At 40.7% G+C, this 126703-nt stretch overlaps 6 protein-coding genes and 5 non-coding genes across 16 annotated transcripts in view; 7 read left to right on the top strand and 4 right to left on the bottom strand.

Moving 5' to 3' along the window:
- Positions 1–3575, top strand: part of fam124a (family with sequence similarity 124 member A) — a 24392-nt gene extending 20817 nt beyond the window's left edge. For all 4 annotated transcript variants that reach the window (XM_076874665.1, XM_076874666.1, XM_076874667.1 and 1 more), the window contains one exon: positions 2470–3575. In XM_076874665.1, the coding sequence (XP_076730780.1) occupies positions 2470–3276 (807 nt within the window). In that variant the 3' untranslated portion in view covers positions 3277–3575. The remainder of the gene's footprint in view (positions 1–2469) is intronic.
- A 5548-nt stretch (positions 3576–9123) lies between these two features.
- Positions 9124–19995, top strand: serpine3 (serpin peptidase inhibitor, clade E (nexin, plasminogen activator inhibitor type 1), member 3). Of its 3 annotated transcripts, none has more exons than XM_012924051.3 (9): positions 9124–12645; positions 13288–13616; positions 14380–14607; positions 17026–17268; positions 17953–18151; positions 18259–18359; positions 18448–18534; positions 18618–18701; positions 19787–19995. In XM_012924051.3, exons 2-9 carry the CDS (start codon positions 13352–13354, stop codon positions 19837–19839), a joined length of 1260 nt encoding a protein of 419 aa, XP_012779505.1. In that variant the 5' UTR covers positions 9124–12645; positions 13288–13351; the 3' UTR covers positions 19840–19995. The 3 variants fall into 3 exon arrangements, with proteins under 3 accessions (XP_012779505.1, XP_076730783.1, XP_023009283.1); XM_023153515.2 differs by having other exon boundaries at positions 9125–12645; positions 18451–18534; XM_076874668.1 differs by lacking the exon at positions 19787–19995 and having other exon boundaries at positions 18259–18367.
- An 86-nt stretch (positions 19996–20081) lies between these two features.
- ints6 (integrator complex subunit 6) lies at positions 20082–40339 on the bottom strand. The gene is made up of 18 exons (XM_004568954.6): positions 39886–40339; positions 39670–39747; positions 38910–39059; positions 34493–34582; positions 33424–33607; positions 30407–30532; positions 29936–30087; positions 28257–28409; positions 27352–27484; positions 27053–27147; positions 26827–26937; positions 24610–24825; positions 24144–24270; positions 23862–24004; positions 23568–23754; positions 22885–23256; positions 22168–22261; positions 20082–21854 (listed from the first exon to the last, which is right to left on the bottom strand). Exons 1-18 carry the CDS (start codon positions 39994–39996, stop codon positions 21761–21763), a joined length of 2616 nt encoding a protein of 871 aa, XP_004569011.1. The 5' UTR covers positions 39997–40339; the 3' UTR covers positions 20082–21760.
- Positions 40340–43171: 2832 nt separating this feature from the next.
- Positions 43172–65749, top strand: wdfy2 (WD repeat and FYVE domain containing 2). The gene is made up of 12 exons (XM_004568953.3): positions 43172–43470; positions 45078–45145; positions 50851–50924; positions 52074–52128; positions 53258–53408; positions 55380–55492; positions 56544–56670; positions 57177–57282; positions 60144–60245; positions 61321–61451; positions 61554–61662; positions 63003–65749. Exons 1-12 carry the CDS (start codon positions 43334–43336, stop codon positions 63030–63032), a joined length of 1203 nt encoding a protein of 400 aa, XP_004569010.1. The 5' UTR covers positions 43172–43333; the 3' UTR covers positions 63033–65749.
- Positions 65750–66062: 313 nt separating this feature from the next.
- Positions 66063–70755, bottom strand: dhrs12 (dehydrogenase/reductase (SDR family) member 12). The gene is made up of 10 exons (XM_004568951.2): positions 70553–70755; positions 69887–70020; positions 69709–69791; positions 69339–69431; positions 69168–69249; positions 68730–68791; positions 68537–68641; positions 68361–68451; positions 68096–68233; positions 66063–66522 (listed from the first exon to the last, which is right to left on the bottom strand). Exons 1-10 carry the CDS (start codon positions 70606–70608, stop codon positions 66410–66412), a joined length of 957 nt encoding a protein of 318 aa, XP_004569008.1. The 5' UTR covers positions 70609–70755; the 3' UTR covers positions 66063–66409.
- Positions 70756–71006: 251 nt separating this feature from the next.
- trnal-caa (transfer RNA leucine (anticodon CAA)) lies at positions 71007–71115 on the top strand. Its single transcript has 2 exons — positions 71007–71044; positions 71070–71115. It is a non-coding gene; the product is annotated as a tRNA-Leu (tRNA).
- A 1847-nt stretch (positions 71116–72962) lies between these two features.
- On the bottom strand, positions 72963–73081 carry LOC111500897 (5S ribosomal RNA). Its single transcript, XR_002721297.3, has one exon. It is a non-coding gene; the product is annotated as a 5S ribosomal RNA (ribosomal RNA).
- Positions 73082–73492: 411 nt separating this feature from the next.
- Positions 73493–73602, top strand: trnal-caa (transfer RNA leucine (anticodon CAA)). The gene is made up of 2 exons: positions 73493–73530; positions 73557–73602. It is a non-coding gene; the product is annotated as a tRNA-Leu (tRNA).
- Positions 73603–76531: 2929 nt separating this feature from the next.
- On the top strand, positions 76532–76650 carry LOC111500898 (5S ribosomal RNA). Its single transcript, XR_002721298.2, has one exon. It is a non-coding gene; the product is annotated as a 5S ribosomal RNA (ribosomal RNA).
- Positions 76651–78676: 2026 nt separating this feature from the next.
- Positions 78677–78795, bottom strand: LOC111500899 (5S ribosomal RNA). The gene has a single exon (XR_002721299.2). It is a non-coding gene; the product is annotated as a 5S ribosomal RNA (ribosomal RNA).
- Positions 78796–122110: 43315 nt separating this feature from the next.
- Positions 122111–124254, top strand: olig2 (oligodendrocyte lineage transcription factor 2). The gene is made up of 2 exons (XM_004568950.5): positions 122111–122268; positions 122681–124254. The coding sequence occupies exon 2, from the start codon at positions 122703–122705 to the stop codon at positions 123522–123524; it is 822 nt and encodes a 273-aa protein (XP_004569007.1). The 5' UTR covers positions 122111–122268; positions 122681–122702; the 3' UTR covers positions 123525–124254.
- The last annotated feature ends 2449 nt before the right edge of the window (positions 124255–126703 follow it).

The following is a 126703-nucleotide window of genomic DNA, read 5'->3' as shown; positions in this document are numbered from 1 at the left end:
GTTTGGCATCAGCCACAAACAAAGAATGAACAACTGCTGAGAGATCTACTTAAAAAAAATATATATATATACTTCTTAGAGCCTCACATCTATCTGTCAAATGTCTAAGCAATGAGAGAATCACAACAAATGACTAAAGGCCAAACAATGAAGCTAATGTTACATTTTTATCCAATGTCCGGATGGAAAAAGGAAATTGTGGAAGCTTTGGGATTAATATGAACCTAGTGAACACAAAATGAGTGCAGGTTATTGTGTTTCTATGTCACTATTTGTGCTACAGTGCAGTCTAAACTCTTTTACTGTCAGCATTCACTGATGGTACCTAGTAAAGCACGATAGATTACGCTGACAGAGAATGTAGCTGGTCCTCCACCTTTGTCTCAGTCGGTGCTTTAGTGAAGGAATAAATGGGCATCATGCAAGGAAAAGGTGACGCCACTGCTTGAGAGCAGAAGCAGACCAAGAAAAACAAAGAGAAGAAGAGTAAGGAAAAGATAAACAGGATGAAGTGGACTGAGAGCAGAGAGCAGGATGGAGACAAAGGAGAGAGATGGTTTATAAAAGAGTCAACTTTGAGACACTGAGCAGGGAGAGAAGAAAACACAGGGGGCTTTGTTACACTTTTTATACACACACACATACGCACCTTTAGTCTTGTGAGGACCCTCTTTGCCATAAACCAATCTCAAAACCCTGGATTACAGCTTTGTCTCATAAAGACTTTCAAAATAAAACCCTTCCTCAGTTCAAAGAGTAATTTTACTAAACCGAGTTGCATCAGTAAAACTCCAGAATGTTACAGCTAATAAAATATGTAGTTTTTAGTCTTGGATAACATTTACAGTTCTCTCCAGTTTACAGGAACCAGCCCTGCAAGCAGCACGTCACTGTTGTGAAGTATGTGTGTTACTTCCAAACATTACAGTTTCAGAGATGCAAATACAGATGCTCGTGTTATGTAACTGTAATTTTTGTTTTATTATCTCAAGAAAAGCTGCCTGCATGCTTTGAACTGAGCAGAATTTTTGCATTATAATTATGCTGCAGTAACATATTGTCTGAAACTACCATCTAAATGACATCAAGGCTCATTTTTCTATCTTCTGTTGTCCAGTATGTTGAGTCTTTCTGAACTATAGCCTCAGTTTCCTGTTGTTTGCTGACAGGAGTGTCATGCAGTCGGTTCCTCTGCTCATCAGCAGCTTCGAGGTTTGATGTAATGTGCATTCAGAGATGCTTATCAGCACGAAGCAGTCTTGTCATTCTCCTCTGACCTCTTGCATCAACGAGACGTGATCCATATCACTGGATATTTTCCTTTTTTCTGACCATCTGTTTAAACCCTAGATGTGTTTGTGGGGGAAATCTCAAATCACCAGTTTTCAAAATAGTTGGACTTGCCTGTTCAATCACTCAAATCACCAAATCATCCACATTCTGATGGCCTGTTAAAACTTCAGCAGGTTGCCTTAATAGTGTCTACATGCCTGAATGCGTTGAGTTGCTGCCATGTACCCAATAATAAAGTGACTGAGTGAATATTTGCTGTACTGGATTCAACCTATCATTATCAGACAGAGTATTTATAGAGGTTAGAAATAGAGACTTAGTGATTTCTTGAACAGACTGTAGATTGTTGTGAGGAAGCTGTAAATCACTTTGAACTTCTTTTTATATATTTATTGTTCAACATATGGAAATGTGCAGATTCCCCTCAGTCCCTGTGCTGCTTCAGAAGATTGTCTGGGGGCTGCTGTGTGGGACGTTATTGCTTCTGTCTGTATTGTCTTGTTGGAAAGTCGGATGACGGAGCTGACAAGAGAACAGAAACATGGAGAAACTATCAGCAGAGCGCTGTGGATTTCAATATATACAGAGGAGGAAATCATAGACGAGAACCTGCTGCTGCAGCTGCCTTACATGTTTAAAGCAACAGCAGTCACTGTATGTCAGAACAGGGGAGTGTTGCTTCATGTGTTTCCTGCTTCTCATAATTTCCTTTTTGGATTTGTAATATTTCATCGATTTGTCTGAACAGCGCACTCTGATTTTAAGATCCTGAATGGATATATGTACAGTACACAGGGGGTTCTTCTGTGACTCACATCAACAGCTGGAGAAGTCATCAGCATTCAGAGGCCAGGGTGAGAGCAGGGGGTGTGGGGTGTGTTTGGAGACCCCGGGGTTCCCTTGTACTTCTTCCTCCTTCACTTTGCTGCCTGTATGTTGTGTGAGGAGTGTCCTGTTGCATGGAAGCCCTGTACAGAGGGAGGTTAATGGTCTTGAACCCACAGATCCCATGTGAACAAATAGAGCATACAGACAGTCTACTATCAGAATAGGCAGGTTAAAGGAAGCAGTTTATAAGCTACAATTGTTTTTGCCCTACCACCTATCCCACGTGGTGATATGACCCTTGACCCCAAATCGCTATATTTTCACTGCTTTTCTTTCCCTCCTATTCAGGTCCAGGGTGCATACTGCAAACACAGACATGATCCCTGCTACAGATCATGCACCGTCACTGAATCTGCCTCTGCTCCGTCCACCTTCACCCGCAGCGCCACCTCTCACAGGAACCGCCGTTACCATCAACGGATGCCACCTCGTTCCAAAGTCCACCCGACCTCCCACTACTCCATGCCTCTGGCATGTGAGGAGCCAGATGAGCAGGAGCAGTGGCCAGACCAACAACATCCTGACAGCTGGAGGTCCCATTGGACGGGCAATCGGTCCGGATCCCTCTTCTCTCTACCCAACATGGGCTCAGCCAGCTCCCGCTCTGCCTGTTCCTCTCCGGGTCCTTGTCCCAGCCCCAATTACAGGAGCCACTCCCTTCACCGGAGTTCTTCGCTCATCCCGCCCTTCCGCCTCAATGTGGACGCTCTGATCGGGGCAGAGGAGACGGATGTAGACACGGGAAACAAGGTAAATCCAGGTAGCAGTGTGGACCTCACAGTTGTGTCTGCGTACGTCAAATCGAGCCTCCCACAGACTCCTCGGCCATTATCGGCCCCACCAGAAGACATCGGACCCCACCTCTCTCCCATCACCCAAGAGGGCACCTACAAATCGGCCGCTCTGGGCCGGACTCCAAACAGCTTCTCCATCAAAAGCTCTCGGTCTGCCTTGCAGTTGTCATGTTCCCAAAGCACCAGTGCAAACACACTGTCCTCAGCTTCAGTGAACGAGTCAGACAGCTGCAGCATAATTAGTGTGCCAGTTGAAGAGAAAGACACGACAGAAGAGGAAGAACAAGAATTCTACATCTGATCTTTTGCTAAAGGCTCATAGGACTTAACTCTGGTCAGTAATATCAAACCTTAGTGCTGAGACAATCATGTAAGCTCTACTCTGCCCCCTGGTGTTTGATAGTAAAACAACAACAGCAAACTGAAGCAAAGCACAAAGTTTGTTCTGAAATATTTGTGAATGCTGCATTTTTTTTGCATGTGTATATATAAACTCTGTAAATGCTACTTCATATCTACTTTCACGCATTTAATGGAGAAGTTGCATATCTGTGTACAGAAACATTTAATAAAATTGCAAATTGTTTGTCCCCTTTCAAATGTGTTGCTTAACACTCCATTAAACGTAGGGTAGGTGTCACGTTTTCTACATCACTGATCATAACCAATTAGATTTGTTGTGTAGGCCTAACCAAATGGCAACATTAAAAACTGACATGATATAAGTGAAAAGAAGATTTCTGCCACTAATGCTTTCACCAGACATTTAGCATTTCAGTCCTGTGTGAAGTCCTTTTGGCCTGGATGCCTCATCTGATGGGTTTAAAATTGGAAGACTGTGCATCTTCAAATATTAAGCTGCCAAATGCATAGAAAAAGCTCTTTAAGCTAAACATAAACTGCCGTGCAGGTAGTAGGTTGGTCACCAGTGCTCTTCTATAAAAAAAAAAAAAAAAGTTTTCTTAAATCAAGGGCCTGCCACTGTCCAAAATAAGACTGACACACTAACAGTACTCAAAAGTACATGGATCTGCAAACTTGGTGGATAAAATATGTAAAGTTATCACAGAGAAAGCAGCAGAAGCTACTAAAAGTTAGAGTACAGTCATATGGTCTTAAATGGTCAAAGAAATGTAGCCATAAATTAATTTGAGAAGCACGAGAGGGAAAGCAATCCTTCCGGTTAAGAGAAATGCTTTAAATTCCTTCCACATTTTAAGGTACACAGACTGGGGATGTGTTTATTTTTGATTTGTACTTAAGATCCCATTCATTCTTTTTTTCATATAGTCTGTAATTTAGTGGTTAAGAACCTTAAATTAACCTTAATTCAGACATGAAGAGTGATAGTAAATGTAAATGTGGTCAGATGTGTGGTAAGTATATTTAAAAAAATATGCACAAGATCATTTGCATGTTAAAAAGAAGCCAGATGGTGAAAATAAAAGACATTTTGTGTAAATATAAAAAGTGCAAGAGGTACAGAAAGCTGCACCACAGAGTAGGATATAAGATTCAGGAACAATAACACACACATGATTCTCCTGCAAGTTTCTTTCTGTTCAAAGGGAACGTTTTATCTAAACTTGGCACTGAAAGTAAGGAAATTATTTCTTGTAGTGATGCTTCTTGGCAACAAATCTTACACTGTTGGAAAGCCTGTTTATTTCCCCTTAAATGGTGCCACATTTGTAAGGAAAATGCATTTGTAGGTTGCGCCCATGAAAACTTGCCAGTTCTTCTTTGCCAATGCCAAACAGCAGATTCTGTTACTGGCTCTTGTTTGGTGTTGTTTACTGGACTGGATAACTGAAATTTGAAGACTAAAGACAAATTGGCAATTTAATAATTTATTCTTTTAACAAAGAGGGGCCTCGGTAGTATTGCTGTGGGATTACATCACATTCTTCAACCAGCATTTGTCACAAGTAAGCAAATGTGATTGTGTTGGTCACTCTGGCACGAACATCATGTCCAAGCTGATCCCATAAGCAGGGTTGAGGTCAGGACTGCAGGCAGGTAATTCCATCCTCTCCATTTTTAAATTCTGGAGGTAGTCTCCAATAAACCTGCTCTTTGAGGTGGGTGTGATCTTGGAAGATAGAGTTCAGTCCCAGACTGTGGAGATATGGGACTGTCACTGGAATCTCTGCACTGAGATTTCCTTCAATGATGACAAGGCTCGTTTTCCTAGTGAGGCAGATCCCTCCCCACACCATCACGTCTCCACCAAAAGGTGTTACTGTGTCGGTGCAGCAATCAGCATGATGTTCTATGTGTACTGCCGTAGACAGAATCTGCACAAATTATAACGTAACGTTCCCCACATGTTCAGGTTCCAGTGCACATGTTGCAGACACCAGCACCTGACACTGAAGGGCAGTCACAGGAGGCCTCCTGCAGCCCAATGAGACTGGAGATCAGCTGTGTGCAGTCTGTTCCGGCTTGTCTGGGTAAAGAGCCCTCATCCATATTATCCTGCAAATCTGTAGAAGACAGTTTACAGTTTCTGAGTGATGACACGGTGAGGAAATGGTCTTCCTGTGGTGTCTTCTTTTTCTTCTTGAGATGCCAATTTCATGGCCTGTCTCTGACATCCCCCATTAGAGATGGTACCAGGTTTCACACCAACTTTTGTAGGAAGGCCCATATCCAGATCAGTCAAACACGGTATGCTTGGCGCAGACACCAACTGAGCGCTGTAGTAGGGTCCATGCTCACAGGTGCTGCTCATAAGGGATACGATTGTAAGCACCTGGGGTACCAGAACCTCAAAATAAGAGTCAACAGCAGAATAAGTTGTTTGGCATTGGCAGAAGAGATTTGGCAAATTTCTCATGAGTTCAAACCAAATACTCAATCTGCTGTTCAACCTTCAAAATGCATTTTTCCTTGCAGATGTGGCACAGTTTATGTGGAAAGGCTTTCCAGCAGTGTAAGAAGCATTGTTATAATAAAAAAAAAATTCCCTAAATACAAATTACTTGCAAAAATATGAAAAAGATATCTTCTTAAGAGACTTTTCTTGGAATGTGGAGACTACAATAAAGTATTTCAGTACAATGCAGTGCTGCCCTCTTGTGCTGAACTTTGAGGTTAAAGAAGTAACTTGAGTACAAGAGTTTCACTTCTAGTGATTTTCTTTTTATTACTACTTAAGAGTTGGGTCTCGCCTTTGAAGTAATCTCCACATGAATAAATTCAGGTAATCTCTCCACAGGCTTTCAAGGACTCACTGAAACAGTATCTGCATGTGTCAGAGCTGCTTCACTGAGGTCTGCAACTCTCTTCTGCGTCTCGGGAAAATCTTTAACGACCTCTCGTTTCAGCTCGAACTGTGAAAGCTGTCTCTCTGCACTGTTTGAGCACTTACGCAGGTGCGAGCCTGCCTGTGTGGTCCACAGTCTGAAGAAGAAATATCCAACATTAGTGCACATTGGTTGTCATGGTGAAACCTTGCAACCCTGAGGAGGTGATGTAATCATCCACCAATCAACACAGAGATTTGTGTAATATATTACCTCTTCGGGCCAAGTCTGGAAAATAGATCAGTCTGCAAGCTGAGATCCTGAGATCCCAGACAGTTTTGGAAAATTTGTTCAACAACTTAGATTAAATGTATAAAATTTTAAAAATCTGTGCAAGGAAACTGTTGAAATGAATAATAGTTGGACTACAGGGCTCTGCAACATGTAAAAAAACAAAAAACAAAGATCTGAAAATCACTTAAATATAGAGAAGACACAATGTAGAGGCAGGGAAGACAGAAAAAGGAGGATAGTGGATTTTCAAATTGGGTTAGAAATATATACATAAAAAAGAAAACCTGATTATAGGTCTGATAGATTATTGATTACCAGATTCACTTGATTGGATGGATGTTATCACTGGTAATCAGCCCTATAGATATGAGTCAGAAGTGCCCAGTTATTATGTATCCATAAGTATACCACTTAACAGTATGTTTAATAAAGCTATTAGCATAAAGGGGAACGGTATAGTTTTCCTTACAGTGTATTGTATAATAACTCTGCATTCATTACTATTTTAATTATACGCTCACTGGCCACTCGTTCACACAAATATCTAATTAGCCCATGCTGAAATTAATCATCAGAAAGGGGAAGAAGTTAATAAGGTGACATTGACTGTTGCATGGTTGTTGGTGGCAGATGGGTGATCTACTGGCAGTTTCCCCACACAACTGTCTGTAGAGTTTACAGTGAACGGTCCAAAACAGAGAAAATATCCAGTGAGTGGAAGTTTGGTGAAAATACCTGGTTGTTACTGGGGGTCACTGGAGAATAGCCAGACTGCTTTGAGCTCACAGGAAGGCAACAGTAACTCAAATATCCGCTCGTTAGGACCAACGTGTGCAGGTGCCACGCCTGTCTCAATTTCTGCTGTCACATTTGGATGGTGGCGTCAGAATTAGGCATAAACAACATGAAAGCATGGATTCATCCTTCTTTATATCAACAGTTTGGGCTGGTTATTTTGTTTGCACTCTTTGTACCAACTAGGTGTTGTTTAAACAACACAGCCTTGTGACCTTAGGCGGGTGTGCAAACCCTGACAAACCGATATAAATATACCAAATTATCTGTGCCTTCCCTAACGAATTCGTTTTAATTATGTCCCACTATGACTTTTTAATGTTAACAGATGTCTGACTAGGCTGTGAAGAGATTATATTAACTGGCAGCAGATGGTGCTATAGTGAAACAGAAATAGGATTTTAAAAGTTACAACTACAGCTGCTTTACAGTTACTTTGTCTGATTCTTAAAAGCTTCAAAAATGATGCTTTTGTGTCATTGATGTTTTATTTCTTTGTTGCAGCATGGGATACTTTCTTAAACATTTAGGGTATTTCCAGTTTCCCACATAGTACCTGCTGTTTCCACACCCACTTCCAATTTCTTGTGCTTCAAAGAAAATTAAAAAGTAAAACCGAGATTTTTCCCATAACTCTCCGGAGCCACGCTCATGTCCCCGTGAGGTGATGCTTGCACGGGACACGTCCCCTCACGTCGCCCCTCTCCCAGTGCCAGCACTACTGGCTCTAATCCGCCGTGGCGTACCTGGCAGATCGCTCTGGCGACACCGGCGTTGTTGCAGCCTGGCCCGGCCCCACACACCCGCATCCCCTTTAATCCTAATGAACTGCCCCAAGGCCCCGGGGCCCGAAGGGAAGTAGGCCACTGGAGGTGAAGCAGAGTAAGTGAGTCTGTCACATCATTTCTACAACTATATATAAGCTGCTTTCTCTCAATCCTTTGTCACCTTCATTTTATTGTCTTCTTTTTTCTTGTGTTGATTTTAGTTGTAATAGTTCCTCTTCATTGCTTTCTACACTGTGACCTCAGATGACCTTTATTTTCCCTGCAAGGGTAAAAGTCACTGGGTGGAGAGAAGACTGCAGTGAAGGATATGAATGGAGAGCCTGGGGATAGCCTCCACTAGTTAGGGATTAAGTTGCTGCTATGTGGAGAAAGGCAGAGATATCACAGAGTTGCACAAATACTCATCAACTAACGGTGCTGCTTTCGGGAAGGAAAAAAAACTTCACTGAATATTTCTAAGCTCTTGGAAACAAAAAGCTGAATGCATGTGCACATGAAAGGTGTTGGCATGGATCGTTACCTGAACAAACCAACCAGATATGTGCCCAGGAATCTAAGGGAGCGCCTCTTACATCATTAATTTTATTATATAACATAATATGTGTGCAAAGGAGTGTCAGGTAGATCTGCAGGGAATGGTGGCTTTAGACAGGAATCAACAGCTTCTCTTCATCTCTAGTATTAACTACATTTTCAGTTAGCATAGCACTACATTTGAGTTCTGCATAAATAGGTGAAAAACAACCACAAAGAGATATAAAGTGACCAAGGAGAAACTGAAAATGATTGCAAAGTGTGTGTTCGTGTGTGTCAGTGAATGAATGATGTGTCAGGAGGCTCTGAATGCTCAGTTTGCAATTTTTTCCATACTCTTTGATCTCTATGATGTCAAAGAGAGCAGATATCTTTAAGCGCTTGGTGACTCCGGGGTAGCTCACTGGATGTCTTGGCGCGGTTGCTGGCCTGCTCCCTTGGGGATTGTGGTCCAAGGTAGATTGGGCATCTTTGTCGCGCAGTGGGACACCCAGGGCTCAAAGTATAGAAACTAGTTCCCACCACTCAAAAATATATAAATAAATAAACCTAGGCAGAGCTACATAACATTTTTGAGTTGTTATCTCACAACTGTGACATACTAAGCCAAATCTTTTTCTTATGGATGGCAAAAAAAAAAAAAAACAACCCAAAAATATTTTCAGTGGAGGAAACAACCTTCCATACAAGATCACCACTTCATTAAAAACCAAGCAAGCAACAGCCAATCAAAAGAAAGTTGGCTTAAACAGAGAGCTAACATGGCTAGTTTCAGACAGAGCATGAACTTAGGGTTCGCACTTGGGCCCAGTCTATATAAGAACTGCAAGACTTAAAGTGCTTTGCCTTGTAGTATAGTCTTCACTGTAGCCTGGTACAAGCCAGCTGTCATGCAAGGGCGCCGCTTCAATGACCAAGTAGCTGCTTACTCAAAGAGCAGTGATGATGACTGTGTTATCAGTGTTTGGTTCCATCTGTCTGTTTGCCCATCAGTCTCTTTATTAGCTGTCCAGCCTCCACAGTTTTCAAGATATCATTTTCAAACTCTGTGTGATGCTAGATACCAATAAGAGCTCGAGCAGATTTAATTTTGGTGAAACTTGGGTCAAGGTCAAGATCACACCAAGTGGCAAAATGAATAAAAACTTTGAGAGAGCTGTATAACACTCTTACAAAAAAGCTTATAGAATCCAATTCTGCTCCAATCATACTGTAAAGCTGCAACAAGCGCCATTTTAGTATGTAATGCTTCAAGGTCAAATGACAGGCAAAAAGCTTTAGTTTTCACTGTTTTCCCCAAACTTTAAAGCAATATGTTAATCATTGTACATCAGCACAAATGAGCCATGAAAACAATCCAGATGTCATTTTTGAGGATTTGCTGACATCACCATAAAACATCAACGTTTGAATATAACCCTTTGGAGGTTACTCTACAGCAACACTGTAGAGTAAGTTGACCTGCATCTTGAACTCTGAGTGCCGCTGAAGCTCACTTTGTAGCATGTCCAGGGATCAGAAGTAGAGAGTACAAACCAGTATTTCTACTTCACCAATGTGAATTTCTAACATAGTGTTGCACCAAAGGCCCCTTGTCCACCAAGATGAAAGCTGCTGTCAGTGGTGGCATCTTTACAAAGAATTGTCTTTGGTCAGTCACTGTGATGTCTCATGTTCTCCAACAAAGTCCTTAAAATTCCAAATTCCTGCCTTTAGAGTCGGAGAGTTGGGTTTTAAAGAATGCGTTGACTCTGGTTAATGAAGCCAAGCCACGGCTTCACTAATTAGTCAAGTCCAGTAATGGCTGGAATCCACTGTTAGTCAAAGCTGCCAAATACCTGATGGCTACCAATCATGCTCTGTCTTCATGGGAAAAATACCCACAATTTATTTTGCTGACTCTCATTTCCCCAATTAAGAGGGACAGTTGAGGGGCAGATCACTCCAGAGCAGACTGATTTTAGGTGAAAAAAAGGGCATACCGTGATCAAATATTTGCAATTCTTCATGTTTTTGGGTTGTTGTTTTTTTTTTTATCAAAATGCAATAATAATGTCATGGTGAATGTTAGTAATGGAACACATACTGTAAGCATATGTGAAGACTACATAGGTAATGTGTAGGTATAAGGATGAGGAAGAAGAATCTGTTTCATAACATAACTACTAAGACTTCTCTCTCTGTCTTAAGGTGCTTACATTGTAACCCTACAATATTATGTCTAAACACTTTTAAAAACCTCATTCAAAGTCTGTTGTTTCATATAATGTTGTTTCTTGAAGGCTGAGATGCTGTTATGCGTCACATGTTGGAGCAACGCTTCCACATCTCACAGAGCGATACCAATTAAAAAATGCTGACACAGTAGTGTGACGCTCAAAGCAAAAATGTCTTTTGATCATCACAACAAAAGGCCAAAGCACTTGTATAACAGAATGGATGTCTTAGTGAGTGTGTCTGTGTGACCTTCAAAAAAACAAGCAGGTGTTTGCAGTAGTCAGCCTCTTACACAAACATTATAACCTCAAGATCGATGTGATATGATCAAATCACAGTACTGTGCAAGCTGAGATATTTTTCTAGGAAAATGGGGAAAAGGTGCAGTGATTCTTGTGAAACATGCGCAAACATACACAGAAATACGGTATATAATATTGGTATACAGTATATACCAATATTTGGTAAGACCACCTTTATTTTCAACACAGCCTTAAGTTTCTTTGGCAAGCTTTCATGAAATTTACTTAATTAGTGCTCAGGAATTGTTCTCCAGACTTCTTGAAGGACAATCAAAGCTCTTCTTTGGATGTTGGCTGTCTTTTGCTCTGTTCTCTGTCAAGTCAGTCCCACAGTGCTTTATTGATGTTGAGGTCCAGGCTCTGGGGAGGCCAATCCATGACTGTTTCAACCATGTTTTATACTTTCTATGCTTATTAGCGTGCACCACTTTATTGATGTAGAAGGTATTTTTGCTTATTCACTCTGTGCTTAAAAACAGAATAATAAAGCAACAGACCTCGAGCACAATCTTCTTTATTGGCCTGTACTGCACAGAAAACCAACTCTGCCATGTCCATGTACAGATAACAACAATAGTGAGCTGCCTTTGTAGAAACACCTGCCAATGAAAAAGCTTAAACCCCACTGTGACAATCATAATGTACTGTCCTAAAACAGGTATATAAAAACGCTAAACACACAAAAAGTCCTAAACTAATGACTCAGGAAGCTAGGGTGAATCAGAAAGAAACTTACTGCAAACATAAAAGTTTTTGTGTGGTATAAAAGTAACACTGGTGGGCTTAAAGAGTTACTGCCATACAGTTTTTTATACTTTTAGACAGGCTAGCTGTTTATTGTACCAGTTATGCTAAAGGGCTGCACTAAAGGGCAAATATGAAAGCTACCAATGTTAACTACTAATATAAGAACTAATAACTCAAAGAAATACTTTCATTTCCCAAAGTGCTGAACTATTCGTAAGCCACATGCTTTAAGCAGCCTGTTGTTTCGCCTCTAGCTTATTTATAATACATTTTTTAACGGTTTATCCCTCAATGTGTTTGACTTTTATTAGTAGTAAGCAATTAGGAGTCTCCACAGTAGCATTTTCAGATGCATGCCTGCCCCTCTGTGCACTCGTGTGTGGGTGTTTTTTCCCCTCTCTGCCTGGTTTGGGATTTGCTGGTCGGTGACATGCCTCCCTCCGCCTGGCTCCTTATAGCCCCGCGGAGGTAGGAATCCCGGACGAGTGGTACGGACATCGCCGACGGAGACCACAAACACGGAGCGGAGCGTTCCCCTTTAAACACGGTCTTATGACTACAGACCGCTTCAGACTGAACCAGAGGCTAACAGCCGAGAGCAGAAGAGGGGTTACTCTACTGACAGGAAGCCGGGGGACAGTGACTGACGGCAGGGGACAGACAGGACACAGGTCCGCTCCAGAGGCTGAATGGTCTGTGTCCAGTCAGAGAACAGTTGAACGGAAACTACCTCACCTGTCCGCAGGTACGACACACAGCTGCACCGATAGTTATCATCACAACAGAAAATTATCATGTTAAATGCATTGAGCCATCCAAAAGTGTACCTTAAAAGTGCAGCACTGACATATTTTACTTTTACCTCTTAGAGAAAGATGCATTTCAACACTTTGATCTCCAAATAAAAGGAATGTCCTAAATTTAAAATCTTACTTTTTATTTGAGAGAAATCTGCAGTATTAATCCTACATTAACTAAACTGGGTTTCGTTATTATTTGTAGTCATGTATTGACATGTGAAAATCATTTCATTGTGGCAGCTTGCCAGAAACAGCTTTTCACTCAGGATAGGCCAAATCTGCTTACCCTTATATGGAGAAAGTACTACACTGAGCATCATGAAAAGGTAATATTAAAGCTTCCCTTTTTGAGTGGTGCAGGTCTGCTTTGCTGTATGCCAGCTCGTTGTAGGCTCCCACATTTGATAACTGAGTGATCCACAAGCAGGATGCAGGAATCCCAGCGGACCCACCTGTCTGGGATGGATAGAGTGGTTAAAATGTGTCCCACTCATTCCTATAAAACATAAAACCCTTAAATAGTTGCATGTTGTTTGATTTCATTGCTGCATTGGAGTTTTTTTTATTCTTTTTTTTTCATCTTCCAGAATTTTGTGCTTTTGTCCGCGTGTCGCACCCTGTGGACACATCCTCTCGTGCAGCACTGAGGAGATGTGTCGGCTGCCAGTGGCCTCACTCATCATTTGCTTCTGGTTGGTGGAGAGAAGCTACTGCAACAACAGCCTTCAGGACAGCATGAGGGAGCTGCACACCAGGTTCGCCATCAGCCTCTACCAGACTCTCACAGAGACGGAGAACAACTCCAACTTGATCGTGTCGCCAGTTAGCGTCTCCTTGTCTCTCGCGCTCCTGCAGCTTGGCGCCAGGGGCAACACACTTGCTCAGCTGGAGGGAACACTGGGCTACAATGTGAATGGTAGGTTTCTGATATTTCCTCTTTTAAAATTTTTAAATATAGGAATGGAAATGTACGTTTTTATCCAGGTGGCATTAGAGGCTCCTTATGCTGTGTGAAAGAGGCTGAAAGAGGGTGGCCCTCAGTGCTGTTGGTACCAGGTGGTGTGGAGCAGTGCTCCTGCTGCTGTTCGCCCTGCAGAGCATAGTGGTGTCTGGAGCCATAATACCTGCCTCTACACCAACTCTAATCTCATTAACGACTTCTTCAGCTCGGCCTTTGGGTCAAGAGGTTAGGTGTTTAATTTACAAACAAAATGAAAATTACACCTGGGGATTTATCTCCACCTCTTCCTAGTGATGACTTTAGGCTCTAATTTAGCTTCCATCATGAAATAAAAAGGATTTCCACGACACCGAAAGACATGGTCATCAAAGAATCCTGAATTGAAATCAGTGGGAGAATTCAAGGCAAAGATAGCTGTAGATATAATCCCCAGAGGTGTGATTCTAGACATGCATATCTTTATGCCATTGTGACCACTGCAGTGAAAGTTCATTAAAAGCTACAATAATAGGTGCACAAATAAGGTGCTCGAATTGCAAGACGTGTTTCCAGAAGGGTTTCTTTTCAGAGCAAGCACTGAAAAGCGGTGTTTGACTTGTGTGTAGATCATTTTAACTAACTAACTAACTAACTAACTAACTAACTAACTAACTAACTCGTCTGGCTGTAGTTGACAACAGCTGGGTAGAAAAAACATCTGTGTCTTCCTTTTCTGCAGATGCCCACGTACAAGACTTCCTGTCGCACTCCCAGGCCAACATGAACAACAACAGCCAGGGCATGTGGCTGCAGCAGACCTGCACATTATTCATCCAGAGTGGTGTCCAGCTCCTGCCTGGGTTCACACAGCTTGCATCAGAGTGGGCCAACACCAGCGTGGTCCGAGCCAACTTCAGCCAGCCCAATCAAACCCACAGCCAACCGGAGCGAGCGGGACACCAGCAAGGTAACCCAGACAGAGCTCCCACTAACTTTTACTCTTATGCTGACACAGATTAGCGTGGCATGGATCCTGCAGTAAAATTAACATTGATGTGGAGATTTTCAGAGTGCTTTGGTTTAATGCACATCCTGTGCATTCCTGTTTGTGAAAGCACACTTAGATCAAGTCCTCTCACACTGACCACACAACAGCAAACTAAAACTTGACTTCACTGAGATGATGACAATCCTTTTCTGCTGGGCAGCGGCTTCCTAATATGTTGGCAATAAAAACATAAGAGAGATATTATTTTTAGCTCGTGGCGTTCCTCTGCCCCCTGGTGTTAGAAAATATATTAAAGCAGTTTTAATTCCAATTTTCTTTTTTTCTTTTTTTTTTTCTTTTTTTTTTTTTTTAAAATGACATCAGAAACAGCAGTATGCGACATTACGTGATGGCAGAGCTTCAGTTCATCCTTTGTCATTTTTTTTTTTTTTTTTTTTTTTTTTAATAAATAGGACACGGGGAATGAATGAGAGAGAGAGGGGGAGAGAAAGAAAGAAAACCAAAGGGGAGAAGAGACGGTGAGAAGGGGGGGGAAGAGAGACAAAAAAAAAAAGAACTCCTGGGTCACCTGTATGGAGAAAAAAAAAAAACAAACAAAAAAAAAACAAACAGAGGAGACAGCAAACAACAAAGAGCAACATAATAATAGAGAAAACAAAGCACCATCACAATAAACTAGCTAGTCATAGATATCAATATTTACTAAATAATAAACGATATTGTGCAGCACGCAAGATAGACAGCGCACAGTGTGCTTTGAGGCAGCAGCCAAGAAAGCTTTAGTCCGCGTCTGTGAATACCCATGTGTGCATACCTGTGTGGATCAGCATGCTTGCATTCCAAAGGTTTCTCCATGTAATGATCTGCTAGGGAGTGTGGGGGGGCCACAGCCCCGTCCTCCAGGGTGTGAAGCGGGTATGGAGGAGATCAAAACTCCAGACATCCAGAGGCCCCCAGAACACAAGAGACCATGGAAGACCAACAGAGGGGCAGCCGCGCCACTGTCCCAGTAAGAGCTGAGGAGAGTCCCAGATGAGGGCTCGCCCAGCAGCCGCGGAGCAGAAGTCAGGGGGAGTTGCAGTGACGCGCCCGTGAGCTCCGCCGGCAGCCAGCTGCGCCTGAGTGACCGAGCCCCAGGCCGAGAGGCCGGGGGCACCCCACCTCCAAAGGGGCCCGAGCGAGCCCCAGGCCCCAGGCCCCGACAAGCGGCCGCCAAGGAGTGAGCCGGTGTGTACCCGGACGCCCACCCCCAGACACAAAGAACCACCAACACACCGACACCTGAGGGAGTCCGCCACCGGCAGGGGAAGTGGTGGTGGGTGGAGATAGGCCTCCAAACCTTGGAGGGCCTGAGGTGTCCCCAGAGAGGTGGCGTCTGATACCCAACCTGACATATAGACACAGACATACAGGCACACACAGACACAAACATCCATTCCCACCCTCATGCTCTCATATGCACTCACTCCACACTCAACCAACGTGGAGACAGACATAAAGAGACGCTGTACACACAATCACACTCCCCAAGCGTACTCTACAAACCGGGTCTAGGTACCCTTGCCCCTGGAGGGGGGAATTGCACCCAGACCCAGGTGGTGTTACCCTTTTCCCTGCGGTGGGGAGAGGCAGACCACCCCGACTCCGCAGCAGCAGGGAGGCCCCACACCCCAGACCGCAGTCGGACGGCCAACTCCTCCTACTAGCCCTCCCGCTCCAGCAGGCCGCAGAGAATGGGGGTGGGAGAAGACTCCAAACCTCCCTCCACCCGCTCATTGTAGTGTTGATGCATATGTGTTCTAAGGTGCAATTAAAACCCAGGAGGGCATGGAGCTACCTGCCAAGGAGCAGCAGGTAAGCGCATAGTCCCTCCTGCTAGCCCTCAATGACTAAGTGTATTTAAAATTGAGAGGTGGGCAACGATGTCAGGGGTGAGGTATACACCCTGATGGTATTTTGGACTCCGTGATTGTGCCCACCCCCAAGATCCTATATGTATGTGTAATGAGAGTGTGAATAATGTGAATGTCTAAGTTGTGGGATAAAATTGAGGCACAGGCAGCCAGAAGGGGACAGAGGGAGGGGGATGCCTCCCCTGCACCCTGGTGACACACCTTTACCCCAAGGCCAGCTCCCCCGCTGACCCCAGTAGGCACCCCCATACTCTGCAACCCACCAAGGAAAAGGTGCCCAGGCCCATCTGAACCGGGGCCCAGTATTTAATTCCAATTTTCAAAGCAGAGGTTTCTTTGGAACCCTTATGAGAAAAAACATGAATTTCTAACCCATTTTCAAACATTTCTACAGATTGTGTTATCTGCTACATGGCCTGTAGGTCAGGTGGTCTGTACATTGACCTTCCGTTGTGCGTTTCAGATGAGTCATGGCATCTCCTGGCAGGAAGCGTCAGCGGTGAGCTGTCAGGCTCGGGCGAGGCCCAAGCAGAGGCTCTTTGGTGGGGACACCGGCCGCAGGTGGCCCTGGTCAACACAGTGGCCTTCAAGGGCGTCTGGCAGAAGCAGTTCATGTTCACCAACACCCAGAATCTGCCGTTTGTGCTCTCAGATGGGAATGTGATCAAGGTGCCCATGATGTATCAGGCCGCAGAGGTTAGCTTTGGTAAGAGGCGATGTTTCACTGACACTTACAGGCTTCAGATCCCACCCACTCTCTTATCTACCCACCCTGTTTCCAGGTGCAGATGCATTTAAAAGCTAAACCTTAATGAGGTGCTAATATATCAGTGTTTTGTTTACAACTGGTTCCCATGTGGTCTGCTGATAGAAATTTGAAAAAGTGCTGTTGCTGCTACAATTATAATTGTATCTAAGACAAAACACCACTGCAGTTTGGTGAAACTCATCTTAAAAGTCCCCTCAGGAGTTTACTGATGACCAAACTTCTTTTAACATTTGGAACTCTTAAATTATTTAGGTTGGCATTGCAGTCCCGATCATCACTTGGATTGCTTGTTTCATGCTTTGCCCCGTATCTGTTTTCATGAGAACCTTTTGCATCGTGTACTTTAAAGGAAGTGAAGAACTTTGAACCATTTCTTCATCATCAATCATTTGCTGTCATTGCACTCAACCCGTCAGATTTGATATTGTTAATAAAAGCTTTAGTTAAAAAATAAAAGGGTTTATTTCTATGTATGTGTATGTTTACAATATTATAAGCTTACATAAATACAGGTTTGTAGACCCAGCACAGCAGCCACAAGAAGGAGCTAAACAAAGCATGTAATGACCAAAAGATCTGATGGAAACTGTAAACACTTGAACTTGTTCACCTCTCTGGCAGGTCAATTCAGGACAGCGTCAGAACAGCGCTACACCGTGTTGCAGCTGCCGTACCTGGGCCGCTCCCTGAGTCTGCAGGTGGTCCTTCCCAGTGAGAGGAAGACTCCGCTGTCCTCCCTCGAGGCCCAGCTCACTGCACGCCAGCTGGCATCCTGGGACGGCGGCCTGCGGAGAACCAAAATGGACATCTTCCTGCCGAGGTGCAGCAGATTACAGACTTTTGTGCTTGAAAACCATCTTTAGGTTTCGTTTAGAAAAAACGAGAAATAAAACAGCAAATTACATAGTCTCCGTCTGGTATTTGCAGATTTAAAATGCAGAACAAATTCAACCTGAGGTCGGTGCTCCCTGCTCTGGGCGTCAGTGACGCCTTTAACCCGACAGCAGCTGACTTCACTGGAATATCAGGTCAGCTTGTACGTTCAAAATACCTGTTTCAAAAGCTTTTTTGTATGTTTCATGCAAACGGCTGCTCAATATTTTTTACTCCCTCCAGCAGAGGAGGGTCTTTATGTGTCTGATGCCTTCCATGAAGTAAGAATAGAAGTCACAGAGGATGGAACAAAGGCAGCTGCTGCTACCGGTGAGTAATGTCTGTTACAATAGTGGAACAATAATGAGTGCTTATCATATAAGGTTGTTAAAACGCACTCTTTACTCACACAGCTATGGTGCTACTCAAAAGATCCCGGGCTCCTGTTTTCAAGGCGGACCGACCCTTCTTATTTCTGCTTCGACACATTAAAACAGGTATTTATCCCTTTTTTTTGAACATTTGAGCAAAACACAAAAAAACTGGCACAGTATTGCAAATCAGATTTGTACCGTCTGATGTAATCTCCAACAAAAGCACTATTTACTTATGCTTGAGTAACGTTTTCGTATATACAAGTATGGTCGACGAAACAAAAGCCTTCCACTGGGGCCAGAACCTGGAGGCTGTGGTTGGCTTTGCAGTGGGAAAATTGCAGATAATTTATTAATCATAAAGAAGTAAAATACTTCTGTGTATATGTGGAGGCAGCTGAAATCACCCTGTTTTTTAGAGATCTATTTGTCTGAAACACCATAGTTGTAAATGGACTGATACTTTTATAGCTCTTTTCTACAGTAACTGCACTCAAAGTGCTCTTTACGTCAAGCCTCATTCACCCAGTCGTACAAGCACTTCTTTCTATACCAGCTGGGGAATTGATCCGTGACCTTCCAATTGGTAGACTAGCGCATGAAGCACAACTGCTCGCAAAGCTTGCAGCACCTGGTATTCCCAGTTAGTCTCCAGTCCAAGTACGAACCCTGCTTAGCTTCTGAGATAAACAAAATTGGGCTGGTATGACTGTAAGCTATACCAACTCGTGCTTATTTACAGTATGCATATTGTGGATTTTGCATTAGTTCAGGATGCAGTGGCGTTACTGGTCCAGCCCCCTTGAGCTCAGACTGGAACATGTAGCCAAGAGTTTGACATGAAGCGTCAAGGGACGAAAAGACCAATCACTGGGTTGGTGGCAGCAGTTAGTTCATGTGATCATGTCACAAAGTGAGTGTCATGAATATGGATAAAGATATGAAATTACAGCAATAGTTTTTGCAGGGTACCTCTGTTTATCTGAGGCCAGTCTTGCTCTCTGCATGATTTTCCAAACAATCGTGAAGGATTTGAATATATTGATATGGCCACCTCTAGTGGTGATATCAAAAAACACACTAAGTTGATCTACAAAGACTGCATCAGTGCAATTTCTCCCTATATCTCTTTAATTATAATTATTAGTGCTTAACTAGCATTCCACATGATCCTTTAATGCAAAATATTTATTTGCTTTCCAATTCAGGATCCATCCTCTTCATGGGCCGAGTAATGAACCCAGCAGACCAAGCATCCTGAAACCGTCCAACCTAAACGCCACTCACATTCACCTCTACAGCAGCCCATTTCACTACTGGTATTTATTTGTGGACCAAATGGAGGCTCCACAGACACGTCAGGAAGAGGGACATTATTTTTGTACATATTTGTAAATAAAATTTTAATGTTTTTACACTTTCGGTGTTTCGATCCTCTTTCCATTTGACGCGACGTTTCCGAAACGGCCAACGTGCGTAAATAAAAGCAGGCAGACTCGCATGTTTACAGAACACTTTATTTACATGGCCCTTCACAGTGTAAAATAGAAGCTTTATTCATGGAAATACTTACAAAAAGGCCATTTTTTTCCCACTGAACATTCTCTTTAAATAGTACTCTAGGGTTATTTACATCTTTACAGTGTATTCAAAATACTCTTTTGGTAGCGGCCTCTTCACAAACAAAGACAAGTATGGCAGATTTTGGTCCCTGTCCAAGGAGGGAGGGAGCGGAAGAGGGCTGCCCTCTGAGTCTGAAATCAACTCCTGACCTCTAGACATTATTTGTGTAAATTGGAGAACATTAAACAAGCCTGACCTAAAAAAAAAAAAAAAAGTTTAAAGGCTGTTTTTTTTTCATTTTAAATTACATAAATAAAGATTCTCAAATGTACACAAGTGCATTTGCTTTTAAGTGGTAAGAAGTTGCTTTGAGATTCATGGCGGAAAAAGGAGTTTAGGGGCTGGGTTAAGTTATTTGGCAGCAGCCAGCACGCTGGGACAGGCTGGCATCCGACACCTCGGTTCATCTACACTCCACCAGACAAGACGTTTGTGTTGCATATCAGCTGTTTCAGGCTAAAAGTGAAAGGGCAGGGAGGAGGGCTCCGATGTTATTGCTGATTGTGATGCATTAATGTGTCAGTTCCTGAGCTTTTTGTTTTTCCCGACTTTACTTTGAAAAAGACAGTTTTGTTTTTTTAAAGTTGACTGTCTCCAGATGCAACGATCGTTGTGGATCTGTTTTCTTCGCCGCCGCCCCCCTCCCCCGCCCCGCAAAGGGAACAGGAACTGGTGGTTTAGTCCAAAAGTTAAGCTACTACTGATATAGCATCAGTCTGCCAGGAAGACTACACGTTATTAGATTCAATGTTTCAAGCCCAATTGTTCTGATTCGAGAGTTCAGCAGTCCATCTGGTGGAAAGCAGAAGGTCAATTTTAACAATTGCGAAGTGAACGGCCGGACTCTTATCCTCCACAAATCAGAAATAACACCATGGGGGGGAAAAATAAAATAAAGTTGAATCGTGACTTTGAGCAAAGTCTCTCATGAGCATCTCCCCTGGATCCCATTTGACCCTGAGTTGTCTGAAAATACAACCACACGTGCCGATATACCCTTCATTATCAGTCCAATCACACTGTCACGTGACATTACATCCACACACAGGCTGTCATCTGACCCTCTCCAGAAATGCCCTTGTTTATTTCAGCACCCCTGTCTGAGAGATAACCACTCACATTTGTTAAAAGAAAAGAAAAATCTGATGAGGGGAGCTGAATAATTAAAGGGAAACATCTGAGGACGGGTTCAGAGAACCTTCCCGTACAAACTGTCCACAGGACAAACACGTCATTGCATAGGCCTTCACCTTCACACTTCACCTGCAGCGATATGTGCTTCCTCGCTCATCTTTTTTTTTTTTTTTGCAAGTCTGAAAAATGCATCTGCATTACTCAGGGTCAGTACTGTCTTTGAGGATTACTGTGCAAACAACACAAGCATAATGCTCATTAAATGAATGAAGGAGTCCAGTGAAGAAGCGATGGTTTGGGAGCTGGATGCCGCCTTGTCTCATCTCTGCAGGGGCCCCTGGTACAGTAGGAGTGGTGGTTTGAGGGGGATGTGGAGGGTTGCCCGGTTTGGTTACCAGTAAGTTCAGTTTGGGAATGAGTTCGCGTTAGAACGTGTCCACGTGGTTCATGTTAGTGGCTCTGTTGTGGATCTCTTCGAGGAAGTTTTCCAGCTGTTCGATGAGAACGCGCTTCTTGAACCTTTGCAGAAGAAGAAGCAATGACACGTGTTAACATTTGCCTTTTAAAAACAACTCTGTAGCAAAGGAGATCATGAGCAGAAAATTATGATACGTTTTTGTTTCTTTGCATTTTGTTCGGTTCGTGAAACTGCAGATGTTTTAAATGCCGAATCCTGGTGCTAGGATTCAGCTGCTCTTTACTTTAAGAGAGCTTATAAAGAAAGACAGTCCCCTTTTTCTGTTTGCAGCTCATTTTAAGTAAAAAAAAGAAAAAAAATTAGGGGAGAGGTAATAACGCTCTGACATCAGAGGAGGAGGGCTGAACTTTGTACCTGGCTGCCTCTTTGATTATGTTTTGGAGGAAGATGAGCCGGGTGTCGAGAGTGCCCTGGATCTGTTTCAAGAGGAGGAAAATCTTCTCGTAGTCTGAAACAGAAAAAGCAAAGCGAACGAGGTTCAGTCGATTCAAGGAGAGCACATCCACTGAATCAAATCTTTGTATGTGTACAGCTGAATGTTAATAATAAACAAAATAAAAGGCGTTCTCACTCATAAAGGAAACTAGAAAAAAAAACATTCCACCGCACGTTTTCAAAGTCCAGAGTGACGTCCAATGTTAGTTTGACGTGTACGGTCAAATCAACAGAGGAGATAAAGAAAGAAAAAAAAAAGTTTGCTTCTTTAAATTTACACACAGATACCTGCTGTTTTTCCTAGCTTTGTTTTTAAGAAAAACAGCTTTGCTTCTGGACAAACCAAAGCTTAAGTGCCATGAAAAACCACATTTATGTGGTTTCTTCTGGAACAAAAACAAGACAAAGATGTAACGAGGAAGAATGAAATACAAAGCAGCATCTTCAATTTAGCAGCCCTGCAATAAAAGCTGAAGCTTCGAATCTCTGTTTAGGTGATGATTCAATCACACTTGTGACTTTTAGATGCTACCATGGTTACATATGAGAAAAAAAAGCTCTTTAAAGTTAGTGGTAGCTGCTCTCCGTTTCTATTATTTTGTCCTCCCTGCCTATAGACCAGGTTTGGATACATACGTCTGCCAGGTTTTCTGATCTCCTTGGTGATGAGCGACCTGAGCTCATTGTTGACCTTCGTCGTCTCGGTGTGAATGTGCTTCTTCAGAGCTGAAGGCGTAATGTAGTGCTGCACCTGGTCGTCCATCAGCACCATCTCCGCTCCTCCCTCGCTGCCCAGTGGCAGCTCGCTTGGATGGGTCTGCCCGTTCTCGTCCTCATCCCTGTGCCGCATCGCCTGAGGATCCGCAGCAGTGTGGTTCTCCTGAAGGTCGGTGGGACTCGAGGGACGGTCCACCTCCGAGTCAGAGTTCCGGTCTGAGCCGTAGTGGTTCTGATCCACGTGGTTGATGATCAGGTCTGCTTCTGGTGCACCGTCGTTAACGTCCATGTCTACAGAAAGGTGGAAAAAACCAAAAACATTCACTGTAATCCAGATCGGCTGTGTAGGACGGGTTGTGCCATAACCCCACATTTTTCCTGCCTTGAGTTTTATATTCTGTGTGTTAAATCTACCCTCTGTTGACCAATTTCTCTAAATTTATGAAAAAAAAAAGTGCTTTTTTCTTAAGATACCATAATCACTGAATCATTATTAGGCCAGTACACTTGGTTGTACACTCGGCACTAGAAGCATGCCATCAGTCATTATTAAGAATTACAGTATTAGTAGAAAAGATGTGCGACTGTCTCTTAGATCGTACCTGCTGAGTGTCGAGGGCTCGCAGACGGGGACACTGGAGGGGTGTAGGCTCTACCCAATCGCAGCAGAGGTGACATGCACCGGCGTCTCTTTGGACCTCCGCCCGGCACGTTGTTGCTGTCGCCAGGTCTCTTGCCCTTGTTCTGAGGGCCGGTCACAAACTCGTCTGCCTCGTCGATCATCATGCCCTGTAAAGAAAGTGAGGAAAATGGTACATCGGAGTGTTTTTCAGTGGTTAATTTACATTTGTCAATGTAACCAATAAGAAAACGAGAAGAGTAAAAAAGAGACTTGCCTTCTTGTCTAGTTTGAAGGGGTTGCCGAATGTGTGCAACCGTTTGGGCTGTTCGGGGTCTGCGTCTCGAAGAGGCTGGGGAGCAGCTTTAAGGAAGTCTTGGTAGTTTCCCATTTGGGCGATTGGCACGCTGTGGAGCTGGTCTGGAAGGGAAACAGATGCTTTGTCAAAAATGGAAAGAACAGCAATACATCTAACCTGCTTCTTACGCTGAAATTATGTTCACAACGTAGCATAATCACAGCCAAATAAGTGGGGAAAATGATTTGCACAGCGGGGTACCGGAGTCGTGGCCTCTGACAGTGCAGACGCTGGTGTTGAGAAGGTTTCTCCTCATTCGGCTGAGCTGGTCGAGCAGGTGGCTGCGGGGGATGTCGTACGGATTCCTAAAACTCTGAGGCTTCAGGCTCTGAGGATGACAGCAGACAGAAACACCGCTGTAGTTTCGACACCGGAGAGTGGATATACAGATGCATTCTGAGAGCGTGGACCATTTTTCAATAGCCCTCAAGTGCTCAAACCAACTACATAAAAACACAGCAATGCTATAAGCCTCAGGAGGGCAGCTGGGGAGAAGCCTGAAGAATCTGAGCACAGAGTGAGATTTCAAAAAGGAACTCCTCGCCAACTGAATCTAAACAGTCGCTCAACAGTAAAAACCAATGCTCATGCGTGTAATCATGTCAGAACAGCTCCCGATGATGAATGTGATCATGTTGAAGAAATGCAGATAATAATCCAACCCTACCTTGTTGAGCAGTGCCAGATGAAAGCCTTGAAACTCTTTGGGGTTAAGCTCCATGGGCAGGGCTGGGGCCTCTCCTGTGAGATTCTGTAGCTGCTGGATGAAGTCCCGACGCTGGGCTAGAGATATACTTCCGCCTCGCCATCGCACCTTGAGGCCAGGCTCCGGTGGCTGCTTTTTCCCAATCAAAGCGATCAGACGGTCATACTCGATTTTTGTCTGAAAATATGAGGAAATTAGGTTTTCTGGTCAGAAATGCCTTCCTATTTGGTGTCTTGATTATTGTAGCAGGAAAAAAGGAAATGCAGGAACTTAATAAGCAACACGTAAAACTGAAGATAGGATTTAAAATGCATTACAATGCAGCTGTGCAAAGCTATAAGCTGCTTTATAAGTGTTTATCCTGCTGTACAAAGAACGACTGACACAAGGAAAGACAGCTGTAATAGCATAAAACATATTTGCATTAAAAAAACAACAACAACAACAAAAACAGCTGGTGCCTAATACCAAATAACCATTAAAATAACAGCAAGTTAGAAATTAAGGATGTGATGGTATCGCTGTGACACTTTCCAACACAATAAACATTTTTGTTCTTTCGTCATAAAATGTAGCCGCTGACAGAGAATTGAACACAGAGAGAAAAGCAGCACAAAGCACAAAATGATTTATCAGCCCGTGGACTCGTACACAAGCTGCCCCCCACTCAGCCAAGAGACTTTGTTTCAGTTGACAGTGTATTGATGCAAAGTCTAAATCTAGTGGAGCATTTTGAGTTCATCTATTCATCAAGTATAACTGTGCTAACAGATGTTCTCTGCAAATGCCTGTCATGTCTTTTGAGTGCAATTTAAAGCACCCAGTAAAAATAAGTGAATGAATGAAAGAAGATGATTTGACTGACGTGGATATCGATTTTCTATTTAAAGCCATTTGTTCTTTTTTTCCTTTAACTTTTTAATCAATGCTAAAGAAAATTAGGACAATGCAAATAGGCCATTACAGTGAACTCATGCTCAAGATCCCAGTTTGAGATGTTTTGAGCTTTGTGAGGTTGTGTGTTGTCAGGAGGAGGGATGGACATGGTCAGCAACAACACTCCTGTAGGCTGTGGTGTTTAAACGATGCTCAGTTGGTACTACGGGCTCAAAGGGAGCCAAGAAAACATCTCCTACACCATTACAGAGGATTTATGATCTAGAGCGTAACCTCATGAAAAACATAACAACATGCCAGGTCGACGTGACCCACAACTATTATGACTGGGCTGCTTGGCGCAGTCGACTCCTCCTGTGCAGTTTTTAGCTGAGTTTTCACAACAATCGTCATCTCAATGTAAGGATTAATAATCAAAGCATTAATATAAGGACTATAATCTCAGCAAATTCCTGGAGGGAGACTGCCGGGACACACGAGCATAAATGTCGGCAATGACATCAGCCACTTATGTAAGTTCTGTTGTAGGCTCTACAAAGACTCCCTGAAGAAGTCCAAATCAGGCATCACTCCACAACCAGAAGCCTGAACCACTGACACAAGGCAGGATGGATCCATGCTTTCACGCTGATTATGTCAAATTCTGACTGTCGCAACAGAAATAGAGACTCATTAGACCAAGAAACCTTTTCCTAATCTTCTATTGTCCGGTTTTGGTGAGTGCATGTGAGCTGCAGCTTCAGTTTCCTGTTCTTAGCCACAGGAGAGACATCAAGTGCAGACATCTGCTGCTGTAGCCCATCTGATTCAAAGTATGACGTGCTGTGCGTTCAGAGATGCTCTTCTGCACACGCTGATAATAATGAGTGGTTGCCTTGACCACGTCTACAAGCCTAAATGCACTGAGGTACTCCCATGTGATTGGCTGATTAGATATATCCCTTACTGAACAGATATCCCTAACAAAGCGACCAGTGAGTATAAAAATGTCATGATAAAACCAGGTTTCTTTGAAAGTTACTTTTCTAAACCAAAATTAAGATATTAAAATACTAATCAAACTGAGATAAAACATTTGAACTAAACTGGTGTTTATCTTTTTTTCTTTTCTTATTTTTTTAATTAAGAAAACTAGAAAAAAACCCCAAAATAATCCAAAACTACAAATTACACTATAAAAATCCATCAGTGTGGACTTTAGTGAAAACAGAAAGGCTTGACAACTGACAGACACTGCAACAAGCACAGCTTTGTGGAGTAGATTTAATATTAACAACTAACCTGCTGACTGAGCTTTTTCAGGTAGGAAACCACGCTGTAGCTCAGACCATACTCCAGGTTGTCAGCTAGCAGGTTCGGTGCTCCCATGATTCTTAAAGCCTTTCTTAGCGACTGTGAGAATAACACAGCAGTAAGAACAGTGCAGGCACAGCTTTGTACATTAACAACAACAACCACAAAAAAAGCCATTAATGAAAAGTTGAAGAGTGATAATAAGGCCACTGACCCCAATGTAATACGGAGGCATCGTCTTCAGGTAGTTCTCAAAGGACTGTCGCCATTTAATGGTAGGCTTGAACTTGTGCACTTTAATCAAGTCATCTGTGGAAAACAATCAAACACAGATCACACAAAGAAATTCAATAATTAGGAACATGTTTTATTAAGAAAACTGAATTAAAAAAAAAAAATAGTCATTTGTTTTGCTATTGCAGCAGATCGTTTAAATTTTCTAAAGCCCAAAACAAAGACTCCCCATCAACACCTACAGCGAGAGTAAAAATGAGGTGGATGCACAGGTCTTACCCAGAAGCGGAAGAAGTACGGGGTAGTTGTAGGGCATTACAAACAAGTTGACGCAATTTAGAGCTGTGCTGGCCTTCAGGTAACCAAACGGCTGCCCCAGATCGCTGTACTTGGCACTGTTACATACAAACACCTGAAAAAACAGAACGAGAAAAATCAGGAAGTGAGTTGTGACATTTGAACTTTTCAATCAGCAAACAAAAACAGAACCAGCTGATGCTGTCCGAGTTGTTTTTAGGTTTCATTTTATTTTAGTGTAAAGCCACTTTGGTTTTAAATATCCTACAGAAGTAAATTTCACTTCCTTGCTTACCACTTACTATTAGCCCTACAATATCATAACGCTGCATCTGGTCAGTGTCAGGAAAATATTTTCACTGCGTGATTCTTGTAATTGCTGATATAAAAGTCATTCTGAAAGTCTGCCACCTCATCTCTGATGATGACTCATGCCAAACATGGGGAAAAAACACCAAAATCAATATACGAGTGATGAATACAGAGACAACCTTTACTTTCAGGTTCCTGCCACAAACCAGGTAAAGCTTGGTGTGCGGGTACCAGCAGAGACTAGATGTTTCGATCTAATCACATGTGCTAAAGCTCAGTCTGTGCATGCCGACGGGCTATCGAATCATCGCTTCATTTGCTGCCACCCTTATTTATTTTTTTGGTACACTGAAAACCTGAAACCACACATCAATGTCTCAATATGTCTGAACATCTAATCAAGTACTTATCACACTTATCACTGTTAGGATGCATGTAACACGTTCCATGTGTGAGAGATTAAAATCCTCTTTGTCTACCTGGCCGTAAAGATTAAAAACACAGATTTCTGCTTTAATGCCAAACTTTCTTCTCAACAGCTGTTATTTTCTGTGGTTTCTGTGATGGTGCTGTACCTGCCAGCAGGTGTGCGGTGATTTCCTCTCCAAAATGTACTGTGTGAGGGGCGACGGCTCCAGCTCATACTTATCAAAGGGTACCTTGTCTATCACCATGGGTTCAGCATCCACGCAGGAGAAACGGACGTGGGGGTGGGCTGAGCGGGGAGGCTGGGAAGGTACACAGAAAGAGATACACAATGTTATGGTAAATATTAAAGAAGATCAACAACACCTGCTGGCGCCTAATAACACCAGTAGGTGTTGTTAATATAAGCTAAGTTTAAGCAATGCGCAAAGTTGACCGTCTGAATACAGTTCGGGAAAAAAGAATCACGTCTGGCTGCTGCTTCTATTTCTACTGAAAGTGTAGAGTATATGTGTGAGCAGAGGAAAAGCTTATGAATGATAGCTAACATGCAATGCATGATCTATCATAATGAGTACTTCTTTGTTTGTTTAATTTTGATTACAGCTCATCTGTGCTTGGGCTGTTGCACATTCGTGTAGCTGTGACATCACTGCAGCCGGTTTGACGTCACCCCTGTGTTATCACGAGTTAGTCATTGTTTGCTATGGAATAAATGGTTAAAGTTAATAAGAGTGTGGCACTGTTACATTAGTGTGACTGATTATTCTTGTTAAACAAACAGGAAGAAGAAAAGTTGTTTAATGAAAGTGACAATGTGTGGGGCTGAATCCTGTAACTCCTGTGGAGGAGTTATCGTCTAATGGCCACTGAAGGCACATTACAGCTATAATGGATTTTGTTTTGCCTTTTAATAAACATGAAAAAATAAACTTAGTAAGTGCCTTTCTTTTTATTGTTCTCACATTTTTTCTATTTTAAGATTCATAATCGAGCATACGGCTACTTTGTATCACTGCAGGCTGCTTCTAAAAGAGCGTCAGTCCCCACTGACTCCCACTAAAATAACCAGTGTTAGCAATTAAATTATGACATCTACAAAAGCCTGATACAAAATTAAAACAAAAAAACAAAAAGAACAAACAAACCCTGTAGCCATTTATCCCCTTCATAACAAAATTACAGAGTTTTGTCTTCTTGTACTTGCTTGTTTGCTAGGCCTCACCTCAGCTAATATAAGTCAATGAACTGAACCTCTGGGTGATGTTTTCTGCTGCTGGAGACCTTAAGAGCATTTTTAAAGGAAGTATTTTATTTATCAGGAAGTTTGTACTTCCTGAGAGAGTGAAATGTTGAAAACTTATTAGTCTGTTACTTAGCACAAATTAGCCATAAAACTAGCCAGACACTGGTTAGCACACCACTAAGGCCAACATGCTAAGCAAGCATGCTAGCCGTAGCTAATAACACTATACCAGTCTTGTAAATATGGTCACTTTTTGGCTATTAAGACTTATATTATTAAAAAATAATTAGGAATAAAGTACATCTTTGTTAAGTTTTATAGAATTATAAGTGTATTCTGCTGTCAAGAGTAAAACTGTCCAATATATAAATACAAGAAAGGAACTATAGGGCTTTAAAGTCTCTTCTTTAATATTATTTTTACCTTTTTGGGCTCTTTTGTTCTGTGACATTATATTTATTTTACTAAGCTAGGTTGTCATTTCATTAATCTGCTGCAGTAACACAGATTATGTATTGCATAAATTGACAGATACCGGTTTCTTATCTCATATTTCTGTCGGTTCTTCTGCAACTTTCTTACCAATGTGGGGGAGTTCTGGTCTGGCCAGAAGGCTTCGGGGATGGGCCAGTGCCCGATGGGAACACCAGTTTTAGGGTTAGGTCGTACGTAGATCAGCTTGTGACAGCAGTGCCAAGGCTGCGGACCAGACTTCACCACTTCAGCTGGAGTGTCTGTGCAGGAATATAAGCAAAGCAAAACAAAAAACAAGGGGTTTATGAAATGCAGCATGAAACAAAATGCATCAGACAAGTGTGTCAGCAGTTAAATATGAAAGCAGGAGTTTAAACAGTGACACCCACCAGATGTTTATGAAAAAACAGGAAAGAAAAGCTCAGAATGGATTAAAACAAACACCAAGTGGGAGAGAGCAAAGAGCTTCTCTACTAATCAAACGCATGCAGCACAGCACATGTCAAAAAGCTCCTTTTATAATAAAAGACAATTCAACTTGAGAAAACCCAAAAGCAAACAAACAGAGGTGTGTCTTACCTTCTAGCGGAGGAGGGTCAGGTCCCGTCTTCTCAAAGTTTATCACTACTCCACTCTGGATTTTCTGCACCAAAGACTCCAGACACTGATTCAACATACGCTGGGAGAACACACTGTAAGAACGACCTGTAACGAAGACACACGTCTGTAAGTATAGATATCCCAAAACACGAGCGAGTCAATGGTGTTGCTAAAATTAAACGTTTTTCCTTGGTTGACTGTGGATCATTTCAAATGTTTTTTGGTTTAGCCGTTTAAAAGCTTAATTAATAGAATTTGTGGGCCAACTGGGAGCAGCAGAAACAACACGGGATGCATTTTCACCATGCTTTCACATTTTGTCAATTTCCTAGCAAAAAGCTGTCTATTTAGACCCTCCCACTTAGATCCTGACATTATAATGTGATTTTTCCCCCTCCTAATTAATAATAATTTGTTGTACTTTTTAGAGCAGATACTAGAAACCAAATTAAGAAATAACATCTGGCTTTAAATGTTCCACATTTTTCGTAAGCTAGTTTCTAATTGTGTCTTCTTTGCTTTGTTTGGTGCAGGTCAGACAGTGTACAGTGGGTCTATTAGAGCTTGTCTGCTAAAAGTTGCATGCTGCTGCTGGAACAGGGTTAAGACTGAATTGCAGACTAAATGAGCCATAAAAAATTGTGAGTCAGAAGAGGGAAAATACAGAAGTCTGATAATTCTGTTGATTGGTGCCAGGGTAAAAATAGGAAAACAATCTAACCGAAACTAGGGGGAAAAAGAAATTGCTACTTGCTGGGTCATCTCATTGAAATGTTTGCATTTGGCGACCAACTCGTCCAGAGGTCGAACGTGCACCACCCTCAGTCTCTGGGTGATGACTTTCAAACACATGGTGATCGCACAGGTTACTTAGTGGGATGCAACTTGTCTCCAAACAATTGCGCTCCGACTCGGGCTGACTGCAATTAATCTCAGAGAGATTGACAAAGGTTTGGAAATAATATAGATGCAGACAGACTGCATCAACCCGAGTCAGTCTGCAACAATGAACGCAACTTGTCTGCAGTGTGTCTTTTTTTTTTTTTTTTTTTTTTTAACTTCAACCCATTGAGTCACAAACTCATAGCAGACCGACTCCATCTTATTACATTTTATCTCTACGTTGACACACCAAAGTCTCTTTGAAGTGTTCGTACACCTCGTCTTAGCAGCAACCATTTCAGACACAATCTCAAGTTCATTGCATGCAATAATTTTAGTCATGCCGGAGTCTCCAGTAACTGATTTCTCTGGTGTGACTGTAGCACAATTAACCAAAAATTATAAATAACTTGAGCTGAGATTTCTCGGACCTTTTTCCAATGAAGAGCTTCATCGAATTCTTCACTCATTCTAGGACTAGACTTAATCTTTGTCTCCGAAACTTACAGATAGAGACACAGAGGATTAAAAGTTCCCACTAAAACTTGTGTTTAAAGAACAAAAACTGCAGCAGCAGCAGTTTGGTGTTTATATAATGCACCTCAATGTCAGAGAAATCAAATGAACAAGAATAAAAGGGGTTAAGAAGGATCACTACATTACACTGTTTATGAAGTGCTTTGCTACTGGTGCAGTGCAATTTCAAGAGCTCTCTTCTTTACATATTGCTCATCTTTGTGCAGCCATATCAGCCATTTACACTACATGCAAATAGTGCATTTGCATGAAATGTGACTCTGAAAGGTCAAAATCTCTCTTTGCTGTTTTTGTCACGCCATCAATCGCATGTGTAAAATTAAAAAAGTCAGAAAAACCATCTTTCAAAGCTACAACTGACTAGTCTAACTTAGCCTTCCTGTCATTCAACTTCACCTCGAGTGACCTTGTTGTGCACCCATTCACTCGCTCATTTCAATAGGCTGTGGCTTTGTGTCAGGTCTGCCATCAGCAGTAATGGACAGGCAGCATGTACTGTAGACTGCCGCTGACAATGGACCTGTGTCATGTTCTGCATTCAGCGCCACCGGCTGCGACACGCAGCTTTGGAGTCCTCTGTTCTCTATATGTGTGCATGGGTTAATCTTAACCTGCCATCAGCATCATTCTAGTTCGTTCCTCCTGCCAGCTGCTTCCAAAACAAAGCTACGTGAGGAATGGAGACAGAGGGGATAAAAGTCTGCTTCTATAAGTGAATGTTCTGGCAGCCGGACTTTGGCTGGAGATGGGGGGATTACAGATCAAAATCGCTGGCTAGAAAGTCTCTTGACAGGACTTAGGCAGGACAAAGGCAGTCCGATTATGGACCAGGTGGGAAAATCTAGTCATTCTAACCTTAATCAGCAATTACTACCCAAGTACACTTAAACAAAGCACTTAACCCTTCCACAATAGCTCCAGCAGGGGTTAAAATAAGAGCACAGTGTAGCTGCATTGGGCTGTTAAAACACAACTCTGAATATTGAGCAAGACAGTGCCTAGACACCGCTCAGGGCTGTCCCCTGTTGAAGTGGGCTCTGCTTTAAAATTTAAGCTTCTGACACTTCCAAGAGGAAAACATCTGATCTGTTTATTTTTCACTCAGAATAAGGAGCTTTTACTTCTGTAGACTAAACTGAAGCAGTAAAATGGTTTTCTTAATCTTAGGCTGTTCATGCTGTCATTTAAAATGTATGTCTACAGCCTACTCTACCTGGCTTATGTTATTTTGTTTAATTGCGTAATTCCTTGTATGCTGGTTATGTTTCCATGCGTGATACAATAATAATAATAAAAAAAAAAAAAAAACAACAACTCCTTAACATCACCAACTTAAAGTGAAGTACCCGACAAGCACTTCAGACTGCATTACCCATGGTGCAGCTCTTCCATAAAACCTGTCCTGTCTTTAAATGCTCTTAAATCATCTTTGAAACTTCGGCATATAAAGCATATGAATCAGTACATAAACTCCAGAGCTACAAAAGGCAAACCGAGTGTACTTAAAAGCTGAGAAATGCCTGTCAGAGCTGATCTGTAAGTACACAACAACCAGCAGCTCGTATCAGTCCGCCTACCTCCAGTGACCTCACACATGGGGGTGATTGGAGAATCGTCAGACGGGACGCCGCCGAGGGGCTCGGGCTCCACCGAAGTGTTGCCGGAGATACGTAGCACCAAAGCAAACAGACGCTGGTCCCAGCGAAACGGCTCCTTCGTCAGCTCGCTGCCCGGCAGCGGCGTGGTCAGAGGTAGATGTAGCTGGACAATGAAACAGATCACAGGATGAGATGACAGACCTGCGTTAGAACAGATTTACTGTGTTGCTGTTCTCTCTAATATCGCCGTTTGTTTTAGGTTACTGTGGGGAAACTTGGGCAGTAAATGAACAACACTTTTACGGCGGTATTGATAAAGTGCCTTCATTTACAGGGTATTAAAGTGGCACGGAGGGCTCAGCTCGCACTTCTAACCTTGCAGTTATACCCTTTGTCATAATTTGGGCTAAAGGAATTTAAAAGTAACTGCCTATATAATTTTTGTTTGCATAGGTTGAAAACATGACTGTTTACTGCATTTGTAAAGAAAAAAAAAATAGTGCATTTTCATACTGAGCAATGATTTTTCTTTATTTTCTACATTTTCAAGAGTGTTTAATCAGTCAAAACAGGAAGTGCAATCAATGATTAAAAAGTAGCTGTTTTAATAAATTCAATAAAAATGCCAAAAATATTACTGGTGTTGGACACAAATGAGACTCTTCATTGGTATTTTTAGATTTTGATGAGAATAAATTAAGGTTTTTGGGTTTTTTTCTGCTGAATGTGTCAGCTGGGGAAGTTGTCTTCCTTGATGTTTTAGGACCAAATGATTAATCAATAAGTAAGTACATCAAACTTCTCTGTTTCTAAGACAATAATAACAAAGCTACTGATAACACTTCTAAGCATGAAAAGTAGCTTTGTTATTATGTGAGTGGACAATATGATAAAGCACTTCACAGTAGAGCTTCTGTGGTTTAAACTTTAGCCATCTTAATCACAGTCAAAGGACGAGGGTTTGGTAAAGTTTGACGTGGTGCGGTTAGACTCCTAAAGTATCACCCAAACAAACAGAACGCTCTCCTGATTGGAGATGCAGGCTGACCTCATCTTGGACACCGCCGCTGCTGGTCAACTTGTTGCCGTCTGTAATTGCGATGATGATGGCAGGTTCAAGGAAAAAAGGATTCCTTCCCTAAAAAAAGAAAAGAAAAAAATAGGACATATTGAAGACTAAATGAAAAACGAAACCATGCCGAATTAATTCAGCATTCAGACTCCCAGAGGCAACTTAGGGTCACCCTGCACAAAGAAATGAGAAAGACACAAACAAGCTATAAAAAACAAGACACAAAAATAGGGGGGCTGTTCTCACATCTGTTAAAACTGTGCTTACAAAAGACGTGATCACCATTAATACCTGTATTTAGCAAGTGTGGCTTTATGGCCTTCTGCGATCCGACGCATAAATAAGCACCGTGAATGCATCATTACAAACAGCAGATAAATTACACGGGACATATTTAAGAAGCGTGTGAAATAGAAAACCTTGACTCAAAGGGAAAACAAACAGAGTAAGAGTTCAGTATTTAGTGTCTGCAGTATATGTTCACTCTATACTCCACAACAGCAGAGCTCATTATCCGAGGAGCTACACAAAACCTCTTTCCTGCTGGACCCCATGATATTTCATGACATCAGCGCTCCACTCTGATGAAATTAAACTGGAGCAGCACTGCATTTATCACTGTGCATCAGCCTTGTGGGATCTCCACAGAGCCACTAGGTGAGGTAATAGCGTAAAAAGAAAACAAAAAAACCCTCAACAAAGACTGACAAGTGCTGCCAGCAAACCGGACTTCACTGCAGAGTCACAGTGACTCCATAAGGGCCTCCTGTTCTGACAGCAGAGCCATTATTAATGGACGTGGAGCCACACTGTTTGGGCTCTACCTGTAGGCTGCGCTTTCTGCTGAATGATGCATCTGTCCAGTCACATAAACGGCCCAAAGTAAACAGAGCAGGATACGACCAAGACCCCACTGTGCTGCAGGTATCCATGACAACCTGGCAACCCCCCCTCAAAAATTCCTTCATGATATCGAGCACTTAGTTGGCATGCTGACTTGATGATCGGGCTAACTTGCCAGTCAAGCGATGAATTTATCCATGTCATATCAGCTGCCGGAGCTTTTACTCGTGCTTAAATAAAGCCAAATGCGACTACTAAAAATAGATGACACATGACGACAGCCTATCAGGGGAGCCGGTGTAAGAATAAAGCGTTTTGACAACTTCTCAAAATGTGCCCAGCTGCTTTTCATGTAAAAGACAAGACAGTATCTATATATTTTGGGTAATTTGAAAGATAAAAACAAGTCATCTGAAGACATCTCTTTGTGCTTTCGAAGAGAAGAAAACACAGTGGGCATTTCTTATAACTGGTTAATGATGATAATGAGATATTACATTAGTAAATGGAGAAATAATAGGTAATTCATCATGTTTAAGACCCGTCTATGCAGTCAGCTACCGCTACTGTGATGTGCTTTCCACAATGCCATGATAATGGAGATCCATTAAAGCGCCGGCCATCACTCCAGCTGACACTCTAACTTACCACCAAACAACACTGGCCATATCATTTCTTCACGTTCATCCTTTCTTCTGCTCTTTCATTGCTCTTAATGAAACTGATCAGTGTCAGGATTACCCGCCGGCCGTCTCCCCCCTCTACCTCCATACCCTTCTTCATCTCCCAGGGGAGAGTCGTTTCAGATGCCTGGCAACCTGGAGCGCTCTTTGTTACTGTAGACTGAGGCACTCCAGGGCAATATTAACTCCCCCATCTCCCCCCGTTAACCCCCCAGGGCTCCACCCGCTGGACGACATGGAGCACTGACTTATGATACAAAGGGCCCTTTAAATAAGAAAACAGAAGAAAAGCGCACACACACACGGTCATTTTAGATGTGTTTTCATGCGGAAGTGCCCTCTTCCTAGTTCCCTTGAAACACTTCTCTGGTTAAATGGTAAACCCTCACTTAAAAGGAAATGTAACTAAACAGAAGACAGCAGAAACAGCTTACGGGAGTTATTAAGCACCACTACACTTGTGTAATCAGTTAGATGACGTACTGAAAGGTTTTTAGATTTTGACTCAAGTTCATTGATTCCTCTAGCTTTTAGTGTTACCAGCATTTCCTGCCCACACACATTTGTTACGTTAAAATATCCTCTAGGAGTACCAAACACTTGTGTTGGGCTCACATTTTAAATTACAGCCCATGTTCACAATAACTCCACTTTTGTAAAGGACATACTAAGCATATATAAACTACATACATGCACTCCATACTAGTAATTGCCAAGCCTCCTGCTGGAAATAGGCAGAAGAGGGAGAACTAGTCATTAAATTATAGCCACTGTCAAATCAACCTGTAATTAGAGGTCAGCAGTGACAGCGCGGGACGCAGTAACCTCGACCTTGGCTTGTGTGTTCAAAATCGGACAGTCTGACGGTGTCGCTGGTATTTTTTTTTTCAAACGACCAAAGAGTGTCTGACATGCATTATGCATGCTGCATGTATGCATTACCTGGGCTGGTAGGGATCTTCTGTTTATTACTCAGGAAATGCCTAATTAAACATTCATTACTGCTCCCATACTCCCCCACTTACCTCCGCACAGGAAAACAGATGTCCAGATTCTGTATCAACCACAAGTGTGCAGATTCACCTACCACTCTAACTGGGTATGGGCTAGACTTCACAGCTTACATTAATAATGACCACTTTGTTTCATATGCAAAAAAAAAAATTGCATTTCAGTTTCAACGCTGGCCAGGAGATGAGAAAATCTCAAGAAGGTGAGATGCTGAATAGCAAGCAATATGCTTTCTGTTGGCTTCAGCTTTTCTTTTTCTAATGAGACTAAACCAAAGTCAAGTTTCTCTGGTCACTTTGTCCAACCCTGCACAGCTAAAGGCAGATCTGAACATCTGTTACACATGAGTCAGTGAGCTGGCATAAGAGTGGTGGTCTGAAACTTTATCATGCAAATCTACGTTTAGCTACTAATACTGGATTTAAATTGAAGAGGGAACTTGGCCAGCATCACGCTGTACTAGCTCCAGACTTTGTGGGCTTGGAGAATATTTCTTAGCAATACTGAGTCTGAATGAGTTTTATGTGAATAGCTTACAGCTGTAAATCAGGCCCACTGTGTCGTAAAGCTGCAGTATGGAAATCTTTCTAAGCTGCACAATACAACTGGAATAACATCGATAATTTTAAAGTAAACCACATTTTTCCGTCAGCGTGTATCCAGGAGCTTTTTTCAATATCCTCACATTTGTGGTCTTGTTAGATGGATCCCCATTTTTGAAGCAGACTTGAGCGAAACAAAGAAAAGGGCGACAGTCTTCAACCTCAGCATCAGTGAGCATTCACATTAACCAAAAGATAAAAACACAAGAGTATGTTCATCATGGTACAGATCCGTGGTACTGGTACTGCTATATAGCGCCTGTCGCCTCACTTTTGAGCACTCAAAATACTTTTCACTACATCTGTCAATCACCCAATCAGAAACACACGCACATTCATACAGTGCTTTTATCTACAGCTAAGCACTTCCACCAAACATTCACGCACACCCACTCTGATGGATGCATCGGGGGCAACAGGGTTCAAGATCTTGCCGAAGGATACTTTGACACATAGACGGGAGGAGCCGGGGATTGATCCGTCGACCTTTCGATCGGTAGATGACCCGCTCTACCACCTTGCCCAGTGATTCATCATAAAAGCACAAAAGTCCTCTGACAGGCTTGAAACTACATAATTTAGACTGACCTGGTTAAAACTGCAAAAGTCTTATTCCAAAGCTCTAAAATAACTCCCAGCTTGATTAAAATTATGTTTAGCTTTGTGTTTACGTGCACACACACCACAGAGTGGCCAGACCATTTATGAACTAAATAATAGATATAAATATTAGAACCACCTCTTATAATAATCCAGTGCATTTTAACAAACTGGCCATAAAGCTGAAGTGACACAAGCCTACACTAGTTTATATACAACTATATATATATATTTTTAAAAAGCATCTAGCTTTCAGAGCATATTTGTGCAGACAGAGCCTGCAATAGATCCTTAGAGTTTCAAAACATAATGCATTTTCTTGCTTAAAAGCTCATTTACAGGTGTAATAATTCCATGTCCTTGATGAGAGCAGTGACATATGTAACACAAACTAAAGTTACTAATCAATGATGGGGGAAGAAAGAAAATAAGAAAGCTACGTTGCTCCTGCTGCTTGGACTTGCTGTCATGATTGTGTCGTATGGCTGAGGATGTGTGGGTCCACAGTATGAAAGTGGTTGATGCTTGTAAGACTGGGAGATAGCAGAAAGGGGTGGGGTGAGGGGGGGTAGGTGGGTGGGTGAAGTGGGTCTGTTTGGGCATTTAGCACTTTATGAGCCTGATTTCTTCTCCACCTGTTTCATTGCTACATACCTGTCCATAGTTGTCTATCCCAGTCACTAATCTATTGAGATTGAGTAAATCAAAAGCGTTCCTCAAGGATTGGCCAATAGTTGTGAGTCCAGTTGCTTGGAGGTTCCTCAACTCTGTCATGAATGTGGCATGGCTCTCTTTCCATCCAGCCTTTAAAAAAAACAAAAAAAACAAACCCAAACAAAACACAACATAGCAGCTGGTTAATAACATGCACAAAGCTAAATAACTACCCCACTGTTGTGACCAGCAGGCAACTTCTAAGGAAACTAGTGGTTAACTTCACTGGTTTTATTGAGAGTCTGAGCTAATAAATATCTAAATAGGTCGCTTCCTCTCTATCTGCCCAGACTAATAATTTGACAGCACTGCAGCCACAGGACGTTGATCCGTTTCTACCAGGCTGCTGCGCTCGGCTCCAGATCAGAAAATCGCAAAGTAGCAAAGTCGCAATGTGTGCAGTGACTAAAGTGGCAATTTGGTCTAAAGAAGTAAAGTAGGCTAGTCTGTCATCCCCGCTTCTCCTCCTCCTCTACTCTCCCTCCCTCCTAGATATCACCTCGCTGTATAAATAACACCCAGAGTTCCTTGCTGCTCACATTGAAACAAAATGTCGGCCATGTTTTAAAAGGGGTATGAAAGCTCCTCCTGAAGATTTTTCTCTACACAGTTGATGTAGTGATCACAACGTGGTGCAGCGATGGAAGGACAGTCAATCTGCGCAATGTAAAGCCGGACATGACCCGAAAACAAACTCTACCTTTATCCCGAACGGAACATCTTCAAAATTTACCAACATATACCGGTCCCCTCGGCTCGCCGGATCTCTCCCTCTGAGCTGTGGAAATAGTAGAGAATTATTTACGGTTATCGAGAGATCAGCTTTGACAGGCGAGCTTGCAACAGCAAAACGATGAACTGAACTGCATTCCCGCTCGGGATCTCTCAATATTAATGTGTCCCGTGGTTACAGTACCTTCATAAAAGTCTCAACAGCGCCTTTTGCTATGTCCAGATAGGTAGTGCCCAGATGGGTGCGCTGGTTCATTGAAGCGGACGTGTCTATCAGAAAAAGTAAAACGGGCATTGTGATGGTAATGACACGTTCTGCATGGACTTGGTGTCAGTACAACCGGCCAAAACGGAAAAAAATCTTTTGTTCTCCTGCCGCCTGTATCACCTCTCAGCTAGCTAGCTAGCTGGCTAACTGTCTGTCTCACACATTCTTTCAAAAAAGTGTAAGAATAGTGAGTGTAGAAGCCCTTTCCGGGCGAACTAAACTAAAAACCTCAAACCCTAGGGGCAGGTTATGGATTCACGAGGGATTTTGATAATTTTTACAATATTTTGTAAATATTCCTAAGTTTCATAGTAACAAAGTTCCCCCTCACAGTGAGTCCCTGCTTCTCCCTACACTGAATGCGCTGTGTCTTGTCCACTGGTTTTAACCTAAGCTCCGCGCCTGACCCCGCCTCCCAAGCGGTCTTGCAGTGTCACGTGTATATACACTCTCTTCTTATTGGCGGTCTCAGGCTCCTCATTACCATATCCAAATAAGGCCAAAGCAGACTGTCTCATGCGCATGCTTGCTTGCCCGAGAGGCAGGAATGCAAGGAAAATATTCTGTACATACATTGTGTGATAAAGAATACAGCATATGTGGCGATGCGCTCTTTTATCGGAGCCTTACCGCAGTTTGTTGAGGTGTTGTTATTTAGGAACAGGCATGTGTCTGCTCTTAGATCTGATTACATAATCAACATTTACTTCATCCTATGCGCGGGCGTGGGCTAGTGTGAAAGACAACCCTTCAAGACTATAGAGAGATAAACTGGAGGCACTATCATATAAAAACAACTGTAAAATATCAACCAAGGAATGCACCTAGGGCAAACAGAAACTACTCGCGGGTGTTATGGCACTCGGTTTTCATGTGATGACCAAATAAAGACTCCCCTTTTCTCTGAAGGAAAACAGGTTTAGCTGAATAGTCGCTGGGATTGACATGCGCGCACACGCACTCACACACCCTGCAGCTCTGAAATGTCTGTACTTTGTCTTTATTTTCCATAGCCAAAGAACGACATACTTGCAGGTAAAAGGAAAGAAAAAGACACAGAAACAATCAAACAAACACAAAGAGAGATGTCGCTAATAAGAATCACACTTCTAGCGTTGCTATTGTTGATCTGTAGTTATGTGAGATAATGCCTCAACTGTTACTGCACAGAGAATATCATCAAACGTGCTACACATAAGCCTTTTGACAGATTAGAGTTCACTCTTAATGCTACATGACACCCAGCCACACGCGCACGATTGTGCAATACAATTTACATAATGTAGTTGACTGGAAAATATCATCACTTCCGCAAAAACAAGACGAAACCATCCGGTGGCTTGTGATAGCAAAGCGGAGGAACGTCTGTGTGCTTCTTATTTGATGTGAAGCAACACGCGCGCGCGCGCACACACACACAATTTATCTTCCGGTGTGTCACTGACGTTTTTCACAATAAAATCTTTAATGTGGTTTGGCGATCTTAACGACGAAACTGTGGAAGGTGTGATAAACTGTAGTTGCAGCTGCAATAACATTTATTGCCATTATAAACCAGCTATTTATTGTAGCTTGCACAGCAGCACAGTAACCGGTTAAGCACCAATCTGAGATACTTCTGTTCTGTTTGGGCCTCTCTGACTTTGTTATTTGACGGATTAATTAACTTTCCACAGATTCATTCATTCATTCTTCCTCTTTCGCAATTCTGGGTCTCTTAACTTTCAAGTTTAAAATGTAATAATCAAAACACTCAACTATGATGCAGGTTTAACTGACTCAACTTTCTTTTTGTCATCCCACTATTGCAGTGTTTTTTCATTTGCTCAAAGATTATGTAACTAAAAATGTATTAAGTGTACACTTAAAACACACATTCTTGTGCAACTGTTATATTACAGGTTTTACTGCTTCTCCGAAACAGTTTCCCAGACTTATATATTATATATAACACATTCTTGTGTTGGTTGATTTTAGCACAAAGCGTCATTTCCAAACATAATGGATATTGATTATTAGGGTAGTGGTAATTCTCCACTTATGAAAGTCTCTCACCCCCCCCCCCCTCCATAGTTTGTACTACGAAAGTCAGAACCGGAAATGCTGCATTTTTACTATGAAGGAATCTTGATCACAATTTATGGTGAGTCAAGAACATATGTGAAGTTACTTGGACAAGCCAAACACAAATTTCCGGTCCATGTCTGAGCTGCTTCATACAGGAAGTTGTTGCTCTATTAGTATTAGTGCTGCATGTTAAAATCCAAACGCATCACCTTAGATAGTTAGATATACGATTATTATTATTATTATCATTGACATTATTATTAAATGCAACTGGAAATGTGGTATAGCCTTCCACTCAATAGAAAGTTGTAGATTTAGTGTTATGAGTATATAATGAGGTTCTAATAAACGACCTATAATTGCATTTTTGATCTAGGCAGTCCAGCAGCTCTTTCCTGGAAAGTAAGTGGTTCGTGAAAAAAGTAATGTTGGTAGAGTTTTTCTTCTCTGAAGTTATCAGTGACCCAACTATTAATCTGGTTTTATTTCTAAAGTCCAGTTCAGTCATCAAGATTATCTCTACTCATGTCCAAACTGGCTATTTATAGTAATCAATAACATTATACATATAGTACCATATCTATGGCGTATAAAAAATACAAAACTAGTTTGAAGAAAGTCGCATTATGGAAATTAATGCAACTAATAATAAAGTATAGCTCACCCTGAGCCAATAGAGGTGTCTAAAAGTCGGGATAACGTCTTTTGTCGACCTCACTGTGGCACCCCTTTAATAAAGACATCTGTCACATTTTATAAACCTTTGGTAAAGGGAAATTGACATGTCATAATTTGCACTTTTTAACATAACAGTATTTGCTCTATATTTCATTACGGCCAATTAAAACTGATTTCTTTGCTTTTTTTTTGCTTCAAAATGATTAATTCTTTCTTGTATGGCAGACGTAGTGTAGCCACACTTTGCAGAGGGCCTCATTAGAAAACGTTTTGTTGATATTACTTTATTATTTTTGCTTACAAGACTTGAGATATTGTTATCGTATCGTTTTATATTTTAATTAAAGCATATCTATCTAATATCTATCATATTTTGTTGTGAAAATCCAAAAGCGGAACTCAACTAAGGACTTTTATTTTGTTCAAAGGAAGTGCTGTATGTGTGCGAGTGTAGGTGGCGTATCTGTTGTCAGCTGACTGGCACCGCCTCTGACCGCCGTCACAACAGAGAGCTGCCTGCCTGACAGCTAGCTAGCAGCCGAGGTTCTGCTGTCGGACCGCCGTGTGTTATGTTTCTCGGAGCCAGGACCGTAGTCGGAGGTTTGTGCACCACCAGCTCATGGCGGCTGAAATTCAGCCTCAACCTCAGGCTCGGAAGCCTTGCCTCCTGAGCAAAATCGATGCTTTCCAGGAGGTGGTGAGCACAGCGGTGATAATTCCCAAAGAAGACGGCGTTATCAGCGTGTCTGAAGACAGGTAAGCTGCGCTCTGCAGGCTGGCTAAAGCACAAATTAACCTCCAGAAATAATATTCGACACAATAATGCCCCTTAATCTGCTCCTATTGAGTGGACCCCCACCCCCGTGTCATGTAACGTTTCCAAACATGTTGAAACAGTCCAAGGGTTCAATAACATTTTTACAAAAGTGTCAGCTGACACAGTCACACCATTACATGCTAGTTAACGGCTGTAAATTATACTCTTTTTGTGTTAGCTCCAAGCCAGTAACACGTATTTTAGTTGTGCTAACGTTAGCTAGACATAACTAAAAAAAGACTCGGCGTAAACACTGGTGTTATTAGAGTGTTTCTCGCATATTATGGCACCAGGAGTTGCTATATATACCAGAATGTCTCAGCTTTGAGGCATTAAAGCTGCTGTAGTCTGTCCCCTTACTTATTCTCTGTTGCACATGCCTGGAGCTGTTTTGGGGTACCAAGAGTTTGCGTCTATCCCACTTAGATCTATGTGAGGGTGACGGTGAGCCTGTATATGCTGAGGCGGCATGTTCTGAAATGTCCTTGTAACTTATTGCACCAATTGCAAATTTAGTCCTATATGCCACCTAAGCTATATGATGCATATCCCTGATCCATGGCGACTTACCTATTGTAGTCCTAGATGGCTATTTACTGGGGTGTTTAAGCAGGGGAAATGCTTAAAATAAGATATATGGAATTTGCTAGAACAAACCGCGTTTAAGTACCCACCGAAATGGAAAAGGAGGTGGTGAAATAGAAGTGTCTTAAGTCTTTGTGCCAGTGGCCATGTAGATTTGCGTGGGAAATGAGCCTTTCAGTGGATTCTGTGATTGAGTTTAAAGCACAGATGATTTTATTCCCATTACATTTCACCCAGAAGTATATGTCACCCCTAAAGAGAACAGTGAAGAATAATTGCTGTAAATTGAAGTGTTGAGTGGTGTAGTAAAAATTCAAAGTAGGTCAGTGAGTTGATTGTCAGTCATCTCGGAACTCGGGCTGTTGTTCAGTGTCACAGGGGAAAGTTTTTACCTGCATTCACAGCAGAGACAAAACATTAGAATCATTGTTTGTCTCATATCTGGGCTGTGCAGACTGTCAGGTGTAAAGACCTGAGCAAGTCTGATAAGATCCAGATTTTTGTGGTCAGATAACTAAGTTAGCACCTCTTCCTTGTGAGAGGCCTACTAACACTGGGCTGACAAGAGTCAAACCACAAACCAGTGACAGGATGAAGTCTGATATGCAGCAGGTGCAACTTACCGGAGTTAACGGATCTGGTGAGGTTTAAGCAGCATTTTAAGGATGGGTGGTCGTGATATTTTGGGGATAATGAATGCATGTATCCTTTTGGGGGAAATGTCAGTACTTCCTCTGGTGGAAGTGGCAGTTGGATCTGCTTGTGGCCCCCCGGAGTGCTGGAGAACAGGCTGATTTCCTTATCAGTGGTAGTGAAACCTACGAATACGTCACACATATTTCTGTTTTCTCAGAAATTCTGGCAATTGAGTTGATTACCTGCAGTGTAACAAAGTTGACACCAAGAATGTAACTCACTTCAAATGCATTGAGGACTAATCTCTGTTGGTTTCATCCCACAGGACTATTCGGGTATGGTTGAAGAGAGACAGTGGTCAGTACTGGCCCAGCATCTACCACACAATGCCATGTAGGTATTCCTTCCTTTTTTTGTCTACTGGCACATTTTTTTTGAATAACAGTATTTAACAGTAAATTGTCAGTATGCTGTATGCTTAAAAAAGGCAATATTTATTTATGAATTAGCTGGTTGACTGGCTTGTTTAGTATAATTAAAGAAATCATAAATAGCACAAGAATGGCACTTTTGTCAGCAGTTATTCAGCTGACACATTCTTCTGTGAAAGGCAGTGTTCACTCCCGTTTCTGTACATGCTTCGCCTGTGAGTGTACTGACTCAACATGATGGACACAATGAATCACACACCCCTCCTTTCAGAGACCAATGAAAATGTGGAGGTCACTCTGCTCTTGGGATCAACCAGACTTGATGCTCAACATTTTTCAGATTATCGGTATCATTCTTGTTTCCACCGAGTCTCGATAAAACAGATTAGCTGTAAAATGCGTTACCGTAAAAAGCTACCTCTCTCTGGCAGCTGTCGTCACCCTGAGGTGTCAGGCACTATTATATTTGTTATGCTTCACGAGTAACAGCCTATCAACACTTAATGCACAGATGACCACATGTGCTGACTGGAGCGGCCTCGATGAGTGGATGGAGCTGTGTTTCAAAGGTAAAGGCAGCAGGAAGTGGCAAGCTCTGACGCTGAAAAGTGAAGCCAACATGGAAGTGCTAAAAAAAGAAGAAGAGAGAGACAGTTCCAATAGTGGCCACTTGAGGCGCTGTCCAAAACAGAATCAATCCCATTAGACTTCCATGTAAAAATGTTCAATACCAGCAGTGAAATTAATATTCTGACAGGATGGTACAACAGATTGTTGTTGTTGTTGTTTTTTTTTTTTTTTTTAAAAATCTCTTTATCTAACTTATCTTTTCATAACACTAGTCCTTAGAGCAGGGCGATATGACCAAAAATATTTATCACGATATACATTTGAAAATTTGCGATAACGATATAATTGACACTAGACAAAATACTTTACAACTCCACAACTTTATTAGTGCAAAAAAAACATCAATGTATTTTCACTTAAACAAGCAGCTGTTTTTTTTTATCCGTCAATCCATCAAGCGGTGCGGCTTCGTAGCTTAGCGAAGTCGTACTGAAACATTTGACAGATTTTCGAGCGCCGTGCACATAAAATCGTTTCGAGGTCAGTAAACACAACCAGAATTCATACATAAGGCACACGGGATTATAAGGGGCACTGTCGATTTTCAGAAAAATCAAAGGATTGATTTTAAGTGTGCCGTGTTTTCCAAAAAACACGGTAATAACGACGGCCCGCTAGCATGTGCTACCAAAAATGTGCTTTGTTGTGTATCTGAGGGACGAAAGCTAAACCATTTCCACACCACTGAAGTTGCAGCATTTTTGCAAACCAGTTCTGGTTCATCTGTTTCATTTAACGATCTGCTTTCGCCCTTCTTATTCTCAGTCTTCGGCACGCTTTTTTTCGCCATGTGCATATGTAAACAAAGGCACTGCGCATGTGTGTTTTACCCATATTCTATCGTGATATTTCATTTTCTTATCGTTGCCCGTCATTATACCGGTATTACCGTGAACAGTATGATATGGCCCAGCCCTACTAGTCCTTTTCCAAAAATGTTGGGACACTGTAAAAAATATTAACAAAAACACAACGCACTGATTTTCAAATGTCATATTTCATATAATAATAAAACATGGAAAACATACCAAATGTTTAAGCTGAGAAAAATCCTCTGTTATTTTGAATTTGATGGCAGCAGCACGTCTCAGAAAAGTTGAGACAGGACCACTGTGTAGCATCCCTTCTTCTTTAAACAACAGTCTGCCGTGGAGAGTAACTGCTGGATCGTGGGCAGAGGAATCTTGGCAAATTCTTGTCTTTTACAGGAGTCTAGCTGTTAAGAAGTCTTTGGGTTTTTCCAGTCTGCCCTAAAGGTTTTCATTTGGTGAAACGGCAGGTTGGCCAGTTCAGTACCCACACTCTTGTACTATGAAGCCATGCTGTTGTAATAGTTGCAGTATGCTGGGTAGGATTGTCTTGCTAAAATATGCAAGCCCTTCCCTGAAAAAGATGCCATCTTGATGGAAGCATATGTTGCTCTAAAACCTGTATATACAGGTTTTATATAGTTTTCAATTGCTGTATATAGTTTTCAGTATATTAGGCGCTAATATACTTATGAGGCTATGGTGTCAGTGTTTTCCAAAAAGAATTTCAAATTTTCAACTCATCTGATCACAAAACAGTTTTTCACTTTGCCTCACTTTATCCATTTTAAATGTATTTTGGCCCAGAGAAGACTGCAGTGTTTCGTCTTTGCATGATTGAGCTTTAACCTGTGTTAGTGGATGGTTCGGTGAGCTGTGTTCTCAAGAGTGATTTGTGGAAGTGTTCCTGACCTCATGCAGTGATTTCCATGACAGAATTATGTCTGTATTTAATGCAGTGCCGCCTGAGGCCTGAAGATCAGAGGCATCCAGTATTGATTCTGGGCCATGTTCCTTGCTAGATTTCTCCACATTCACTAAATCGTTTCATGGTTTTATGTACTATTGACAAACATTCTGAAATTGGTTCAAAATGTGCAAATTTGCAATTTTTTAAAGACTGGTGAACCTCTGCTTATCTTTACTTCAGAGAAACTCTTTTTTTTTTCTCAGTGACCTGTTGCCACTTTACCTAATTAGTTGCAAAATATTCCTCCACCAAAACGTTCCCTTTTACACTTCCGGCCTTTTGTTTCCCCTGTTCTGACTTTTTGCTGCCGTCAATTCAAAATGAGCTAATACGTTTCATGAAATTATAAAAATGTATCGATTTAAACATTTGATGTTTAGTAATGTTCTATTGTGAATAAAACATGTGTTTATGAGATTTGCAGCTCGTTGTATTATTTTTTATTTACACTTTAAACAGCATCTCAGCATTATTGGAAATGGGTTTGTAGTTGTGTAGGTGTTGAGTCTTCTTCTTCTTCTTCTAACTCCCCCCTTTTGTTGTGGCTTACAGTTAGTGAGTGGCTGCTTTGATTAATGGGTCTGCCAACATTGGCAGCTGTAGCCTCCAGCTGTAAGCTCAGCCTCACTGAAGTGCACGTCTGTGGTGCATTTGGAGCATTTTTAGCAGAATTATTGATAAATAACATCATGACAAAAAATGTTACAAGAGGTTTTGCTATTACCAGTTTTGGTGATTTTATTCATCTCTTACTTGGCACGAATTAACAGGGTTTCTGTTCCTATGTGTTGCGCCCGTAGACTGTATATAACACATGGATATGACTTATGGTGTATTTTACAAAACAGTTTTTATTTTGTATGACCCAAAATGAGTGACTGTGCCCATAAACTCATAATGAAAGTGTTTACAGAGATCAAGTCAGAAAGCAGTTTTCCCATAAACTTCTACAGGACTGAAGTCTTTTTGCAACCACAACTATCTCCATCTGGTGGCCTCCAGACAGAATGCAGGTTTTTAGGTGCTTCTTTATTGGCTTAATCTTTCTGACTCGAATGCTACATCCTTGTTTTATACTATCTGTTGTTGTTGAATGCGGTTTATGAACACAGCACGCTCACCATACTAGCTTTAGCTGATAATTTAGTAGTTTAACCTTCTGTCCAAACTTAATCATTTATGGCAAAATACAACATGGCAGTAGCCAAACCACTAATGTTTAGGCTTCAAAATTCAGGGTACACAAATCAATGGGTGATGGTGCAATGGCTATGACCATCTTTTATATACAGTCTGTGGTTAGTGGCTTCTGCCTAATTTCAAAAATCACTTATTACCTTATGATAGATTGTAATAAAAATGAAAAGAATGCTGTTATTGTATGCTTTATAAAATCAAACAGTATTGCTTATTGATTGCCAATATTCGGTTTCTGTTCTGTGCATGACTGTGACGGTTGGTCCCTTTTTTTTCTTTAGTTGTGCAACTGAAGCAACTCTCATGCTGTGATCAGCAAGATGTGTCACTAACAATAGCAGTGCCAGAGGCTGCACTAGTTAAATATTTGTGGTTACCAACCCTGACATGAGTTTTTTCAAACTGCTCAGTAATCACTGCAAAGGAAAGCGACTATTGGCTAAAGTGCAGAAAGGTAGAATAAACTGATTGCATCTATGCATCCCTATGTTGCTTTCCAACATTTTGATATTTCCAGTGCTTTCTGGAAACCTAAATTGGGTAGTTTTGCAGGGACTTTGGTTGCACTTTCTTTCTTTCTTTCTTTCTTCTTTTTTTGGCTTTTAAAACTTTCAGCCAGCTCTTCCAGGAAATTGCAACAAACAGTTTTCCAAAGTAGTTAGACAGTCATTATAAAGTATCTACAATACATAAATTCTGGATTCATTTCCCCTGGGTTAAATAACACACTGGGGTTTTTGAATATTTAGATTTAAAATTGTAATTTCTCAGAAATTAAGCAAATAAAACTGCTAACTTGTTCAGAGTGTACCCTCCTGCAGGAAAGGCTCCAGCCCTTTCCAAACCCTGGGTTAGACAAGCAGTTAAGAATATGGATGGGTGGATAGACAGAACATAAAATAAACATTGTTTCACTTGTGCAAGACTCAAACTCGCAATGTTCTGCTTTTTATAATAAACTGTGGCTTGATGTCTTGACAGTAGTATTGTCGTTCTTGACAATACAAAGATTCAGTTTTTCTTTTTAATCTGATGCAGCTGGCATCTTGCATTTTATTCTGCTCTGACATATTTAAATGTAAAAATTGCTGTTTTTGAAAGCCATATAAATGAGAATACAATTGTTTATTTCATTTTAATTGTAATGCTGACGATGAGACGAGAAAAGAACATGGGAGATGAAAACCTCTGAAACTGGTGATTTGTATTTTGTGCAGCAACCATTGTTCAGCTCTGAATGTCGAAGTGTTGTTCATTTCAGAGAGAAGCCTATGGTAGTTTGAAAGCCTTTGAACACAATGAAAATGATTCAGTACAGCACCAGAGTCTAGCTTAATAGCTTGAGGACATGATTTAACAATGTTTCCTGGTGTAGATTGGATCAGACGGGAGATGCATATTAACAATTGATGAGGCCGAAATCAGACCTTATGAACCTCATGCTGTATTAAAATAAAAAATAAGAAAAACCATGGCACAATAAGCTAAGTGTCCATTATTTGTGTTAGGTTAGATTCCCTACAGAGAGACTTCTGTTCAGTGAAGTTTGCCAGCTCAGCTTTATAGACTGGAATGGTTTGGATTTTTAAAATGAGGTGGCAGCCGCTGAGGTTCACCTACACACTACACGCAGGAGGACTCTGACGCGAGGGAATAGAGGCGATGACAGTCTGTAATCTCAGTGTTAGATGGCACAAGTTTCTCTCACATGTATCGATAGCTGCTGTAACCATTGTCAGGATTTTTCCAGTGTATTTGAGGGTTTGTTGGCTAACAGTGCCGAAGAAAGTCATCAGTTATCTGTACCTTTAAGTTGCATCTCGTTTGCTGTCACATGACCCAGTCAGCTGAGAAAGGACTGTGAGATGCAGTTGATAGGCTAAAAAAAGCTTGTGGTTTAACCTTGACACTTGCTACAATGTCAAACAAATGTCATCAATGTTAAGAAAGAAGGCACGAGTATCCTTATGATTTTACTGATATCTTACAGATTGCCTCACAAAAGTCTGTTAGGTCAGTAATAATTGTAACCTTTGTTGTTGTGTGTCTTTGTGTCTCCAGCATCAAGCTCCTGTATGTCCTTTAACCCTGAGACCAGGAGACTATCTGTGGGGATGGACACTGGGAGTATCTGTGTAAGTCCAGCCAACATCCTGCTTCCCTTTTAAATGCAGACCTCTGGTTTTTTCACTCCTTCCTCTGTGACAAACTATTTCCTTTTTTTGCCGGTGATGTTATAATCAAATGAATGGAGTAGTTGTATTTCTTTTGTTTTAGTGGAAATGTCAGTGCCCTAGTTCACAAACCTGATCTGCTTTGATTGTGTTTTGACGTCATTTCATGTCACCTGAAGCACACTATCTAGCCACTCAGCTGAGATTTTTTTTCTTTTTAAATGTGAATTCATCTCTTCCAGTAAATCATCATCATTATATCAATTTTGTCCCCTCTGATCTTTCTTACAGTGGCAGTGAATAGCTTTCGTTTGTGACAAACTGTGGCAAAGCTCTCCAGAGAATAAATCTCACTTCTCATTTTTATTTGCTTTTCTCACACAGTACCATACAATGGTGTCTAATTGAACGAGTTCCTTCAGATCTACTTATTTTATTCATGCTCATCAGAGGAAGAATCCTTGTGATCTTGGTCACTTAATAATCCTTCCTATAGTGCGTCACGCAGCTCATAATGCAATTTATTAATACGATTCTTTGTTTCCAGAGGGCAACACCTCTTTGCCAGACTTTCCTTTTGGTCTACTCCGTACAGTTAAAGCTCCAACCCCAAAAAAAGTAACCATTATTTTTTTATAAACACAATCTCTAGCAACACAGCAGTTTCATTTCTGACCTGACGCAGTGCAGGTCACTCTATTTTTAGATGTAGCATTATTTGCTGTCCACTTCTTGTTTTGTTGCTGTCCTAAAATAAAGCCAGCACGTGATGTGAACTTTTCTTGGAGATTCATCTCAGAACAACCTCATAACTTACCATAAGTTCCCATAAGTGTTTTATTAAGGGTGTTGACCTCAGCTGAAACTTCAGAACAAGAACCTTTCTTGTATTTATTGATCTATGAGTCATTTGTCTTTATGTTTTTGAGGAAGTAGTACTTATTTCTCACCTATACATGCTATGCAGTGCACATTTTGCATGAATCCTCTGATGTGCAGAGAACTGAGCCAAATGTAATTTAAACACAGCAACATAGTTTTTTTTCTATGTTTACAAAGTTGCTGGAAACTTTAGTCAGTGACCAATTATCTCCACTTCCTCTCTTTCAGGAGTTTGTTCTGTCAGAAGACTACAACAAGATGACCCCAGCACGCACCTACCAGGGTGAGACAGAAAGAGCAAGAACGCTGTTATATTCAGGGGTGCACATAAGTGGTCCGCAGGTGCGCATTCTGCACCACATCTCTGTGCGTTCGTCATTTGTTTGCAGCCAGCTCACCTCCTGCAACCACTTTTCTGAGAATACGCGCTTCTTTGGAGGTGGAGGAACACCAAAGAAATTGCTTAAAGGAGCTTGCTTCTTTTGACATCTTTAAGAGTTCTAAACAGATGTCTGTCTTCCTCCAGAAAATCTTATGTACCCAAACGCGCGTTGCAACTTCTTATCTGGTGCGCGTCTTTTATTTTGATGCGAATGGGGTTTAGCTGAAACTTGCATTCAGAAGGCAAAATTTTTAATGCCTTGTGCCCAGACTAATACCCCGACTAAACCTTCCCCACTGCCCCAGAAAAGAGTGACAAGGGGCTTTTCTTTCTCTATAAATAAATTATGATTTGCCCCATTTAAAAAAAGAAAAGAAAAAAAAAGTTATTATTATTATTACAGTCTGTTAGAATGCCTTAAAAATATAAGTCTAACACTTTCGAAGTGAAATTTTTAAGCTTTGTTTCTGCTATCGTTTGTTGTTACTTGTTATTTATTGTTACTTTTGCCAATTCTGGGCAGTTCAAAGTTAATAAAGTCCACTCACATCCTTGTACTTTAGGCTTTGTAGCCTGAGGAGTATTTGCTCTCTGGCTGTGTTCATAATTCATGCCTCTCTGTGGAGCATAACTCACTAAGTGTGGATCAGAGCACCAGTGATAAATCTCTTTATGTATCCTCCACAGATTCCACTATACTGCATGTTTTTTATTGTGTGGGTGTCCAAAACAACCCTTAGAAGATTTATTTATTTATTTTATGGATATAGAGAAATATTTATAGTTGACCTTTATGATATGTTTCTCTGATCATATGTGAAGATGTATCTTTGTGTCACATAAGGCTAAGTGTATTGTGCAACAGTACAAATGTATAAAAATACGTCTTCATCAGTGTCGAGCACAAACTTCCTCTTCATTTGGCTGCTTTCTTTGAAGAAGGCAGTAGTGCTTGATCGTCTTCTTTCATGATGACCATGATTTCTTGTAGGCTACTCATTTTAATTAATTTGTTTTTTTATGTGTGTAGCTCATCAGGGCAGGGTGACAGTGGTGCTGTTTGTGCTGGAGATGGAGTGGCTGCTGAGCACGGGGCAGGATAAAAACTTCACCTGGCACTGCTCAGAGAGCGGCCAGCTGCTGGGGACATATCGCACCGCAGCCTGGGTCTCAGGACTACAGTATCCTTCTACACCCAGCTTTGTCTTTAGAGTGGATCGAGTGGGAAGTGACGAGCCAACTTTGATTCTTTAGCCTTTGTCTTTTTATTTTGATGACACCGTCTATTTTTAGGTCAGTGCAACATAAGACCGGGCAATTGAAATTAGCCTCCAGTTAGTTTCTACTAATGTGAAGGGCTAACAATAGGCATCAGTCATGCTGTTGTCAAGGAAACGGTCTGAGTAGGTTTCTGTAATGGCCACATGAAAGGCTGTGTGAGTGCTCAGCAGCGGCACTGATCCATACCAATGAGCCTGCTATTAGGTCATCACACTGCTGGTATCCTCTTAGCATCATGCTAACCTGTCTACATAACATGGCAAGAGGAGATTCAGAGCAGCGGCGTTTATTTGTTCAGGGATTTTAGACATAATGAAAAAGGAACAGTGTGGAAAATGAAAAGTTAAATTTAAAAGTTTTGCTGGGTTTTTTTTGAAAAATTGTTCAAAAAATTGTTGTTCAAATGGCCGTCATAGTGCATGAAGCCTTTTAACCAAATCTGCGCTCATTTGAACTAAAGCAAGCCTTTTGATACTGTGGCTGAAAGCTTTTTATTTGGAAACAACAAATAAAAAGTGCCCTCATGCTGTTTACCATTAGTTATGCGTGTTTTGCTGTAGTTCTGATAAATATAAAGTAAGATAAAAAGAGGCATCTTATCTTGCTCCCAGTTTTATTTTCAGCGTAGCCTAAAAAAGGAGGTGTGAAGAAAAGTGGGCCAATACGTCTCCACAACCACACGAGAGAGACTGACAAAGTCAAACAGTTAGTGCTGCTAAATGTGTTTCTACAAGCTACTGAATCAGTTTTTCATACACTGCTTCTACATGTTGTTCTTGATAGATATTAAATAAATAATGACGATGTAATATGACATGTATTGTTCATCTGAGCTTGTGTTTGCCTAATTTTAAGACTTGCTGAGGAACAGATTTTTTTATGCTAAACTCAATTTAACTGGTGAAGACTGAGCTGGAACTGACAGTTGTTTTCTTTTTATTATTAAAGTACAAAAGCCATCATTGAACAGAAACGGTGCTACGCTGAAAACAGACCTAAGAGCAGCAAAAGAAATTATAATGTTTCATGTAGAGGATCTACTTTACTCAACAAACTTTGAAAATATAGTTAAGTGTGCAGTGATTCTTTAGATGCACAGTTTGTACTGTAGTTTTTCCTTTTAGGGTAATGAATAAGAATATGACTTGATCACTTAAGTTTCCTAGAATCAGATTATTTTGACGTGTTTCCTGTTCACTTTTTAACAGCGCGTAACTGTTTCCTTTCTCACCAGCTTAGCATACTTTAAACAGGCATTAACCACCACAGCTCAATGTGGCTAACTGGCTGTAGCAACATTAAGGCTGAAAATGGTTAAGCAGACAGTCAGGGGTGTTTTAAAAACTGCTACAGCCCTTTTAATGTTTAATAAAGATTTCACTGGTTTTCTGTGGTGTTGAGAAGGACAGACGAACCAGCGGTGTAGATCTGTTGTAATATCCTTTCACTTTAAAATCATCTTTTCTGTGCTTACTGGGAGTTATGCGCAGCGTGAAATCTCAGATTTCCAGAAAGAAAAGGACAAATCAGTGGAAGTGGATTGGATCTTTAGGTTATTGTTTCCGCTGTTGGGTTTCCTCGTCGTCTTTGTATCCCGACGTAATGATTTGGTTCAGTCGTGACTTAATCGGGTCAGACAGGGCTTTGAAGGAAGCCGGTGAAACAGCTGAGAGTCCTCCGCTGACAGTCGCTGTGGTGCTGCCTCTGCACGAATTCATTCAAAGCTTTCATGTAGTAGTTTACACAGAGTTGGCTCTGGATTTTGGTGAGCAGTGAAATTTACAGCTCTGTTGTGAATCTGTTCGGTCTGTGTGACAGGATCTGAATGAGTGCATATTTAGCAGGAAAGCATGACCTTAATTTTGACCCAGGTTCGACGTGGAGACCAGACACGCCTTTGTAGGGGATCAGTCTGGTCAGGTGACAATCCTGAAGCTGGAGCAGGACCTCTGCAGCCTGGTCACCACCTTCAAAGGACACACTGGTACCCACACACAAGCACCTAGTGTCCTAATTGAAGCACAAATGATTAATTAATCGGTCAGCTGATCAGGCCTCTGATAGTGTCACTGTTAGTTTGGCTTTTTGAGTGATTTTTAACAGATGACATGGAGCTTAGGGGGATTTTTGTTAACATTTACCAGAATTAAATAAATAATTCAATAATTTATTGATAAAATGTTCAACTGATTGATCAAGAATGAAAATAATTTTTGGCGGCAGTCCTAGCATAGTAATGAAGCTCTGAACTCTTGCCGGCTCTGCCTGCGCCACAACATTGTTAAATATTCATTCCAATTTTGTCTGTACAAATTGTCTCCCAGCTATGTTTCGGATGATTTTCAGTTTTCTGCTTTCAGTACGCTCCCGACTCTGAATATTAGTTTATGAGAGAAAGCCAGCATCTTTTGCTTGTGTGCTTTTCTTATTTCTTCACTGATCTGAGAGAGAGAGGAGCCTCTACAGTGGATCACAGCAGCAGATATTTTCAATATTTGGTGATTACTTTCTGATCTGTAAACTTTAAACAAAACCCACTTTAAAACAATTATGTAGCAGTTGAGTCGCAGCTTTTCTTTGTATGATAATTAAATCTTTATTTTAGAATTCAGTTGTATTTGGGGGAGCATTCTCATAAATGTGTGTTCACACAGCAGCTGCAGTAAGTTCACACAGTATCCTCGTTTGTCTTCGCCTGTTGTCCTCCAGCAGGTTGCAGATTTGTTGACGCAGCTCAGCATTGATTTTTACAGAGTTGTGCGTCCCCGGTGGTTTTAAATGTTCGAGAAAATCTTTGGAACTTGTCATGATGCAGTCTGCTTTAACAGAGAAGGCAAAAGAAAAATGTGTTTTTACCATTTAACAATAAAGAGACATCCAAATGAGTTTAAAGATGAGAGAGGTCCAACAACAGTGACTTCAAGCCAGTGAAAGTTGGTTTTAATTAATTGGTTCTTATTAAATTTCAGTGAACCCTGCACGATAATGTGGCGTAGCTGACGGAGGCACTTTTGTCTCCGTTGTAATTATGTCAGGTAATGTGACGGCGCTGTGTTGGGACCCGGTCACAAGGGTGTTGTTCTCCGGAAGCTCGGACCACTCAATCATCATGTGGGACATCGGCGGACGCAAAGGCACCGCTATCGAACTGCAAGGACACAAGTAAGGCTCTCCATTAGCCAATAAGTTATACATATGCTCAGCAGTTTTGTATTGATGGAATTGTAATTGTGTTTTTTGTCATGTTTACTCAGTTTCATTCATTTCATCGCACTCACTTCAAGCTTGAACGACTAGTTGAAATGTAATGTTATGAAGTTACCATAAAGGCTGCAGGAGAGCAGACTTCAGTAAAAGAAAAACAGTGTTCTGACTTCATAAGAGGACGATAAACAGACTCTGGAATCTCACACTTTTTTTGAGCAAAGACTTTTATTGACTCTCAAAAGCTAAAAGCTGCTAAATAAATGTTTTTCTTCTTAGAGCATTTTATAAAAATGTGCTTTGACATTGAAACAAGCTTTTCAACCACTGAAAGCTTGGAGGACCCACTCAGTGTAGCTGCTACCTTGTATTTTAACTTGTTGTTTCTTGAATTTTAATGCAAAGCACTTCTGGTTATGTCAGCATACCGGGACACCCACTTCACTGCTGTGCTCTCCCCACAGTGACAAAGTTCAGGGCCTGTGTTACGCCTCACACACCCGGCAGCTCATCTCCTGCAGCTCAGATGGAAGCATCGTCATCTGGAACATGGATGTAACACGGCAAGAGGTGAGAGAGAGCAGACTGAAGCAGCGTGACGTCAGCGCACAAACACAAGCTTGTGTTTGATGTGTGAACTGCAACAGCTTGTGAGCAAAATAAGGAAATGTCATGTGTGCTGTGTAATAGCATGCTTTTTTCCCTTAGTGCTTCCCTGCATGTTTTACAGGGAAGCACATTCTGTGATGCAGATCGGCTCACAGGATAAACTGCTGATGTTTGTTCTCTCAGATCCTTTGGGGGCAAAAAGTTCTCTTTAGAGGTCCATTAAAGGTCACCTGATTAGCAGAGTTTTCTTTGATTTTCTGTCATTCAGATGCTCACACAGTCTAGATTCGGCGTCTCCCTCTTTGCTCTGCTAGTCTCCAGGCTTTAATTGCTTCTATATTCAATCAGAGCCACTTTCACTCTGCCTCGCTGTTCTGTTGTGCCACAGTCTCTGTAATTTGCTCCAAATTTTCATCTTTAAAATAACAGCTTGACTAAGTCGTTCACCGGAGTCTTGACGGTTGTGCTGGGGTCTTTAGTTTTCTTTGGAGAGTCTTTAAAATCTCTGACTTCCTACCTCTGCCAGGCTTGTTCTGACTGTGTGGCTCTCCTTACATTTCTTGATAATACTTCTCACTCCAGTTATTGACACACTGTGATAACTTTGTATATGCATGGGGGGGCTGTGTTTATGTTATTCCCGGGATCTGCTTGAGCCACTCGCCTAGCTTGGGAGTCACTGCACCTAGTGCTCCGATTACCACGGGGACCACCGTTACCTTCACCCTCCACATCCTCTCGAGCTCTTCTCTGAGCCCTTGGTATTTCTCCAGCTTCTCGTGTTCCTTCTTCCTGATATTGCTGTCATTCGGAACCGCTACATCGATCACTACGGCCGTCTTCTTCTGTTTGTCTACCACCACTATGTCCGGTTGGTTAGCCACCACCATTTTGTCCGTCTGTATCTGGAAGTCCCACAGGATCTTAGCTCGGTCATTCTCCACCACCCTTGGGGGCATCTCCCATTTTGACCTCGGGACTTCCAGGTTATACTCGGCACAGATGTTCCTGTACACTATGCCGGCCACTTGGTTATGGCGTTCCATGTATGCCCTGCCTGCCAGCATCTTGCACCCTGCTGTTATGTGCTGGATTGTCTCTGGGGCATCTTTACACAGCCTGCACCTGGGGTCTTGCCTGGTGTGATAGACCCCAGCCTCTATGGATCTTGTGCTCAGAGCTTGTTCTTGTGCTGCCATGATTAGTGCCTCTGTGCTGTCTTTCAGTCCAGCTTTGTCCAGCCACTGGTAGGATTTCTGGATATCAGCCACCTCCTCTATCTGCCGGTGGTACATACCATGCAGGGGCCTGTCCTTCCATGATGGTTCCTCGTCTCCCTCCTCTTTCTTGGGTTTCTGCTGCCTGAGGTATTCACTGAGCACTCGGTCAGTTGGGGCCATCTTCCCAATGTATTCTTGGATGTTCCTTGTCTCATCCTGGACTGTGGTGCTGACACTCACCAGTCCCCGGCCCCCTTCCTTCCGCTTAGCGTACAGCCTCAGGGTGCTGGACTTGGGGTGAAACCCTCCATGCATGGTAAGGAGCTTTCTTGTCTTTATGTCAGTGGCTTCTATCTCCTCCTTTGGCCAGCCTATTATAGATATATATATATATATATATATATATATATATATATATAGATATAGATATATAGATATAGATATATAGATATATATAGATATAGAGACACACACACACACACAGTGGCTTGCAAAAGTATTCGGCCCCCTTGAACTTTTCCACATTTTGTCACATTACAGCCACAAACATGAATCAATTTTATTGGAATTCCACGTGAAAGACCAACACAAAGTGGTGCACACGGGAGAAGTGGAACGAAAATCAGACATGATTCCAAACATTTTTTACAAATAAATAACTGCAAAGTGGGGCGTGCGTAATTATTCAGCCCCCTGAGTCAATACGTTGTAGTTTTCGGGTCATAAGCCGCTACTTTTTCCCACGCTGTGAACACTGTGGCTTATACTGACGTGCGGCTAATGCATATTTTTTTTCATGCAGCCAAAAACATTTTGCCTGGTAACAGTAGACCAATCAAAGTGATAAGTAGTGTATATATACTGTATATATTTTTATCGGTTGTTAAGAGACGTTGTAATATTGTTTATGCACTGTTCCGTAAAAAACCCACAAGCAACGTAATTTGTGTGTTACCGATCAGTACATATACTTAGAGGTAGCCGTGTTACAGGCGCTGTTCGAGGAAAAAAGGCATTTGCAGTATGTATTTTTGTATGTTACCATAACGTTTATGTTACCTTACCTTAGTATTTCTGTGTAAATATCTCATATTACAGGGGAAACGCATACGGCTTAAAATCCGGTGCGGCCTGTACAAGTACAAAATTAATTTTCTTTCTACAATTAGAGCATGCGGCTTTTAATCAGGTGCGCTCTGTAGTCCGGGATTTACGGTATGTGTTTTACACAGACTAAGGTTCATGGGAAGTGTTTTTGTTCTGGAAAAATAACAGTATCCTGATTCCTGATGTCATGTTGTCAGAGTGAATTTGGATTTATTTCTGCTGCACAGCAAAACACATAAACAGCTCCCTCCCTCCCTGACTATAATTTATCCTTTAACACTTTTATTTACGTAGGAACAGAAGTAACTGAGATCTATTGAATAAACACGACATTTAAACTGGGCTAAACCATCTTCTGACCCTCAATTTGTAGAAAAAGCTTCAGTCTCTCTTGGGTCAGCAATATAAGAAAAAATAATTCATTTGGCAGGTTTAAATATTTCTCCAGTGTTTATGTTGGAAGTCAAATGAGTTTTGAAATGTGCGTTTCCACAGACCCCAGAATGGCTGGACAGCGACTCCTGTCAGAAGTGTGAGCAGCCTTTCTTCTGGAACTTCAAACAGATGTGGGACAGTAAGAAGATCGGCCTACGGCAGGTACTGAGCGCACGCCCGTTAGCCGAGCACCTTGTTTTATTTCCACTCTTCTTTAAAAATACAAGTTATTATATATCAAATATATCATAACTCAGCTTCTCTGCTGCAGCAGATTCAGTGATGTGCAGCTCAGCCGCACTCAAAACGTATTCCAAACAGCTTTCTAACAAACAAGTCTCTATAACTCTTCACTTCTGCCACGCTAATGGCAAGCAAACATCCTGTGGCTGTTTTATTGCCTCAATTTCAGAAACTGCTTTATGTTGTGGTTACTCATTCCAAGTGTGTGTGTGTGCGAATCACAGTTCAAAGATACAGTAATAGGCGTTTTTTTGACTGCACAGCAGTCTGTTGAAACATTGTGTAGCGAGAACCAAACACAAAGCGCTGTAATGTTGGTGTTTCTATTTCACTGCACTGGAGGGGGGAAAAACACAAAGATTTTTGACTGTACACAGAAATGTTTCAGCATCACTGAAGAATGTGTATAGAGTGCTTCAAGCTGTATGCAGCTGATGAAATAAAACTTCAGTGTCAAAACAAGAAAATCTACCAGGTTGGTGGTCTCGCATTTTTAATGCTGAATGCAGATACAGATGTTATAATAAAAAGAGAAGTCGAGAACATTTTACCTGAAGTTTCAACGCGTGTGGACTCTTGGAAATGAATTGAAGTGGTCTGATTTAAGCCGGTTTCAGACGTTGGATGGTTAACATTGCTAGTTTGATTCTGTTATTTGGACACGGGTCAGTGTTATGTTAACGTTCCTCAAAGTCTCATTCAGACTTACAGCTGTGATGAAGTGTGTGTGCTGCAGCTGTCTGCAGACCTCACACAGTCTCCTAGAGAGAGAGAGATTGTCTGCTGGATAGCAATTATCAAAATGCATCACAACCAGTATCTTCTTGTAGCTTTCGAAACACAAAGTTCAAAACTTGGCCTTGACTTGGCGTATACATTTGCTAAACATTTCATTGTAAGACAAAACAAAAAGCAAAACACCACCTCCATTTCTTTGATGAGAAATAAGATGTTAAATGAAAGCTGATGTGTTCATATCCTCCTGTGTGCTCAGCACCACTGCAGGAAGTGCGGCCAGGCAGTGTGCGGCAAATGTTCGTCCAAACGCTCCACCATCCCCCTCATGGGATTCGAGTTCGAGGTGCGCGTGTGTGACAGCTGCCACGAGTCCATCAGTGACGAGGAGTGAGTAACAATCAGCTTCTGTTGTTGTCATATACTGAGCCTTTGTAGCTTTCCCAGTGATTCGCACACTATAACCGCTGGCGCTGCCTTTGTGTCTTGCAGTCGAGCACCCACAGCCACCTTCCACGACAGCAAGCACAGCATTGTTTACATGCACTACGAGCCCACCACTGGAAATCTGCTCACCTCTGGCACTGACAAGATTGTCAAGGTCTGGAAAAGTACAAGGAGTGTCTGTTGTGTTTGAGAGTCTTGGATAAGGCGTGCGGCACAGACAGTAACCCTTAGCTAGGGGTTCGGATCATTCAGACATGAGGGTTATGTTTTCAGCCCGTTTAGACGTGCTTGTTTATGCTACAATCCCTGCTCTTAAAATAACTGCTCTTTTAGGGGGGACTGCCCCAGTGTCCGAGGTGGTAGTCAAGTCTTTTTTCAAGTATTTATTTATTTTAAGGAAATCCAGAGCATGTGAAAGCCTATAAAACACTGCAGGTAGCTGGAAACTGTGTGCTACACTGTGACTGTCAGTCTAACACCCATTAATAAACCTTACATCAGGATCTGTTGCGTATTTAGATTAAATGCTTGGAGAATCCGAAGTCACTCAGAGGGAACACATTTGTTTTGGGCCTCTCGGGCAGCTCTCACAGACAAAGTTGGAGACTGGCTGATGAAGAGTGAGCTGGAGAATATTTGCTACTTAAGAGTCAGACGCCTCTTACAGGGAGCTACTAAAGTGGTGACTACTGAGCTTTCACACTGTGTTTGGCTGGTATGTGAACAGGTAGTTCTTTGCACTATGCACTAATGTAATTTTCCCTTTAGTAAAATAATACACAGTGCAGGCTTTTTCAATGTACTTGAAAAAGATTTAATTAAAAGAATTAAATTGTCTATTTTATATATATGACTAGCAGAGTAACTGTAATCACAACTGAGTTATTCTGCAGTACTCGAAACATTGCACGAATATAATCTAAAATAGCTAAAATCAGGTTTTCTCCGTTCTGGTCTCGGTTTTAATAACATGTCAGTTCAGTTAACTAATTTGCTTTCTGCCCTTTTGTCATTTATTTGTTGAGCTCCACCATAGAGAGCCATTAAGTAGCCACTCTGGAAAGTCAAATATGTGGAGGAGTCGATTTAGAGCCCGCATGTTCCTTCATAAAAACATTTATATTGGGCCCCAGTGTGTCAGTAATCATATTCTAAAACAAAGTGATAATGTACGTCACAGTATTTCTTCTTTGACCCACCCTGTTGACTGTATAACTGCCTCTCTGCTGATTACCAGTTCTAGCTACTGGGTCAAATATTGTTCTCCTATTTTTAAAAAATTCACGTCTTAATTTAGTCAAAAACGCGCTTAAATTACTGTCTTTTAAAAATTGCATTAGTTAAAGTCGACAAATTACATAGAGTATCTGATTCAAATCCAACAAACGGATGATGATAGTGTTGCACATGTCTGAGCTATGAGGGGGTCACAGAAACACAGCTTTAACTGTTTCTGCTTAAATGGACTGACGGTTACTTGTGTTTTGTCTGCAGCTATGGGACATGACTCCTGTGGTGTCCTGAGATCTGTGGATAACAAGCAGTCAGCAGAAATCTCTGTTTGACAAACTGTCGAGGTGCCAGTACCACTGGGAAGAGAAACAGGGTGAGAGCTCCAGCAGGATCGATGTCATCTGGATAATATTTAGCAGTTTTTTAACGTGTAGCGGTGGCTGTTGAACATTTACAGCGAGGGCACTGCAGGCCAGTGAAGCCTGAGAACCATACAGGCTTTGTTTGACACAAGGTTACAGAGAGTTGCTGGTGGACTGTGGGTCTCTCTGTGTATGTGTGTCTGTACAGTGTGCGAAAGGTTGAGGCATTTCCCTTTGTAAGTTATCGACACACCTCATGTACTTAATTTCCATGCATTCCTTTCCAGTTTCAAACTGGAAATGCATGAAACAGTCTTATGAAACCTGCTTGCACTGCGGGAACTTGTCAAACCCAGACTTTACTTTCTGTAGATGTGAAGCACCTTGTTAAACAGACTGGCAAAATCAAACGTGCATTCCTACTGAACTGGCTGCAGATCCTTAACAAAACAGGAGCTTATGATTTTCATTTGCACTAGCAGCTGTTCAGACCTGCACGTGTTGTTTTTTACCTTCTGCAGACAGAGAATTTAAAAGTGACGCTCCTTTTATTATATTCCATTTAACATTAGGTACCTGCCACCTGTTATAGTGACAACCTAAACTGTCACACTGACCTGTTTAACACCAAATGTCATCTTTTTGGCATAACATACTGACATAACCCTCAGACCCTAGGCTTTGTTGTCTGTATATACAGGCTGATATTACAAAAAATGTTTGTAGTTGAAATAGCAGCAAAGCGTGAGCCTCCAAACTGCCCAATTCTCTCACAAACTTACTTTCTTTTATCTTTTTTTTAGGTTTTCCCAACTATTTCATTTATTTTATTGTTTTAGTATAATCATCAATGCAGCGTGGCACTCACATGTGTCCTAAGAGCAGAAAATACAATATGTTCATAGTAAGCACTGAACATTTGGGTGTTTTACAGGTGTAAATGTCAAAAATAGAACCTAAAATAAAAACAGCCTCGAGCAGTAAAAATAAATAAAACAGGTGTCACTTGTGTAGAAGATGTTCTAGTTCTTGCCTGTAAATGCTGCTCGTGAGCATGTCATTAATGCCTGCAAGTGTGCTGTTTCTCAGGTGCTTCACATCACTCACACTGTGTGCGCTTATTATACAAATCATGTTTTGTTTTTTTTGTTTTTCGTCTGGTCTGACCTGACAGTATCATCCGAGGGAGACTTTTTCTTAGTCTGCAACACCTGATATCAAGCACTAGAGGGAAGAAGTAGCATAAAACGCAGCTTTAGTTCAGATTTATGCTGAAACGCTTGTGGATGGAAACAACTTAAAAAACCTGCATAAACTACATTACCTACATTAGGAGCTTTATGTCTTCTGTACGCACTGTAATGCTGGTGTGCAAACACATGGAGGCCTCAGATGTAGATGCACCCAGTCCACTGAGTGTTAAAAGACTGGATATCATGCAGACCTCGTGGCGTTTTCATACTGGTCTGGTAAAAAAAACTCCAGGCAAATGGATGCTCTTTGGTTTGCAACCTCACCACGCTTCTGTATCATGTCAGAACAAGCAAATTTGGAACAAATTGACAGTATGAGCAAGAAATCCAAAGTTTACAAGGTTGGGAAGTTTTCAAGGATACTGATGATACTGCAGACTCTTGTTGTTGTAGTGTAAGCACACACAGTGTTTATCTAAACCCACTGATGTGCAGAGCGCACCTTTCAGATTGTGTAATCTAGCATGAAGCCAGCTGACATTTTGTACTTCCTGTCCTTTACAGCTGTGGAACTGTTTTCTGAGATTATTTATTATTGTAAGTGTGGTTTAAACGTTTTTGACATTCAAAAGCACATATCATCAAGCTCGTCAGTGGCAGCATGCACAGAATAGAAAGTAAGCTAACGAACACGGCATTGATTTGTCCCCACTGTTACTGTTTTTAAACGTCTCGATACTGACTGACTTTACTGTCGATGCACTGGAATCAACAAGCAAAAATATCTCAAGTTCATGCTGTGAAGACTAAGTATGTCTTTAGTTATCATTACACTTGTGCTTTAATGATCTGCTCAGCCGATAACTATTCTTAGTGTTCGTACAGTTCAAGCCCAAAGATGAGATTTTCTACAACTATAGAACGATGGAAAACTGTACGTCACTTTACAGCCACGAATAAAAGTATAGCAGCTGTTTACTTGTGAATGTGAAACTTTGGGTACTAAGACTTTAAAGGTCCTTACCAGTGTTTCAGCTCCGTTATAGTAATTGTGTCATTTCGAATGCACGGCAAGCTCATTTATTGTCACTCTGCATTGAATCTAATGTAATGTGGTGCCTGCGTGGAACAGGAGTACAAAAAAATCCAAAGAACTGCAACAAAGCAGCTTTTTTCTTTGCTGGCATCATGTGAAGTGCACATGGAAGTGATAATTGGTGCAGTCTGGGTTTTCACAATGATGTGAAAACCCAGACTGCACAGGAGATGCACATCTTTCTAGATACTAATATAGGATTTCTGCATTCAAAATGAATGGATGCAATAAATCCGTCTTTGGCCAGTGGTCTGTGTTTCTGTCCCAGGAAAGAAAACAATTGTTGTTGTGTCCTTCAATGTAATTATGTGTATAAATTACATATTAAAAGAGGAGGTATTCACCTGCTCAACTGTATTTGAGTCCAGTGTTTGTTTATTGGATCGCAGCTGTGATTTTGGGGCTCTTGCTGCAGTGTTGAGTTCTTTGACTGCAAACTGAAACCGGCAGATATTCGACGACTTTAACTGGAGTCTTCGTTTCAGCAGCTTCATCGGACTTTGCTCGGCAACACAGACTTTCTCCTTTTTCCCAGGTATTGCAACACATGACACATGCAAAAGGAGATGATCCACCCAGGGAGAAACGTCTTTAAAAATTACATTTGAAAGTAGCCAAAATACACCAGAAACACAGGTGCACACAACCCCTTATGAAGAAACTGCAAGTAAACAGGTAAAATTCTTATTTAATGAAATCAGATAAGAAATTCAACATAAATTAAAATGCATAATTGTTAGTGTGTACATATATGTTCATAAGCTTTACAAATAGGAAGTATATATATTTATTTATTTATTTATTTTTGATTAACCAAGGAGCAAAAATAAAGTACAAGTCATCTTTCCGTAAACAACCACATTTACTTCACTAGATTTTGTTTTTCTGTATATTTTAAGTAAAGGTTGTTCTTGGAGGTTGAAGCTTTTCTGTATATTAAAAAAGATTGTGTAAACATTAGTAATCTGTGACGAGTGCTTGTTCTTTTTCCTTTTACAGAAACTGTTTTTTGAGGTATTAAGGTTTGAACTTTTGGGCGAACTCGTCCAGTGCTGCCAGAAGCTTCTCCTCCTCTTGCGGTGTTGACCGGGAGGAGGCGAGGGGCAAGTGTGTCGCCACTCCTTTACGATCTGAAAGACATTTTATGCGAATACATGAGACCTAACACAAAACTGTGACATTTAAGTGATCGATTATAAAAAGTTTAAATATAGGAGTTTTGCAGCATCACAAAAACATGAATGTGATGGCATGCCACACATGGTAAGCTCCACACCTCACCACCAGTTGATTCACCTTAGTTTAATTTACAGTCACTACTTTAAAATATTCTACTTATTGTTCAATATTGTTTCTTTATTAAATGTATTTATTTTTCCATCACACCTTCCAATGTTTATATGGCGTGCACACATTAACCTTGCAAGGTCAAAGTTCTGTTTTATGTTATATTAATACATCTTTCTTTGTTTGAGTTACCTGGGGTTGGCTTCTCCTCCTGTCTGGCAAAGGGCTGGGAGAGCTGAAGTACCACTGACAGCCTAATTGGATAGCACCACATGCTTCATTGCCTGGGGGGTGTTTCATGCGTGTTTAATTGTTTTGTATTAGTTGGTTATATGGCAGCCATCTTGTTTTCCCCGTGTGTGTCATTTGGTTTAGCTAAACCAGTATTTAAGTTCCCCGTGTGTCATTTCAGCAGGTCAGTTTATCTGATGTTTCTTTGAGGTTTTGTTAACTATTATCTTGAGTTGACCTCTTTTATTGGTCTGCCTGTTTAAGTTTTGGCTTTGTTAAATATATTTTCATATTTTTGGGTCAATAAAACCCCTTTTTGAATTTAAACACCTGTGTCCTTTATACTTTACTGCTTGGTCCCTGACAATGAACATCTTTGATCAATACTATTAAGCTACAATTACGCTCATGAATCACTTTTGCAACAAACTAAATAACCTGTGATTACAAATTTCATTTATGACTGTAAAAATGACAGAGTTGATTTTGCTTCTGATTTATGCAAAAAGTGAAACTGCTACTGGTCCAGGTGTTCAAATCTATCGGTGGTTTTTCTGCATGTTACGATCTTGGCAACAGACAGTCTCTACCAGCTGATAGAGCGCAGACAGTTCTACTGCCTGCAGTAACGTCCGCTATCGTGGAGGAGCTAGAGAGGAAACGACTGAATTTCAATGCTGGAGCTTTTTCCAGCAGTCATCTTGATCATCACGGGGAATGAGAGGTGTTTGGACAATAGTATGGATGAGTCTGGTGAGCTGTAAGGCGCCAGTCTCGTTACAGCGAGATTATGACAGACTCATAATTCCCAGACTGCTGTGTGACTGTAGCTAGAATTTTTTGGGTGGACAGGGACCCAAAAAAGTCCATTAATCTGAGTGTTAAGAAGAAATATGGAGGGATTTCCTTATTTGTGATTGAAAGCGTAGTTTAATTCTAGACATGTTACTGCGAAACAACGTTTCTGTGGCCTCATTATTGAAGTCCCAGCTGTGGGAACAGTCATTGCTGCTGCTGGTTGAATCCAGTTGAAACTGACACAGATGTCATTCAAATGAAGCATTAGTAAAGTATTAGCAAGTGCTTAATACATAATTTATATCTTTTGCTACCCTTCAAGTTCCTTAGTTTCTCTCTGTGATTACAGAGAAAACCATGTTAGATATTTGCAAGTCTGTTTCTGACCTTGAAAGAAGAGCCCGCTCGGTTGCTTGGCGGCTGCTGCGGATATGGCGAGCCACACCACGGTGTCAGCTCCCATGGCCTCTGTCCTCAGCTTGGACTTCATCCTAGCGTGGAATGAAGGCATGGAGGTCTGGACCGCTACAGAGAGAAAATTCAAAACTTAAGTCACAGAGACAACATTCTCTTGTCAAAGGTTGTTATTCCATGAAAAACCTTTGTCTTCCAGTTAAATTCTTAAGTTTTAAAGTATCTTTCTTTTCTTCACCTGGTGTGTCTGCCCAGCCGGGGTGCATGCTGGAGAAGTGGATCTCTTTGTGCTGAGCAGCCCATCTTTCTGTCAGGATCACCTGCTGCCTCTGCCAGACAAAGAAAAAAAATGCATATCAATATAAATACCACAACAATTCCTCTGTAGACCGCTACGTCTTTCAGTCACTCTACTTTATTCTGAGCGTAGGCCATGGTCCCGTCAAATGTCCCCTTCTCAAATTGGAGGTCGTCCACGTCCAATTTCTGTGTGAGCATGCCACCTGAAGACACAGTAATCTGGAGCGGAAACAGAAGAAATAGTTCATTTTCAGTCGTGCATTTGTACATCCTGGTTATTTTTTTGTGCGGTTGTAATTCAACCCACCACTCTCGGGTCTTCGACCTTCTTCAGTGCAGGTATCAGTGCAGTGGTGAGGATGTATGTACCTGAAAAACAAAGTTACGCACAAAAGAGTTTTTATTTATAGCCAATATTAGTCTTTCACATACTTTTTTTGTTACAAATTTGCAGAAATGACATTAAATAACAACATAATTTGTCAAATAAGGCCAAAACCAGTGATCATTACAATCACCTCCCCTAAATTTAAATACAAAATGCTTATTTTAATGTTAATATTTTACATTTTGCCTATTTTGGAAGTTTTTTTAAGACCATCTTAATTACAGTCAGTCCTGAGAAGTCATTTTTGCAGGAAAGAAAATGTTGAACACTATCATTTTACACAAAGTTACGATTTAAAAACCCCGGCTTCCTTTTTGTTGTTAAAACTTCCATCTGAAATATGTGTTCTCGTCTTACCCAACGTATTTGTGGCAAAGTTCTTCTCCAAACCCTCCTCAGTTAGTTCTCTCTGGTTGACCATACAGCCCGCATTGTTGATCTGAGAACCACCATAAGCAGATTGAGATTAACGTTAACGTTAAAATATGTTTACTGCAGATGAGCCACAACATATCTGCAGTTACCCACCAACACATGCAGTGTGTTGTTCTGTGAGAAGCTCTGCGCAAACTCCCACACTTGCCTGGCGCTCGACATGTCAACAATGTGGACGTGAACATTCTGGGAATAGACAGGAAAATTAAAGGTGTGGGTTAGTTTTAAGTCTAATCTAATTGGGTGGAAAAGCAGGTATGAATATTCTCATCTATTTTGTTTTGTTTGATTGCTTTATTTTCATTCACGTTTCTTGACAGAACATTTTAAAAATCTGATGGAAAAAAAACAAGAATGTGAGCATAATTTTATTAAAGAAAAAGCAAAGCTTCACTTTATTTCTGGGAGAGAACTCCTGTATAAAAAAGAAAAAACTCAGACAGATGAACAGTTAAAATCTCACCTCATTTTTACTGCTTTCAACAATTTCACCTTTGGCTGCTTCTGCTCGCCCCTTGTTTCGACACACCATGTGAACCGTTCCCCCTACAGACACAAACGAAAACATGATCAACATTTGACACACACAAATACCAGCAGGAAGGAGGAAAAGTGCCTTCTGTCAGCTGTGAGACTCTCACCTCTCTTAGCGATTTCCTGCGCTGCAGCTTTCCCTATCCCGCTGTTGGCACCTGTCACCATGAAGGACCTTCCATTCAGGTTTACATCCAGGTCAGCTGGAACAAAATGCTTTGCTGCTGCTTCATAGCCACTCCTGGTACGAGCAAAGAGGAATGTGTGAGCACATTACACTGTCACCCATATTTCTACATGCACTGATGTAACAGTGTCATCACTATTGGGTGTGGTTACTAGGATACAATAAGCATACCATAAGCAAATCACAAAATATAACGGCCTAATAATTTGGGTAATTTATCAAGTAAAACAGTCTTCCTCCAAATGACACTCTCCTGCTTTATACATGTCTTTATCCACTGTGTTAATTTGGGTTACTGGTCACGTCAGAAAACATGTAAGAAGCACTTTCACTGTTTCAAACATCTTGAGGTTGTAGTCTTGATTATACGGTAAGCTTGCAGCATTGTGTAATCGTTTACCTGTAGCATGCTGTCGGACACAAACGCGCAGTAACCGAGTGCTATCACTAACAAAGCAAACATGTAGTTAAACTTTGGGCGGCGTGTCGGAAGGTTATGTAGCCTATATGTACCGCAAACAATTAAGACTACAAGTCATTTGACTACATAATAGAGTCCTATTAGAAAAGGAAACTGTCTACTTACTTTGTATACTCCTGGAGTCCTTTGACAAGCCACACAGTATTCCTGTAAAAGGACATTTTAATACGCGCAGCTTCTCTACACAATTGGCTCTTTAGTCGCCCTAACAGTGGACACAATCCAGTATTTGCGTTTCATAAGGATGACTGCAGCTTGTTATGTAGTAAGCGAAGGTCTGTAGTGAGAGATGGGCGGAGAATCACGTGTATAAGCACCGGAAGTGTATTTCATAACGTATGTATACTGCCCCTGGCGGAAATGTTTGCTTACTGCTGTTCCGTAAACAGCTGCGAAACAAACCATCCTTTCATTTAAACAAACAAATTTAAGCTCAGTTTGAACTGATGTCAAAGAACCTAAAGGAGAAATGGCTGTTCGATGCATCTCTGGCAGTCACAATCGTGACACAGTGAGTTATAATTATATGAGTGTTTGTTTCGGCTCGTTCGACAGAGTTGTCAGGATGGCCGAGTGGTCTAAGGCGCCAGACTCAAGGTTAAACCTTCCTGTAAAACGGGACTTCTGGTCTCCGAATGGAGGCGTGGGTTCGAATCCCACTTCTGACAATACTTTTTTTCTTTCTGTGGGCTACGCTGATTTCTTTCGTCGTTCTTCGCTAACTACGTTTATATAACATGTTATCTTACAGGATACATTATCGTCCCTTCTCCGCAAATGAAAAAACATGACAGTCTTAAAACACTGACATGTTTTAAGACTACTATGCATTTTAATACTACTAATAAACCGTGTTTACGTTTAAAAATAAAATACGGAAACAGAATCGTAGTTTATAATCCGCACATTTCTCCTTCAGGGTAATTCATTCATAATCACATGTCAGTTCAACTACATGTAAAGTGCTGCCAGAGACAATAAATAAATAAATAAAAAGTCGAGTCTGTGCTTAAAAAACTGTTATGTATTTTACTTAGATCTCCGTCTCGGTCTTGAACTGATAATTTATAATATATGCTTAAAAACTTGAGTTTACCGTCTTCTGGCCTCAGATATCCAGGAGTACATATTACCAGTTCATTTAAAGCTTTCCAAACTGCAAATTTTAATCATTGCTAACCTATGTAAGGTTGGCTTTTCAAAGGTCAGCAAACCTTCCTGTATAACTTCTTGGTAGGATTAATATTATAAAAATGTTTTTCCCACTGATTTCATCATTTATATGGGCAAACAAGATTACTCAACCAAAATGATTGTTTCCACTTGGGAGCAGGTACTTCTTAGGTTTGGCGAAGATTACTGGGACAAAGTAGGCTAATTAACAGAATTCATACCTCATTTTCATCTGCATATTCAGTTTAAGACAGTATACAGATTACACATCTAAAATATACACCGGCATTCCTGACCTGTGCAACAGATGCAAAACCTCCTACCTGTTAATTAACTCATATGTTTGTTTGTTTTTTACCTGCCCAACACTTCAGTTATATTGGACTTTTTATTTTGAAGTGCTCTCTCATGTTTTGAGTGTTACACAATCCTTGTCCACTAGTTTCTCCTTTTTTGTGTTTCTGAAGATTCCACCCTAAACCTTAGCCGTAAGCAGCTGGACGTTATAGCTTTCACTTCAATGCTGGCACAACGTAGAATTTTGCGGTCTTGAAAAACTTCTCACCCTGAAAGATTCTATGTTCTTTTTAAAAATGGAGAAAATAAAATTCAGACTCAGAGGAAATGCTAATAGGTTTTCACAGGTGTGGCAGCAATTTATCATTTATATCACTTTGAGTACCTTGTTTTTTTTTGTTGTTGTTGTTGTTTTAATTGAGGGTGGTCTCTCTGTGTGTGTTTTATTTACTTATTTATTCATTTATTTCTGTTATTGGATTGGACCTTGGGATGGGTATTAGTTATATGCTGTTCAGTAGTTCTCAAAAATCATTCAAATTGTAACGGCCTGAACTGTATTGAGGTATGTCTTTGTATCATTGGTACTTGTTTTATTAGGCCTGATATATCAAACTACATGTAAAAATTCTATAAATAAACAGGATCCCCCCCCCCAAGAAAAACTTCACTTTACCAATTTTCATCTATTAATCAATATATTGATTTTGCACGGGTCACTTATTAATTCTTGGAACCCATTTTATACGAAATTTGTCTCGTTCAAATCTTTATTCGTCAATCGAGATTTTCTTTATTTTTTCTACTATTTATTTAAGGATGAATAAATGAATTTCCTTCTTTCAGACTTCTTGCCAAATGTTTTGTCAAAGTCGTCTACAATGGTGTAGCAGCAGCTCCCCCTGGTGTACAAAAGGAAGTGCTCTCGTGATATCCTGTGACAGAAAAAAAAGGATTAAAAACGAACATTGTCAAGTACTCGTTATTGTTTTGAAAGCTTTGTTGTAACGAAGCAACAGCGCCGCCTGGTGTATAAATGAAAAAAAGCTTACAGCACCTGGTATTCCCAGGCGGTCTCCCATCCAAGTACTGACCAGGCCCGACCCTGCTTAGCTTCCGAGATCAGACGAGATCGGGCGTGTTCAGGGTGGTATGGCCGTAAGCAACTGTCATAGTAACAGGAAACATATTTATATGCAACAACAAAGGCTGGACGCTAAAACAAATGTAATGCAACGTGTTCAGGGTGGTATGGCCGTAAGCGAGTGTGGCGCTAACAAGAAGCATATTTATAGCTATTTAGTCCAATTCTCAACACAGGTCGGCTAGTTGAGTAGTGTTTTTTGTCTTTTCTCTTCCTGGCAGTGCCTCTATGTTTTTCTTATTAACGGAAAGACGAAATAAAAACAGAAAATAAAAGTGAGCCGTAACCCAAACAAACTTAAGGTTTTTAATAAACTCTACGCTAAACTCTTTAAAAAATGCCGCGTGTCTTTACAAAGTGATACAAAGTCTCAGCTGCAAACTTTGGTTAGCAGCAGTGAAACAGCTTTCTGACGGCCGGGGATCGCAGTTGTCAGGATGGCCGAGCGGTCTAAGGCGCCAGACTCAAGGTGACAAACCTTCCTCAACACGGGACTTCTGGTCTCCGAATGGAGGCGTGGGTTCGAATCCCACTTCTGACAATTCTTTTTGTTCGTTTTAAAAATTATTAATAAAAACTATTATTCAGTTTAGCTTTAGTTAAGTACCTTGATAACGACCACTTTACAAATCCTGCTTTGTATACGAATCAAAACCTTTTTAAAGCTGAAAAATAGGATAGGACAAATAGGATAGGATAGGACGATAGGACAAAAAATGTGTAAATGTGACATGAAAAATTCTTTCAACAAGGAGTTCCTCAAATAGGCACACATTAACATTTTTACAATTCAGTGCTCTTGTAGCAGAAATACTGATTATTTTACTTATCTGTCTCCTCCCATCTCCACACCACTTTACCCTTACCTCACTTCTCATTCCTTAGGCCTACCCCCTCAATAAAACCATCTTCCCACTCTTCTAATCACTCTTTTTTCACCTCCACATTGCTGATAGTTGAGTTTTTCATCCACTCTTCTGTCATCATCTATGACAGGGGTGTGGAACTCCAGGCCTCAAGGGCCAGTGTCCTGCAGGTTTTAGATCTCACCCTGGGCCAACACACCTGAGTCAAATGATTAGTTCATCACCAGGCCTCTAGCGAACTTCAAGACATACCGAGGAGGTTTTTTAGCCATTTAAATCATCTGTGTTGGATCAAGGACACATCTAAAACCTGCAGGACACTGGCCCTTGATGTAATTTGTAATTTGATTGCTGTATATCTTTCAGCAATGATACCAGATCATTACTTGTGAACATGATAACTTACACTGAGGCAGGTTCTAGCTATGGGCAGCCCAACACATCCACCCAAAAAAGAAAAACTCTCCCACCTCTCATGATCTTATTGTGATCAGAGGTACAATGAAATGTTGAACTTAGTGCAAGTAAAACCCACACAAACAGCCATTTTTGATAAATATATAAAATTTCACCTCTCAGTCTTTTCCCCCATAGCTGTGTCCCCCGATGAGGAGTAGCAGCGCCCCCTGGTGTATAAATGAAAAAAAAGCTTACAGCACCTGGTATTCCCAGGCGGTCTCCCATCCAAGTACTGACCAAATCAGGTCTTAATAACTTAGGATTCGTACTGAAGATAAAACAAACTTGCTCTTTGTTTTTCTATTTATATGTTTTCAGTTTGCAAAACCTGGAAAGTGTATTGACTCCTACATATCACTGTTGTACCGTTTTTGTTGTTTTTGTTGTTTTTTTTTATCATGTATTGCATACTTTCTGCGCATTTGTTTGATAAACATGAACGACCTTTAATTATATTATTTACACATATTTTACAGTTGAAAAGCTCAGAATATTTACGCTCACGGCCACTCAGAACACCCCTGATCTTGGAAGCTAAACAGGAGCAGCTCGGTACTTGGATTAGAGACTGCCGTGGAAATGGCAAGTACTGTATGATTGTCTTTATACACCAGGGGCGCTGCTGCTTCATCTTTGTTTTTGACTTTTGAGCTCATATTTGCTTCATATGAGCTGCTCTGGTAAATAATACCGTGACGTAACAAAAAAATACACTGAAGCAGCAGTCTGCACTGTAATAAGGGAATATTCACCCATTAAAAGACAACACTATTGATGAACTTCGCATTGCAGAAGTGACATAAACTGAAATGACAAATGTCACCATATAAATTGTCATCTACACAGATTCTAGAGATGGACCTATCAGATATTACGTATCGGTCCGATACTGACGTAAATTACTGGATCTAATATCGGAGAGAAACCCTATTAGTTAGGTTGCTTAATATTTCTGCTAAGTACTCTTTAAAATACCAGAATAGGAATGATGGAGTATAGGTTTAAGTTCATTAGATTGATCAGTTTTGCTGAACTATGAAATATTTTGGGTGCAGTGTATTTTTTTACACGTAGGTATAACAGAATAGCTTTAGTGTTGTTGTTTATTTAAACTTGAGTATGAACTTATACAAAATGCAGCAAGATATTAAAAAAACAGTTTTATTGATTAAAAAACACACTATATCGGATTCACATCGGTATCGGCAGATATCCAAATCTATGATATCGGTATCGGACATAAAAAAGTGGTATCGTGCCATCTCTAACAGAGTCAGTGTTATGTTTTGTTTTTTCCCATCCAGAGGTGGTCTCTCAACCAAGTACTAACCACAACTACCCGAGTTCAGAAGGAGATCAGAAGAGACTGGGTTCTTTGAGGTTTGTATGACTGTAAGGAACGTCATAACTGATGAGAAGGCTGTTTATGTATCAAATCATGATGCTTGCTGTCTCTTGTCTTTAGATTAAGACTTTTAAAACTTGTTTAAAGACCATATGATGGCAGCAATGATGAAACAGTGTTATAATGCTATAAATTTAATGTGTGGAAATTCGATGAAGTGGCTGGAAATATTACTACTTGCAGTTGAGAAAAAAAAAGTGTATTTTGTTTGAAAATGTAAAAGCCGTGGCCCGTGACACAGATATCCTGCAAGTTATAAGATCTTATTGTTTTGAAAGCTTTGTTGTAACGAAGCAACAGCGCCGCCTGGTGTATGAAAGCAAAAGCTTACAGTACCTGTAAGGCGGTCTCCCATCCAAGTAAGTATTGCTTAGCTTCCGAGATCAGACGAGATCGGGCGTGTTCAGGGTGATATGGCCGTAAGTGACTATGAAGCCAACAGGAAACATATTTATATGTAACAACAAAGGCTATGAACTGGAAGCTAAAACAAATGTAATGTACATTTGTAGTTTACTATTTTGTTCTTTCCGCCATATTCTTATTTTGGGAAACCCGAGAAGTATATTGACTGCTACATTTCATTGTTAAAAGGGCTTCAACCTGTATATCTTTTTTTCCAATCAGTTTTGCACGGGATTTTCACGTTTTTAATTCACAATTCGATTACTGTGACAATCTAAAACTAAACGCAACGAACACTGAGATGCATAAATAGACTTCACGTGGGTGAAACTGTTGCTTACGGCCATACCACCCTGAACACGCCCGATCTCGTCTGATCTCGGAAGCTAAGCAGGGTCGGGCCTGGTCAGTACTTGGATGGGAGACCGCCTGGGAATACCAGGTGCTGTAAGCTTTTGCACCAGGGGGCGCTGCTGTAATCTAGTGGTACTTTCCGAATTTTTGTGCTTCATATTTGCTGCTTTACTAAATAATATGGTGAAATAACAACAAGAAATAAAGTTAACGTGTGATAATGGAGACATTCAGGAAGGAGGTTCTGCAGCATCCGGTCCCGTACCAGCAGACTGAGAGACAGCTTTTTCCATCAGGCCATCAGACTGCTGAACACGTCATAGACACCTCAGCTTCACTACTGGAACTTTAACATTATGCACTCCATACTGTACAGTAATGCCACTGTTTTGCACGTCTCAACTCTGTATATTTTATTTTTTTATATATTTTATTTATTGTTTACTCTATTTAATTTGTAAAATATGTGTACACACACACACACACACACACACACACACACACACACACACACACACACACACACACGTAGAAAAATATTTAGTATACACATCCAGAAATGCATATACTATTATATGTTGTACATATATTTATTAGTTTCAGATGTAGCCATTCTTGTATTTTGCTTGTTTACATTATTGTATTTTGCACAACTCTGTTGCTTGTGAAGCTCGCACACAAGAATTTCACTCACATGTGCTGTACCAATGTACCTGCACATGTGATGTGACAATAAAAGTGATTTGATTTGATTTGATTTGACATTTAATTCAGTTCAATTCAAATCAACTGTAAATCACAATAGCTGACTCAAGGTGCTTATCCATCTATTAAAAGACAACAATATTGACAACGATAATTTTTGTCAAAGATGTTTTTTTTTAAATCATTGCTGTTTTTAAAAAAAAAAAACTATTCATAACTGAAATTAAGTGAATAAGTGAATTTCGATCCTTGGTGATTTTTGACATCCCTGCTTTTCAAAATTGTCTCCAGTAAAAGATGCAGCAACACCCACTGGAGCTTGTCACGCAAGTACTACCCAGGGCCTGATTCCAATTACCTTCTAAGACCAGAAGGGACTGGGTCCTTCGATGGTTGTCTTACTGTATAACAGAACTCATGAAAAGGCTGTTTATGTATCAAAGTATAATGCTTGCTAACTTCTGTCTTTAGATTAAGACTTTGTTTATTCAATGAAATTAATTCAATTCAATTAAAGACAGTGATGACAGGATTAACGAAACAGTGTTATAATGCTATAAATTAAAAGTGTTCAAATCCAACAGAAGACTATAGAGTGTCATGAGTTTCAAAACATAGAAGACCTTTAGGTTGGATCCATTTTTTTAATCAACAGCAACAACAACAAAAATACAAATCAGCATGACATAAAAATATCCTGGGGTTATGGCCATACCCCCATATTAATATTAGTAACAGTAATGCATGTGCAGGGGGCATGAGCACCTGCCCCTTTCTTCTTAGGTATCCAAAGTGTCCTTTTCTTCAGGCATTTTTTGTTAATTTTTTAAAAATGTGTGTGTATGGTCTTGCCGTGCCCCTTAACAAAACTATTAATCACAATTTTGCTAAGTAAAAGAAGCTGGCATGCATTGGTCACATGATGAACATTAACCAATGCTCACTCTTGATGGCAGAGAGATGACAACGAGCTCATTAAGAGCACACACGTTTTTTGCAGCCTGGGCGATGTGGAGCTGCAGAACAAACACACAAATTAATTGGGTGGCAGACTGATGTAACCAAAAAACCAGTAAGTAGGGTGTATAGTCTTTAGCACACAGGAAGGTTAAGAGTATTATTATGCATACGTTAAGTTGACTTGTGGCAGCTGATGAATTGAAACAACTGAGCATGCTGTGTGTGCACAGTATGTGTCTATGTGAAGAGGGTGAAGAGGTTGGAGGCAGTATTACTTGCCGGTGAGACGTGTATTTTGTTTGAAAATATAAAACCCCCAGAACTGATATAGTAATAATAAATATTACCTGCTAAATTAAAAAACAATAGAGAAAAGATGAAAATTTATCAAAGTCTCACTTTAAGAAAACGCTCTGTACTGTTATGAAGAGCAACAGCGCCGCCTGGTGTATGAAAGCAAAAGCTTACAGCACCTGGTATTCCCAGGCGGTCTCCCATCCAAGTACTGACCAGGCCCGACCCTGCTTAGCTTCCGAGATCAGACGAGATCGGGCGTGTTCAGGGTGGTATGGCCGTAAGCGACTGTCATAGTAACAGGAAACATATTTATATGCAACAACAAAGGCTGGACGCTAAAACAAATGTAATGCAACGTGTTCAGGGTGGTATGGCCGTAAGCGGACGCTGACATCACAAGATGGCTTTTTATATGGTAGAAAACACGAACTATGTTGGCGTATTTTGATTTATTTCTTCGATATGAATCAGATTTTAACAACTTGGGATTCGTAGAGGAGCTTAAACACATATTCAGTGCTATATGTTTTTAGTTTTTTGAAACCTGGATGAGTATTGTCCTTTGTTTTAATTTTGTTTTCTGGTCCAAAAGTTTAGGTTATTTAAGATAAATATATTTTAGCTGGGCTCAAACTGATATTATATTTATTATTAGACGTTTTCTACTGGATTGACACGTTTTTAATTTACAGGACTGAGAGTTCTAACCAAACATGATAAGAATATATGAAGAATTAGTACTGCCACGCCATTACCATCTTTGTGTGGGCAAAGATAAATCCAAATCCAAGTGGGAAGCTAGCACCCCTTGACATTTGCACGCATAAATATGGTTCAAGTTACTAAATAATATGGTGACATAAAAAAAAGGCACAGCTTTTGTTTTCAAGGAGTCAGAGTGTAACTGGTGTGGTTCTGCGTTGTGTCTGACGATAAAAGGTAAAAGAAAGAAAGACCTCCAAATAAATTCCTTCCCCCCATCCTGCTGCCATCCTTGTCCATAGTCTTATTACATCCCGTATTGATTACTGTAATTCCCTCCTATTTGGTCTCCCTAAAAGGTCCCTTCATAAACTCCAACTTCTTCAAAATTCTGCAGCTCGGGTCATAACTTACACTCCGTTAAGTGCTCATATTACCCCAGTTCTTCAGCAGCTTCACTGGTTGCCCATAGAAGCCAGGATAAACTTTAAAATCTTACTTCTCACGTTCAAATGTATCCATAAATCTGCTCCTTCATATTTGTGTGAGCTGCTCCATATCACCACTGTTTCCCGCCCTCTCAGATCATCATCTGCTATTCATCTTACCGTTCCGTCCTCACACCTTATTACTATGAGGAACAGAGCTTTCAGTCGCTCTGCTCCCCGGCTCTGGAACTCTCCTCCTCCTGCACTAAGAAATATTGACTCCGTCTCCGTATTTAAGACTCAGCTCAAAACACATCTGTTAAACTGGCTTATTCGCTTTAATGCTGGTTTTATCTGTTGTCACGCTCTGTTTTGTAATTTTAACTTATTCTATGTATTTTATGACTACTTTTCCTTTTATTAATTGTGTTTTTTGTAAGGTGACCTTGGGTTTCTGAAAGGCGCCCTCAAATAAAATGTATTATTATTATTATTATTATTATTATAACAAGATGTGATTTATGACCTTGTTACATGGGCATGCTTTTCTTGTCTTTTAAAATATGTCAATGAGAGCTTGAATCTATCCTGTGTGTATAAATGCACACACATTTGCACACATTCTCCCATCCAAGTGCTAATGAGACCTGACCCTGCTTAGCTCCTGAAAATTGAGCATGTTTGGTATGGTAAGCAGCAGCATTTACGGTACTAGATGCACAATGACTCTGACTTGGCTTGTCTGGCTTCTTCTGTTTTTTTTCCAACCTTACACTCTTGGGTAGGTGACATAGTTTTAACATGACAATTAAAAGTGATTTACTCTGATTCTTAAAATAAAATAAAATAAGATAGGCTCACTTATATTATACAGAAATAAACATTGGATAACTTATAACCCTACAGTGTGCACTAGATGGCAGTCTTCCATAAGCCTTCCAACCACACAAAGCAGTGTAACTGTAAGGTCACAGTGATGGTTTCTCCAATACACAGCTTCATCTCACACTATCCACAGGAGTATGATGACTGTGCTGCACTTGTTAAATAAAAGATGAAAAGTTTGAAAAACCACTCGAAGTGCTTCACGATACTGCACCTCCACTGCTGAAAGGTTTTGCCATCAAAGAACAGATGGCCAAAAAATATCTGCCTTTGCACAATCTGCCTTTTCATTAAAGCTTCTAAATAGTCTGAAAACAGCTGCAGTCTTCATATTGTTTCCTCATGATTCTAAAAAATGTCCATATATTTTGTAGGATTTTTATATATGTTTATATTGAAATGGAGTAATCTGCAGATTGAACGGTGCGGATCAAAATATGCATGTCAAATATGCGTGCTTGATAACACCCTACTTGTATCTATTACTCTGAAAATGTATTTTAACGCTACAAAGACAGCTGTGTTTACTTGGCTTGGGATTGCATTTTAAAGCTGGCTAATAGCTACATCAGATATCTTTCCATTTCTGTAAAATTATCATTTTTGTATATGAAAAACCCCCAAAACACTAAGCGCTTGAGCTTCAAATAACAGCTTGGGATAGGCACAATCTGCGGTCATTATTATAATATCAAATTATTCTTGAATTAACATAATTGTAATAATTGAACTTTTATAGATTCTGAAACATTTAAAACCCATTTGTTTTACCCATGATTCCATGAACACAATTACAAGCAGTATAGACCAGATCCCACAAACTTCTTTTTGTACCACTTGGAGCCCAATAACGGGTTACTCCAACTGTGTGCTAACACTGCTGAGATAACAACAAGCTGAGAGCCTGTAAAATGTTGCATTAAATTTCTTTCAGCCGCCTGAAAGATTTCTGATATTGGGATGGTACTATAGACTGCATATAAGTGTTTAAGGCACAACCTAATCATCGTATCCCTGGTGGTTAGTTTCTTGATTTTACCATAGAAAGAATTAAAGACTGTTGCCAAGCTCGGTCTGAACATCTTATTTGTTCTGTTCCCATGAGCCACGCCTGCTGGAGGGGTATCCCCCACTGTCCTCAAGTCCTCTCCAGCAGACCAGCGGAGCTACACAAACAAGACCTGGGGTCCAGTCAATTTGTCCGGACAAATGTGGGGATTTGGGACCACTGCAAGCTATGCAGGGATGAGTGCTTTTTGTTTGTGTGCCAAGTAACTCCCCTCAATCCCTTGGTCTCTTAAGTCACTCTATTCACCCAAGTCTTTGTCTGGTTTATCTTGAACCTGACACACTGAACTAAGGAAAAGTTCTTTCTTGCCCTTGTTTATGTTTTAATTCTGTCTTTGGAAAGATCTGTGTGCAGTGTCCAGGTACCAAATTAGCATTTTCTAAACATTTGGTTGGACAACTTTTTCTCTTTCACCCAGCTCTCACCTCTGTGGAAGAAGAGATCACAGAAGGGTGATAGATGTTGAGCAGATGGGGTGGGGTGTGTGCCCCCCCCTTACACCTCCACCCCTGGTCAACAATGAGCGAAGTTCACACTGCATCAGCACAAGTGGCTGAAACAATCTGAGAAAGTGGCTGGAGCAACGCAGCACCTCAGTCCCCTGTTCTCCACTGGCCCAGTCAGCCCGTCTGTGCTCTTCTCAGCATGCTGATCAGAGGATTAGGTTGCAGTGGCAGCATCGAGTCAAGAGCATGTTGAAGAAAGGGAAAGGCATGCAGGGAACACGAGTTTCAAGACAGTTTCACACGCACCCACACAAGAAGGCAAGCAGACGGGTATAAGAAGGACCACACCACACTTCCTGTACTTCTGACAACTTGTCGGTAGAGGGTACCACAATTCTGTTGTGCAATGTTTGTACAGGCATATATGTATATATATAAAAAATCAAATAAAAACCAAATATGTAGACACTAAATAAATAGGAGGAGGATGGATAGAGGAAAAAAGGAAAGTGTATTAGGAAGTGCAGATGATTAGAAAGGAGGAAGTTAGGGTGTTATGAAGAGGATGAAGACTGGAAAGGTCCAGATGACATATTTGTTGAGGTATTTCCAGGAGAGAGGGCAGTGGACTTTAACACAATGTCTCAAGAATAGAGAAAATGTGTACTGGTACCAGTTTTCAAGAATAAGGGTGACTGCAGAGCTGCAGTAACTACAGAGTGATAAAGTTGATGAGCCATATCATGACGATATGGATAAGAGCTATTAAGGCGAGGTTAAGAAGCGAGGTGACGATCAGTGAGCAGCAGTATGTCAAGAAAGAGCACCAAAGATGTGGTGTTTGCTTTGAGAGTGTTGATGGAGAAGGATGGAGAAGTATAAAGAAGGTCAGAAGGAGGTGCACTGTGTCTTTGTGGCTCTGGAGAAAGCAAATGATAGGGAGCCAAGAAAGGAACTGTGGTATTGCACGAGGAAGTCAGGAGTGGCAGAGAAGTATGTGAGAGTGGTGCAGGAGATCTATCAGGACAGCAAGGCAGGGCTGAGGTGTACGGTAGGAGTGAGAGATGGGTTTAGGTTGGGGTGGGACTACAAGTTTTGCAGACAACATGGGAGTATGGAGCAGGTGGACCCTGCAGAGGTGGAGGTATGCTCTGGAGAGAAGAGGAATGAAAGTTAGTACAAGCAAGGCAGAATACATGTGTGTGAATGAGAAGGAGATGTACAGGGTGGGCCATTTATATGGATACACCGTAATAACATGGGAATGGTTGGTGATATTAAAGTCCTGTTTGTGGCACATTAGTATATGTGAGGGGGCAAACTCCTCAAGATGGGCCGTGACCATGGTGGCCATATAGAAGTCGGCCATCTTGGATACAACTTTTGTTTTTTCAATAGGAAGAGGGCCATGTGACACATCAAACTTATTGGTAATGTCACAAGAAAAACAATGGTGTGCTTGGTTTCAACGTAACTTTATTCTGTCATGAGTTATTTACAAGTTTCTCTTTGTTCACAGCCATTGACATGTCGAAGAGGTTAACACGTGAGGAGCGGATCGAAATCGTGTTGATATCTGGTGAACGCAGTAACCGGGTCATTGCAGCAGATTTCAATGCAAGACACCCTACGAGACCACCCATCTCCCATGCTACAGTTAGCAAACTGCTTGCTAAGTTTCGTGAAACTGGTTCAGTGTTGGATTTGCCAAAATGTGGACGCAAGAAAACTGTCACTAATGAGGAAACATCAGTGGCTGTCCTAGCTTCATTCAGCAAGAGCCCACAGCGTAGCGCTCGCCGCATGTCACTGGAGACTGGCATTAGTCGAACATCCCTTCGGCGGATATTAGCTACTCAGAAATGGCTCCCTTACAAACTCCAGCTACTGCAGCATCTCAACGAGGATGACCCAGATCGGCCACAGAATTTGCAGAATGGGCAAAACAAAAATTGGAACAGGACCCTCAGTTCACGCAGAAGATTTTGTTCAGTGATGAGACAAACTTTTATGTGAATGGTGAAGTTAACAAACAAAACCACCGCTATTGGTCTGACACTAACCCACATTGGATGGATCCCTCCAAGACTGCTGGAACAACAAAAGAGATGGTTTGGTGTGGTATATGGGGTACAACGATAGTGGGTCCATTCTTCATCAATGGAAACTTCAAGGCCACTGGATATTTGAAATTGCTACATGATGATGTGTTTCCCTCTTTATGCACTGAAGCTGGCACGTTCCCTGAGTTTTTCCAGCAAGATGGTGCACCACTACATTATGGGTGCCAGGTCCGAGCATTCCTAGATGAACAGTTTCCTGGAAAGTGGATTGGTCGTCGTGGGCCAGTTGAATGGCCCCCAAGGTCTCCTAATCTGACCCCCTTAGACTTATCTTTGGGCTCATCTGAAGGCAATAGTCTATGGTGTGAAGATACGAGATGTGCAGCACCTGAAACTACAGATACTGGATGCCTGTGCTGGCATTTCTCCTGTGGTGTTGCTATCAGTGTGTGAAGAGTGGGAGAAGAGGGTTGCATTGACAATCCAACCCAATGGGCAGCACATTGAACACATTTTATAAGTGGTCAGAAACTTGTAAATAACTCATGACAGAATAAAGTTACGTTGAACCCAAGCACACCATTGTTTTTCTTGTGACGTTACCAATAAGTTTGATGTGTCACATGTCTCTCTTCCTATTGAAAAAACAAAAGCTGTATCCAAGATGGCCGACTTCTAAATGGTCACCATGGTCACCACCCATCTTGAGGAGTTTGCCCCCTCACAATGTGCCGCAAACAGGAATTTAATATCACCAACCATTCCCATTTTATTACGGTGTATCCATATAAATGGCCCACCCTGTAGATGTAACAGCGACGCTGTGAGAGGCAGATGTAGTAAAGGTCGAAAGGTTTTTGGCTCAGCAACATTGTGGTTGTTAAAGGTAAAATTTCTACTGGGAAAAACCTGGAAAGTTCGACTCTTTCCACTTTGTAATAATTTTGAAACAATGTAAAGTAAACAAAATATTTGTTGCACTGAGGTACCTATAATGACTGGTTACAGATTGACAAGGAAAAATCCACAGTGTCTTTAAACTCCTATGGAAGATATGTTCATATTAGAGGCTGAGCGACATAACAGTTAGTCATCGCAACTGATATCAATATTTGGTGATTTAAAAATCTGATATATCAGCCGATATTTTGGGGTTTTTTTCAGACGAACGAGACAGAAACAAATTTCCCTAAGATTTGTGATGCTTAGGTATTTACTCATTTATATATTTATATTGCTGGACTCTGCTCAGATCCGCTGGTCGTTGTGTTTGTGGCAATCAAAACGTGTGTTGCCAGTAGGGAAGTTGCAGAGTGCCCTCTTGTGGACAAACTATGCAACATCAACACTAATAACATGGTTGAAAGGTGTTTCTTCTGTCTCTTATTTTTCTTCTAAATTTTCTCCTAAATGCAGCACGGTGGCACGGTGGTTAGCACTGTTGCCGCACAGCAAGAAGGTCCTGAGTTCAATTCCACCATCAGGCCGGGGTCTTTCTGTGTGGAGTTTGCATGTTCTCCCTGTGTTTGCGTGGGTTCTCTCTGGGTACTCTGGCTTGTGGGGATAGGTTAAGTGGATAATCCAAATTGCCACTAGGTGTGAATGTGTGAATGAATGTGAGTGCGAATGGTTGTCTGTCCCTATGTGTTGGCCCTGTGACAAACTGGTGACCTGTTCAGGGTTTACCCCCCCCTCGCCCTATGATAGCTGGGATAGGCTCCAGCGCCCCCCGCGACCCTGAAAAGGATAAGCGGAAGTGAATGGATGGATGTCATAAATGCAAATACAACAAACTGGCTAGTGTTGGTCGATAATATCAGGATGCCGATAACGCAGTTGGGCTCTAAATCATGTAAAGCCTCAAAATTGGAAGACAAACTCCTTTCAGCTGCTTTCTCAATCACAAATGGTTTCGTATGGAAGAGGATTAGGGCCAAAAAAAAAAACTGGGCAGGTCTTTTTTTTTTATTTTCCAAAATTCTGAGAAAAAAGTCAGAATTCCGACTTTAATCTCAGAATTCCGAGATAAAAGTCAGAATTCTAAAAAAAAAAAAGTTGGAATTCTGAGAGTAATGTCAGAATTCTGACTATTTTCTAGTCAAAAACGGCCAATTATACCCTGGACCCCAGAGGATTAATGTCAGAATTCTTTTTTCTCAGAATTCTAAGAAAAAAGAATTCTGACATTAATCCTCTGAATTTTGACATTAACCGTAGAATTCTAACTTTAATTTCAGAATTCTAAAAAAACGTTGGAATTCTGAGAGTAATCTCAGAATTCTGACATTACTCTCAGAATTCTGACTTTAATCTCAGAATTATGAAAAAAAAAAAGAATTCTGAGACAAAAGTCAGAATTTTGAGAAAAAAAAATCAGAATTCTGACATTGAGCTCAGAATTCTAAGAAAAAAGTAAGAATTTTGACTTTAACTCTCTGGGGTTGAAGGACGCGCTGGCGCGTCAAAATCACATGACCAATTTAAGACGACACAGCAACAAGATGTAGCGAATCTCCATTTCAACTTTGATCGAAAGTGCGGACTTCAAACTATATACCAGTTTTTAAATTGTTTCGATAGGCAACGTTAAAGCAGAGTTATGATAAAAATACACGCGATGCTTTTTTCTGAACAAAACAGCGGTGTTTACAGCGGGAAGAACGGTTAAAAACTTTTTCTCAGGACAGCGCTAGCAAAAACTCTCCGGTTGCGAGTGAAAAAAGAAAAAGACAAAACATCCCTTCCCTATTGGTGTTAAAGTGTATGTCAGCCAATCAAAATTTTTTTGCATGTTTGGGGGCTATAGTTAGTGTGTACTGTAGTCCTTGTTTTGTTTTGTGTGTCAGTTATACTAGTGAATGTCACAGTTGCTCCAAAAAAGCCACCAAAAGCAGATTGCGGTCTAAACGCTGTCTCCACATGGAAAACTGGACTGATACACCTCCTGTACTCAGACCTGCAGGGTTTAGGCCTGTGGTATTCTCCTCTGTCTTATAGTGGAAAGAAACTATAGTTTTTGAGTGGCACAAATAATTTGTGTGCCTTCTTATTTGATGCAGCACACCTGATTGTTCTGTAAAAAGTTTTAAATGGTTCTATAAAAAACGCCTGAGCCCTTGGCTGCATTTTTAGGTAAATAGTACCATACAACTTTGTTGTTTGCAAAATTTGTGCATAATTTTTAGAAATGTACAATTTCTATTTGCATTTCAAGTTATGAAAATGATTCGTTAAACATGTTTGTGGTTTTTGCAGTAAAAAATACAACTTTGTTCTACTCGGATTTTAAATTTTTTCTCTGAATTTAGATCAATTGTGCTAATATAGTATGTCAAAATGAAAAAAATCCCATTTCAGATATTTGAGGTTGGTCCGGAAATAATGATACCAAACAGGGCAGGATAAGCAGTTTTTAAAGGTGAAATATAGAGGTAAAATCAAAAGTAGTCCAAAATGGCCAATTATACCCTGCACCCCAGAGGATTAATGTCAGAATTCTTTTTTCTCAGAATTCTAAGAAAAAAGAATTCTGACATTAATCCTCTGAATTTTGACATTAATCGTAGAATTCTGACTTTTTTCTCAGAATTCCTTTTTCTCAGAATTTTGACATTAATCTCAGAATTCTGAGAAAAAAGACAGAATTCTGACATTAACCTCAGAATTCTGGGAAAGGAAAAAAAAGACGTGCCTACCTTTTTTTAATTTCGGTGGCCCTAATCCTCTTCTGTACTAATCCTCTTCTGTAGTTTCAACAATTTTTTGCTTCTTAGCTAAATGTTAAAATCATTATACTATGACATCGCTATACTTGAAGATGAAGATAATTATAACAGTTTATACATTTAACAACGTACCCCAGTGTACCCACTATGTTAAATGTGGGTACACTGGGGTACGTTGTCATGAGTTTAAGACATCTGAACATGCTGACATGAGAAGTTACAAAAAAAATTAACAGATGAAAGAAATTAGCCAAAAAATAGTTGCTGCAGAATCTACAATCTACCTCTCCCTACAGGGCGGAAAAATGTTCTTATTTCTGGCGCATATCGATAACTTCAACATTCACAAATTTTGCATCTTGTTTAAGCCTAAGAAATCAAATCTAGTCACAAACTCAGCTAAGATTTTTTTTAAACCTCCACACACTGCTTTGTTTCGTTCCAACCATTTGTCCCTGGCTTTTCTACTTGAAATGAAAAGTGTTGGCACAGTGCACTGAGTGGCTAGGTTCCAAAATGTTTTCCTCTCTGTACATCCACCCACCATTTGGACCCCATTATGACATTAACACTATTTGTTAGAGTGGAAGAAACAAAGATCAGGAGGTGGATGCAACAGATGGAAGCCAAAGCTTGCCTCTGTGCACATGCACATAAACGCATGCACATTCATGGAAACAACTTACTTTTTCACTATGAAGCTCTGAAACTGCTGTACACAAAAAGGAGTAAACGACACAAAAATGCACTGTGTTTATATAACCCCTGAAATCTGTTTAGTCATGTATTTTCTTTTTACTTTCTTTCTTGTGCATAAAGAATGAACAAAATAACACAAACTAACTAATTAAAAACTATACTAATGACTCCCCTGTGAGTTAAACAAAAATGAACAAATCTGACCTAATTACACCCAGTAAACTATCATAATAAAATACAAATCCATATATATAAAAAGAAAATCTTAAAATAACATTTTTAAATGCCTACATTTATTTTATTTTTCAAATTAATCAATTAAATTATTATAATTTGCATATTTATATTTTTACATTTAGATAAAATGAATACTATTTTATAGAATATTTTGTATTTATTTTTATTTAAGTGCTTTGGGGGAAGCTCATTAATACAATATTGCAATCTAAAAGCAATTTACCTCACCTTGAAGTTCCAAGTTTTTCAAAATGTTGTCTTTTCCTAACATCTTGAGTTAAAGATGTTAGGAAAATCAAAGCTGAATTTCAGTTTTGATTTCATTTTGAAACTGTGAATTATTTTGTTTTGTCTTACAAAGAAATATCACTCTACACACTGGGGCTCAGTTTTCAGGTAAACATTAAAACAGTCCATCAGCACATATAGTGATAAAATAACACACTACATTTTTTCTCACATTACACACTCAGTGTTCCGGAGTACAGAAGTACAGGAACACGCACACACTAACACACACTAACACAAGTTTCTACAGAGTCATAGAAGAAATGCTCCCGACATTCTGACTCTCATTGAAGCTTCTCGTGTTTTGTGTTTTTGGTTCAGCCCATCAATCAGGAAGCAGGTGGTCAGAAGGGCTCAAAATGTTCTGTTAATGCGAAGCAAAGAAAGTGTGGCCTCTTTCTTTCTAACCCCACATCTGACCATCTAGAGCCCTGAAACACACACAGTCTTTGGACAGTTTATTAGACTCTCGAACAACACTGGTTTTAATACGCTATGTTAGGGTAGGATTGTAGAAAAATAGTGTGGCAACTGGTTGATTATTATGCTGATATGCTTTCTTCTGACCAAACTCTCCTTAGGGGAGACTGTGAAGTCTAACTAATTTACCTTTTTGCATTTTCTGAACTTTTTCTCAGAGACAGCTCTAAATTAATTGACACATGGTCATTTTGTTCAAATGGATGACCAGAAAAGCCCAAGTGTTAACTTTGTAGCAGTCTGCATATCACAGCTCTACAAACAACAACACATATCTAAAAACTGTAAGCGAATTGTAAGCTAAGTTAGCTTGTTTTCTGTGCACTGAATACTAACACACCAGAATGTCGTTTAATGTGTTTTGTGTAACAATCTTTTTACACTCTACAAGCACCTCCACTGAGGGCTTTACCAGCTCACCTTTAAGCAGATAAGCAGCTTTCATGTCTAAGCTGAAAAATTATACCACGACTGTTTATGTCATGAAGCCTGTTTCACTGATATTGGACCTTGAATATTTATAAGTTTGATATAAAATAATGAGCTGAAATGTCTACTTATTTCAATTAGGCTCCTAAAGCTCGCAGGTAGAGCGACGATAACTTGCATGCACACAAATTCACCCACCCCCACCACACAACCCCCACAACTAAATGATTTGTTGAAGAGGCCCGATTTCAGTAGAAATTTCTTTAGTCAACGACGGTCCTAGTAGGCGCTTTCAAAGCAGGACGTTGGCTGCCCCCCCTAGTCAGAGGTTAAAGCTGGCGCTGATGTTTTCTATGCAATTTTTCTGTTGGCTGAACAGAAAAAAGTTCTTAACTTGATTGGCTGGGCAGGATGCACTTTTGGGTGGGCTGAGCGCACCCCGGCCCATAGCTACCACCGACCTTGCTCGGGAAGGGGTCGCTGGCTCTTCTTGTGTTGGCCATGGGGGGCCCTCTGTGTGAATAAAGGGAAAGCAGCAGGACAGTAACACATAAAGCAGAGTCTGTATACTGCATACTCCTGGTGCTCAAAGCAAGTTTGTGTCCACAGTAATGTGGACACTTATAAAAAGTATAACAATAATTTACATTTGGTGATAAGATAATGTTCTGAACAGCACACACTCATTCATCTGACCGTTACCAGTAAACTAAATGGACTGGTTCTTATATTGTGCTTTTCTACTCTACCCGATACCTTACAGGGCTTTATACAACTAAGCACCCATTCTTTTTCTCTATGCAAGTGCTTTTAGTATCTTAGATATGATAAGGATACCTGGTATGCAGACTGCAGGAGCCAGGGATCAAACCATCAACCTTCTGATTAGCAGATGACCTGGTCTACCTCCTGAGCTACAGCCACCCAAAAAGAAGTAAATACCACCCTTAATGTTAGATTTTATAAAACTGGCAAATTCACTCTGTGATGTTTAAATGATTAAACAGATGCATAATTTCATCTGTGGTATTTCTTGTGTTTAGTGTGGTCAGCCTTTAAGGTTAAAGCTCATACATAAGTGTCAAATATGACTTTGTGGTTGTACTCAAAAGGGGGTTTTTAGGTTATAAAGCCTTAGAAATATGACATCTTACCAGATATGCGCTCTAGATAACATTACTTTGGCCTCCCATAACACTATGAGGATTCTTGGGTTCATATTTGTTAAGATATGTACTTCAACACAGAACTTAAACAAACATGTTGGACTGCCTTCTTTCACTTGCAGTTAAAATTGGAAACATTTGATCTCAGACTGATGCTGAAAAACGACTTCATGCATTTATAGACTGAACTATTTTAATTCACTGTTAACAGGATCTTCATTCCCATCGTTTCCAGTTAATCCAGCGAGTGTACTGAAAGGGACTAGAAAGAGATATCATATTTCTCCTATATTAGCATCTCTTCATTGAGTACATGTCAAGTTAAACATTTTATTTAAAATCCTTCTCCTCACATACAAGGTATCATATCTTACAGACCCCATAGTACCATATTATCCAAACTGAGCTCATCACTCTCCGACTGCTGGCTTAATTGTGTTTCCTAGGATATTTAACAGTATAATGGGAGGCATAACCTTCAGCTTTCAGGCCCCTCTTCTGTGGAACCAGCTCCCAGTTTGGAGACATACACTCTCTCTACTTCTTCTGCAGAGGTTTCTTCCTTTTAAAAGGGAGTTTCTCCTTCCCTTTATCCCCAGATACTTTCTGATTGAGCTGATTTGTCATTTTTCTTCTGATTTCTTGTTTAATATCGCAGGGTCTGCAACCTACAATCAAAAAAAAAAAAGAAAAAAAAAAAAAGAAATTGGGTGGTTGTTGCATGTACAGCATTCAAACTTGTAATGTGAACTAAATAATTTCATGTTTCTATGGTGAATGTAATTAAATCATGTAGCATCTGTATGAAATTCAGCAACTTAATTTGTTCTTGTTGAGATGACATGATGCAATCTAGTAAGAGTGGTTAGTTGCCTGGACCCATGAAATTCACAAGATCACATTAGATGTCAAACTGCAGGAAAATCGCTGGAGTCTGCATCAACCCCTGTAATCATAGCTTTCCTAGTTTTGTGAAGCCTGGATTGACAGTTTGGTGGCGTGATGGTTAGTGCTGCTGCCTCACAGCAAGAAGGGCCTGAGTTCAAATCCACAATCTGGCTCATTTGCAGTGTGTACTTAGAGTTGGCGATTGTTGTTTGTCACCATGAAACCATCAACCCCCATATTGGTACATTAAGCAAGACTAGCAGTAATGTCCTTGATTAATAAAGTAGTTGTTCAAACAACAAGATTTCTGTCTTCCTAAAGTCTTGTGTGGAATCAATTAAAACAAATTTCACTCTACATACTTAAATAACTCACTTCAAGTCAATTCAAGTATACTACGTTGATCCAACGTAATCTGATTACATTAAACCACCAAATGCCAAATGTGTTGGTTTGACATGGTCAAAAATGGGTTATTGTACTTGGTTAAATCACGTGGAAATAGGTGCCACGATTAAATTGTGTTCATCCAACAACAGATTTTTTTGAGTGTACAATATAAAGCGACTCAAGGCGACAGCTGTTGTGAATTGGTGCTATATAAATAAAACTGAAATGAACTCATAAATGTGCTGCCATGTCATAATAAAAGAGGACAAACTTACAGCAGTACCTCTTATTTTTCACCAGAACGGATACTTATGGTACCAAAATTGCCAAATATCTTGATGCCGAAGGCAGGATATGTACATAGGGTTGTAAAAAAAATTGTTACTTGGACAATAATAACTACTACTGGATTAGATACTTATTTGCAACAGCATTGATACCAGCAGTGCTGTGTTTGCCTACCTCAGCTAGCACATAACTTGAATCAGCACAGCCCCTCCCCTCACTAGCAGCTAAACAGGTGGACAGCAAGACAACAAACTTGGTGAAGCATCTTAAAGAGATTTCTGTTTTTATGGGGAATTTTGTGAGTTCAGTAAAGCTATTGTTTCAACAATATTGAAGTGTTAAACAGTTATTCTAAATATAAATCTTTCCAGCATACATATTAACTTTAGCCATTTAACAATTAGCAATTACCCATATTAGACATTATAAGTTATCACTAAGGTACTGGCTACTGCCTATGGCTACTAATAAAACTGAAATGATAATGTTGGAGCTAGGTAGCAAACACAGTCCTTCCGTAATGTTAATAACAGTGTTAATTTAACAAGCTAATGCAGTTATCCTTATCCTTTTCTTAAATTCCCTGAAGTTGAGAAAACAGGACAAATATTTGATCAGACATGAAAATCTTGCTATCAAGTAGTCATCAGAAGGAAAGAGAAATAACCACGGCTGTAGCAGAATACATTTACACAAACCAGGGTTATTCTAATCTTTATTTAACAGAAAATTAGGCTCCTTAATTTTTGTATTTTTCCATCTTTGATGTAAAAAAGGCAACTGAGTATTTTCCCAATTCCTGACCCTGTTTTTTGCATTTTATACTTCATCCTTTATAAATGATGCAAGCTTTCTCTCATACCAACCTAAGCAGTAAAAACTTAAAGCATTGTTTTTTATTTTATTTTAGAGATTTCAGCAGTAATTTCAGCTTGTCCAATATGCTTTCTGGTGATCTGAAAAATCTTTGTCTATTAATGCGCACATGGCTGAAGACATGTGAAAGGTGGACCAGTTGATTGTCCAGCACTGTGTGTGTCTGTTTGCATGTGCTCCTGCTTTTAGAGTTGCAGGTTGGGCACGCACGGCACAATATGGGCTTTAATTCAGACCAACAGCCTCTCTGTCAAAAAGGAGGGGATGGAGCAATTAGCCCCACGGAGGAGAGAGAAAGAGGGAAAAAAACGAAGGGAGTTGTGAATTTGACACATTAAATAGTGGCCATCATTAGCATGTGGCTCTGTAGAGTTGGGGTGCATTCACTGGCTCCTTGAATGCATATTACTTCAGTACTACGGCCATACCCCCACCTCTCTTCCCCTCAGCCTGTCCATCATTCCCATGGCCACCTTTCACTTGTAATCACCCTGTTTGGTCTCCTTTTTCATTCAGTTTCTACAGCTTTTCTGTCGCTTTTGTGGTTTTTATGCCATCATTCTGCCTGGAATAGGCTCCCTGGAATCCTAAATCAAAACAAATTAAGCTGGTTAATTAGATGTAGGAACAAATGAAATGTCACATACTAGTTGGTAGGCTCAACACTGCTAACACTGTAAGCTTATCTTTCCAGTGTCACAATATAAATTTGATACTGTATCGAGAATAACTGACCAGAAACTGCGGCTGTTACTCAGCAGTTCCTACACGGTCTGTAAGGCCATATTTGAAACTCGTTTTAACTTGAATTATTCTTTCATTTTGTTGAAGACTACCATGGCTTCTGTTCGGGCTGACTTTCACTCAGCTTGTTGTCTCTGCTATACGAGCCTGGAAAAGAGCAAAGTAGCAGGCCCAGTGTGGTGCCTTTTCCGCCATTGTGCCGAGATCGCCTCATGCCAGCTTTCCCCTGTCACATTAGCGCTCATCAACACAGTGAGCAGCACACAACCTGCACGGTTCTTTGGGTTTGTCCTTATTTGCCGCAGTCTTTGAAGTTTTATATTTTGTGCTGTAGAAAGTATGTTTTGCATGTAAATCCCATTTAACATTGGTCATTGATTACATTTAAGTGACTGAAGTCACGAGCACTGAATTAGTGAGCATTTCAAGTTCCAACAGTCTGCAGTGAATTTTTTTTTACTGATGTAGCTCATTTTGTGTTTTATATTAGGTAACCCTGGATCTAATTCAATACCTTATTTTTTTATGAAGCGGAAACTTACAGAGTAACCTTTTGCAGGTAAGAAACGATCTAACTTTACTTGCATTAAAAAATCTTTTTATATCCTCCAGGGACACTCTGGGTTTGAAATGTTGAATTTCTAAGTATTTCACTGAATGTCCTGGAAGGCTTATTAGCAAAGGTTGTATTTTGATATTTACGAAAGTTACTCACAGAATTACCATGGGGGTTGTGGTGGGTGGGGAGAATCTTCACCAATAAGAAAAGCTGTAAAACTTTAAACGTTCAAAATCTATGCACTCCGTCAAATTGTCCACTGGGCCCAGACTGAAGTCTCTGCCAGGCGGACTCTGGTCCCTGGACCTTATGGTTGACACCCCTGATCTAAGTGATAACATTAGCAATATTAGACCACAGAATGTATGCAAATGATATGGAATGCTTATATGGCAGTAGTGTGTCAACTGCAACATGTGCTTGCCCCAGAACATACCCTGATCTCATCTTCTTCTTGACTGTAACTTAAAATCTGAACCTTGTTTTCCATTCAATAAATCTTGAAAGTCATGATCAATATCATGAATTCATTATAAAAGTGGTTGCCCCATGCCGGCCTTCTTTCATGCCTGTCTTTTATATGCACTCTGTGTATAGTTTTAGCACCCTGATGCCAGCTGTTTAGGGGATACCACAGACTACCACTGAGGCTATTTTTATGGGTAATTTTCTTTTTTATTTTGAACTAATGATGGTACAGTGAAGTTGCCGTGATATAAACAAAACCAGAAAAACTTCCATGTTAATCATACTTAATAGCTGGAATAACTGCTGATAAGTGCTGGGAAAAACTAGATTGAGCATTGAAACTTTTTCTTGTTATATTGATTAAAACAAACCTGGGCTTAGCGTTTAGTGTGACTCGGCGGTGGGTTTAAAAGTTTTTCGCTATAACTATGAGGAAACATTTATCAGGATTAAACCAAATTTATTACACAGGCAATATTTGCTTGAAAGAACAATTAATTAATGTTTTTTTAAATATTTTTTCCTTTATAGTGTTCAAAACCAGTTTAGGTTCCCCTCTTTTTTAAATCTCATGCTCTGGTAATCCCTCTCTTCCAGTGTGGCCCTCAGTCCCCCTTTTCCTACTGGGCCTCCCTCTCTCTGTCCCCTCCCTCTCCTCAGCTTCTGTTAGGGCCATGCAGCCCGAGCTGTCAGAGCAGCAACAATCCCAGTCCATTAGTATGGTAATGAGGCTGCGGGCCGACAGGTGGCCTGGTAGACAGCTCAATTAAACTGCTCATTAAAGAGGGAAGTTAACGAAGCTGCAGCCCGGTGCCAGTACGGCTTTAACACACAATGTGATGTCACAGGCAACAAATTGCTGGTGAGTAGGGAAGTGTGTCAGTCTGCCCGCGTACAGGGGCATGCGTGTGCGTATGCATTTCTTCGTACGTGTCTGTGTGTATGCGCATGTATTTGAGTGCAGCCTGACATGAGTGTGTCTGTGTGTGGCCAGAGCTTGAAATAGCGAGTCAGAGAAAGTTAGATGGACGTTACTAATAAGGCAGCGATGCAGCTTAGAGATCAGATAAGATGAGAGGTGGGGAGAAAATGTGATGGAGGAAAAATAAGTCACTCAAACTTGGCCTTTTACTGCCACATCAGGCTGCCAGCAGCCAAGTTCTCTACATCATTAACTGGCCCAGAACACAGTGATGCTCCAATTATTGTGGGAAAAACAATCAAAATTCCAAAAAGGCACAATTGAAAGCTCTGTATTCAGATATTCTGAGTTATTTGGATGTATTTTGTGTGTACAAAGAAAAAAAACACACAAAGAAACAGCCAACTCAAGCATATTACCAACATTTTGTAGTTTATAAGAAAAAAACTGAAATAAATTAAGTTAAATTAAATAACAATAAGCATCTCATTCCCCATGATGGGACACAGTGACCTCGATCACTACCATGTAACCCTACGTTGTTATGGCAACAGGTGACTACTGTCCCATAAAAATAACCTTTTGTGTTTGCGAGCAGGTTTTGGAGGCACTTTTACATTTCACTGTTGAGCACCACAAATTCTCCAAAACCTGCTATGTGACAAAGTGACAGTGACTGCAGGGGTTGCATTTATTGTAGCAAAGGGAAAGGAGATTTTGTAACGTTGTTACAACATCCGAGACGTGTAAAGAGCGGCTGAGTTAGACGGCAAATAAGGGCTGTAGCTATGGTCACGTTTGTTCCTGTAACCATGATTTGATCTAAAACCCAGATTTCTGTATAACTAAATTATGTACCACAGAATTGTCACACCATATAAAGCAATCATAAGACCCGGGGACCAGAATTGGCTCCAAAGATTCCAATCCAGCTTTGGAAAATTCAATTCAATTCAATTCAATTTTATTTATATAGCGCCAAATCACAACAAAAGTGCCTCAAGGCGCTTCATACCTTGAAGGAGGGCACAAATTTTAGGACTTTTAACCATATTTTCATGTTTTACAGTTTGCGTTTCTTTATATTATTTTAAAATATCTCAGAGATTAAATGTGTTGTTAAACATCTTTACACTGACAGAAGGTAGAGCTTCACTCATCAAGTAAGGTCAAAGTGGGCTGTGTGTGTCCCTGGATGTAAAATTAGTTTATATAATAAAATATTATATAAGGTTTATATATTTATAAATCTGTGGTCACTGCAACACCTTTGCGGACCATATACAGGGACATCGTATGTGGTAGTTTATGGTGGAGGACTTGGCTAGCCATCATGATTTAATTATAAATAATAGCACTATTATTTGTAAAGAAATTGGATTGTGAAAAAAATTTGTATTGTGAAAATTATGTAGTTTTTTTCTCCCATTCATTTCCAAAACTTTGACTGTTGGTATATTTTTCTTGTGCACTTGCATTAATAGGATTTCATTAACTCAATTTTGAGTGCCCATTTCAGAACTTGCATACTGGGAATATTATATGAAGTGTTAGATGCAATTAGACATCCTAAATTAATAAATAGATACATAAATAAATAAGTATACCATCCATAAAAAAGACAAAGTAATATATTAAATACAAAGATGATACTGACACAAATAGAGGGCAATTCTGTGACTACAAAGATTTTATTGATATAAAACGTCAGTTTAAGGAAAAAGTAAAACGTTAGACCTATCGCTGTATTTGGCAACTAGGATTTTCGATTACGTGGTTACAGTAGGTGATTAATTTTTTTAATCGGTTTTTCCTTTGATTTCATTAGTCTAGTGGGGATGGAGGTAAGAGGGCATTGAGTGCAACATGTTTTAATAGTCTCTCATTGTTTATTATGTATGAGAATAAAGATGTAACACGACATGGTAATCAGTTTGTAACCCGGACCAATTTAGTCTGTAATCCTGGGAGCGTGCTCTCTCAAGTGTGAAAATGGGGCCGTGTGTCTTGCTTTTTTCTCTCTGGTGCATTTGGATCGCTGTGTCTATGACATCGAGGATCATGGGAGTTAATGGGGTAGGACCGCGGTCAACAAACGGGGTTATGTATGGGCGCAAACAAGAACACAGTGAGAAAACAGACCTGCCAGATTCGCTCAAAGCTGTCTGAAAGATGTCTACCCTTATGAATATGCTAATCCCAGTTTAGCATGAACAAAAAAATGCTCATTAATTAATCGACAACAATGGCCTCCTTTTAATGACACGCTAGCTGCCGTTAGCGGCGGCGAATAGTGTACGTGTATGATACGGTCTAATGTAAAACAATTATTAATCATAAGGTTTAACAGATTACTGAATATTACGTTGAGTGTTACAAACACTGGTTCGGTTTTAATGAGAAAAAACAAAGTTTAGACACACGAATCCCAACAAACTAATTCAAAAGGCCTGCAGCCAGACGCACCGTTTGGACTGTTTTGTCTGAAAAAGCTGTTTTGTAGCGTTGGTTATTAACCTACATTAAACAGATCTTAGCTCAAGGATGATGGGAACCAACCTAGATGCATATGGGACATTTTGACAACAAAAACAGTTAAGAGTAACACGCTCCTACCTACATGAGTCAGCACACAGATCCATATGTTATAGGCTGTTGAGTGCTTAATCTATGTAAACATATACGTATGTGCTTATCTGCAAGCAAAGAGCTGGATTTCTGGTTTCTGCATGAAGGTAAACAGAGTAACAGAGGAGCACACTAGCTAAAATGTAATCTCCAAAACTAAAATATTCACTTGGGCTTTTGCAATAATAGTTGGGCTTGAAACAACAGCCAGTGTATGGAAGAGGAAGTCTTAGAGACTGTTGCTCAAAAAAGAAATGCTTATACTCAGAGGTGTGGACTCGAGTCACATGACTTGGACTCGAGTCAGACTCGAGTCATTAATTTTATGACTTTAGACTTGACTTGAAAAAATGTTCTAAGACTTGTGACTTGACTTGGACTTTTACACCAATGACTTGGGACTTGAATTGGACTTGAACCGGTTTACTTGAAAAGACTTGATATTTTACCCCAAATATAAAATTTAACATGCATATTATATAGAGATTGAAAATGTGACGTCATTCACGGGTAGAACCGCAAAGGATTCTGGGAACTCGTGGCAAGCGGTACTAGCGCACGCAGGCTTTCAATTAAAATCAGTTAAACAGCGATAAAAAGAAACACAAAAATGTCAAGAAGCTGTTGTATTATTAACTGCAATAGCCGGTCGCATGACAGCCACGGGAAGCCGACGGGTAAAGAGATCGGTTGTTATCGGATTACGTCGTTGAAGAGAAATTGTTCGAGCCATGTTTCCGAAGTAACAAAGACGCGACGGGTGGCCTGGATTTCAGCCATTCAAAGATCAAATATAACGTCCCAGAACCCTCCAGCTCACAGGTTAGTCTGCTCCAAGCATTTACACGAAGGTCAGTGTTTTTTAGTAGTTAATACGTCATTTTCATAACATAACTGGTGATATAGGTTACAAGCAAGTCTGGCGCTGAACAGAAATTGTCGCGCTATGCTCCTTTATTTATTGTGCATAAATAGTGAATTGTCCTGACACAATATTGCGTTTTGCTTCTGTTATTGTGGTACATTGACAAAAACATATACTTTTATTCACAGGATAAAACAGGTTTTTTGTATCACTAATTGCCCAGTGCGATTACAGACTGCGGTAAAGTGAGCCGTCATTTGTGAGCCGCGGTCAAGCCAGCCGCCTCCTATCCGCGCGGTGATTACAGCATACAATATTGTTGTCACTGCTACATTTCTGTAACGCTACCAGAAATTATTTCCACTACTAATTAATTACCGTTGAGCTCAAAGGTTATATTAATAAACGGTTAACGAATGTGTATTTATGACGACGATTTGTGAGACTGGTAAACTTATGATACGTACGATGGTCTTTCGTTCTACACGGTGCATTTCAAGGTCCTGCACCCATCCGTCGGTAAACTGTACCTGGGCTTGTTGCAGTGACCTGAAGTTACTAAACTTCATGAGTGTATGCACTCACTCCAAGAACCGTATAATTATAAATATGCATATAAATATGCTAAGATGAGATAGCTGACTTCATCTAACTAGCAAATGTTGTCCAGGCTATGTTGGTGATACAGTTTTTTTTAATATGTATGATATTTTTGTCATGCGATTTTAAAGCCGGTCCTACAACCGCATCCAAGAATAACATGCAGCTTATCTCAGAACTGTCGGTGAAAATTATTCTTGGAGCTAGGTTTAATTGAGCTGCATTTTAAAGAGGTGCAATTTCACAATTTGTGTATATTTTCTAAGTTCGCTATTTTGTCATGTGTTGAGAAAAACACAGATTTTAAAATTACATGGTCTAATATTTACATTTAGCATAACTGCAACATTATTTTTTCGTTTTTTTTTTTTAAAGACTCGAAAGGACTTGAAATTCAAAGTTTCAGACTTGTGACTTGACTCGGACTTTTACACCAGTGACTTGAGACTCGACTCTGACTTGCCTGACATTACTTGAGACTTGACTTGAGACTTGAGGATAAAGACTTGAGACTTACTTGAGACTTGCAAAACAATGACTTGGTCCCACCTCTGCTTATACTCATTACTTGATGCTTTGTTACATTTCCTAAAAAACGTAACAAAATACTACTTCACAGAGTGAATGCAGAGAGGAATTTCCCCATGGGGATCATTAAAGTATACATAAAGTAAACATTACTTATTCAAATGCTTTTGTAATTTACAGTGCTTTTGTTTTGTAATAAAGACCTTAATAAAAGCTTCATGCTCACAATCTGACACAGATATCTACCCTAACGACACAAAACCAAAAACAATTGCAAAGATCATTTTTGTGGCCATAAAGTTAGAAATAGAAATTGGTAGAAATAAAGGCTACAGTAGAAATAAAGCCTGGCAGCTGGTCACTGATATTGCTACCTGCTGAAATTCAACTCGAACATTTTTCTGGGTTCTTCACTACTGTCTTTGGAAACTCTTTCAAAGAGCTGATGTTGTGTTAGCAGCAGATAGTTGGCTATGTGCATTTAGAACTTTACCGTCATGTCTCTTTGCACAATAAAAATGAAAGTAATGTTCATATCTTCCCACGATCTACAACAAAGGTTTTAGGCTGAGTTATCCATCCATTCATTCTCTTCCACTTATCCTTATCAGGGTGGTGGAGGGGCTATCCCAGCTACCATAGGATTAGAGGCAGGGTACACCCTGGACAGGTCTTCAATCTGGGAATGTAAAATGTTTTTGAGCAATGGTTCTCTAAAAGTCTCTCAAAATGTTGCTTTCACTCATTTTAGTCCAGTCCTTGTACCTGACCTGAATGTATAAAACAGTACTTTTGCACCAACAAGATGATTCAGGGGGCCATTAGCAAAAAACTTCGAATATCTTGTCACTGTATGCATTGTGTTCTTAAAATATAATTAAGGAAGCTGGACAAGCAGCAGGCCTACAATAACTTTCTACAGTAGATGAAACGTATCTGAAATTCATGCCCTTAAGAAGTAGAGTCAAATCAGCAAAGACCTGACACATAACCTGGTCCTTCAGTTGATCCATCGACTCTTCACTGAAGAATCATCAGAAATGGTCTCAGTGGAAGGGTTGCTGTAAAGAAGCCATTCTTAATGAAGGGAAACAGGGAGGAAGGGCTCAAGTGTGCCAAATTTCAAACGAACTGCACAGAAAATATTTGCTAACAGGTCTTATGAAGGGATAAATCCAATCATCGGAGTAACTTTGTGCTGAACATTGGGGGGTCAAGATCTCTGTCTAAATAAATAAGTAGGTCTGGGTAAATTCCCAGATGATTAAACATGCAACTATTTTGCTGGTAATAACTGAAATGAGTACAGAAAATCAACAACCTATTTATGTAAGATAATTCATAATTTCATTGGGGGGGTGGGGGGTATATTATTGGTTGGGTCTGAAATACTATCAGATTTTGATCCAGCATGCAATTCAATTCAATTTTATTTATATCCTGTCAGTCACAGTTGCCAGCTGCGTCAGGGGACTTTATATTGTAAAGTAAAGATCGTACAATATTACAGAGACAACAGAGAAAACCCAACAATCAAACGACACTATGAGCAAGCACTCTGGTGAAAGTGGAAAGAAAAAACTCCCTTTGACCAGGAATAATAGTTCAGACTCTGTTTTGGCATATTTGTTTGCATGTTTCAATTCAATAAATTGTCATTTTTCCTAGAAAAGGATAAAGAAATTGTGGTAGCTTAAATTTTTGCGCAGTGCTAAATATTAATATTTAACTATGGCAGTTATGGCCATGTTAAAGATAAACAAGGTGCTTATATTAAGATCACAATAAAGGAAAAATACCTCTATGTGGTGCTGTCCTGCATTACAAAGACCAACACTTTTCTGACACACAATTCTCTGCACCCCCTACATATAGAGCAATACAATAAAAATTAATAGCACTGCGTGTAATCACACAGTGTGTAGAGGCTCCAGGATCAGACACTAACGGGTATTTAAATGTACTACAAAGTACTGTGTAAACCTTCCACAGTTTAACATTCAGTTTGAATCCAATTAGAGGTCAGCACGGTGGCACGGTGGTTAGCACTGTTGCCGCACAGCAAGAAGGTCCTGAGTTCAATTCCACCATCAGGCCGGGGTCTTTCTGTGTGGAGTTTGCATGTTCTCCCCGTGTTTGCGTGGGTTCACTCCGGGTACTCCGGCTTCCTCCCACCGTCCAAAGACATGCAGCTTGTGGGGATAGGTTAATTGGATAATCCAAATAGTCACTAGGTGTGAATGTGTGAGTGAGTGCGAATGGTTGTCTGTCCCTGTGTGTTGGCCCTGCGACAGACTGGCGACCTGTCCAGGGTGTACCCCGCCTCTCGCCCTATGACAGATGGAATAGGCTCCAGCGACCCTGAAAAGGATAAGCGGAAGTGAATGGATGGATGCGTGTAATCACATAGTAGTATGGCCCAGATGAATGTATACTGCACACAATATAAAACATTTTACACAAAGGGAGCTAGAACTTTAGAGCTAGAAAAGGTATAAAAATTGCAACACAGGACCAATCTTAATTTCCAAAATGGAACAAAAGAATAATATTTCCAAATTAGTTCTAGTCCTTATTTTTATTTACTGATTTTTTTCAAAGATGGCATTGACTTGTAGAGCAATCAGGGTAGACAGACAACAATAGCCAATGACTATCTGAGCAACACCGAAGCATGTCCCTGTAAAGGTTCTCCGTTAGAGTTCTATTATACCATAGCCTCCTACTACATTTTGGGGTTTTCCTAATTCATTTTGACGTAAAAATGAAGAAAAAAGAATGACTGTGAAGAAGTGAAGGGCATCATGGGGACTTTTTTGATTAAACCCATTCTTTTCCTCTGTTCCTGTCTGCCCTGCCAAATGTACAAAACCTCTCTCTTGACTTTACATCTGCCCTGTGGCCCTTCAGCAGCAGTGGATCACTGAGGTCCAAGCAGTCAGCAGCATGCTGGTCTATTATGCTGCTAATTGGTGGCATTAGTAAGATGGCTACAATATCAAAAGGCAGGAAGCAAAGGCTGGTGGGACCAGAGGGGTGAGGAGATGGAGAGAGTGAAGGAAGGAAAAGGAAGCTGAGCGACAGCAGAGAAAGGCAGAGATTTGTTCTCATTAGAGGAGGGCGTGTCTATTCTCCATGTTAGAGCCAAATTAAGCTGACAGAGGAGAGACAAGTTCTGTGCATTTGTGTGTATTTGAGAGTGTGTGTTTGTGTGTATGGGCATGTCACTCAAAATCATTTTTGGTAAGAAGCTGTTGCGCATAAGGTGAACAATGGAATTACCGGGTTTGGGAATGTGGCTTCCTGATAAGCTACTCTTAATAGTGGCTCTGTTGGTGGGAATCAGACTCAGAACACTGAACTGTGGGAACTAAAAACTAAAGCAGAGAGAACAAGAGCAAGGTTCAAAGAGAAATAGAAACAACCAGGGTGTCGGAGCACTTATCAGAGTAACTCGGAGTCAGAGCCAGTCAATTGGCTCCAGTTGTGGATGTGAGCCTGTGGTTGTCAGGACCTGCCCAGGGTTAACCCTTCGACTGCTGGCTCCACCCCCCAGATTATAGAAATCAAAATATATTTCTAGAACACAGACGAATAAAGTAATATTGTTCCGTAAACAGACCTTTAAAGAAACAAATGGACAACCTAGTGCCAGAGGATGTGAAATTATTCACACTTGCAATGTCGCAGTTAAAAATGTATCGAGCAAAACATTTCATAATAATCTACATATATATATATATATATATATATATATATATATATATATATATATATATATATGCTTTTCGATAGCTAGATTGAATTGCTTCTTTGAACTGTAATTTAATTTGTTTTCAACAGCCAAGTGAAAACAACAGTGTTCCAGTGGCACATCGTGTTACCTAATGCAAGTTTATCATGTCAAAAGGCTAGTTAATTAGTTTAGCACAGCTGAATGCTGCACTAAGAACATAGGTGACAAATTTGGTTAGTTGGAGGACCAGCCTCTGTGAGTTTGATGGACCTCAAATTAAGATTGGTTTGGCAGTTTTCACTTCAACTCTAAAAAGCAGTTCCCACTGCTCTCCGCGTTTCGTAATCTTTTATATGCACTTATTCCCTTGACAACACTGTTTGCTAACGTTTCAAAGCAACCAAGTGTAATTATATGATTTTCATTCTTTGTGCTGTGGGTAACATGAAACCAGCACCATCGTGTCCCATGCTCCCTCTGGCTTCATTCTCCTTTGCCCCGGGGGCATCTTCTGCAGGCTCATGCGCCCTAATCGTCTCCCTCTCCCCGTCACTTCCACTGACCCCCTGTTGTGCAGGGAGAGAGCAACATTACATCTTAATCTCACTTGCTTGATGGAGAATGCAAGTCCCTGAAAGGTAGCATTTTCTGGTTACATGAACACATTGGGGTTGGATCAACCATATGCCAATTGACATGGCTAGGGCTGAATGGCTAACGTGGATTGTAACAGTGGTCCTCGGACAAAAAGCCCCCCTGCGGGCTCCCACACCTCCACCAGAGCTGAACAGACGTTCAGCCTGCCGCTGACACAAGGCCAGATCCCCCCACCGACACTGAGACGTAGACACACACGCAAACGCACGCACACACACACACACAAAAGTTTTTGGTATGATATTGCAGTGATTTTAATGCAGATTTCACAGATGATGCTGTTGAGCTTTAATTATGCATTAACAAAATGAGTAAACTCAATATTGTACACAACATATATTTACTGTCTTTAGACTTTTTATTTCTTTGCAGTTGTTACAACATCCAACTTTTCCCAGCATGCCATTAAAATTTGGGGAGAAATGCAGAATTGCAGAGGACTATATTTGTATAGTTTCAGGCCCTTTCCCCCAGTTTTGGCAAATTAATTAATAAATATTGATTAGAAATTGTTATTGAATTCATTTTTTTCATGCCAAGAAAAAAAAGATGCACGCAGACAATTTCATACATCTGTATTTATCTAAATATACCTCTACAAAAAACGTACTACTATTATTTGTCTTTTCACCCTTTTTCTTTTTTTTACCAGGTGTATATGTATGTGTATATGTGTGTGTGTGTGTGTGTTTTAGCTTCCCTCTGTTCTAGTTATATGTTATCCAATTATTAGCAAGATGGCTAGAAACCATATAAGTAGTAAACAGACGCGTACACGTGTAATTAAACTGTGATCAGACAGCATTAGACTCCCATCTCTGTGACAGACTAACAAAAAAAATCCTTGTCTTTTCAGTGATCCTGCATGAGAGCGTGAGATGGTGGGCCTTAGTGAAAATGTGCCCCGACTGGAGAGGCAAGCTGTCCCTGCCACTCCACTGACTGTACCACTGGAGAGGCCAGTGCGTTCACCATATGGGACAGGGATGGTCAATAGGATTATGTCCTGCACCTCTCCTTCTCCCTCTTCTCTTCACCACAAATAATCATCCAGGGGATGAAGTCCTGGCCCACCAAGCCTCTGCTGAAGTATCCCAGATTCCCTTTCCCCTACTTGGGAAGGGAGAGTGGGGTAGTGGGGGTCTCGTGGGCAGAGAGAAAGAGCAGGGGGACCACCAGATGGATTAACATATTCAACAGAGGCAGAGATCAAGCCTTTATAGAGTGAGGACAGAGGGAGGCTTTCTCTCACACATAGAGTCTGAGAGAAAACAGAAATGAGTGTAAGCTGGATTTGTTTTCATTGTCATGGAAAAACAGTGATGGGCCAAATGATAACGCAACTACTCAAATGTGGCCTATTTCTCTCTCAGTGGTGGAGGCGGGATGTGTACAAACCCTGATGGCGGAAAGTTACTAAAGAAGTGCAATCCTCAAATGAATGTAGTGTAAGAAAAAGAGTTTAATTTAAGAATTCATAAAATATAATTCTGATATGATTATTGTTCTTAAAACCTTGAGATTTCCGTCAAATTTAAAATTACTTTGACTTTTATTTATATAACCTGAGTGTCTTACTTAGGGAATCTTGTGGGGAGATGCTGCCAGCTGTAGTTAAAAGTGATCCTACACCACCTTTGCCTTCTACTGCAGATACAGATTTACACTTAACAGCTGTTTCTCCACAAAAAGCCAGAATGTAAAATACTTATCCTCGTCTCCACTGCTAATTATATCCCTGACGCAACCCCAACGGGTCTCCTCCCGAGCTTGAACCAGCACAAATCCTAAGCGAATGTGCAAACCGAATCAGGCTAAATCAGGCTTTCCACAAAAATACAACTTTGTTTAGGGAACTGGCAGTATTTTGCTACGATTAGAGAGCTTTATTAGCATGAGACGAGTTACATTAAAAACATCTTTGATAAAGTTTAAAGCTTTGATGACCCACCCATCCTTACAATGTCTCCCAACTTCCTCCTTCACTGCGGATGTGAACAGATGTTGTTTTTGAACTGATGCTGCCGCTCTTCTCTAAATTATATTCAGTAAAGTTTTGGTAAATACAGTAAGTAAGTAGAACACTGGGCTTTGTACAAGCTGTCAATATAAATCAACTTATGTTAACGACAGTGTTGGGTCTAACTGCAATCACGTTACATTTCTCAGTGATGCAGTGACGTAATTGTGCTATTGTGCTAAATTCATTAATCCCATCACAGTTACAGCTTTTACCCTCCAAATTTACGCCTTTTTAACAGTCATCTGCTAAAATTTGGGTCTTACAATGCACTTTTTAATGTTACCTTTCATTATGGCAGGTTTTCTTTGGGTGTTTGGGTGCTTCTTGCACTATGAACACCACACACACACACGCACACACTGAAACAGACAGAGGGAGACAGAAAGAGCACAAACTGTGGCGTGAGCAAACTTGTGGTTCTGTCCCAGCATGGGCACCAGATTAGAAACCCAGTTATTTTACTGGTTTGCTGTTCTCATGACGTGTGAATGGCCACTGAGATAGTGGACCAACTTTATCCTACGCATTCATCTCCACATCAAAGATGGGCCCAACCGTCAGAGAAATACCACCCTGAAAGTGAGCGAAGGCCCTGCTGCTACTGTTGAACCAAAAGCAGAAAACAGCAAGTGTTTGTGTGTGTTTATGAGTGAATGTTGATATCTGATCAGGCTGCTGTTAAGCTGGCTGGCAGTTTTGTCTCTCTCTCTCACATAATGAAGTATTCAAGCTTATCTTTGTCAGACAAAAGCAGACTGATGTGTGAATATCACGTTAAATCCACCTCTTTGTACTCATTAAACCGCTGTGGTGCCTTTGAACTTTTTGTAATCACTTCAGTGTTTTATTTTTCGGTTTAGCTGAACACATAACACAGCCCATTGATAAAGACCATATGGATAAAAGTACGTCAACACCCAAACATTACACCCATAGAGCATGTCAGTTAAAACCATGGGCTTTAATCAGCTTCTATAACGGCTATAGTGAGCTAGAGTTGTGGCGGTGAGGTGTTCAAGTTCATTCTCAAAGGACTGAGCACTGTGTACAGACCACATATACCGATGTATACTAATCATAGTAACATTTTCCCTGCTTCAAATATTTTAAAAGTATTGTTTTCACTGAAGGAACTATCAGAGCAAAAAATCCAGGCAAGTCATTCAGTGAGAAAAGGCTTCAAATCATATGCAACATAATGAGGAGAATCATTTGGTTGTGCAAGGATGCAAAATCTTCACATTTTACTAACGAAAGCTTTAATCTCTCTTCATCTGTAACCATACTTTAATGAGCAGGGGTTTAGAAAGGTTATTGTTGTCGGACATCAAACTGGATGAACCAGCCGAGCTGTGGAAACCTGCTATAACATCCCAGAGCCAGTTTATGCTCCTCTGCACTGAGACGCTGTGTTTGGTTAGTTTTATAACCGTGCTGTCGTAAAGCAGAATAGATGCAGCACTTAACAAATTTATTAGACCTCCTGTCACAAAACAAGAAAAGACAAATGTTTGAGAAATCTATCAAAAACTTGATTGTAACTTAAAAAAAAATTATTGTTAATTATTAGGCGAATTACAAACTGATTGAGCCGGCACACTGGACTTCTCTGAGAAGCATAAAACTGCTTCTTATGTTCAGGAATGAAAGCAAATAAATTGCTTCACTACATTTTTCTGATTTTGGTGTAAAAATAGTAACAAATATGTAACAACATAGCAACTATATTATTATATTTTAGTGTTTAAAAAATATCATGTTGATTAAAGAGCTGTTACTGTTAATTTTGGACAGCAGTGGGATAAACCTTACACTGGGTGGCGGTTTAATACATTTTTTCAGCACAGTATGTGTGTCTCAGTGAGAGCTCGACCTGCTAATCATCCTAACTCAATAGCTTCTGAAACAAGAACAAGCCTTTCCTCAGCTAACTTCCATCCTTTTAAAAATGAAGGGGAAAATGAAGGAGAGAACAAAATGTTGAGACAATGTGGAAGGAAGCTTTGGTAAACTGAGGGGTTGAGTGCATGACAGGCAGGAATGATATTAATTTGAACGTCTGACAGTTGAACCCTAATCAAAGTCACAGTGAGGTTTGAGGGTGTGATGAGAGAATAGGAAGAAAAGTAGAACAAGAGAAAGAGAGTGTTACATCAACGTAGAGAAGGAGACGGAAAGAAGACAATGCAGCAGCCGCTAGAGAAAGAGGGAGAACCTGGAGCCTGGCTGCTGATGTTGTGATTGATGAGGTCACTGAGAGGGCTTCCCCAAATCGCTGTGTCTCCACAGGGTCAGCCAGAGGTTGGGTAGAGGTCAAAGTGCAACCAAAGGGGAGACACAAACTATTAAAGTACTACATCAATTTTTAGATTGTAATACGCAGCATGAGAATGAAGTCTGAGTAAATCTGCTTCAGGTGCATTCATACACACTGGAATGCTAGTCACTGCTCTGTTTGAACGTGGATGCTTTGGTATTCCCTGTTAGATTCAGAAACTGAAAATCATGCACAAAAATATTACAGCGTTTCAACAAATGATACAAAAGAAAACATACATGCTAATTCCAACACACATGCAGTGCACAAAAAGCTTTGTGCAGCATTGTTCTGTTGTATTCCTGGGTGGGAGGGCCAGCAGTGAAGTAGCTACGAGTGAAGGTAACCATTTTCAACCAGGTTGGAGCCACTTGGTAAACACACACTATAATTACTGCTTATTAAAGGCTATAGGAGCCCATTAGTAGCATTGGCCCTGCCCCTCACTGCCTGCCTCCTCATTATAGAAGCCAGCACAGCTCGGTCTGCCTCATTACCACCTGCCTGTTAAATTCACACACGTGCATCCATGCAGGGACACACACTTGCACACACGCATGCAAAAACACTCAAGCGCACTGCAGGTGCAGCCAGAATGAAGTCACGCGTTGACTTGCTAACTGTCGTCAGGGTAAAGCAGCTGTATGTTCAATGTATCATGTAATATTAGTCCAGGTGGATTAACAAGCATCAACAACTAATAACTTGAGTTGCTTGCAACAAGACAAACATTTTGCTTTTATTTTTCACGCTTGCATTTCTATAACAGAAGTAATCTCTAGCCCTGTGGATGGGGGCACCATTATGCTAGAAAAGATCCCTCCTGCCAGGATAGAAAAGTTTTCTCTTGAATCGAGTTGCAGAGGCCCCTTCCTCTAAGATGAGCTCTGGATCCAAACCATGTTTTACTTTGCCTGTTAGTGTCTCCTTTTGTGCAACAACAAGATGAGTTCAATTCAAAATTGAGAAATTGACACTGACTTTACATTCAACATTAAAATAGCTTATTTTTGGCTTAAACTTAAAGTAGGAGCGTTTGATTTATGACTGAACTTGCTATAAATGGCACACATGTTTTATAACGACACACAAACAAAATCTGGTTCCCAATTGGTCCCTGAGTGTGCCCCATTTTGACCCCATCTCTATTAAAAAAACAGTAACGTCACATTCCAGACCATGCAACCCTATGTCGTTCACTGTGTCCCAAACAAAAGCCTCATCTCTGTCAGCAGGAACTGAACTGGGTGCAGCTGCCACTGTCGTTTCTTCACTTTATTGGCAAAGCCAATCTTCTCAACAACACTGATTTACTGGGGAATACATGCACTATTTTCTTCCTCAATAGACCCTCTTCCATCCCTCTCTGCCCTCCCTGTGCCCCCTGTTAGGGTAACAATTTCTTAGTTGTGCCTGTTTGACTCTGGCATGGCAGCAGAGGCAGGGAGAGGCTGCCAGCACACTCTCCTCCTCTTTGATTCTTTTTTCCCTCTTATTCTTTCACTCTGTCCTCTTTTGAGCTACAGTAGGTCAGTGAACGACTCCATGGCAGCCCTGGCAGTTTCATACTTGTATCTGTCTTTGTCGTCTTTGTTGTTCTTTCTTGTTTTTTTCTTTCCAGGTGGATGCCAGGCAGGCAAGGGCGCCAGGGAAGCAGATGGCTGCAAGAAAGAAATAGGAAGCAAAAGTGCCAAAGAAAAAGCAATTAAAACAATTTATTGGAGAAATCCTGTGGAAATTGCTAAAGACTATATGGGACAAAGCAACAGGTCCTCATGTTCAAAATATCAAAAGTGATCTAAAATTACATTTATGCCAAAATGATTAGCAAACATTAATCTGGGGCACATTCTTGTAGCTGTCAACACTGTTTGCCTTCATGTTCTCATCTTTAAAATTGCCAATATTTACTTCATCCTCTAGCATGGAATTCAAAGGACACATAACAATATCTTGGCTACCTTGATTTTGATTTTTCCTTTTGTTTTTTTTAGTTTATCAGTGGTGTCTTTTATTTCACGGTTATTGCTACAGTCACACTTGGCAAAACGGTGAACTTGCAGTCGTGTTGCCTTCAAAATGATTGTTTCAAAGCTGGTGACTGGGACTGGGACCACTCTTATTCAGTTGCTACCTTCAAAGCAACTTTGGTGCATCACGACAGTGATAAAACAGCAATAAGACGGGGTCAGTCTGACCTCGGTTTGTGATTGAACGGGGTCAGGTTGGTAACTACACGCAGTTAACTGTGATCAGTTGTTAAAAATTGCAAATCTGTCGCAACAGACAACAACATAGATAGAAATTCACATTAGCTACTTTCGTTCAGAGTCACTTAGAGACTGAACGACAGAAATTTGAAACTGACGTGAAACTGAAATTTCACAAATAGTGACGTAGTTACTGCAGGATGACGATTCAACTGAAAAATGCTTGTCAACCCTGCTTTCATAAAGCAATAATACCAGAACACAACCAGTTGAGTCGAATCAATCAAAAGTTGACACTCAGAGATTGAGGGTGTTGCACACTCAGCCTCTGGGCCATCAGTAGTTCAGTAGATTGTAAGTAGTTGGCTGCTGCAACTACTTACAATCCTTCACCAAAGGTAAAAAAAAAATCAAATGCAATCAATGGACAAACCACCAATTTTCCCAGTCGCAAGGAGGGTGTCATCCTGTACTTACTACATTATGGTTGAACCACAAAGTGCACGCAGAAGGAGGAAGTGGTAAAGGCGGGTAAAAATGAAAAAAACTGACCTGAAGATATGCTGAACGTTCAACTCTAGTGTTTTTCCTGTGTTAATGATAGTGAGATTTCTTTTTCTTTAACTTTGATGCTCCGTAGTTTCCACAAATCAGAAATTTCAAATTAGCAAGACAGTGCTGCTAGGAAAAAGCCACTCAAATGTGCATTCACATGAATGTGTATTGCTGAAACCAGGCTTCAAGTAACTGCAACCAATGCAAAGTTCATTTTAAAAACTGCACTTAACAGTGACCGACTAAGTAGCCTGATCAGGCTTGGTACATCTCCTGAATTACTGACTTTTTTTCTTTCTCATGCTTGTTTCTGGGGCTTTTAGGGCATATTTGTAGAAATGTACCAATAGGTGTACACACTGTCCATGTTAAACCTGCATAAAACACCTGCAAGCATCTCTAAGCATGCATGTATAACATACACAATGGATTACATTTTTAGGTTAATAAGTTTTACTAACTTTAATAGTGAAGTCTTTGTAAAGAAAGTGCAGACAGACAACGCAGGTGAATTAAGAGAGTGCAAATCTGCCTTTCACTCTGACACAGAGTTAAGAATCATCAACCTGAAGCACCTGTTAGCCTCACATTTAATTAGAAAAGAAAAGAGTTAGCTCTCTTCACCTGCATTGAACAAACCTTAAATTCTTGCCATGAGGGTAGCTGTTATAGAGGTGGCTGATAAAAGGAGCATGTGTGGCATTCAAGATATAAGCATATGTGTGTTTGTGTGTGTCCACTCCAGAGTGCTCCAAACTTTGAGGACAGCCCCTCCAGAAAACACAGGCCCGGCTCTCCAATCTCAAAGGACGAGCTTCATTCACCGCCTGGCAACGGAGCTGAGAAATGGAGAAGAGATGGGCAGAACGGGATGGGTGGGCAGTAAATTATCAGCTTTTAGTGGGGAAGACACGATATTTATTTATAGCATTCAGCCAGGGCACTTGGTGAGGGGTGAAATGGAATGGGGGGAGGGTGTGCGCCTTTTGCGAGGGGCATCTTAGGTGGTCAGCATTGACCTGCACTAACCTCTTGTATCCTGTCTTATTCTCCCACCCTTCACACTTGTCTTGTACCCAAAGATCCCGAGACCTCCCTGGCAATTAGGGAACGAGTCGCACCTACTCCCTGCCCCCAAAGGCAGTAAATTTTCCTCCTTCTCCTGGCCTTGTGACACACACACTCACACAACCTCAGAATTGAGGCTTTAAGACACAATTCAGCCCAAGCCCTACTTGCTTTATCCCCCACTTTACATTTTATCACCACCCCTTGTTTTGTTTTGCTGTCTCAATCCATCAATCTTCCCATTAGCCCTCCATCTTACGGAAACCGCGGGGAACGCCCCCTTTACACCAGCCCTTCAAATCTGTCATTCTCCCTGCACCTCCCTCAAGCTCCTCCACTTGCTGCTCACTCCGCCTCTCCCTCCATCCTCTTTAGTCCTACCTGTTGCATTCAAATGATCGTGCTACACCATTATGTCTTGTTGCCTTCACCGCCAGCTTGAGGTTGACACAAGGCTGTGCTGGAGCAAGGGTGGAAAGGATGGAGCGAGATGGAGAGGGCAAAGGACTGGAGATGCTGTGGGTGGACGGTGGTGGTGGGGGGTAGCAGCACTTTGGGTGGCATGTTTCCTGCAAGGGTGGGACACAATGCCCCCAGTGTTCAGGCAGGCCCACAGGAGCTTGTTTTACAACAGGGGAGGGGCAGCCATCAATGGCCAGATGATGTGAACCACCCTGAGCCGATTCACAGTGACAAACAGCCCCCTCCGTGCAACCCCCCCTCCCCCCCCCCTCTTTCTGCTTTCTCCCATCGCCTCTCTCCTTCACTCCACACATTATGTTCTGTTGGACCAAAACCAGGACAGCAGAGAGCATGCACCAGCACCGCAGCAGCTCAATGGACTGGAAGTGAGAGGACACACGCCCACACATACACACTCACATGCACAAATGCTCAGAATTTCTCACATACATAATGGGCATCCATGCATAGACTCACGGGCACGGACAAACACACACAAACACACAGGAACAGACCCTTTCTGTCCTTCTCCTCCTAATGACACCTCAAGCATCTCGCTCAAACATGAACTGGTATTAGTTTAATTAAATCAGCGTGGCCCTTATTTGTGTTGCTCTCTTCATTCTCAAAAAAGGCAAAATGGCTTGATGACAGCATAATTGCTGAAGAATTGAAGGAGAGCTAGTATGGTAAGCTGCCAAGTGGGTCCAAATCACCCCCACCTCTCTGCGTTTCTACCCCATAGGCCCGGTGCCCCTCTCCTTGAAGACCTGTCCATTCTCTAGGCCCTCCAGGTTTGTTAACGTCGCCTCAGTACACAACACGACTCTTAATGAATAATGAGTGTGGAAAAACTCTTTTAACCTATAAGGGAGAAATTATGTTTTGGTATCTTCTACAGCAGCTCATATGTCTACACCAAAAAACTCGTCTTCCAGATATACAAACTAATTGGGATATTCTGTGATGATGAAGTGACTCCCATTCGGTCATTGAAATTTAGGTCACTTTGATGTTAATACCTAACAAAGAGTCACAGTTTACCATGCTTATTAAAGTTTACTTTAAAAAGTTCCTGTGGTGGAACCAAGGCTTATGTAGGCGTGCTCATCAAGCTTTACTACCTTCTTCAGGCTGTGTTCATACGCGGTGTAGCAAAATATCAGAGAAACAAATCATGTACCCATCATGAATATGTCTCCATCAATATTCATGTTGGTGAATACATCTTAACTTCATCATCTGTAAAAGTCCACAGCTCAACAATTGAGTGCCCTGTCAAATTTTCACCACACATATATATTTTTTGAGTCAGGTATGGCCAACACTGGTCGACTTCAACATAACCACTAGAGAAAGAAACAACAGTGTTGAGTGCATGTCTGTGTGTGTGCTGGGGGTGTGCCAGCTGGTTAGTAGTGAGGTAGCAATAAAGTACTCCACCCCCTTGTTAGGGATGATGAGCTTGTGTGTGTGTGATGGGATCAGGAGGCTGGTAGGGAGAATGAAGGAATGCAGCCCAGCCCTCTCAGTCTCTACATATGATGCTAATTGCAACAGAACGGGGATGGCCTGGTCTGCTTGTGTACACTATTGTTATTCCTCAGCCTATTGTCTCCTGCCTTCTGACAATCGCCATCTGAATGAGAACCTGTTAAGCTTGGCAGATCCCCGTCATTAGACCCCTTTACACCCATTGTGATGCGGCACGGAGGATACTGTAGGGCTATCAGTGGCTTTCAGCAGGACTGAGGACAAATCCACAATAACCACAGATACATTCTTTGTTTCTTTTTGTTTCAGTTGTCCATTCACACCAAATCTTCAAATAACTTGATCTAAAACTTTTTGATCTTGCTTAAGGAAGATGTCGCTTTTATGGAATCTGAATTTCCTTCTCTTCTCCTAGCAAGCAACTGAAAGTCCATTGAGAGCATTCATGGGCTGTTTCTGTGGTTAAAAATGACATATTTCTGAAAAATGTGGAAATATTAATAAAATATGGATAAAACCACAGGATTTCCAGAAATGTGCGCATTCATATATTTACATATACGAGTTGTTTTCAGTTAGATACACTTATTCCAGCTGCACACTATGGTACTGTTCGCATTATTGCTTTGTACAATGACCTATTTTTGTTATTGAGCCTACCTGTAAAAAGTTATAAATATGATGGATAAAAGATTAATATTAATAACATGAGTTAGTATAAATGATGGTCCTTCATATGTTACTTTGTCTTCAGTATCTTTTATCTTGTGCTCTTCTTGCTCAGTTGCTTCAAGGGTCCTGAGATGATTTGCATCATTGAGATGCATTTATGTTTAGACTATTATATGGAACACTTGTGCAAATTTAAAATGCTCTAATCGCTTTAAAATATGCTTTAATCAGTCTTAGAATAATCTCACCGGCTTTTCCACCCATAAACAATTGACAGCTTCACTCCAGTGAACGTGACACTTTTTTTTGTCTTCTCAAGTTTGGCGATGGATGCACGATGGACACAAATAGCCAGCTGGCCTGCTTTGAGCATAGTGCGACACAGTCTAGTCTCTGGCTCCCTAAAACAAGCATCTGGAGGCTCGGGCAGTGAATACAAGTGTGAATATATTCATCCCCATGCTGCTTTGTTAAATCTCTGGGCGTAAAGCTGTTGTACCCCCGTGCCCTCCTGGGTGACCCCGGAGGATCAGAGACCAGGTTGTCGAAACATTTGTAACATTTGGCCAAAGCAAATCTCAGGCTGCCTGTTGAATTGAAGCTCACACCAAAGAGTAGAGAAAAAAATCCCCCTGGAACCCTCAAAACACTCCCTATGCTGGTCCAGGACCCCCTTCTTGTTACTTATCCCTCACGCACACACACTAACACGCCGAGCACGGAGGCTCAACCCCTCACAACCTCCAGCAAATCCCCTTTATCTTTTCCCAGCCAGATGGGGCCACTGGAAGAATAGCTGAAGCCCAATGAGTTCCATTCAATTTGTCATGCCGTCTAAAGGAGCTTGTAAGCTTCCCATTTGCAGTTATGTTATAGTAACCATGGGAGGCTCTGCAGTGTTAGGACTTAATTACCTCCTAATAGCTGTTGTAGAGATAAAGCCCCCGGCCAGCAAAACCCAGCGCTGTCCAGCCCCTGAGACACACTGGCCTGAAGACTCCTTCGGCAGCCAAGGTACACACGATTTAGTATATGTTACTGATGTGACCTTTCGCCCTCATGTGTCTCTACACATCTGTACAGAGGTGCAGTAGCACTTTGGTGACTTGCTGATGACTTTCTCGTGTATTTGTTTGCATTTTCAGCACCTACACCACCTAGTGTGAGTCTGGGTTAGCATTTATTTATTTAAGACCAAGAAGACTAAAAACATCAGCACTTAAATAATAATATAATAAAGCCCCTCACAACATGCTAGCATGGCTGCAGACTCTTTTTTGTAAACAAAGTGATACAGTGAAAAGGATGATTGCAGAATTAATCAAAGGCTGTAGCTAGACGAACATTATGCACTGATAATCATCTGCAAATGTTGTTGCAAATCGTCTTAAACAGGCTAAAGAACATGCTACAGGTTTTCTTCTTTAAGATCATGGTCTTAAACAACTTGTTGATGAGTTTTTCTGTATCTCTTTTAAACACACTGCACTTATTTTTAGACAATGGGAAGCACACATACAATATTTTTCTTACAGTATTTGATTTAAGAATCGCAATACTCCTAAATGCATGAATATTATCTATGAGAAGGAAAAAATTAGAACTGAAACGAACCAAAAATAAAGCAGGAGCGTGCTGTCTTCTGGATCATTAGAAATATGCAAGATAGTAAGAAAATAGAGTTAGTTTAGTATAGAGGCTTTGAACTGATCACTCCCTGCAGTGTGGCACACAAAGAAATTGGGGAGCGGTGAATGAGTTTTGCAGTGTGAGCCCACAGGTGGATGCTAGGCTAGTAGCGGGGTACAAGGGGGGCACAGGATTTGCTCCATGTTTTTCCAGAGTTTATGATTCAATTTTATGACATAATGAGATTACGTACTTATAATACATGTAAACTGTTGGGGAAAAAAACCCTTTTCTAACAGCTGCCTCTGGTTTTCCTACAACATCAGATTTAAACTCTCTAGACCTTGCTTATAATCCCACCATTCCCTTTTCAATATATGATAACTCTTATGTTTTATAATTGCCTCCTGCCTCCTAGAATTATTACTGGCACTGCAAAAACAGCAGGGCTTGAACCTCCTCATTGTGAAGTCCTTCTTGTTCATTTCTAGTAACAACCTTCTGAATTAAAGTTGTCTGAAAAGGAGCAGAGCAGGTAGCCCTGTATAGCATTTTTAGGGTCAATATTTATGTTAATTTATGCAAATCTCACAAACGAACACCTGCTCGTGAACAGGTGCCATGCATCAGGCTGAAATAAGCATAATGACGAGTTCGTGGCTTTAAGAGAGTTTGCTGAATCTGACTTGGAACACTCAAACGGACAAGAGTAAGAGGTTCAACGTGATGACTGACATTTTTATAGCCAAACAGTCCTGCACTGGTTAACTCTACACTTCTTTAATCTAAATCACTGCCTGTTTGACGTGGTGAATAAAAGTTGACAAAACTGGGGATAACAGAAAAAGACCAGTGACTACCTGCAAACAATTTGTCACCACATACTAAAAGAGTTAAATACTTTTTGATGGTCCTCAGTAAGAGGAGCTGGAGTTTAGATGAAGCCAGACAGCTAGAAGAGGTAAGAGGTGGAGTTTGTATAACAGGCACAATCTCACTGGCACTCGTCTGGTGTGTGGAGACTTTATATCTTTTCCAGTTTTGACTTTTCCCGAGTATAACTAAAGTTAAAATTGGGGTGCAGGCACTTTCTCGTGTTTTTGCTTCACCCTAATTTATTGGCATTAACTAGGCCACTAGATGTACAGTAAAGCGCTAATGCACGAGACATGCATGCAAATCTGAGCGGGAGACAAAGTGCACTTGCAGAAACACGCTCACAGTAACGGCAGTGGCTGGCGGCATCTCACGTTCTTCACTACAGAATTTAACAAAAGCGAGAATTTTGCTTCATTTCGTTCCAGGATTTCAGAGAGAAAGGGATCGAGGGGGACAGCCAGGACATTATTCATGTCTTTCAGTTCATTTGGCTCTGCTGGTCAGCTCCCAAGACAGAAAGAGAAACCTTCTCTCATGTTTTTCCACCCTCCTCTATTTTCTGCCGTTTTTGTTCCCTTCCTTTTTTTTTATTTTGGAGGCAGATTAGCAGGATTAAGTATGGCTCACATATGCTCCTCCTCACTATTGGTATTCACCACTGCACTGGGCCTAACGCCACCCAGACTGATGGACAGAAACAGAGATAGAATTAAAAAGATGGGGACGATGCTGATGAAGACCAGAGATGGATAGGAGTCAAAGTTGCAAGATGAGTGAACATGTTACCAACACCACTGTTCACATACCTTGTTTTTAGGTTTCAGTTGCAGCTGTTTTCCCTCAATTTGGCTGTCAAATAATTTGAAAACTGAATAGAGCATCCAAGGAACTCTCTTTACTATTTGAACATGACTGTTTTGCCCCTGTTCAAAAACCTGAGATCATAAATGAAGGGTTTCCCCAGTTTTGGTAAGAAAAAGACTTAACTGCCACTCACAAAGCCCTTTGAGATGAACTGGAGTGCAGACTGCAAAACAGACCTTATCACAGCATCAGCGTTACCAAAGCACTTGTGGCTGAATGAGCGCAAATCCTCAGCCAGGTTTAGAAATCTGGTGCAAAGAATGAAACCAGAAGAGCGGAGGCTGCTAAAGAAACAGATTTATTCCCATGGTCTGGAAATCACATGGGTGCAATGCTGTTGTCTGTTTTTTTTTTTTTTTTAAATAAAATAATAATCTGCCAATAATCTGTCTGCTTGGTCATTATTAATCAGGTTTGGTATTTATTTATTCACAAATACTCTCTTTCTTGTTGAGTGCTGTTTTCTGGCAATATAGAAAATACTTGTAAATAATTTTGAGGTAAATTAACTGCAAACATGTGGATTGGGGGGCAGTTTCCAGCTGCTGCAATATAAAACACACACAGAGAGCTGTATAGGTTTTCTCTGAATCTTAGGAAACTTAGGAATTGGCCCGAAACTTATTTTTTTCCTGTTGAAATATCAGCCTTTCTCACTGACATACCAAAAATCAATTTCTGTTAATGCATTAAGAAAAATATGTTATGCACAAAAAGTTATTTAAAAACAAAAAATAACCTCTATATAAATAAGTAAAATAAATAAATACATAATTGAAATTATGACAACCTTCCAGAATGTTTCAAGCTGTCGTTACATTCTTGCTGGGAGGTCAAATTCGTGGTAGAGAGTGAAATGAGGATGCTAGAGGTAAAAAGAAAACCCTGCGGAAGAGGAGAGCATGTGTCTCATTGTGAATCCACTTGCAACACTGAGACTGTGGGAATGTTTAATGAAGCAGGGGGGTGGCAAGGATACAAACCTCCTTATTTAAAATGCCACTTCATTAGCATAATCTTATTTAACGGGAGCAGGCCTAAACACGCGAACGCAATGGAGGAGCCAAACTAGCAAATATAGGATCAGGAAGAGGGAGGAGAAAAACGGGGGCGGTGGGTGGGTTCGTGTGCGTGCGTGTGCGCGTGTGTATGGCACGCTAAAGCACACTCACCCGCTAATGACCTTGATTTTTTGACACCTGAAGGGCTCCTAACTGAAAGATGACGGTTGGAATGCCAAATTTTCCGACTGGCCGTCAAATCGAACATGACTCCGCACAAACTTAGTTCCGGTCAACTAGCTTCCTAAATCAGTGCGCAAGGCGCTAAAACGGAGGGTAACTATGGCAACAGTCTTCCGTTTACGAAAACTTAGCTGAAATAAGGAAGAGATCAATTTAAAAAAAAAAAAAAAAACTTTTTTTTTTCATTTTCTCATTGCCCTATTCTGAAGTTGTTTGTGCTTTTTCTTTCTAGCTTTGCTAGTTTGCTTGTTTTTTTTCCCTTGGTGCTATTTCTTTTCTAAATGAATAACACACACACACACACACACACACACACACACACACACACACACACACACACACACACACACACACACACATATATATATGATGAATGAGAAATATTGAAAAATAATACTAGAAAAACTAATAATTATTTTATGTATGTTTCGCCTGGTGCAAAGTATCTATAGGCCTAGGTTACAAATGTTAACCCCATCAGAGGTGTTCCTCAGCCCGCCTTTTATTTAACCAATAACTCACCCTTATGAAAACAGATAAACTTGTAGAGGCAATTAGGGCTCTTTGCGTCCGACTGCACAACACTTGTCATATTGTGGCACAATGCATGCTGTCAGTTTCAGTTAGGTCCGAGTGCAGACCACCGGTTTAGGCCCTTATGTCACGGCTCAGATAACCGCCAGCGGCAGGCCACGGAGTTGTGGCTCACTGCAGTCTAATTGAAATATTGCGGATCATAACGGTTAAAGACAATTTTACACACTTCATTAATTAACGTTAAAGATGCACTTCAACGGCAGCTGCTGGCCGACAGCGGGTACAAACGGAAAACACCGTACTAGCTCCAACACTGCAAGCAGGAAACATATTGCACTGCTTATTAGGCTTCGATTGGTAATCTGTGTTCAGCCAAAGGGACGACACTGACTCTCCTTTTTTTTATTGTTTATTATTAATATATATATATAAAAAAAACGAATTCATGATCAAAACAAACTGAAATCTCATTTAGGCTACTTCATTAAAAAAAAGATACATGGAATTCAAGCACATTTTAAATTAAATTTAATCGCAATAATAAAAAAAAGGTTTCATATACGTTAGGCCAATTATTATTATTATTTTTTTAAGTTTGATTTACTGTATTGCTTTTCCCTAATTATTTTTCACTTATAAAGGGAAAGAAATGCGTCTTATTCCATGGCTTATTGTAATAAAAATCTATCCATACACACGGGCCAATATTTTCACAAGAAGGGCCCATATGTAGGACGGAGTGTGTCTGATTTCACTTAATAGTGATGCTGGGTGTTGGTAATTACATCAGGCTGGAGGTCCCTCCGTCAGCCTCCTCTCCCTCTCTCCTCCCTCTGCGCGGAGCTGATTGGTCGCTGGGAGGCAGCTTGGACAGAAACTGCGTTGTCCTGGTGACCCGGCCTCTGTGCACCCCAGCCCACTATAAAACCCCGCGGATGCACGCAGGCGTGCCAAATGGGCTGTCAGATGCGACTTGGAGTAACAAGTGGATTTGACGTTTAGGTTTTTCTCTTCATCGCGCCTGCAAACACTCTCGGTAGGTGTTTTATTATTTATTTTCTGTTAGGTTATCCTGATAATTAGTGTCAGTATACACAGATTGTGTTTCTGCTTTAATTATTCTCAGAAAAAAAATATCCAGAAATAAAATAGGACGCTGATTACTGGCTGCTGCATATAAAAGATGGGGAACTCAACAAATAACTTTTATATGGTTTTCTTTCTTTTTCCATTCTGTGATTGTGTTATATCAAAGTTAAATCACAAAGTTTCCTCTGTGTTAACATATTTTATGAGGCCTACATTGATTTAAAAATATTTTTTAAAAAAATGAGCAGATTCTCATTATCAGAATCGAAATGGGTAAGATGAGCTTGGTTTGGTCGACATGTGGATTTGAACTTTCAGTAAAGTAACTCAGAAGTTTACTTTTTTGTTGTTTTTCTCAGATTAGCGTGTGAGACCCGGATCATGGACTCAGATACAAGCCGCGTGTCAAGCAGACCGTCCTCTCCCGAGGTGGACGACATCTTCATGTCTACTTTGAAGAAGTCTGTGCACGGCTTCTCCGGCGCTGTGTCCTCTACGCAGAGTGACTCTCCGTCAGAGATCCCCGGTCTGCGTGGCCTCTCCGCCCTCGACGAGGACTCTCTGTCGCTCCGGATGGCATCCAAGAAAGACCGTAAACTCCTCTCGGAGAACGAGCTGCAGGCGATCCGCCTCAAGATCAACAGCCGCGAGAGGAAAAGAATGCACGACCTCAACGTGGCCATGGACGGGCTGCGGGAGGTCATGCCCTACGCGCACGGACCGTCGGTGCGTAAACTCTCCAAAATCGCAACGTTGCTGCTGGCGAGAAACTACATCCTGATGCTGAGCAACTCTCTGGAAGAGATGAAGCGGCTTGTAAGTGAAATCTACGGCAGTAGCGGACATCACAGCGGCTTCCACCCGTCAGCATGTGGGACTATGACACACGCGGGGCCCGTGCCGGGACACCCGGCGGCTTCTCACGCATCGCACCCCGGGGTACATCACCCTCTCCTCCCGTCGGCGGCTGTCTCCACTGCCTCTCTTTCCGCGCCCGGTATCTCCGCCGTCACTTCAGTCAGACCCCACCACGGACTTCTCAAAGCGCCCACTGCCAGTGCGGGGCCCTTGGGCAGCAGTTTCCAGCACTGGGGCGTTGGCACCGGCATGCCCTGTCCGTGCAGCATGTGCCAAGTCCCGCCTCCGCATGTGTCCAGCATGAGCACCGTCACCATGCCGAGGCTCACCAGCGACTCTAAGTGACTCCAAGCAAAGCTGAACTTTTCTCCGGGGGGTGTTAAAGACTTATCTCCCAACTTTATCGTGGTTTTATTTATCTTTGTTGCCGAATCCGTTGCGTCAACGGAGGCATTTAAGACCAATGCATTGGTTTTCTTCACTGGGACTTCGGTGTTTTTGAAACTAACTCGGTGTTTCATAGTAATTAACCTCTGTTTTAACCGGTCTTTTCTTCACAGAGCTCCTGCAACACACACAAACGTTTTCTTGCGACTGGGAATCGGTCATGGCCCACATACGTGTTTCCATGCAGTTTGTTGAAGATCACATTTATTCCAAAAATACTTTCCCGTTCTGTGGTACCGCAGGAAAAAAAAAGTCCCCAAAAGTTGAATCAAACCACAAATATAGGATGTAAATATCTAGATGGGCTGTTCTGTTTAAATAGTCGGAGATATATATTAGAGTCTTGTAAATGTCCAGGAAGACTCCGCCACCCCACCTCCTCACATCTTGCACCTGCTATAATTATTCTGTCCGCCTCATTCAATGCTCCTCTCCCTATTTTCTCCTCGGTAGGCTGTTATTCACTGTCAGACGCACACAGCGACCACTTCTTTATTTTTTTAATTACAAAAAAAATAAAAATAAAAATTTGAAAATGATATTTATTTACTTATTTTGGAGGGGACGTTCAGACGAATCTCTGATTATGTTGGGGTTTGAAATGTAAAATAAAGATGAATATTGAAATGAGAAAAACATTTTGTGGTGGTTTTGTTTTTATTTGTTTTTCTTTTTTGTGGATAAATACATTTAAAGGAGACTAAAAGCAGCGTTTATAGCTTGTAGCAGGAGGGCAGTACTGAACAGGGTTATTCAGTATTATTACATAATAACCAGCGAAATTACACATCATAAGCACAACTTGTTTTGTTTTCGTTTTAAATTGTAGTGTTTAGATCTTCAAGGCCAATTAAACGTTTATCATGGGAACAAAAAGTTTTCCGCCTCAGCTAAAACACCTTAGCACTCTTTAAGAAAAGTTTTTATTTTGAATCAGTTTATTTTCATTATTACTCCATATAAAACCCAATCGGCTTAGATTCAGTTGTCAACCAAAAAAACAAAAATAAAAAATAAAAATATAAACATATCGCCCATTTAAATAATAAATCTCAGCCTAATTATTGGTGTTATATACAAGCAGTTACGAGCATCTTCTGAAAAAGGGCTTCATTAAAAAGAACAAGTTTGACGATAAACGTTTTCTCGGATTTATAACAGAGTGCCCAAAGAAATTTTTCGTCATGTTATGAGCCAACAGCAATGTTGCCACATGAAAGAAACTTTTCAGAGCTGGTCTCTTCTGCTGGATGACACTCACTGTTTTTAATTATTCACAGTTGTGCACAATGTGGCTTCAGCTGGTGGAGAATGAGCTTCATTCAGCAAACAGTGATGACTTTTAGCCCACTGACACCTGTCTGTCTGTCCAACTGAATGTTTCTTCCTGAACAATTCATCTGCTCACATGAATACTAATTTCCAACCTGTGCAGCAAGAATGTGAGTAAAATACAGCATTTGAAATAGCCACCTTAAAGCACGAGTGTAAACAGCCGCTAAAGATGAGCACAAAAAGCTCTTTTGGCAATAAGAAGCCAGCGATGAGTAAACGCCGGTGGACTTTAGGAAAATGAAGCAGCTGCATAGCAGATTGTGCATGCTGTTGCAATATTTTCCAAAAGCTTTTGAAGCTGGAATGATATGACTAAATCTCTGAATATTCATGCATGCATTTGTTTATTCATCTCATTACTGGAATTGAATTATTCAGAGTCCTTCAGTGTTTTGTAGGACGTTCGAGAGTAAGAGGTAATTTGGCGCAATGCAACAAAAACAGTTTATTTACAGATAAGCTATAAGAAGTAATTCTTCCAAAGTTTCAGCGTATGCCTGTGGCTTTCCCAAAACTTGCACGCTCAATGCTTTGCCTTCAGCGTTGATACATCAGTTAGTACACTGCCATCTAATTTCTTTGGTCTTTGAATCAGACCTCTCCACAGACTCTATCACCTTTCACATATTTCACAAGTTCCCTGGATTCTGGGTTTGTGTTTACACATTTCCAAAGTCCCAAGAAAAGAAGCATTTAAAAAAAAACACCTGTGTGTGAGGGGCACCAATGATTTGTAGGGAGTTCAGGTGCACTTACCTTTAGGCTGTCATTCTTTTAAAGCATGCATTTTAACTTTTTGTTTCTAATATCATTACTAATATCATTACTATGGTCCCAGTGAGTCATATAACAATGAGAAAGTGTGCCAAAAAAAAAAAAATCATCATCATCATAAACAACAGGCCAGTTGAGCACATCTGCACCTTTATTACACCTTTATTATTAATTTGTTTATTTTATTTTATTTTATTTTATTTTATTTTATTTTATTTTATTTTATTTTATTTTATTTTATAAGCAGTTCTGCCTGAAAGCCTGAAGATCTTTGTCATTCATTTTTGGTTTTTAGTCTTGTGAACTTTCTATTTTTGTTTACAGCTTTTTTTTTTTTTACTATTATTATTTGTAATAGTAGATCCAATTCTTCTTCTCAGTTGACATCATTTTATTTTAGACTTTGGCATAAAGAGATTTATAGTTTTTTTAGTGGCACATACAGCACTTGGAAACATCTGCTTTTCCTCAGGGGTCCCAACACCAGAGCAGTCCAAGCACCATTTGTCAGAGCAAAATGCAGTTAACATGGATTAAAAAGTGTTACATTTCAAAAATAATTAGAAAGCCCCCCACACACTCACCCACACCCACCACCCCATTACTCTTCTGCCTCTGTCTCAGTTACAGAGCCCAACATATTTCCTGAGTTTTGCTGATTATTTTGTTGCTAGCATATAACAAATGGCACCGTATGAGAACTACAGTTAAATGACAAAATGACAAAATAAAGGAAAAAAGTTTTGCAGTGAACTGTTAAACTTTGCGCACACACACACACACACACACACACACACACACACACACACACACACACACACACACACACACACATGATATAGGTGCTCACAGCATGGTAAAGGAAGATACCGTGGACCTGAATAGATATTTGAATAGGCAACAATGATGTGTTATATTCACTATATGAATATTGACCTGTAGTAGCAGCTAAGTTCCTTCCAAAATGT

This window comes from Maylandia zebra, linkage group LG16 (assembly GCF_041146795.1).
Source record: "Maylandia zebra isolate NMK-2024a linkage group LG16, Mzebra_GT3a, whole genome shotgun sequence".
Taxonomy (NCBI): Eukaryota; Metazoa; Chordata; class Actinopteri; order Cichliformes; family Cichlidae; genus Maylandia; species Maylandia zebra.
The sequence above is the reverse complement of the archived record's forward strand: the minus strand, read 5'-3'. Positions and strand labels throughout refer to the sequence as shown.

What these genes read in the sequence shown, in the direction of transcription:
- serpine3 (XM_012924051.3), top strand. Translation starts at nt 13,352, where the DNA reads ATGTGTCGGCTGCCAGTGGCCTCACTCATCATTTGCTTCTGGTTGGTG. An exon ending in GCGAGCGGGACACCAGCAAG is followed by an intron (nt 14,608 to 17,025) that starts GTAACCCAGACA and finishes TGTGCGTTTCAG; the next exon opens with ATGAGTCATGGCATCTCCTG. An exon ending in TGACTTCACTGGAATATCAG is followed by an intron (nt 18,360 to 18,447) that starts GTCAGCTTGTAC and finishes TACTCCCTCCAG; the next exon opens with CAGAGGAGGGTCTTTATGTG.
- ints6 (XM_004568954.6), bottom strand. Translation starts at nt 39,996, where the DNA reads ATGCCCGTTTTACTTTTTCTGATAGACACGTCCGCTTCAATGAACCAG. An exon ending in ATGTTCCGTTCGGGATAAAG is followed by an intron (nt 39,060 to 39,669) that starts GTAGAGTTTGTT and finishes TTTTTTTTAAAG; the next exon opens with GCTGGATGGAAAGAGAGCCA. An exon ending in CGTACTTCTTCCGCTTCTGG is followed by an intron (nt 27,148 to 27,351) that starts GTAAGACCTGTG and finishes TGTTTTCCACAG; the next exon opens with ATGACTTGATTAAAGTGCAC.
- wdfy2 (XM_004568953.3), top strand. Translation starts at nt 43,334, where the DNA reads ATGGCGGCTGAAATTCAGCCTCAACCTCAGGCTCGGAAGCCTTGCCTC. An exon ending in GCCTGGGTCTCAGGACTACA is followed by an intron (nt 53,409 to 55,379) that starts GTATCCTTCTAC and finishes ATTTTGACCCAG; the next exon opens with GTTCGACGTGGAGACCAGAC. An exon ending in CACCTTCAAAGGACACACTG is followed by an intron (nt 55,493 to 56,543) that starts GTACCCACACAC and finishes TAATTATGTCAG; the next exon opens with GTAATGTGACGGCGCTGTGT.
- dhrs12 (XM_004568951.2), bottom strand. Translation starts at nt 70,608, where the DNA reads ATGTCCTTTTACAGGAATACTGTGTGGCTTGTCAAAGGACTCCAGGAG. An exon ending in ACAACACACTGCATGTGTTG is followed by an intron (nt 69,250 to 69,338) that starts GTGGGTAACTGC and finishes GGTGGTTCTCAG; the next exon opens with ATCAACAATGCGGGCTGTAT. An exon ending in GAGCGGGCTCTTCTTTCAAG is followed by an intron (nt 66,523 to 68,095) that starts GTCAGAAACAGA and finishes AATGTCTTTCAG; the next exon opens with ATCGTAAAGGAGTGGCGACA.
- olig2 (XM_004568950.5), top strand. Translation starts at nt 122,703, where the DNA reads ATGGACTCAGATACAAGCCGCGTGTCAAGCAGACCGTCCTCTCCCGAG.